This window comes from Thalia democratica, chromosome 9 (assembly GCF_965202585.1).
Source record: "Thalia democratica chromosome 9, ktThaDemo2.hap1.1, whole genome shotgun sequence".
NCBI classification, from domain to species: Eukaryota; Metazoa; Chordata; class Thaliacea; order Salpida; family Salpidae; genus Thalia; species Thalia democratica.
Window position 1 is genome coordinate 26,870,306 of NC_139173.1, and position 124,670 is coordinate 26,994,975.

The 124,670-nt window shown below is 26.5% G+C and overlaps 5 protein-coding genes across 5 annotated transcripts; 4 read left to right on the top strand and 1 right to left on the bottom strand.

Moving 5' to 3' along the window:
- The first annotated feature begins 3,268 nt into the window (after window positions 1–3,268).
- On the top strand, window positions 3,269–31,232 carry LOC145843939 (activating signal cointegrator 1 complex subunit 3-like). The gene is made up of 47 exons (XM_082951219.1): window positions 3,269–3,378; window positions 6,382–6,514; window positions 7,038–7,143; window positions 7,615–7,768; window positions 8,532–8,752; window positions 8,948–9,026; window positions 9,947–10,064; window positions 10,370–10,407; window positions 10,517–10,650; window positions 10,894–11,044; window positions 11,316–11,441; window positions 12,129–12,329; window positions 12,592–12,732; window positions 13,072–13,236; window positions 13,463–13,554; window positions 14,014–14,170; window positions 14,574–14,714; window positions 14,950–15,064; window positions 16,397–16,539; window positions 17,133–17,212; window positions 17,423–17,501; window positions 17,757–17,876; window positions 18,091–18,187; window positions 18,460–18,614; window positions 19,001–19,177; window positions 19,726–19,957; window positions 20,346–20,500; window positions 20,752–20,850; window positions 21,260–21,428; window positions 21,743–22,049; window positions 22,451–22,617; window positions 23,006–23,151; window positions 23,423–23,543; window positions 24,754–24,896; window positions 25,231–25,351; window positions 25,565–25,702; window positions 26,011–26,153; window positions 26,411–26,549; window positions 26,965–27,139; window positions 27,653–27,769; window positions 28,017–28,185; window positions 28,568–28,719; window positions 29,156–29,273; window positions 29,567–29,669; window positions 29,904–30,004; window positions 30,429–30,604; window positions 31,039–31,232. The coding sequence occupies exons 1-47, from the start codon at window positions 3,283–3,285 to the stop codon at window positions 31,127–31,129; spliced, it is 6,501 nt and encodes a 2,166-aa protein (XP_082807345.1). The 5' UTR covers window positions 3,269–3,282; the 3' UTR covers window positions 31,130–31,232.
- Window positions 31,233–34,561: 3,329 nt separating this feature from the next.
- Window positions 34,562–41,777, bottom strand: LOC145844392 (spermatogenesis-associated protein 4-like). The gene is made up of 8 exons (XM_082951789.1): window positions 41,640–41,777; window positions 41,100–41,295; window positions 38,962–39,094; window positions 37,835–37,953; window positions 37,714–37,774; window positions 36,408–36,512; window positions 35,147–35,309; window positions 34,562–34,849 (listed from the first exon to the last, which is right to left on the bottom strand). Exons 2-8 carry the CDS (start codon window positions 41,252–41,254, stop codon window positions 34,725–34,727), a joined length of 861 nt encoding a protein of 286 aa, XP_082807915.1. The 5' UTR covers window positions 41,255–41,295; window positions 41,640–41,777; the 3' UTR covers window positions 34,562–34,724.
- Window positions 41,778–50,057: 8,280 nt separating this feature from the next.
- Window positions 50,058–52,253, top strand: LOC145845135 (cullin-3-B-like). The gene has a single exon (XM_082952557.1). The coding sequence runs from the start codon at window positions 50,058–50,060 to the stop codon at window positions 52,251–52,253; it is 2,196 nt and encodes a 731-aa protein (XP_082808683.1).
- A 9,086-nt stretch (window positions 52,254–61,339) lies between these two features.
- Window positions 61,340–68,389, top strand: LOC145845136 (uncharacterized). Its single transcript, XM_082952558.1, has 12 exons — window positions 61,340–61,428; window positions 62,788–62,910; window positions 63,092–63,264; window positions 63,416–63,467; window positions 64,042–64,216; window positions 64,575–64,733; window positions 65,069–65,128; window positions 65,520–65,685; window positions 66,334–66,440; window positions 66,788–66,975; window positions 67,605–67,774; window positions 68,374–68,389. The coding sequence occupies exons 1-12, from the start codon at window positions 61,390–61,392 to the stop codon at window positions 68,387–68,389; spliced, it is 1,428 nt and encodes a 475-aa protein (XP_082808684.1). The 5' UTR covers window positions 61,340–61,389.
- A 16,540-nt stretch (window positions 68,390–84,929) lies between these two features.
- Window positions 84,930–102,105, top strand: LOC145844730 (serine-threonine kinase receptor-associated protein-like). Its single transcript, XM_082952152.1, has 8 exons — window positions 84,930–85,071; window positions 89,547–89,682; window positions 90,984–91,138; window positions 91,773–91,872; window positions 92,292–92,429; window positions 93,625–93,761; window positions 98,458–98,601; window positions 101,875–102,105. Exons 1-8 carry the CDS (start codon window positions 84,957–84,959, stop codon window positions 101,898–101,900), a joined length of 951 nt encoding a protein of 316 aa, XP_082808278.1. The 5' UTR covers window positions 84,930–84,956; the 3' UTR covers window positions 101,901–102,105.
- Window positions 102,106–124,670: the final 22,565 nt, after the last annotated feature.

Sequence of the window (124,670 nt, forward strand, 5' to 3'; positions counted from 1 at the left end):
ACATTAACTGTAAAGAAATTATATTTCAACTAGTAATTGTGCATTACTTTTTTATAAAACTGAAAATATTTGCATTTTTTTATTTACTTAGTAAAAATTTTGTAACTATTTTACTAAATCCAAGTAATATTTACACTTTTTTTAGATAATTACTTGCTGTTGTAAGAAGAAAGTTAGTATGATACTGAAAAAAAAACACTGGTCTAATGCTTCTCTGTCTTTTTCACATTTTTAAGCTAAAGCAGAAAAGTCTTTTATTTGTTTTAAAATCTAATACAGTGACTTAAAACAAAATTAATCAAATTAAACCAAATTACCAATATTAATTTGGTTTAATAAATATTTTTGCTCAGCGGGCCACATATACCTGCTCGCGGGCCGCAGAATTTTCTTTCGCGGGCTGCATTCCATTTAAAAATAAACGTGCTCGCGGGCCGCAGTTTGCTGACCACTGTCGTAGAAAGTAGTAATAAAAAATGTAAAGTGAATACTGAATGTTTAGTGCCTTGTTTGTTCCACATGGTTTTCTTACAGCAACCAATGTAAACCTACTTCTAACTAAATCTAACTAAAATTCTTTGTCGTTTTTTAAAGTTACAATTACTTATATCAGTGACCTGTTCAGTATCTTTGTATTCACAAAGTTATTATGCAGTAAAACTTTGCAACTTTCAAAAAACTCAAAAATTTAAACTAACACAAGGTGGAATCCCTAAGGCCTTTATAAAATTAGTTAATTAATGTTAAGTAGATATAAATTAGGATGAATACTATGCAGATAGTCTGCTTTTTTATGAGAAGAATTAGACACCTTGTGTAAATTTCAAAAGTAAAATTTGGTTAACAAACCATTGAAAATGCTGTCCTAGTTCTTAAAACAAAAATATTCAATTGAATAAGCAGAACTGAAAGTATTAAAAAACTAAACAACTATTTCTTTGTGTTTTTGTTTTAAGAACTGAGGCAATTTTTTCAATGGTTTTCTGCCAATTTTTATTTAGTAAATATAGGCATGCATGATTTAAAATGATGGTTTGATCACTGATGGTTTTGTTAAAAGTTGTTGGTCCTAAAAAAATTTAGCATGCATAAAATGGGAACAGGTCAAAATTCCACAAAGACAAAATTGTATAAGGGCACAAAATTGAACGAGGGAACAAAATTGTACAAAGATAATTTGACCAATAATTTAAAAAAAATATCAGTGATCAAACCATTATTTAAAATCATGCATGCTCATATTTACTTAATAGAAATTGGTGGAAAACCTTTGAAAAAACTGTCTCAGTTCTTAAAACAAAAACACAAAGAAAGATATGTTTAGTTTTTTAATACTTTCAATTTTGCTTATTCAAATGAATATTTTTGTTTCAAGAAGTAGGACAACCTTTTAAATGCTTTGTTAATCAAGTTTTACTTTTCAAATTTACACAAGGTGTTTAATTCTTTGCACCAAGGGTCAATTTTGCACGAAGGATCGTTTTTTCATGAAAAAAAAAGGTTTATTTAAAAAAAATAAGTTACAGACTATAGTTAGGGGTAGCAGTGATGAAAAAAGATAAATTAAAAATAAAAATAAATTAGTAAAACAATTATAGAAAAGAAAATATTCAACTTGTGCCAAAATGTCTCCATGCTAAATTGTCTGCTTCTGCAAAAAAGTCTTTGTGCAATTTTGTACGCTTGTGCAAAATTTACTCCATGCAATTTTGTACGCTTGTGCAAATTTGACAGCTACCCGCATAAAATAGCTTATTTACCAATTTTTATGCTAGAAAAAGCCAGCCTGTTGGTCTTAAAAAACAGGGTTGCCATTTTACCTGGAAACCTTGAAAAACCTGAAATTTGACAATTCAGGCAAAAAAAAACCTGAAATTTTAACAAATTTTCACATGTTCAGTAGTAAAGTTTTGATTTTACTCAAAAAATCTATCCTATAAATAAAAAATATTTGTCATCATCAATTTTTTTTTATAAAAAGCATATTTGAAGTAGCTTTACAGTATCAGTAATTTTTTAATATGTTTTAACACAGTTTCTTACCTTAAAATTAACTTTAAACTTAAAATAGACCTAAAAATGTGTACTTTTAAAAACCTTGAAGAAAATTGGAAAACCAGAAAAAACTTTGAAAAAACCAGTGGCAACCCTGCAAAAAACTTAGCCTTCATAAAATAGCTAAAAACTATAATAATTATATAGAATAATTTAATCATATGTTAAAGAATTTTAACTAAGCTACAAGATGCTTTTTACAGTTTTTAAAAGTTCTAAATAGTTTTTGAGATACAGCAGGTCAAAGTCGGAGGCAACAATAAGTTCCTTATGGAAGGCGCAAACTTAAACTACAACAAAGGACTTTTTCAATAAAAGCCTATCTTCTCCTATGTTCTTTGAGATAACTGCCTCAAACTTTCAAGAAATGTTCCTTGTAATAATTTGAAAACTCTGTCAGAACAAAATTAAAGAAGAAGAAAATATTTTAATTGAAAACATTGCAAAAAAACATATTTTTTTGTCATAAAGTTTTTATTTTTAATTTTTCTAAATTTTGCTCCAAAAGAATTTTCTAAATATTGCAAGGAACATTTCCTGAAAGTTTAAAGTAGTTAACTCAATAAACATAGGAGAAAATAAGTTTTTAGTTATTTGATGTTTTAGTTTACGCCTCCCTTAAGGAACCTATTGTAGTCTCTGACTTGACCATTATATCTTAAAAATATTTTGAGTTTTAGAAGTCTGTAAAAAGCAACTTGTAGCTTAGTTAAAAAAACTCAATATAACAAGACTAATTTGTTAAAAAGGTGATTAACCCCCCTATGCCCTTAATTTGATGTTGTTTTTGTTTTGGATGAAATACAATTTTATTTTATTACTTCAGTTTTTAATTTTTTATACTATTTCTTTTATTGTAACTTACTTAGCTTGAGCCAAAACTTTTAGCCTTGAACTAAAATTATATCTTATAGATATTACTTTATCCTAGGTAATAAAAATTAATTTTACATTACAATAAAATATTTTTAAAACCTTAAGATTTTTAAAGTATTATACAGCATCTTAAGGTTTTCATAATTTGGAAAGTATGATATCTTACATAAAAAAAATAACTTAATAAAATTTAGTTTAGAATTAAATTAAACATCTTTTGATGAGTTTGTAAACAAAACATATTTTGAATAGTTTTATGTAATATTTGTATGTATTTTTAGATTGTAATTAAATACGTTATAACATTATACTTTGTAAACTTAAACGTCAATTAACTTCTATTTTCAAATTATGAATTCTATTGAACTGCCAAGATTATCTAATGCATTGAGGAAATTTGGCAATTTTTCTGCGAACTATGATGAAATTGAAGACAGTAGATTTCAGGTATGTGTTGTAGTTGTGAACTTATATATATAGATATATATATAAAATAAGGTTATTATTTAAACTTGAACACCTTCTACTGAGCCCATTTGTAGAGCTTTTAAATAATTTATTGAAAAGTACGATTTCAAAAATACTGGTACATATGTTTCATGAGACTAGATACCGTAACCATCAGCCAGTTTGATTTAAGATAAAAAGCACTTTACTAAACACAGATGCAAAAGTTATACAAAAATAAAAACAAAAAACAGTATGACGTAATATTGTGCATTACAAAATTTCAGTACAAAAATTGATCTACCATCTAACTAACCAAACAACTAAAATTAACAAAAACAACAGTTAAGTGACTATAAAATACTTCAAAATTTATTGTATTTTAAAAGGAGCTTTTTTATATGTCCACAAGACAATATGAATTCACTCCTCTTATTTAAACAACCTTCATTTTTTAACGCATACATTCTATTCGAAAATCAAAACAACTTTTTTTGTACTCATTACTTTAATGGCTGATAACATTTTCCTGCTCATAAAATATGAACAGCTTTACAGAGTCAAATTTTTAAAAAGTATTCTAAAGGTAACTAAAAAGTAAAAACATTTTACTAAAGTTTATTAATAGCAAAACCTTGCATACAAAATCTGTTATATAATGAACATTGTTAAAGTTCAAATATAAATAAGCCCCTTTGAAAAATTTTAAAAGTGTTATACTCAAATTTCTAAAATACTCTAGATTTTTAAACAAACTATCGAAGTGAAACATATTAATATTTTTATTCCTCATTTATTAAGATATTTTCTATGGAAAAAGAGCTGTATTAAAAAATAATTGAAATATTTTTTTGATAATAAAAATCAACAAAAAAACTATTTAGTAATACTCAATTATCTTGGTAATATTATTTTACTTCTTAATTAATTAAATAATTTTGAATTGGTTTTATTTTTATAAGACTAGTCAGTTTAGTACTTATAGTGTATTGGTTAAGCATAGCATTTGCTTAAAGAAAAAGTATTTGTGTAATATTCATAGTTATAAGTATAAACTGAGGCAAACGTTTAGTGTATTAGAAATTTTTTTCTTTATTATACTCATATATATTACTATAGTTTTTATAAAAAGCAAAATTTTTAAAGTAATTATTTAGTAAAAAAAGATACTAATAGTTTTACCAAATTTTTTATGAAGGTAATGTTTTTAGATGAAGTATATATCTTAAAATAAACCTTAAAAGATGTACATAAATTTAATAAAGAGCTGTTTTTTACAAAACTTTTTCAAAAAAACTATTTTCAATTTATATGTTTGTAATAATCTACCAACTTTTATGATAATGTTTTCAGAACAACTTAAAGTTTTTTTTTTTTTGAGTTTATTTGTCTATTTTGCTGCAAAACAATGGTTTTTAGTTTTAATTAATATTGAAAAAGATAAATTTTTTTACTACCATTATGAATAAATCTGAAAAAATAATCATATTTTTGATGTACACCTAGAAAGAATAGTTGTTAAAAATTTATTGAAAACACTGTTGAATCAATACATTTATATTATTTGAAATTTTTAATCACTTTATATGTATGTTTGTAATAGCAAGTAGAAATATGGACAACTAACCTAATAAAATAATTTAAGCTTAATTATACTTTTAACTACGCCTTGAACAGAGTTACTTAACTGTCAAATAGTTGAATAATTTCTACTTACAGTCTACTAGTAAATAAATTCCTTGAAACTTTAGTTAATTTCCGAACTATTTTCTCAAAAGTACAAGAATTTCTAATTTATAAACATAGTTTTTTGATGCAAAAAAAATTTTTCAAGTTAAAAACCAAGCTTTGTGTGAATTTTCTCTAAAACATCTAATAGTAATTTAAATATGTAGTGTGTTTAAATTGGACAGTTAATTATTATTTATAAAAAAAAATTGTTTTGTGTTATTCAAGATGCATTATTTGATACTTCTAGCCTAAAAAATATACAGGAGGACATATATCAAATACACTTGAAAGTTTCAAGTGAAATATTTTATCCTATACACTTGAATTAAAAAGATTTTAGAAAATTTATTATATTTAAAAACTTGACCAAATATTTTATGTTTTATAAAAATTATTTCAAGTCAGGGATCAAAGTCATGTTTGTTAAAAAATTATTTCACAAGCTACTGTTACTTCAAAAATTATACTATAAGTATTTTTGTAAAGCAATTTTTAAATAAAATAGATATAAAATAAGCAATGACATATAAATAATAAATAACATATAAATGAGAACTAATGATCAAGTTGAGAGCAATAAACCATAATTTAGTTGTTTTCTGCATGCCGAGCAATAATTTTTCGACTCCTGCTATAAGCCATCAAATGTGGTTTAATAAAAATACTCAATTAAACTAGTTCTGCATTATAACATAGTGTGACTAAAAATAAAATGTTAATTTATTTTATTTACTGTGCAAAATATTTTTTTAAAACTTGAAATGTTTATTATTTTTATAAGTCATAACTGTTAACATAGTATAAAACTAGCAGAAGCCTAAAAACTATAAGTTCATAAATTATAATTTTTTTATTTAGAAATAATATAGGTAATAAAAGTTTATAACTGTGAAATCTTAAAAAACTTTATAATAAATTAGATGAAGAATGAAAAAGTAAAGAAATATGAAACTATAAACTTAATTGTATACCTATTTTATTTTAAAACATTTACTCAGATTTCAAATATCCTGTTTTAATTGGAAACATGGCTAAACTTCTTAACCTTAGTCAAATTAGAAGCAGTCTAAACATCTATTAAATTGTAGTTAAATCTAAAACATTACATAAATGCTGTAAGTATAATTGTATTTAAAACTGAATTACTCTTAATGTGTTTGCTCTTTAATAATACACTAAAGCAAATACCATCAGATACAGTATTTAGTTGTTTAACTTTATTTTATAAGCATTTTAAGTTAGTTTGATAAAAAAACTTGATTTTTTTTCTAGATATACGAAATACCAACTATCAACTTATCTTGGGATGAGTTTGAAGTTTTGACCCGTGAATTATGTGATCAGAAAAGTGTTAGCAAAGTCAAACAATGTTGTAAAAAGTTACTTCAAACTGTTAATAAAATAAGTGAGTTTCATGTAAAATTTAAGATAAGTTAACTGTATTCTTGTAGTTTTTAAATGCTTCAATTTTTTTTACACGTATTTGAATTTCTTCCATACATGGTTAAAATTTCAGTTAACTTATTGTATTTTTTAACATTAAAATAAGTGGTTTTTAGAATGTGAAAAGTATGATATTTACATAAATAAACACTTATATATAAAAGTAACAATGAATTTTTCTAGCTTATTATTTCTTTTTTAGCAAAATTTTCAAATCTACAGTACTTTAATATTATATTTGCATTGAAGATAACAATTTGAACTCGTCAATTTTATTTATTAAGTTTTTTATGAATACTTTATTATAGCTGAATTTGTTGATGACTCAAAATATACGTAATTTTTTATATTGTTTGATTTTATGCACCTATTGAACTATTGTTAATCTTGATGTAAAACAAGTAGCACCTTATTTAAATTTACCAATGAAGATTATAAACGTTGTTGATATAAGTTAGATAGTTATCAAAACATTTTTTATACAGTTGGAAGTGAGGAACAAGCCGAAAGGAAGAAAACAATAACCATCCTGCTTATTGCTAGATTGTACAAACAAGAAAAAATTCTCCTAAAAACTGTTTCTGATATACAGTAAGATATTTTACCAATTCTTTTTAGTTTAGCAGCTTTTTTAGTTTAAAATAATCAGTTTTGAAAAAAGTTATCTAACAACAACTACTTGGCAAATTAATGTTAATATTATTTTCAAAACTTTATTTGTTTCTAACAATACTATTATAATAATTTTTATTGTTACCTACTCAAATATTAATAGCTTTTAGCTTATTTAAAAAAAAAATCATATATATCTTTAAAATATTTAAAATCGGATTTTCTATTTTCGTTTAATGACAGTCATTTATCATATTTTTTTAGGTTATTTGACTTTTTTTAATAATCAAGAATTTAAACTTTTTAACAGTTTCTACTTACAAAAAATTAACACAAAAAATTTAGAAAGCAAAGTTCTTTAAGTATTTTTAATTTTGTAAGTATAGCTTAATAAAAATAATAAGTGACTTAAAAATATCTAGCTGTTTATTTTGTTAAATATCATTCTAGAAAGGACATTGTTGAACAAATGAACATGGAAACTCTACAAAATTTCAATCAAGTTCTAGTTGAACTGATGGAATGCTGTGACACATATGTCATGCAAGATAAACTAGAAGAAATATTGGAAAAACCAAAAACCATCTTCGGTGAAAATATAAAAGTAAGCATTAATATGTTGTATAAGTAAAGTTTACCAACGTTCAAAAATCAAATAACTTTATAACTAATATATAGAAAATAAAAGATAGGTAGTTAGTATATTATTTAAAAAGGCTGCTTATTGAAAACTAAAGTTCAAAATTGAAAACATGAGGTATAGATTAGAAAGTATTTGGTAATTTTAAATAAAACATTAAAACATTATTCTACGTTGTTTGAATTAATTAATCAAAATTTGTGTTATTTAAGAAAATTGTTAAAATAAGAAGTAAATGTATTTTTTTAATTTTTAATTTCAAAAATTTTACACATCTTTCAGAAATGTTCTACAACTGCAAAAATAAAAACATGTTATAAAAAATTGTTGTGAGAAATATAAATTTTAAAGCCTATTTTTTACTTAGTTTTAATACTATAATTGTTCTTAAGTATGAAATACACTACTCGTATTTTAAAGTACATATGTTGTTTTTTTTTTGTCTTTTTAACAAACTAGTTAAAATTAGTAAACTTATTTTGAAATTAATCGTACATATTTAATCTTATTGTTGATTTCTTAACAATATAAAATTATTTTTTTGTAATATTATTATACAGAACTTTCAACCAGTATAAAAATAAATAAAATTTGATACCTATTTTTATTTTTATCACAAATAACATAATTACTTATACAATGTTATAATGCATATAACAAATAAAGTATTTTACACAGTTAATTGTTTTTTTTAGTATTCAATTCTTACCAGAAACAAATTTTTCAGTTCTGCTGCAAACTACCAGAACTGCCGAGAATAACTGACGCCGAGTTCCAGGCTTTGATCCAGCCTTTGGACAGCGACAACAACAAAGACGTTGTTTCATCACTGTCCAATATGATGGACTCTCACAAAAACAAGGCTCAAAACGAACCTGTTAAAAAAGAACCCCTCAAACCGTCTTCTGTGTTTAAAATATACAACAAGCTGTGCTCTAACATACAAGAGTAAGTTTTTTTAAATTTTAAGAACACTTAAATATGTACTTATTTAATACTTAGCATAATTTGTGACTTTAATTGCAGTTAACAGTATTTACTGCATACCTGAGCTAATTTATCTTGAGAAAGTTACAGTAGCGTTTTAAAAATTTCTAACTTAAAGCAAAGTAACATTGCTCAAATTTTTTAAAAATATTTCAGCATATATGGACCCACATCGGATGGTGTACTCCAAGCAGTCATGAACGTTCTCAGGTCGAACCAAAACTTACAAGAAGGGGTTTGTACAGTTTACTTTTTAATGAATTATAAAGCTGTTTAAGATATTATATGCTGAAATAAAAGTTTTTTAAACTACATTTAAGAAAAATCTTAGTTGTAATTGAAATGGCTTATGTTTCATACTTTACTCTGATTTTTAATAATTTTTTAACTTTAATAAAACTGCTTCCAAATCAGTGGGTGTAAAATATCTTAAACTGTTTTTAAAAGGTTGTTCTTGAAGTTTAGCAATTTAAGAAGTTTCAATGTTTAGCAATAGATAATATTAATTGAAAATTAATGTAATTAGTTTTTGAGTAGAAAATATATAAAAAATTCTTATATAATATATAAAATATATAAAAATATATAAAAGTAGTTTAGTTTGTATAGAATTCTAGTAGAGTAAAAGTACAGTTTATTTTTTGAACACTAATCAAACTTTTTCAATTGTAAATACGAATTTTTACTATTATATATTTTACCATTTTTATACATGTTTTGCTATTACAGTTTAAAAATAGAATTTGGGACTTTAAAGTTTTTTATTGAAAACAAAACTTTTGGGAGGTTGTATGTATTTTGATAATAAAAATAATATTGAAATCTAAAAAATCGATAAATTTTTGTCTTTTTTCAAGTATAAAAACAGTTATCAAAGTAATAACCTCTAAATTAAAATTGAATTTAAATGAAAAGTTTCAATGAAAGGGAAATTCTTTTTTAGCATTTTGAACAAATAACTATGTTTTTACATGTATAAAATTTAACTTAAAATGTGAAACTAAACTAAATTTTCAAAAATTTATGTTTGTTTAGTGGCAAACTGCTTGAACGAATTTAAAGTATATAAGTAAGTATATTCAGTTGAATAAAAAAAAATTTTTTGATATATTTTTTATAAATCAGAATATTTTTTTGATGTATATTAAATTGCAGCTATGTGACTTACTTGGATTCGAACGTTTCGATTTGATAGCCGAAATGCTGCAAAACAGAGAACAAATATTGAAAGAAGAAGAACTCGCTTTAGCTCAAAAAAGGCTGGAAGAAATTGGTAGTTCTTATTTCTTTTAGGTTCAACTATAGTAAATAATCAGAAAAGTTCTGGTTAGCTAAAAAACTTCTAGCTGCATTTGATAGAGCCCGTTGATTAAAAACAATTAAAAAACTAAAACTAACTTTAACATAAATTTCAATGAATATTCTTTTTAGCAAACATTAGTAACAATTACATTAAATTGATAATAAAGTTATAAATAAATATTGAAATTACGAAGTTGCATTAGTGAAAGCACTTTAAATTTTTACAATGTTTATAAAACTACTAGCAAATAAAAGTGACAAATTGGCTATTTTCAGAAACTTCTAAGAACGGAAGCCGTTCAAAAGCAATTATGGTAAGATTTTATTGTTTTGATTTGTACATACATACTCGCATTAATGTTTTAAACATGTTTAGATCTGAAAAGTATTGTTGATACCTTAAAACGTGATCTCGTCAAACAGACTTCTTCAGAAAGAGAGGCGGAAAAACGGAGGAGAAAGGAAAAAGCAAAGCTGGGGAAGTTCATCTCCAAGAACGCCGCTCTCGGGGGGCCGTCGCTCGATAGGCTCGATTTCGACAAAATGAAAGAGCAAAGGTACAGTTTCTAGTTATTTTAATGAAAACATTTACAATATTTTTAAACGTAATTTTAGATTTCAATTAAAATGTAGAATTGAATACAAATGAACGCCAACTCTTACGTAACTTAAAGTTAATAATTAATAAACAATGTGTGTGCTATAAAAGAACTCGAAAAGCCGTAGTATTCTGAAAAAATAGCTTATTACTCTGTTTTTATTTCATCTTAGCCATTAACAACCAAAATAAATACTTGTAGAAAGGACGATCTGCGGACTTCGTACACGATCAACCGCGAGGGAATGTTGGAGAAAGTTGATTTTTCCAAGAAGATAATCCTTCCGAACGTTTTCGACGCCAAACAGTCGACCACACTGCAGCAGTTCACCGCCATGATCTGTCAAACCAAAGTTTGTTATGATTTTTTAAAATATTGCAGATTTTTTTTGTAAGTTCAATGATTACAGCAAAATTTAAATTTTCAACAAAAGTTCGTTTTTTTTTGCAGCCAATGATATTTTATAATTAGTTACTCTGAGTGTTTTACTAATATAACAATAACTTTTTAAAAATAATATATTGGCTTGTTATTTATACACTGCAAAACCCTATACTGATTGTCAACTGTTTCATTCAAAAATAATCTTGATCAGAACTTATTTTTCTACGTTTTTATTTCAGATGGCACTTCCAGCAGGGGCGGAGAGGAACACTCACCAGAACTACGAGGAATTCAAACTTCCCGCCTCTAAAAGCTTCACGACCCCTCCGTGGGACCTGGTGAAAATAACAGATGGTCTGGACGAGGTACTTTACTTTGTAGATATTAGACTCATACTCTGTTTTCGTGACTAAAATCGTTAATTATAAAAGAAATACTTTTTCATCAGTTAAATATCAGTAAGCTTTCAATTAAAAATAAACATTCAAGAATTGTAGTTTAATAGATAAATCCTCGCTCAGTTTTCTTAAGTTAGATTTAAAACATAAATTTAGCTATGCATAGTTCAAATACTTGTAAGTTCTATAGATTGTTTCAAAAACTATGTCAGTAAAGGCCATAAGGGGTCCAATTAAAAAAAAAGTAAACATTAATTCCTATCTGAAAGCTTGAGTCCCCAGGTTTTCGTGAAATGTTTCATAGATAGTTTTTATAAAAGTAAAATGATAGAGTTTCCAATAAATAAAATTTTCAAAATTCCAAAAAAATATTATCATTCAAAATTATGAAAATTCGTGCATTCACTTAAAAATTCAAAAAGTGTCGAAAGTTTGAAGAAGATTCGTTATGAAATAAATGCAAAGTAGAATATTTTTAATGTTTTCGCTCGATAGTGCCTAGAAACAAAATAATTTTACTAAATATCGAAATAATGGTTTTTATAAAATTAAGTTACGTTTTATTACTGTCTTTCTCAATGTTCTATTTATTTTTCTAAATGTAATACGTTATGAATTGAAAAAAAACATCCTTTTTTAACAAAAAAACTTTAGATGGCGCAACTAGCATTCGGTGGGATCAAAAGGCTGAACGTGATCCAATCAAAAGTCTTCCCCACCGCTTTCCATAGCAACGAGAACATGCTCATCTGCGCCCCCACTGGCGCGGGTAAGACCAACGTTGCCATGCTGACCATCGTTAGGGAGGTGATGAACAATATTGAGGACGGGATACTAAAGCTGAACAGCTTCAAAGTTAGTAAATATTTTACTTAGTTTTGATAATAGAAATTTGTTTTGTTATTTTAAATTTCGGATGAGTTATAAAACGCAAAAATATGTACAGTATATAATTTTAAATTAAAAAATTCTTAGCATTTTTAGCTTTTATAAAGTTAAGCACTAACTTTTTTTAATAAATTTATTTAAAAAGCATTAATTGATGATATTTCCTCAAAATAAGCAATTTACCTAAAATTTTCTTCACATTTGTTTCTATGCATAAATTTATTTTCAGATAGTGTACGTGGCTCCAATGAAGGCGCTGGCCGCCGAAATGGCGGAAAGTTTCGGCAGGCGACTGGCCCCGTTGGGTTTGGTTGTCAGGGAGCTTACAGGGGACATGAACCTGACCAAGAGTGAGATTCACACAACGCAGGTAAGTATTTAGTTGACTTTGCCTAAGTTGTTTTTATAAGTTTTTGTTTACTTCATATTGTATGGTATATTTAAAACTTTTCTTCAATTAGAAATGAATCTATATTTGACTATAAAAAAAAAATTCAGTTAGTTTTTAGAAGTTTGTTATTATATTTTAAAGCCTGTTTTCAAAGGGTTATGTAAATTTTTCACATTTCATAAACTTTGCTAAAGGCTTTACTTGATATTTGCTATATATTTTGAGTCTTTTTCTTATTAGCAAACTGAATATTTTTTAATAGATGTTCTCACACTATAATGATAAATTTAATCTACAATTTACAATCTAATCTAACAGATGTTGGTAGTGACTCCGGAGAAATGGGACGTGATGACCCGCAAGTCCACGGGAGACATCGCGCTTGCCAGACTCGTCAAACTGCTGATCATCGACGAAGTTCACCTGCTGCACGACGAAAGAGGTCCAGTCATCGAAACCATCGTTGCAAGAACTTTGAGACAAGTTTGAATAAATTGAAATATTTGGATTTACAGAGTGGGTTTTAGAGAAGGTTTTTAGTGTGCCTATATTCCGTATTTAATTTAGCGCTTGGTGAGCGTATAAATTTTTACAAAAGTATAAGTAACCTAATTTATTTTTTCTTTATTAGTTTTAAGTGCTTTTAACAAAGGTTAATTTCAAACATATTCAAAAGGTTGAGCAATTTTAAAGTTTGTTTGTTCAAAAGGTGGAGCAGCAGCAGAGCATGATAAGAATCGTGGGTTTATCAGCCACCCTGCCCAACTATATTGACGTCGCCAATTTCTTGCGTGTCAATTTGTAAGTTGTTTGAAATATATTCAAGTTTTGAAAGTTTATAAAAAACTAGATTTGTAGACTTGATCATTTTGTATAGCAGTGGTTTTTTTTTTCTTTGATGATGAAAATTAATTAAGAAAGTTTTATTGGTGTGACGTAAATGCTATTACCTATTCGAAGCTTGTATTTGTACAGATAGATGTGTATAAACAGTTATTAAAAACATAAACAGTATACTTTCAAATTGATTTTTCTTATTTTCCAACAATTTAAAAACTAACTTTATAATAAAACAGCTTTGAGACTAAATCATAAAATTCAACGTATTTAGCTGTTTAAATTTTCACTTGAATCTAACTAATCTTGTTTTCTTACTTATTTTACACTAAACCACAATTTTCAGATCGAGCAATATGTTTAACTATTTTAAATAACTATATATTTAATTTTCTTGTTTTCTTACTTTCCCACAATTCTCAGATCTTCCGGCTTGTTCTTCTTTGACGGCAGGTTCAGGCCAGTTCCCCTCCAGCAGAACTTCATGGGAGTCAAATCCACCTCCATCATGGGACAGAGACGGCAGATGGATGAAGCTTGCTACGACAAAGTCGTTGAAAATTTGAAGAAAAATGAGCAGGTAGGGAGAGTAATTTATAAGGACGAAAACAATGTGAAAGATGGTAAAATACTTACTTAAAAAGGGTTTTTTAATATTATTGTGTGTTTTTTCAGCAAGTTTGGTTATGCTGATAAAGACAATTAAAACAAAAAATTATCTAATTTAAATAGTCCCTCTAAACCTCTAGCTTTAATTTTAGAAGTAAACTTTACAAAAAGAAACTTTTATTTTTATAAGTTCATTTCAACACATTAAATATGAATGATTATGTGTGAATAGTTAAAACAAGTATAAAGTTATTACAAAAAGTTTGATAAGTAAAATATTTTAAAAGCCATTGTGCACGGTAGCTTCAATTTAGTGACAAAACCTTACATAGATTTATAAAATCTTAACAACTAATGTTTAATTATATTTCAAGGTTCTTGTGTTCGTGCACGCTCGTAATGCCACAGTTACCGCAGCAGAGTCACTTGCCCACTTGGCTCACGAAAATGGCGAGACAAGCTTGTTCGTCAACACACAGATGGAACTACAAGGTTACACCGATGCTCTCAACAAGGTTTGTATTTGTTTATCTTTATTGACAGTATTTATGAATCATTTATCTAGTTTTATCCTAATATGTTTCTATTTATTTCAGTTTAAACTTATATAAAATTCAATTTTTTTAAAAGAAAAGTTGTTTATTTTCGGCTTACTGTTATAAAGTAAAGCAAAAGCTTGTTTTGCTGAACTTAAGTTATTTATTTTTAGAAAATAACAAAAAGTTTGAAAGTTTGTTACAAATATCAAAGGTCCAGTTGTCTAGAAACAAAATTCTGCACAAGCTCTTCACCAAAGGAATCGGGATTCATCACGCCGGGCTGTTGAGAAAAGACAGGACTATGATGGAAAGAATGTTTGCCGCCGGTTTGTTTGATTTTTATATAAAAAAACTAAAAGTAGAAACTACTCCTAAATGTTTTTTATGCTACAGTGTTAAAAGTAACTAAACTCTTCAACTTATCATTAAGACTAAGAATATAAAATAAGTATTTCTTCATGACAACTTTTCAAGCTCGTTTTTAAAAAGGTATGAAACTAATATCAGGGTTCGTGCGCTTCAGGCTAAGTCAGGCTAAATCAGTTTTTTTATTCAAAAGTTTGAGTTTTTCTCAGTTCAAATGCTTTAAAATTTTTGATTAAAAAAAATTGAGAAACCTTTTTAAGATTAAATTTAGATGTGAATTTATTTCTAAATAAAGATTTAGTTATTAAAGACAAAATCAGTCAGTATTTGTAAAAATAAATGCTTAAAACCTTTTGTCGAATTTCTAAAAAATTTTAAGAATATTCATTATTTAGTTTTGAGTAGATTTACTGTTTTAATCTCTAATTTAAAGGCTTTTTACCAAATACTTTTTACATTAAAATACTTAGCAGTTTATTCATATATTTTAATGTTTGTTTAAAGTTATTAGAGATATTTACAACACTAAAACTTAGCTTTAAGATATAAATACTAAGTTTTGTGGAAGTACAAATTTTAGGTACAATTCATTTTTCCTTACAAAAACAAAATATTAAAGGTTCAAATTAAAGGTTACGACATCAACAATCAATGTATTTATTTAGAGTTTATGATTTATTATTATGTATCAATTTTAAATATTAGTCAAAATATTATAATACACATTTCTTACTTATTCATATTATATGTAAGCGTTTCATTTTAAATTTTAATAAAACACGACAATGCACATCGTTTTATTATAACTCTTATGGTTATGATGTTTTTAGTTAGTGCTTAATTAAACTGAACAATTGTGTTTAGTAATATAAATTAATTTTTTACACTAGTAATAGATTAGATATAACACTTATTTTAAAACTTATCACTGAGTTTGTTATTATAAGGGCATAGGGGGTTAATCACCTTTTTTACAATTTAGTCTTATTTTATTTACTTTTAACTAAGCTATGAGTTGCTTTTTGCAGATTTTTAAAGTTCAAAATATTTTTGAGATAAAGCTGGTTGAAGTCGGAGACTACAATAGTACTAATCAAGACCCCCAAATACCTAAAATGACTTCTAAAGGGAATTTTCCTTACTTTGAAAAAATGTCAGGCTAAATTGGTCTTAGTCAGACTAAATAAACAAAATTTCGCGCACGAACCCTGTAATACACAAACAACAAATAGCGAAGAATTGCAACAATTTAATGCAAACAACACATATTGAGAACCCTTATATATTCACAGGTATGATAAGAGTGCTGTGTTGTACGTCAACGCTCGCCTGGGGAGTCAATTTACCCGCGCACGCTGTCGTCATAAAGGGAACTCAGTATTATGACGCAAAACAGGGGTCGTTCGTTGATCTCGGAATACTGGATGTTATGCAGGTGATGATTACTAGTTTATAACTGTTTTTACTTTATGTTAGCTTATTAACGCTATATACATTACTAAAATTGACAGTTTGTCGAATAATTTATATTTAAGTTAACAAAAACTTTAACAGATCTAAATATAGTTTTTAGACAAAAAGTTAAGCGATAAGTCATAGTTTAACCTATTTTAACACTGTTATAACTCAAAAGTGTATTTTGCTAAAAGCATTAGTGTGTTGCATTCCATTTGACACATTGGGCATTCCATTTGATACGCTTTTGATAAAATTATATTTGTATAGCTTTGTTGATAGTAGTATAAATGTTCAATAAAAAAATTGGAAGATACTTTTTATCTAAAAAAACTCAGATTTGATAATAGGTATTTGATAAATTCATTTAACTAAGGTTGTGATGTTTATCAATTCAAAAAGTTTTGATACTTAAACTCTTTCTATACGTCTGAAGAAGTTTAGTTATGTATGAGGTAGCTAACAAAAATTAAATAATTTTTGCAAACTAATGTGAATTAAGTTTTTAAGTTTGTATTAATCCAAAACTAAAAGGTAAATTAAATTTTAATTGTTTTATCAATTTTTCCGCAGATATTTGGTCGCGCAGGCAGGCCTCAGTTCGATACGACTGGTGAAGCTACAATCATCACTACACACGATAAATTGAGCAGGTTTTACTTTTATTTGATAACAAATAATGAATACACACGGTATATTAAGATAATAAATTTAGATTATTTGTAGATAATAGCATAAAAAGTTAGCAGGTTTTCTATTTGTTTTTTATAAACAATTACTACCCACGATAAATAGAGCAGTTTCAATATCTGTACACATTTAGAAAATGTTGCTTTGTTTCAATTATTTTCAATTTTTTGTAGATACATTTCGCTGATGACGCGTCAAAATCCTATAGAGAGTCAATTCGTTGAAAGGCTTATCGACAATCTAAATGCTGAAGCAAGTCTAAATTACTTTAAAAAATAAATACATAAAAGTCTTGACAGTTGATTAAAAATTAAAAAAATTGACTTAGTTTTGAACATTTTTAGTATGCACTTATAGTCAATAAATAACAATTATTCAAAGAATATTTTAGTACAATATTTTTACCCAGAGGTGTTATCAAGCTGTAAACTATTCACTGTTTGAACAGAAAATACTTTTTATGAAACTGTTTTTTTACTTTTAAATAAAAACCTTAAAAAATTCCAGATATCTCTTGGCACAGTCAACAACATAGAAGATGCTGTTAAGTGGCTGTCCTACACTTACCTGTTTGTCAGAATCAAGAAAAATCCTCTGGTGTACGGCATATCCTATCAGGATTGTCAGGTTAGGAGCTTTGTATATATTTTTTGTTGTATTAATTCGTTGCTATTTGGTATTATTCATTGTTTTGTTGTGTCTGATATTTTTAACCTGTTTACTGTTTCATCACTTAAAACGATTTGTTTTGTGAAAACAAACCTGTCATTGAAATTTAAATCTGTATATTTTTGTCCTAAACTAACATGTTTTATTGCTTATCTGTTTACATGATTTGTAGGACGATCCGGGTTTAAGAAATTGGCAAGTTGATTTATGTAAGAGAACATCAAGGCATTTGGATAAACTTAGAATGATCAGATATGATGTTAAAAATGGTTTGTTGAGTTTTTTATATCTGGAATTTTTTAGCACAAAGAAAATTTAATCGAGCAGAAATTTATTACAGTAAAATTTTTCTTCCTATGGTTTTCGTCAGTACTTATAATACTTTTTATTCAATTAGATTACTTAAAATCAAATATACAAAAAATACTCAAATTTCTTATTACCAAACACTAACAGTTATTTACCACTATAGAATCATATAAAATTTTACACAATAAAACACTATTTTTCTAATTTCACTTCAAACTTTATTAATTAAAAGGATACTGTCACCCGACCGACTTGGGCCGGACAGCGTCTCATTACTACATCAAATACGAGAGCATAGATTTGTACAACAAGCTCATCAAACCAGAGATGAACATCAACGAAATTCTCGCCATGATTTCTAAGTCCAGCGAGTTTACACAAATAAAAGTTAGTTTGCTCGCTTTTCTATTGAGTACATTAAAACAGAGGTTTGTTAAAACTAACAGTTTGCTTGGAAATGGCAAACTTTAGTACTAAAAAATTTTATAAATTCCAAAGTCTTTCAAGCGAATAGATAAATAATTGTATTTATATTGCTAAGTTTTATGTTGTATAACAATATCATTAAAAGTCAGCCTTAACGTACGAACGTTAGTGTATTTGTCATAATAATAAAGGCTGTGTTTTTTGAAATCTGCTAAACGCATAAAGTGCATCTTATCCACCAAAGTTATTCTAAACAAGGAACATTCACAAGTATAAGTAAATCTCACTAATAAATTATCATTCACATGTCAGGGAAATTCCCTAACATAACACCCCAACAACCACAGGTCAGGGACGACGAGATGCAGGAGTTGGACGACCTGATGCACGAGTACTGCCCGGCAAGCGGGAGGATCGTGGCGGAGGACACGGACGGGAAGGCCAACATCTTGTTCCAGACGTTCGTGTCCCGCGGTCCGGTCAGAAGCTTCTCCCTCATGTCCGACATGACTTACATACAGCAGGTTTGAAACTGTGCATTTATTTATAACAAGCTTGAAGCTTGGTTTCAGCATTGATCATCACGTTAAAGTTTTATAAGAGTTTTATTTAAGATTGTTAAATAAAGTTAACATATGTAAGTAAAAAATGTAAGTTAACATACAGCAGGTTGGTTGTTTGAATTAAACTGTGCGTTTATTGTTTATTGACAGAATTTGATCAGAGTTTAGTTTCAGCACTGGTTATCATGTGAAAATTTTTAAAAGAGTTCATTTGGTGTTAAAAAGTAGTATGAAACAAAAAAATAATTTTTTATTGCGTTTTTAACGCTGAAATTAACCACTAATATTTTTATGCCACAAATTTTAAACTTACTTTTGTTTTACAAGTTTGCTGATTTTCAGCTGGAAATCTTAAAAAAGAATTGATTTATTTAAAAATAATTTGGAACTTAAAAACATACAAGATGACTCTGTTCCTTGCTCAAATTTTTAAACATAATTTTTTTCACTCAAGCTAAAAGCTACTAGATGCATTTAAACTTACCAAAAATTTTTGTAATTTTTCACAGAACGCCTCGCGCATAGTGCGCGCCGTCTTCGAGATAGTTTTGAAACGGGGGATGGCCAAATTGTCGTCGCGGGTGCTGAAGCTGTGCAAGTGCGTGGACCGCCGGATGTGGCCGTGGGACAGCGAGCTGCGGCAGTTCGGCTTCCACAAGCTCACCGCCGACGTTTTGAGGAAAATTGAGGGGAAGTCCCTCGACGCCACCAAGCTGAGGGAGCTGACCAGCGGCGAAATCGGTTGGTTTTTTTATCCGCTAGAAGGCGCTAGGCTGTTGTTTGTATTACGGAAGTAGCAGAGTTTTTTTTTTATTAAGCTGCTTCAGTTTTATTTGTTTGTTCTGGTAAATGTAGGTCTCATGGCTACATTTGCCTGTATAGTTTTTGTAACTTGCTTTGATTTTTCTAAACCAACTTTTAGATTTTATCAAATACTTTATATAATCAAGTGAATTTTAAGAGATATTAAAGACCTGCCTTACAACCTGGATTTATTTATTTTACAACGTTTTGAAAAAAAAAACTTTTGCTTTTTATTTTAAGGCTCTATGGTTTCATAGTTAGTTGTTCTTGAAAACTTTTGCTTATCTTAGAAAACATGTTTAACTTAAAATATTATAACAAACAGGAAACGTCTTACATCACCCGAGCATTGGCAGTAAAGTGAAGCATCTGGTTAACCAGATTCCCTACCTGCACATGGAAACTCAAATCCAGCCAATCACCAGGACCATACTGAAAATAAGCCTGACAATCACCCCTGAGTTTAACTGGGATAACCATGTGAGTTGACATAATTTTTTAATTTTTAATAACTTAATTTTAACGAAAATAAATTTAATAACTGTCAAGTGTGATAAAAATGAATTAAGTCATGTCAGTAGATTAGAAAGATATCACTAAGTATATTTAATAATTTAAACTACAATGCTCGGAATTATTTTGAGTTTCTCTTTTATTTTACCTATTTAAGCCTGCTTGGATATCTACCAGTTAAATGATAATAAAAAAACATATAAATATTATTTATATAGTCACATGGATCCAAGCACGAGTCTTTTTGGGTTTGGGTGGAAGACCCCGACACTGACACAATGTACCATTCCGAGTATTTTTTCATGCCCAAAAAACAGGTTAGCCATATTTTTGTAGTACTTAATAAATGTTTAGAATAGCATACGATACATTATCATTAAATACTTGGTAAGAAAATAAAGTATTGGTAATTTTTGTCATACTTGTACTTTTTCAGCTAATAGTTTACTTTAACTTAGAATTCCCTTACAAAGTTACTATAAAGTCTACTTTGAAATCCCAGACTTAAAACAAAAAACTTTTTTTATTAGAATAACCTATAATAAAAAGTTCTCGCAAGTGTTAAAACGATCTAAGCAGATTTAATAACTGTCTAGCAACTGTTTATTTAAATTTATTTACAATAAAACCTATCTAGTGTCAACATGAACTTTACCAGAGTTTCAAAGTTAACCTTGAATTTATAACATAAGTTGCATCAACTTAAAATCGATTATGACGTCACAGGTGGTGCGTCACGAGTCGCACAACATGGTGTTCACCATCCCTCTGAACGAGCCGCACCCGACCCAGTACATGGTCTACATCGAGTCGGACCGGTGGTTCGGGTCCACCTGCGTCTGTCCCGTTTCATTCCAGCACCTCATTCTCCCCGAGCAGCATCCCCCTCACACCGGTTCGTTGATGTTTACTTGGTTAAAATAATAATCTGCAGGATCCGGATCTGGAGCTTCATTTTTCAAAAGTGGATCTGGATCCGACCGGATCTGGATACAATAAGTTCACTAGAGTAATGCTCATTTTTTAATAAAGCAAAACGTTGATATTTTTACGAAGGTTTGAAATTAATTTTAGAACTTAAAATTTATTTGAGGTTTATAAAGATGTCGCTTCATTTGATAAACTCTTGTTTGACGGTAGTAATAAATTTAAAGTGTCAACTTGGCATATGCTTTGTAAAGCGTTTATTAAACAAATCAATCCTCACAGAACTGTTGGATTTGGATCCTCTGCCGACGACGGCTTTGGAGGAGCAAAAGTTCATTGACATATACAAATTCACTCACTTCAATCCGATACAAACTCAAATATTCCACTGTTTGTACCACAACGACACCAATGCACTCGTTGGCGCGCCCACCGGTAGCGGTAAGACGGTGGCCGGTGAGCTGGCCTTGTTCCGCATGTTGCGCGAACATCCCGGATGTAAGTGCGTCTACATCGCCCCGCTGAAGGCGCTTGTCAGGGAGAGAATGAAGGACTGGGGCAGGAGACTGGAAAAACAACTCGACATCAAGTGAATTGAATCTTACTGCTTGAAATTTATTTTAAATTCTTGCACCTCTTCAACCTCTAGCGCCTTTAAAACAATTTGAGAAGTTTTTATCCAGTTAATGATGAGAAGTAAAAGCTTTTTTTTTCGCTTATTACAAAAAGTACTACAAACTATTTTTCAACTTTAAACTTTAAGCAAGCTAAATTGCATAAATTCTGTAGGTAAACTATTGGAGGAGTAACTTGTGAAAAATATATTATTACAAAGATTTTTATGATATAAAAAAAACCACAGTATATCTAATTAACTTGTGATTAAGGAAAAATAAAACTTTACAAATATTTAAGTACCTATGTTTTTGCTGGAGTATTTACTTAAAAATAAGTTCATTGACCATAAAAATTATTTGTTTTACAAAACAGGTTGGTAGAACTGACCGGTGACGTGGCTCCTGACATGAAAGCGGTTGCCCGCAGTGACGTCATAATAACAACTCCGGAGAAATGGGACGGAATATCGAGGTCGTGGGCGACCAGGGATTACGTCAGAAAAGTGACGTTGCTCATCATCGATGAAATACATTTGCTCGGTTGGTTTTTGTGTTGAAAAGTTGTAGATGACAATTAACAGTTTACTGAATTTATTTTGTGTCTACTAATATAATAAACATACTTATTACTCAGTAAACAGGTTTAAATAGTACTCTTTTAATAATAATTTAAAATATTTATTCTCTGTCTGCAATTATTATTAGGAATATGTCTTTTAATCAGTAGAACTATTTCAGTTACTGATATATTTATATGTTTTTGTGTATTTTAACATTACAACTATACTGGTTTACTATCAACTACTAAAGAAAAAGGTGATTTGAAACAATAAAATAAATAGGAATTTGTGAAAAGTTCTTAGTGTTTCTCTTAATGTTAACCATGTTTTTTCACTTCAAATGAATCTTAACTCACTAATACAAACAGGCCAGGACCGTGGTCCGGTTTTGGAGGTGATTGTTTCGAGAACGAATTTTATTTCTTCTCAAACAAACCACAAAGTGCGCATTGTTGGACTATCCACAGCTCTTGCCAACGCCAGAGATCTCGCCGACTGGCTGGGAATAAAACAGGTTTTTTTATGTTTTTTAAAGTATTTAGTCAATCAAAAAGATATTTATTAATTTTCAACTAACTGTGTACTAAGAATATGTTATAATAATAAAATATTTTTTTATTAAACTATTTTCAAACATAATCAAAATAATCAAGTTTAAACATTACCTTTTCTTTCTAGTTGTACATATTTTTAATACTAACAAATTTTTTGTAGTAGTTTTCACTAATAACATCATTGATAATTAAGTTATCATTATTTGATCAACTGTGTATATATTCCTATAGATGGGGTTGTTCAACTTTAGACCATCTGTGAGACCGGTTCCCATGGAAACTCACATTCACGGGTTCGCAGGCAAGCATTATTGCCCCAGAATGGCACTCATGAACAAGCCTTGCTTTCAGGGTAAATTAATTTTCTTTTTTTTTACTATTGACTTAAGCAAATAAATAAAGTTTGCATGTAGCTGTGTTTCTCGATTTACACAGTACAGTGCTTCCTCGCTAATCCGGTCCTCGCTAATCCGGTTCCTCGCTAATCCGGCCGGTTTTAGTCGAGAAGTCGACTTATTTACTTTAGAGTTTAATTTCATTTTACTTCGAAAAAGTATTCAATTCACGTTCTATATGTATGCAAGCAAATATTGTTACGTCATAATAAAGTATCATTTGTATAATTTCAAGTTTTTTTCATACTTTTCCCGCTCAGTTGTAACAAACTTGTTTATTATTCATTTGCAATGTTTCTGTCTTTGCTAAGCAAGTTACACTTTAATATACTACAATCAACATATCTGGTTAAAAAATGGATAAGACAGCAAAGAAACGAAAACGCGTTCAACTAACAATTGAAAACAAGTTAAAAGTTTGCGAAATGGCAAACAATAATGTGCTTAAAGCTGTTATAATGAGCCAGTTTAACATTGGTAAATCAACTTTAAATGACATTTTGAGAGGCTTAGAAAAGTTCAGAAAGTTTAAAGCCGAAAAGGAGGAGCTGGGACTAATTGGAGCTGCTAAAACGTGAATAAAGTAAAATAAATTAAATTAACAGAAATTTTATACTACGTTTTGTTATATACATTCATATTATAACTAAGGTAGATAATTTATAAAAAAAGCGATATTTTGTTCTTATCCGGCCAAAGACAAATCCGGCCGTATTTTCAAAAAAATCTTGCCCAACTTGGCCGGATTAGCGAGGAAGCACTGTAGTTAACATAAATAATAAATTATATTGCACTAGTATTCTAAGAGTAATAAGAAATTAGATATTCAAGCTTATGTTATTATAAGTTATTTTGTGAGTCCTACCAGTTCATAAATTTTTTATAGATATTAAGTTTTTTAAACCTCAACAGCAAGAGGTTTTTGTAAAGAGTGTTTGCTTAATAGTCTAGTAATGCGCAAGGTTTATCAAAATTTGCAGAACCACTTGTGTATAACGACTGTGGAATACATTTAACTTTACATTATAATTATTTACTTTAAAGCTCTTATTGTTAAGACGACGCTTAGTTTTAGTTTACTCGTTTAGTACTTTTTTTCTTGTTATTATGTTGTAACTAAACAACAAAAGTTATTGAACTTCTGATTAAGCTTGTACTAATAAACAGCAATAAAGACACACTCGCCAACGAAGCCCACACTTGTGTTCGTATCTTCGAGGAGACAAACTCGATTAACCGCACTGGACCTCATCGCTTATCTGGCCGCTGAAGACAACCCCAAGCAGTGGCTCAGTATGGACGAATTTGAAGTAATAGTTTTTAATTTTATTTACCTAGTGTTCTATAAAACATTCGTTTGTTACGGTACTACAACCAAGTTTTTTTGTACTAAGACACTTTTCGTAAGAATGAGATACTAGGACAAATTTTAAAGAACTATTTTTGATTATTTGTAAATATTTTTTTGTAAGATACTTGTTTTTTAAGCTTTTACAACCAAAATGCTTTTCAATGCAATTAAAAACTATAGTATATTTTCACAATCTTTCAACAAGTGCATTTTATATCACATGTTTTAGAAGTCTGAAATGTTTTTTTATGTATCAGCAGTAGCTTCATTTATATACATATCGTATTTATCAGGTTGAGCAGGCGACGTCGAAGGTCAGAGATCCGAATTTGAAGTTCACCTTGTCCTTTGGAATAGGTCTCCACCACGCAGGACTCGTGGAAAGAGACAGGAGCATCGTGGAAGACTTGTTCGGTTTGTATTTGTTTTGTATAATATTTTGTTATTATTTTATGTGTCGATAAACCTGGTTCATTTTTTATTACAAGAAGTTTTAAAATGTTGCTCATTTTTAAACTTGCTTTTAAAGTAAAGTTTAAAATCTAATTTATTTTAGTTTATGGTTTTATTTAAATTTACATAAATATTAGTTGATATTTCATAAGTTTATAGTTGTTTTATTTGCAGGAAAGCAGAAGATTCAGACACTGATAGCAACGTCCACTCTCGCCTGGGGTGTCAACTTGCCAGCCCACTTGGTGATTGTCAAGGGAACTGAATATTTCGACGGTAAAACGAACAGATATCACGATTTCCCCATTACTGGTTAGTTTTATTTTAAATAATTTTTCATCACAAAACAATATTTTTATATCTAAATATTTTTTGTTATTTTTAGTACTTATGTTATTTGCTTGAAAATTTTATTAAAAAAACTAAGTTATAGTTTAATAAACATTCAGGTGAAGTACAAATACTTGAAGTTGAAACTTTAAGACTTTGAACTTTTTAGTTCACGGTTACTTATTTTAGTTCAGTTAAAATAAAAACAAATTAGCTGCAAGTTAAAAAAAATACTATGTCTTTACTATCATAAAAGCATGCAACTAACTAATTCAACCAACCAATCACAGATGTGTTGCAAATGATGGGAAGGGCTGGGAGGCCTCAGTTCGACGACAAAGCTGTCGCGTGCATTTTCGTGCACGACGTCAAGAAACCCTTCTACAAAAAATTCCTCTACGAACCTTTCCCCGTTGAAAGCAGCTTGCTCGACGTTTGTTACTTTATTCAGTATGAATAACATATAATTGATTTTTATGAATGTTTGTTCAATGTGTAAAAGTACAGTGTATTTATTGCTATTGTAGTGATATGTACTTTTTTGAGGTTTTTTGGACTTTCGTAGTTTAAAAAAAATTATTTTGAATTAAAAACTGCATACACGTAACTACAAACAAATAGTTATTAAGATTTTCTTGACTTTTATTTTTGTCCTATTGTTTTATTATCTAATTTTTTTTTAATATTTAGGTGGTTCAGGACCATTTAAACGCGGAGATAGTGGCAGGAACTATTTGCAACAATCAAGAAGCAATTGACTATCTGACTTGGACTTACTTCTTCAGAAGGTTGCTGATGAACCCGAGCTATTACAACCTCATTGACTGTGGTGAGTAGTATTTGTTTTTCGTATATGTTTTTGTTTAATGTTTTTTCTTTAAAAGAGCTTAGATTTAACTGGTTTACTTTTTTTGTTAAGTTTCATAGCAGCTACTTCAAATTTGTATAACTAACGATAAAAATTAAAACTTAAAACCAATCAATTTATAAAAGTGAACTTTTAACATTAGCAACTCTAATATACTTTTATGTTTGCAGTAATATGTACAAAAATTGTATTTTGATAACATTTGAGATTAATTAATTTTTTCATCTGTTTTTACCTAAAGCTCGTGTTACTTAACATTTAAAAAACAAATGTAGTTATTTACAACAAGACACATATAGCGTTTAACTTAAATATTAATGAAACTTGATAAAAATTATTTGTATTATAAATTAAGTAAAATATTATATTTATAAAGAACACGATTCGGTGAACGAATATTTGTCGCGGTTGCTTCAGCAGGCCATATCCGTGTTAAGGACTTCGGCTTGCGTTGCCATGCCAACCGACAATGAGGACTGTCCCGACCAATTGCAGTCCACCAACTTCGGCAGGATCGCCTCCTACTACTACCTCTCCCATCTCACTATGAGGTTTGTATCTTAAAACAAAAACGACCACTTTATTGTTGTTTAGTTAAATAGAAATTATTTGTAAAGTATTAAAGTAAATTTTAGTATAAGATTATTTTCAAATAATTTTCGGCAGACTTGAAAGTTAATTTAAAAGGAGTTTTGTTGTATAACACTTATTTAATCTCAAGGTTTGTACTCTTCTTCTTGTAGTTTTAGAGACAATCATGCACTTTTATTATTTATTTTATTTAAACATTATATGTTTTATAATATATAGCTATCAAAAGTGTTTGTTTTATTGATTAAAATTTGTCATTTTATTTATAAATTTATCAAAAACATAGGGATTTAGATTTAACTAAAGTGGTTTAATATAAAACAAAACTGCAATCTTTCACTGAATGGTTGTTTTATTAATACTACATAGTATTTTTTTACTTATATAAAAACGATTAGATTAACAGTATATTAAACAGAACTTAATGATTTTTTACGTAAATTCATAATAAGTTATCTTTTATGAAATTATAGAATGTTGAATGACGACATGCGAAACGATATGAATATTGAAGAAGTTTTGGAAATTTTGTCTCAAGCTCAAGAATACAACGAGTTACCAGTCAGGCATAACGAGGACAGTGTTAACAGGTAACTGCTGCAATATAATTGTTTGTGTGGTATAAAAAAGCATTAAAAATTATAAAAAAAAACACTTTTTTTTTAGTTATAATTGATAGTGACATTATGGAATCTTAACTATTGTAATAACATTGAAAGTTGGCTGCGAAATATTTTAATAAATAAAATGTACTACGTATGACAAAACAACAAAATCAAATATTTCACTAAATATATTTGAAACAAGACATCATATAAATGTTTTTCTTACTCGCAGCGAACTGGCAAAGGAGCTTCCAGTGAAGTTCAAATTGAAAACGTTCGAGGAAGCTTCAACGAAGTCCCTGCTTTTGCTGTACGCCCATTTCAGCAGGACCCCACTCCCCAGCACCGATTACGTCACAGACCTCAAAACAGTCCTCGATCAGTCCATCAGGATTTTGCAGGTTTCTCATTGGTTATTTTGCTGATGTTTTTTTCTTATAACTACGAATGACTCTATGGTGTCTTGTTAATTTTTATGAAGGCTTTTTAATTAAAGTGCACTAGCCATCTAAGATTTTTAAAATTAGAGCTCAAAGTTAACTATACTAATTTATACTGTTTCAATAGTTTTACTTAATTTAATTGAGAATAAAATGAAATAACTCATTAGTAAACTATTTCAGGTCTTTATAAATATTTTCATCACGCTTTAACCACTTACTTAAATTCAAAATTCAAGTGTGTAATCTTTTAAACAGGCTAAATCAAGCATTATTACAAAAAAACCAATAAGCTTTCACTATTTATTTTAGTAGTAATAATCACGTCATTATTACGTCACAGGCGTTCGTGGACGCATCGGCGGACAGGGGATGGGCTTCGACGTCGGTGAGGTGCATGCACTGCATACAGATGATATCGCAAGCGGCGTGGCACCACTACAACCCGCTGTTAACACTGCCAAACACCACGCAAGACCACATCGACTTGTTCGAGTTTGAACTTTGTTTTTATTTGATTTATCATATTTGCTTTATCACACGTTTGCAAAGACTGTTTTTTTCTTACAACTTGAGATCACATCAACTTGTTGAGTTGATTAAAAATTATTTTAGAAGTTTGATCCTTTTATTTTAAATTATTTGAAATGCGGTGTAAAGCTTATTGCTTTGATTTTTTATGCACATAGTTTGTATTTAACTTTTCAGTCTACAAACTTTAGTTGAGCTTTTTGTATTTCATTAGAAAACATTAACTTTGTTTCAAACTTGCCAAAGAAGATAGATTTTTAAAATATTATTTATTATTGTCAAATTTATATTCTTTACCGTTTAGATTATTCGAACACTTTAGTCATAAAATAAGCTTACTGAAATGAAGTGTTTAAAATCAAAATATTACATAAAACAAATATTTATTTTGAAATTTCAGTCAAATAAACATGGGAACCTCACTGGCAATGTTGGCGCAAAAAAGCAGGAGTAAACAGGGTAGCCAGGAAATTAGATACCAACTTTCTGAAATTTATTCCAAAGATCATCTCGAAAAAGTTTGTTGAATTTTGTTTTCGTTTTTCTTGATAATTTAGTATTTTATAAAAAATCGGGTTTAATTTTTATGATATATCAAGTGTAAGTATATTGAATTTATAGTTTAATGTATTAAATATAAATATTATCAGCTATTTTGAAGATATATAAGTAAAAATCAAGTTAATTTAACTTAAACCTTGCAAGTAAAAACTTAAAAGTTTTAATTACATATTTTATGCAAATACATTACTAGTTAAATCTTTTTGAAAACTTTCTAATATTTTGTTGGTAAATGTTTTTATACTTGCAGGTTATGTCCCACTTGCAAAAACTTCCACTGATAGATGTTTCAATGAGTCTTTCTTCTACCAGCGATGAAAACAACATCTCACAAGATGTTCCCTCTTGCTTCGGTAAAAAATCGAATTCTTTATATTAAAACTTTTTTAAAGTTTTTTTTTTTGTGTTAGTACTTTTTTAGCTTTGTAAAGCGTCAATGCTAAAACTCACTTCTAAGTTAAATATATTTTTTTCAGAACCGTATCTTTATTAGAATAATACAAATGAAATCTGTAATTTATTAATTGAAAATAACTATCAGTTTCATCAGAAGTCAATGAAATTTATTAAAATAAGTATTTAAACAGGAAAATCTTTACTGGATGACACAACTTGGGTTGATGTGGAACCGGACACCGAATATCTGTTGAACGTCAAGCTGAAAAGAATGCAGTGCCTCTTTAATAAAGTAAACATTGTTTTGATTAGTTAAATAAAATAACTTTTAAATATAAAACCCAGACTGTTTTGATAAACTAATTTACCTCTTATAAACTTTTAACTTTATTAAATTTATGAACACTCTTTTTTTAGTCTCAAACGTCAAGACTAAATTTTAAATTACAATCTTTAGTAACTAAGATTTCAATTTATGTGCATTTTTCACAGATGAAATAAAGATACAATATAAAATTATTACAACACTTAATAATAAAAATACTAAATCAATATTATTTAACAAAACTTAAGCACACAATACTCAAATATAAAACATAATCACAAGTAACTAAGACCTCAAACTTTTTATAAAGATCAAAGACATACTAATCAAAACTAACTATACTAAAAAATATTTTTAGTCAAAAAACTAAAATTAATGTTGATTACCACAGAAGTTGGACGACAAATCGCTCACTCCGCGCTTTCCGAAGCCGAAACTGGAGGGGTGGTTCCTGGTGGTGTTGAACAAGGACACCCGGGAGCTGATCGCCCTGAAGAGGGTGGCAACGCTGCGTAGCCATGGCAACGAGTCCCTCCTCTTCCTCACCCCCCAAAACAACAACACCAAGTTTGTATTTATTTATAAAAATAGTTTTTATAATAGTTTCAAGATTTTTATTTATTTTGGGGCTATTACTAGTAAAAATTTGTTTTCATATTTTGGTAAAAAATATAAAAATAATAGTTTATGCAATAGTTTCTTAAAGAAAATTAAAACAACAAGTTTGTTTTAATTTAGTTTTTAATGTTGAAAATGAATTTGAAACCCTTTGCAACGTTTTTAGGGTGATTAGGTGTTGTTCGTTAACTGAATAGTTTTTTTAAATGTATAACAAGCTATTTTAACCATTTAAGTTATTAAATGCTCTGTATTTAAAAACTTTATATTCTCAAGATATTACCCTCCTTGAAAAAAAAAGTTAGATTTTAAATAGTTTGTATCAATGAAAACATTAATAGTTCTGATAATATAAAACTTAAATACATTATTCTATTTTCCAGGGTTGTCCTAACATTTATGTTAGTTTCCGATTCTTACATCGGATTGGACCAGACTTATGACGTCAGAATACAAACGAGACAGACATCGTGATGTAACAACTACATAACTGTTTCACCTTTACTTTTCTAATTTATTTTATTATTATTCCATACTAAATGTAACTTTACAGTTTGATTTATATATATACCTTACATAAATACATCACGTAGAATAATAAGAAATATTTTTAATGTTATATATTTCTGCGTAGTTGTAAAATTTTTAGAAAATTTTTGTTTTTTACTGAATATTTTGTTTAACTAACAAAAAAATTAAGTTCATTTGAACCTTGTTTAGTTTTTATAATAGAAAACTTAATAATAGTTATATTAGTTCGAAATTGCCTTATAAAAACAAATAAGTATGTGAACAATAAAATTGCTACTGCTTTTACCTATAATTGTTTCAAAACAATTTACTGAGTCGTAAATTTTCAAAAATTATTTGTTTAGTATCCATGATCTATTTAACCAGGTATGAAAAAAGTCTAATTTAATGCTTAGAAATTATTTAGGTGAAGTTTGATAGGTATGAATATTCAGTAATTCTCCTCTTGAGTACTCACTTTGAACACAGCCCAAAAGTGCATAGTTAACAGGGGGTGTACCTGTGAAGTCATTATGGAAAACTGTATTTTGAACATTTTTTTAAAGCTCTTAATTCAGTTTTTTTTTTTAACTCATTATATTAATTAAATTCAATTCATTTTAAAACTAGTACTAATTTTATCTAATTATACTCCGACAAGCTTTAGTTTTCAAATTTTTAACATCTAATTTTTTTGTTTAGATTTTCATGCATGAATAAGTTTTTAAAGAACGTTATAGATAAGCAACATTGTTATGTGCAGTTTACTATTTTATTTCACTTGAAGAGGTTGCAATTTTTTTGTCACCGAAACCTGGTTGCATATAAAATATTAATTTGCACATATCTATCTGTTTTTAAGATCTACGTTGTATTTTTTTACTAAAACTTTCTGGGTTCAGTATTTCTTTTATGCTTGCAATTAGTTTTCAGTTACTTGAAAATACTTTTAATTAAATATACAGTTGTAAATAAAGGATCAAAAGTTAAAGCTGGTATACTTTGGGAAATATATCAAAGTAAAAGATTATAAATGTTTTAGTTTGTTTTAAAAATATTTTTAATACAAGATTTTTAAGTCAAGCTCTGTACCTGATATAGAATTACAATAAAAGGTAATGGATAAGACTAACCATTAGGTGAAATTTTTTATAGCTAGACTTAAAATCAAATAAACTAATAGACTTGCGAAACATCTATCTCTTAAATTTAGTAACAAACTTAATTAAATACAACAATAAAATACAGTTACTATTTGCAATTAAGTTACCTCAATATTTTAAACCTCATTGGTAATAGAAAAATGTTGATAATAAAGAAACAATAAAATATCTAACTAGGTTTGGCTGTAGTTTTCAAAAATTTTATATTAACCTGAGTGTGTTACGACACTGTTAACTGTATAAAGATAAATTAAAATATTTTTAATACGGGTATTTTGAAATAACTATGGTTATTCCTATAAGACTAAAACAAAAAGTATCATAAAATAGTAAATAATCATAGTTTTTTTAATTGATCTTATTGCACATACATTTCTGCAACTCTTTGTTTAATTGTCTTTAACCTTTTTTTACGAAAATATTTGGTAGCTCATTTAAAACAATACATAATTAGTAATTTCATTTTGACTTGCTCATGTATATATGAGTGCATAAAACTCTGCAGTTTTGAAACATAACTGACTCCATAATATGTACATATCATAAATACAATTAAATCGTTTTTAAGGTTAGAATTAATAGTATATCTCATACACAATTATATCTACGTGTTATTTTTTTTTTTAATTATATAACTTAGTCATTCAATCATTTATCACAGTTTTTAATAACCAAATAAGACTAATTATTCTTTGAAGTTAAAAATTTACTTTACTCACAAAAAAAATTGTTAATTTACATTAGGTATCCAAAGATTTGCGTAAAACTAAAAAAGAATACTTAATTTGAATAACATTTTCGTAATTAGTTTACTTAGGTAAGACCAACTACATTAATAAAACATTTACAAAGCAACAACACAAAACTTATATTAAAATACCTCTAAGTTTGAACAGAATTTATTTCAACATTATTTGTTATATTTACTAAATAAACAGACTGTTACTGACTCCTTTTCAATAACTTTCATTTATTTATACAATCTTGCTAGGGTGTTGTAGATAGGGTGGAACGCTGGAGCTGTAGCTCCACCTAAAAAATTGAAATAATATAATAAGTTTTTTTTTTTGATTTTAGAGTTTAAGCCTAAAAACATATTGCTTTAGATTAGCCCCTGCTTCAGCTGGACAACCTTAAACTAGGTCAAAGTAACTTTATTTTAAAGTTTAGTATTAAAGTAATTTTAAAAAAAATATATTAGCTTAGCAAATAACAAAGTTATGTTGTCACGAAGTTGTACAAAAAACACAGCCAAATGTGTACATTAAAGTCGTTAATTTCCCTGCAAAATTGGCTTTTCCAAATTTTGATATTTGATGTTCAAAATGTTCCTAAAGTTGAATTCTGGAGCTGCATGAACTTTCAACACCATGTAAATTAAATCATGATCGTTGTTTGAAATTTAATACAACGCCAGAACAATAAGAAAAGTTGAACTCGAGCAGAAGAAACTCAAGGAGGGAATACTCAAGCAGAGGCAACTCGAGCAGGAACAACTCGAGAAGGGAAAACTCGAGCCGGAACAACTCAGGCAAGAGCAACTCGAGCAGGGAAAACTATATTATCTACTATTTAATTAAACAAGTATGATTAACTATATTTTCTGATTTTTTTTTTATTTCTTTATACTACCTTTATGGTTTTAATCTTAAATGTTTCAAACTAGGGGACTTTATTACACAGGGGCACCCCTTAACAAAAAAAAACTACGCGACGCTACTGGTTGTAGATATAAGCTAGTTTCTTTCAAATTTTTTGTTACGCAATGCTGAAACAATGTTTTTGATTTAATTAAAAATGATGAATAGCTTTAAGTAGTTTAAATGGTTTGCTAACTGCTAGTAACAAAGGAAAAGTTTGAATTTTGCGAGTTTGTAAAAATAGATGGGATTAAAATTAACGATGATAATATCAATTTCAACATAAAAACTAAATAAAAGTAATTTGAAGTTCAAGTGTTGTAATTGATATAAAACTAAAAAAAAGTAGTGTAAACCAAATAAAAAACAACTAAAAAGTATCTTATTAGTGCAGACTTATACTTATTTACCAATTTGTTATATCTATTCTAGTCTGAACTAATTAAATATTTTCAACCAAGTAATCAATTTTCAATATTTACTTAAAACTAACTACTAGATTTAAAAATCATATACAACTACACAACGTTAGAATAATTTGAACTTTATTGAGTTTTTAGAAGTAAAATACAATTAAAGAAACTTATCGTTTTTTAGTAAACTACAAAACACCACAGTAAGTAATAAAATATTTAAAATACAATTCTTTTTTTACAGAAACATTAATAATAAAAAGTTTAATCATAAACTAGTAAATTCATAAAAATTTAAATTAGAAAGTTAAGAAGAAGAAATAATAAATGTAATGTAGTAAATTTAGAAAATTTGGTGATGCTTTTTAGCGTGCAGAACGTGGATTTGGTTTATTTTACTTTTCTTTTGTTTGGGCTTCTGCTTCACTTTAACGTGCTTGGCGTCACCGCTTTTGTCGATTGAACCACCTGTAAAAAATATTATAAACGAATATCAAACTGGTTTTTTAACAAAGCCAAGTATAAATACCTTGACAGCTTTCTTTTGAAAACTTATTTGTTATGTCAATCGATAAAGGTTTGCATAAGATTAACTATAGCAATCTTGCAAAGTTCACAGCAAATTTATTTTCATAAAACATCAGTAATTCTAATTAATTAAACATAGATTACAAGGTATACATAGATTACTTATCATCTACAAGATTAATCAATTATATAAAAATCATTTTTAAAGTTTTATAAAAACGCGAAGATGTTTCTCACCTATGGTCACGTACTCGTCATTTTCAGTGGAAAACTGTCCTTTTCTCGCCACCTTCTTTCTCGGTGCCCGCTGACCCAACGTAGGCTTTATTCCGAACCTCTTCGGGTTGTGGGCTCGGTCCTCGTACCTCTGCAAGTAGTGCGCGTGCAGGACTTTGTCCACCTTGCAAAATTATTCTTGAGTACTAAACTTGTTTTTTTTTGTGTCCAGTTTGTCTTTTTTTAGTTAACATTTTTTTTTCAAATCAACCAACATTTGCTTTTACATTTATGTTTCTTAAGTACATTTTTGTTAACTACAATTTCCTATAATGAATTTTTAAACGTGGTAGCAAAGAAACTTGTTCAGCAAAACTAGCACGTTCCTCATAAAAGGCTACCTAACATTGGTCCCTATGATAATGATTCCTGAAAATGGTTAACATCCTGATAATGGTTCCTAGTCAAAGTAGGTGACAGGAAAGTATACTATCAAAATCCACTCGCGTTCAAAATCAACCCGATTTTTTTTTATTTATTTATTTATTTATTTTATATGTTTTTTACATTTTTTAAAATTATTTTTATTTTTTTTTCACTACCACTCTTACCCCTAACCCTTACCCTCGATTGGTAAGCAAGCGGTTCTCGAATTTCACTGGGTGGATTTTGAACGTGTCTCGACAGGAAGACTTAAGGTGACAAAAAAAAAATGATAAAACATCTTAAAAGTAAAACATCTTACGCTTCGATGTTGCTCAAAGATGTAAAAAAATCTGGCAAACCTGTCTTGAAATCAGAAGCCAATCTTTGGATTGACGCAAACGTATCATGAACTAAAAAAAGAAAACTGTTTTAAAATTCGCAATCAGTCATGCCAAGCACGAAGGGTCAGATATAAGGTTGCCACTGTTTTATTTTAAAAAAGTAAGCCTGAGCTAATTGTAAAACATAAAAAAGTAGTAATAACAAAAAACCAAAAATCTTCAATGTTTAGAAGCTTTAATACTTTAGAAAACTATAAAATAAATGAAATAATTATACATCAAAAAGATATAAAAAGACTTTTTGAAAAAAAAAACTTAAAGTCATAAAAAATAATTTGAGGTCTAACAAAAGCAATCCAAACTAGTTTGAGTTTTTCCAAAAGTTTGAAATAAACCTGTCGTTTTTCAATAACATGAAACTTGCCTCAGTTTATCTAATTTTTTAGATTAGCAGTTTAGTTTAACTTTTTTGATTAGCGAGTAGTCATAAGTAATAACAAAGTTCATCAACTAACATCTTTCAAATTGCTTTCGGGATTTTTAGTGTTTATTTCGTGAATGTTGATGTGCTTGCTTATCGAGTAAGCTGCTGTTGCTTTTGCATGGAATGGCAGTTGATCCTGTATGAATTATTCAAAAAATAGAAAATTGGTAAGAAACAACTTTGCCTACGTATAAATATCGTTCACAACATTAAATTATTAAAAAAAACAGTAAATTTTAAGTTGATTTTTACGAAGATTTTTGATTAAAAATTTAAACCTTTATCACGTATAACTTAGTTTAATATAATTAGGTTATTTATTGTTGTTTATTTTGCTGTTTTTTGACAGGCTTAAAATATTATTATGTATACAGTGATAAAAATTCGAATAATTAAAAAATCTCATAATTAACGAGGATATACTAACTAATAAACGGTTAGAAATATTGCTTTTTGAGTTAAAGCAGTTTAAGTGTTCAGTATTTTGAGTTTATGACAAAGTATTATTATTCAATTTATTAAGTTAGTACATTTGTTTAAAACAAAAGTATTATTTCAAATGTAAAGGTAAAAAATGTATAAGTAGTTCAAAAAATTATATAAAACTTAAAACTTTATGTTAATTTATATTCACATGACTGTCCACTTTGTACTTTGATAAGTACATAAATGTTATTGCAAAATAATATTTACTGAAATTTTAAATAAAACTTAATAATAGTTTATAAAATACTGTAATCTAACTAAAATAAAGCTAATATAATGAACAGCATTTCAATAAAAACAAATTTGATACAAAACTTATTTCAAAAAAGATTCTAACAGATGCATACATTTTAAAAAATAGCAGAATGTTTTTTTGAAAATTTATAAGAGTACAAAAATTTTTAGAGAAAAATTTTTAATTAGGTTTATGCAACTTTTTATTTCTGAAAAATTATAAATAGAATTTTAAAAGTTTACCAACAACAAAAAAAGACCATTAACTTCAAATAAACATGAAATTTATTAAAAACTTAAACTTTTGTTGCTGTGAAAAGTTAAAAAATAAAATTATGGTGACATTGGTTAAGCTTTAATAATCTAATATTATAAAAGTCGATAAACTGTTACAATTAATAAATTCAAACTGATATAAGATCATTATCTGTTGTTTACATTAGCTAAATTTTAAAGTTGTACGAAACTTCATAGTTGGTGCACAAAAACATAAACAATTAACCTATTTTAAATTCAGGTTTATATTTATCTAATAAACATGACTTAGTGTTATTTCTTGATAGTTTTTAAAAACGTATGTGATTAAATAACAAATAAAAAAAATAAAAAACAGATACCTGATAATGTTTGTCATTAAATGTTAAATTTTTCCAATTCAGCCCATTCAAAATCTCCAATCTAAAAATTTACTTATTGAACATTTTTGTTACAATTATTTTCTAAAAACATCTAACAAACTTTCTGTTAGTGAGGATAGTGTACAATCTGCAAGCTAATAATTCGGCTGCACCTTCTTTTGAAAATTGTGTTCCATTTACCAGTGATGGTGGAATGTGTATTCTTAACTTCTTAAACATCTGTTTGTACATAAAAAGTATACATTTACTGCACTTATGCTACTCAAAAACAGTGATTTTCAAAAAGTGAACATGTATACCAGAGTTTACCAAACTTTTTTCCAAATGGCCCCCTTAAAAGCAATTAAAAAAGCTATGGCCCCCTTCAACAAGATTACTCAAAAAACTACCTTTAAAAGCACCTAAGACATTTTTTTTGCTCTTCATCAACAACTCCATAATATCTAGTGTAAGTTTCAAATTATGACCTTAAGGCCCCCGTGTGGCTCCTTAACTACACATGCCCCCCTTTTAACCCCTTTGCTTCACATGGCCTGCTGAGTATCAGTCATAACCCCATAGGGGCCGCTTGGCCCACTTTTAGAAACCCTGCTGTATTCGGTAGTATTCACTTAGGTTATTAAAATAAATAATTAAATTAGTTTGTTGAGAACTACAAAAATACTTTTTATAGGTACATATTCTTTGAATAACAGTCTTATTCTATTTTTTAAAACATTATTTGATAATTCTTAAAAAGACTAAATGCATTTTATTTAGTGTAATATAGTTATCACAGTTATCTAGTGTGCACAGTGGGCTTAATGTGCATACTTTTAAAGGTGCTGAGAACCACTTCTAAAAAGGATTTAGCTGAAACATTTTATATGCTGAAGAATTTTTAAAACCTTAGTGAGTAAGTTGAAGCATTCATTCTAATTAACATATTTTGCTTATTATAAACAAGCCTAATATAAACTGGTTATTTAAATCTAAAAATACTTTTATAATCTATAAAAACATTTTAAAGTTTGTACATCAAGCTGTTGCATGAAAGTCAATGATATTTTGTGTAAAAAATTAGTTTGGACCTATCCTATATCTTTTACTAAAAACTCAAAGTCTTTGCTCACTAAATTTATAATAGAAATTAAACAGTAAAATTTATGTGTACATTTACATTTCCTCATGTTACAACAAAAGATGGCATTCAATTTTGTTATTATCAAAACATGAATAACAACTTACTTCATTAAGAACTCTCCAATTGGTTGCAACTTTTTCTGAAGAAGTTGCAACATTATATGAAAAGGCAGGATAGCACATCTTTGGATAATACCAGTACAAAATTTCAGCGACTACAGTTCCTGTTCTAAACTCTCTGTTTAACATGTGTAAATTTAGATAATTTTTTAATGTAAAACTGAACTGTACTTAGTACTTTAAGTTGGTACAACTAGTAGTTAAGAATCATTAAAACCAATTATGCATCTTTAAAGCAAACTTTCTAAAAATTTTGTAAAATATAAATTACGTTGTCTACAAATATAAAGCAGGGATCTCCAACTTGTGACCCTGAAAAATATTTATATCATTATCAGATTTGTCACATTGTTACCCATATAAAATATTTTAGTTGTCATTTACTGACTATTAAATCTATTAATAAAATTTAAAAAATAGTGTTATTGTTGTTTTTGTTTTATAATTTTTGAAAAAGATTCACAATATTAAACCAATATAAAAATTTTAATTCTCTTGCTTTAGCATTTTACTGTATCGTTTAAAACGTTATTATTAAAAAGAGGTTTTTATAGCATACATACGTATTATCTTTAAATAGTGACCAACCTGATATAAATGTTGTATATTCATGGTATAAAGCATTAAGCCTAGTCTATTGAATTTTAATTTTTAAATAGCACATAGTTTTTTTGTTGATGTTGAATTGAAAAGTTTTACCTTAGCAAACAAAAACTAAACAAAAGTAAATAAACATCCTGCTAGTTTTTATTCTATTAGTAGTTTTTTTCTTGCTAGTCAAAATTTGTGACATTTAGGTTTATTAAACAAGTTTCTAACAACAAATTTTTTCTTTAACTCAAATTTATTTTTTACACAGTCAAATTTATCATTTGAAAACTCAATTTTTAAAATTTATAAATAAATTTGTCTATTAAAGATCTTATTCATTAAAAATATAAAAATAGACTCATTTTTTTATCAAAAACTTTTATACAACTCCAAAGTTTTACTGTGTTTATAAAATATTTGAAAAGGTAATTTTTTAAAGTCGAACATTGTTTATTATATGGTAAACAGTGGGGTGTAAATCTAAATAAAATTTTCATTATTATAAAAAAGATTTAATTAAAGTAATCGACATCTAATGATTATACTTCTTTTAAGTATATTTAAAATTTTATAAACTTCTAAACATTAATTAAGGGCATAGGGGATGGGGGGGATCCTATTTTTTAAGCTAGTATTAGATCTTGTTTTAAAGCTAAGAGTATATACTTTAAAACACTTTTTATAGAAAAAAAACTCAATTAACTTTCGCAATATAACTAGCTTTGTGAAAAAATAAAATATAATGTATTGAATGAAAAGTTTTTAAGACCAATATTCTCCAAGTTTTGAAAAAATAATTATAAGTCTACCTCCTACTTTAATTTTCAGGCAGTTTACCTCCAAACTTTTAGGAAATGTTTTTATCTGTATTACAAACAACTTATAGAATGCAGATTTAAAAATAAACAAATAAAATTTTTTACAAAAAAAATCAATTATTTTGTATATTTTTTATAAAAAAAATTTTTGAAAGAAATTTGAAAATCTGTTTCTCACAAGCTATTCAAAATTTCTTAAACATTACTTTGAGAAAGTTTTAAAACAATTGCTCAAAAAATTAGGAGGGAAAAATTTTTATTGAAACAGTCTGTTTTTGCCTTTTTAGTGTACGCCTCCCATTAAAAAACTTTTAAAATTTATAACTTTGATTGCTTATTTCTTAAAAGCAACAAAAGTGATAAAAAGTAACTAGTAGTTACTTTACTTGATTACTTTACCTCTACATGTTAAAAAAGTAAGTTTTCCATTCTTTAAACATTAAACTTTTTTTCTAATATAGCTCAGAACAATTTAAGTGTAAGACCTTTCTAGCTCAATGACCAAAAATTATTTTTCAACACCAGATCAATGATCATATCTAATTGTTCACATTTTAATTTTTTAACTAACTTTAAGTTTATATATGCATATACTATTTTTAACAATAAATTTTTATTACTTAGAAAGTGCTAATTTTATACTTAAGAATATTTTTTAAATTAAACTAAGCTAAATTTAAAAATATTATACAAAACATAAACTATATAGCATACCTTTTGATATTTCTTAGGGAGGTTTGTAAGTCCAGACTCAGTAACCATTTTAAAACTTCTCTTGGTAAGTTAAAGTATTTTGGAATTGCTACATTATGTGACATTTTGTGAGGCAAACTTTTAAGAACTGTCTGACAGGTTAGGCTATATGTCATGAACTCTTTGAACAAAAGTTAATTTTTTTTTAAGTGGCAGTCTGTGAAAAAATTAAAGCTTTAGCTTATTAATCAAGCTATATTTTAATTTATTTATTTAGCACCTAAGAAAAAAAGTTGTGAAAAAAAAATAATAAATAGAAAAAAAAATATTTTATCAAACATAAGTAGAAAGAAAATCAAAACGCTTTTAAAATGGTAAAAAAACATGAGTACCCAAGCTTTTGCATCAACAAACGTTTGCTGGGCAATAGCTAGTGTGTTACATCATGTGTGATTCACCTGTCCTATTAATATTAACTTTTAATTAAGAAAAAAAAACTTCACACAAAAAAAACCTTTGGTGACAATTTTACAAAGCTAAAATCTTAACAATAAAACTAACAAAAGTTGGAAAAATCATAAAGCTCAAATCCCAAAGTAAGTGCTTAACAGAGCTATAAAAAAATTCACACCAACAACCCAACCACGTGATCACTGCTAATAAAGTGAACTCACAACCAGTTGTTTTAAGAGCACATTAAATTAATACTGAAATAAATACATTAATCTTTAGTAACTATCTTTAAAATCATTAAACAACTTTTTTACTGTAATATTATTCAGAAAGAAAATTAAGGGTATAGGGGTAATCACTTTTTTTACAATTTTATCTTAACTTGTTGAGTTTTAACTAAGCTACAAGTTGCTGTTTACAGATTTTTGAAACTCAAAATACTTTTTGAGATATAGCTAGTCAAAGTTGGAGATTACAATTACGCCTTATAGGAAGTAAAAACTAAAAAAGCAAAAAAAAAACTGTTTCAATAAAAATCTACCTCTTTCAACGTTTTTAAAGATAATTACCTCAAACTTTCAGGAAGTGTTTGTTGTAATACTTAAAAAAATTTGTTGTAACAAAACAAAAAAAAGTAAATAAAGAATTTATTATTTTGTTTTTTATCTTAAAACTTTTATATCTTTTTTAAACTTTGTTACCGCAGAATTTTCTAAATGTTGCAAGGAACATTTCCTGAAAGTTTGAGGTAGTTATCTCAAAAAACGTAGAAGGAGATATACTCTTACTGATTTGTAGTTATTATCCGTTTTAGTTTGCACCTCCAATAATGAACTTATTGTACTCTTCAACTTTGAAAAACTATATCTCAAAAATTATCTTTAATTTTAAAATCTGTAAAAAGCAACTTCAACTAAGTAAGATCAAACTGTGAAAAGGTGATTTATCACCCCCCTGCCCTTAAAGTTAAAAATTACTAAATAAAGTTGAAGCTTCTAAAATTTATATAGGTAAATTTAAAAATATAGTTTAAAGCAAGATAGAAAAAAAAGAACTTTAAATAAGTGAACCAAAAGTTTAGAATATACAAAATTAGCAAATAAAAAATAATAAACTCAAAATCAGCAATATACAATCAAGTAAAACAAAAAAAAGCTAATTACATATTAATATAAACATACAAAAATATAACCATACATACAATAATAAGATAAACACATGGCAAAAAGCAGCTAAAAAATTAAGCAACATCTGCATGTTACACAAATTACACATTCAAAGCATTCTAAATTTGTTCAGTATACGGGCTCAACAAGAACTTTTAATACTGTATTTAAACTCATTTTTTAAAATTTTCTCTAACACTAGACCATAATTTAGGACCTGAATGTCTGAAGGAGTTTAAGCCAAGCCCCATTCAAGTTTTTTTTTTTGAATGTCTGGTTTTGTGTGTATGAACCATACTTATTGAAGTAAAGCCACTATGTTCAATCTCAAACCCTCTGAAAGTATTCAGCATCAACTTACAAACTTGCAAATTAAACACCTCATTTAGTTTTAGAATACCAATTTTCACATACCAAAAATTTGTTGGAATTAGTGCAGACACACAATAAACACATATTGAAACTTTTTTTTGCACACTAATGATTGGCTCCAAATGAAAACTAACAGCACCACCCAAAGCAGATATACAATACTGAATATGCAAATAGAATTAGAATGTAATATACCATTTTCAAAGTAGTCGTACCCAAATAATATCTCAGTCTTTACATCATGTGACAATTTCTCAAAATTTTTGATTTAAGATACTTTAAATGTGCCTCCCAATTTAGCTTGTCATCTTTAATACCGCACTTAGATACAGGATTGCCAAAGGTTTTTTGAAAATTCTTTCTAGGCTTTCTGAAATTTTTCCAGATTTTTTAAAAAACAAGTTTTCTGTTTCATTTTTAGTAAAAAAAAAATTCTAGATTTAAGTAGTATAACAACATAAAAAACCATAAAATAAAGCTACTTTAAATGTGTTTTTGATAAAAAGATGGAAAAAAAATCTATCTATTCAACAGATTTTACTTATCTTATCAATATTTAATTACTTTGCATGTAAAAATAGTTTAAAAATCCAGGTTTTTTAAATTTCTCATATTCTAAGTTTTTCTGCCTGAATTGTAAAATTCAAGGTTTTTACTAGGATTTCAGGTCTTTTGGCAACCCTTTTGTAGCTAAAAATATGTTGTTTTTGTTCACAGTAAACAAAAGAGGACCCAAACAAGAACCTTTAGTTATTGTGACATTCACAAGGTTGCCACTGGTTTCGAGAAGTTTCTTCAAAGTTTTTGAGAGTACAAGTTTTTGGGTCTATTTTTAGTTTAATGTTAAGTTCAAGGTAAAAAACAATGTATATAATAAGATTGAAAAGAAACTGTAAAACTACTTTAAATGTGTTTTTTTTTAATTTTGTAAATGATATATTGTTTTATCAATATGATAAATTTTTATGTCAAATCAAAATTTTATTGCGTAACATGTAAAATTTGTTCAAAATTTCAGGTTTTTTTGTTCAAAATTTGTCAAGTTTCAGGTTTTTTTTGTAAAATTCCAGGTTTTTCCAGGTTTAGTGGCCACCCTGCATTCAAAATTTCATGCTCAGAAACAACAATATTAATAGCAGTAGACTGGTGTTACCTTTAAAAAAACGATTATAAAATTTAACAATGAGCATTATATAATAAAATAATAAAGTTTTGATACTAAAATTTTATGATTAACCACCTAATTTGTAAATGAATATCAAAAGTTAAAAAAAACTATCAGATTTTACATTCAGTTAAGTCTAGGTTATACACAGGTATAAGGGCACACATTATACAATTACAAAACAAATCATTTAGAGCATTTTTTGTAATTTTTTTATTTTGGGTACAACATAGTTAATACAGTTTATTGAACAACAAAAAAAGGGATCAAAATATTTGGTCCTAAGACCTGGTGCTCTGTGAACCTTTTGGTTATACACCTCTTGAATACCTTTTAATGTCTTGTCTAGGACAACATTAGCTTACATCTATCCAAAGTTCAATACTTTTGTATTTTGTACAACTCTATCACGAAATAGATTAGGAAATAGTGGCTTGATAGTTCAAAAGTTCTAATGACAGATTTGAAATATGTAACATTTTAAGAACAAAAACAACATACAAAAATAATTGACAAATTATATTCATCAGCTATCACATGTTACCTTTTTTTTATTAATTAGCTTTAGTTCCCCTGTTTTGAAAGTTAACCTAGCAACAGTAACATTGATTATTTTTGAAATTCGGCGCAGGGAATATTATGTTATGACTTCTATAAAATATTGTTTATCGAATTCTTTTAGTAAGGTATTTAAATTTCACTCAGATATACTATATACTTTTTAATTTATAATTTTCAAAAATGTGTAGAATTAGGTTTTTAAAATTAAATTCTAAAATTCTCATAAATATTTACAAGTACATAAACAAAACAACTTATATCCCACCGTTTAACATATAAATATTTTTTTGTAATTTACAAAATTAAAGTTAAATAAAAAGTACAAGTATGATTGATAAAAGATACAGATTATCTAGCACAACAAAATTTTTGTGCAAGCATAGGAAATACTAAATAAACGATGAAATATTCTAAATTACTAAAACAAAGGCTAAAAAATTTAAATGATGTATAATAATGATATTTTAAGCCTAATTAAATAACTTTTAAAGTTTTTTTTCAAGATTTACGTACTATTTATTTTATTCATGTACAAAAATTTTATAAAATGCTTTTTTTGTATTTTAAACCAGAGTTGTCAAAGTGTCGCTTATTCAAACATTTAGTACTTCAAACATTTAAACCAAAATTGTCTTTTCAGACATACGACTATCTTTAATTAAACCTATTTTTGATGCAAAACTGCTTAATATATAATGACTATTTCATTTATCATACATTTAGACTACATAAGTAAGCAGTTTTGACTAAATATTTAAAACATACTATGTATTACAACGCAAACAATAAGATATTATTATAATTTTAACAAATAAGCATGCAGCAACTATATCAAAAGTTTAAACCAAATATGTAAAATAGTTCAAAAACAATTCTTGTTTGTAAACGTATTTAAACGATAAGTTATAAGTGTAAGATAATAAGCTTAAAATTCTTGTATTACTGTTTTCTTAAACTATTAAGTCTTCTTGTTTTTCAAATGGATTTTATTTAAATAGTTTATAAATTCTAATAGTTACGTTTTCTTTTTGTTATATTTTTGCAATCTTTTGCGCTAGTTATCCTGGACAAGACATCAAACTGTATCCATGATGTATGACTTGATGACTAAAAGGTCTTTTCATACACCAGGCCCTGGACTAAACTTTTAAAAGCTTAAAAATATGAAATGAGCATTAAACTTGCTTTAAAAAGTAAACAACGTACATATTAATGAGTTCATATACATTACCATAGTAGGCTTGCTTAAAAATTACTTTGATTCACAAAAAAAAACTAATTAAAACTTATAAACTAAACAAACGCTTTTTTACTGTAAATTTAAATATACGAACTTATAAACAGTTTTTTGTCCGTTTTTAGTTTTTTTGTTCTTTAAAATTAACTTTTACTTTAAACTTTTATACTTTTTATGTTTTCAGCATATTTTTTTCAATTAAGAAAAACTAGTTTTTAAATAACTGTCAATTGAACTTTTGTATTGTAAGGAAATTGTCCCTACCTGTCCATTTGATAAGCACATATTCTTTCGAGTATTTACTATCATATTAAAGTTGAGATTTTTCAGTCTTGTAAAGTGTGTTGCAAAAGTACTAAACTAAGATATAGAAAGTTTCCGCGCAATTCGAAATTTTCCCCGAGAGAAAAGCAAATTCTCTCGAATCAATTCTGTAAAATAACACGGGTTTTGCCAACTGCAACGCGCTTCCCACAATCTTACGGGCTTAGTAGCCAGTATTGAGTTATCTGTTTTATCGCTCAAGTTCGTTATTTAAAGTTTAGCTCTTGCTCAATTTAGCAGCAACTTCTAAATTCGGTACTTTTTATCTCAATTTCTTTGTTCAAGCCTATATAGTAAATGTTCAATTACTTCAAGTTGTTATCAAAGTAAGTGTTTTTCTTGTATTTTACTTAGTCGCTTAAATAATAGTAATTACTTATTGTGCACGCTTTTATCGTTTTTGAAAGTTACTATTACATATTTTTATATTTTTCCGCTGTTTTAAAACGTAGTAACAAATCGTAATGTGTGTGTTATACTTGTTTAAACTTTGTTGTAATATAACTATAAAACATAAATTAGTATTTGTAGTTTTAAATAGTAAGAAATATTTTGTTGTTTGAAAGTTCTTGTATTATATACTTGTTTTGGTTAAAATTAGCTTTTTAACTAGATCGAAGACTAAAGTTATTAGCTTTCGAGTTTTCTAATACTATTATAATTATTTAATACCTACTCTTAGGGTGTTTTAACTTCAATACATTTTGCCAAGAAGACCTCATAATATTTTATTATAAGCTGATACATAAGTTTTGAAATAGTAGCATTTATTGAATTACTTAGTTTTTAGTAGCGCATTAATAATATTACAACATTTGACTTTTCCCTCTTCGCTCCACTAACATGTTCTTTTCCCTCGTAACCATAATAGACCTTTTAGTTATAACGACAGTAGACCTGCACCTCATAATAGTACGAGGTCAGACGGCTACAACGCCAGTAGGTCAGTTAGTTACAATGCAAGTGGGTCAGATTGTTATAGCCGTAGGTCACATTGGTATAACACTATTACATGTGGTTATAGTCGCCTTAATAACATTAACTCAGATCGTTATGATATTAGGTCAAATGTTTATAATGACATTAGTTCGCTCAGTCATAAAGGCCCTAGGTCAGATCTTTATACCACTATTAGGTCAGATGGTTATAGTGGCGTCCTCGAGTTTTCATAAAATATTACAAAATCCTAATTCAGGTAACATAAAAAGTCTTTACCATACAGATTAAAAAAAAAGGTCAAACCTATAAACACCATCCGTTTCGGCAAATACAGTTACGAGCAATTATAAATACCATAATAATTCATTCATTATTTTTTCATACGCAGACGCTACTCATATCGAAGCAGTTTTAGTACAGAAAGGCGGAAATGAAGTAAAACGTCTTTTAGCCTTTTCTTACAAAATTTACCATTCAAAAAAAGGTTAAATACAAATTTAAGGAAAAATTAAAAGCTTTTTATTTAAATTTTACACTATGTCGAAACAAATTCGTAATGCGTCGCGGGCTTATTGTTAAAACGACAATCAATTTGTAAGTACAGATATTAGAATTTCTTTTGACAGTCAACTTACCATTAAACATCGCTACATTGAGGCAATTAGAAATTATATCTCGACTGGTACTTGTATAATTGAAAATTAAGACAATGTAGCGGATATTATTACAAGCCACCAAAAAAATTTCGTCGTGAACCAACTGATAGCAATATATAAGCGACTAAAAATACAGTATCTATGTTTACAACATTATTTTATAACTAACAAAAAAAAAGTCTTAATTTTTTAATGTGTGATAATATGTAAAAGAAATATCTTACTAATAAGTTTTTAAGCTTTTTCTATACTGTAGACAAGCACATAATGTTGGTTTACAATTTTTTTAAAACTATTTCATAAGTATTGTTTAAAGGCATTATAACTGTTAAATATATTCAAAGAAGGACTATATAGAGTTTATTGAACGATAAAAATAGCGCTCAAAAAGTCTAGTCTAGGGACCTGGTGCACGAAAAAAATAATTTCGATTATAAAAACGTTACAGTTATACTATATAAAAGATGTAGTAAAATTTTAAAAGTTACTAAAATACCATACAATATTTAAACTAATAAATTCTTCTTTGCAGTTAAAGTACACAATTATTCTTCGGAAAAAGTGAAAAAATTTTACTCATTATATTTTTTCCGGGTACACGACTATTCAAATTCGGACAACTCAAATTCCGACAATTCAAATTCTTAAAAAAAAAATTGAAAGGGCAACTGCTAAAAAAGTAATGTATATTTGTCAAATGTAAAATATACGTATGTAGGTCTCATTAATATCTGCAAGCCATTTTTTTTTTTTTGCAAAACATTAAATATTTTTCGAGATATAGCTTAATTTAAGTATAAAACATAGTTGATTTTAGTAATTATAAAATATCTTGAAAAATATTTAAGATTTTGCAAAAAAGAAAAAAGTGGCTTGTAGATATCAATAAGATCTACATATGTATTTTTTTTTTTTTAAATTTATCATAATTATTGAGATATAGTCTTTCAAATATTTTTTTAAGAATTTGAATTGTCGGAATTTGAGTTGTCCGAATTTGAATTGTCATGTAACCATTTTTTCCTAGGTCTATGAAATTTATAAAAAAAATAGCTCATATTTTGTTTAAACTTCTTAGTTTATTTTAAATTTATAAATATTACAAGTATAAGTTTAATCATTTGTTAAGAAAAGATTGTAGCTAAACAAGTTCACTGGAACACATAATGATAACAAATTATAGAGTAATTAGAAAAAAGGATACTGTAAAATTTGTTATTATTCAGAAGTTGTAGTAGTTTTTGTTTGTAGATATGCCCAAAATAAAAAACATCTTTAGAATATAACTTTTGAGCAACAATATTTCAAAAAATTGATTGTTGGTAAAAAGAAATCTTATACGTTGTACAAAAAACACAGGGTTTAAATAAATTATTAGATATATGTAATAAAGTTGGTTCTTAAAATATATATTTAGCTATAACTATAAAGTATAAAGTGTTTCACTCTTAAAATACAGGATTTAGTTTTGAGAAGATTGCTTCTATCTTACAAGTTGTACTCAAGTAGTTTCTACAACTTTAAAAAGACATTAGTAGAAGCAGATAATTACTTCACAGAATCTGTATGTACAGATATTATCGTTTAACATAAGAATTTCATAGAACTATAGTTAGTAGTAAGTTTATATGTAAACAAAAAATAACTTAGCTTATGTTTTTTTGTGTGTAGTTCAATCATTGACATTGTTAATATAAAACCTTTTGTACATATAAATACTACAAAGAAATATTTTTTTTTAAGTTTTTATATTTTAATAAAAACTCTTAATACTTAAAATAACTTTGCACGGAAATATATTTTATGCACAGTGCACCCTTAAAAAACCTTGGTTTGTATTTATAATTGAACATATTATTTATTATTGTAAAATCTGTTTTCGAAGTTATTTCAAATTTTTAGATAATAATTGCGGCTATCTAAAAGCTAAATTTGTAACATTTAAAGCCTAGAAAAAATAAAATAATTTGTATTTTATAATTAACTCTGCTTAATTTACTTTCTTTAACTAATTTGGAATCCTCTTCAAAGTATACGTGTAGTTCATTGCTTTAAAGAAAAAAAATAATATGAAACTTTTCACAGCTTTTGTACAATTCTGCTAGTATGGCGTGTAGTTTCAAAGAGTTGGGAAACATTGTAAAAACCGCTGATTTATTTGGTGCAAGAAAAAAGATAAATAGATTCGTAGAAGAAACTTTCAACAGGGATACTGAGTGCAAATATCTCAGTGAAATTCACCAATCCTGTGACTACTTGTTGATGTATGATAACGGTGATTGGATTATTAAAAAATTGACGGATAAAATAAAAAGATACCTCAGTTCTGTTGTTTTGATTAGAATTCAACGCTCTTTCGCCGATGGCTTTCTCATAATACTGAAAAACCAATGGAATGACTTCAAAGGTTGTATGAGCAGATTTAATACTGTTTTTTTACACTACAACGATCTTCTTATCAAGTCTAAAAAGGACAAAGTTATTGATCTTGGGTTGAAAGTTTTTCGAGACTTGATCGTGTGCAACCGCGAAGTTAAAGAAAAGTTGCAGACGACTTTGCTGAAACGTATTGCATATAGTAGAGTAGCGTACCGTATTGAAACCAGTTCGCTGGAATCAATTAGTACTGCTTGCGAAATGCTCAATGAGCTTTCTTACGAAAGCGAAATAAATGTTTACGATAGCGTATTTGAACAAGCATTTCTTGACCAATCTTCTTGCTACTACAAGAAGCTGTCTGGTAATAAAATAACAGCTAGTTCAGCAACTGAGTACATTTCCTTTGTTGAGCATCAAATAACAGCTGAATTAGCTCGAAATGAGCTGTTTACAACCAAAGCAAGCGTTTGGAAAAATCAAAAAATTCTTGAAAAAGAGTTGATTGAGAAGCATTTGAACGAAATTGTTTCTAACGAGTATGGTGCTGAGTATTTGTTGAGCAAAGGTATGACCGATCAACTAGCTAGAATGTACTCTACATTGAGCAGGGTTGAAGAAGGTTTACAGCCACTGATTGAATGTGTGACAACTTATCTGGACAGGGAGGTCACTATCATAATGGGGGAAAGCAATAAAAAACAAGCTCATCTGGTAATTCAAAACCTTATCAAATTGAAAGACAGTTTTGACAGATTTCTTCGCAACAGCTTTAAAAGCGATAATGAATTCAGTAAAGCCATAAACGCACAGTATGAAAAAGTCATTAACAAGTGTTCAACTACAGCTCAATTTTTATCATTGTTTATTGATAAAGAACTGAGGAAACTTAACAAAAAAAGTTCAGACGTTGATATGTCCGAGACGTTCGACAAGGCACTTACCATTTGCAATTTTATAAACCACAAAGAAGATTTTAAGAAAATGTTTAAAACCCTTTTTGCCAAGAGACTGATTATTGACAAAACTTCAATCGACCATGAGAAGAAGCTCATAAAAAAACTTAAAATTAGATGCGGTACCAAAATGACCAAAGCACCTAACAGAATGCTTAAAGATATTGAAGCATCTGCTGAAGTTAACCATGAGTTTAGAAAAGACAGGAAAAGCCAAAACATTGACTTGTCTGTTACTGTTCTCAATTCATTCGTTTGGCCAAAAATCTATTTGTGCAAGCCAACATTGCCGAGAACCTTGCTCGACTCCTTTCAGTTATTTAGTGATTTTTACACTAGTAAGTTTCAGGGTCGAAAGTTAACCCAGCTTAATGATCTTGGGGAGGGTGAGATTAAGTTTTTCTCATTAACTAAAAAGTCAGATAACAAAGTGCTTTTGGTGAGCAGTTTGCAGATGATAGTGTTGATGCTTTTCAACCATCAACATGAAATGACCGCGACGCAAATTAAAAATAAATGTAAAATTCCCTTCAAGCTGCTCACAGTCGTTCTTGAGTCACTTATCAAACCGCTTGGCGCTAATAATGGACCAAATGTACTGAAAAACTTAGCTGGATCTAAAAATATTCTTGAAAGTGATACGTTTTCAGTGAATGTCAACTTTACTCACAATCGAAAAAGGGTAAGAATTCCGATAAGTTTGCCAAAACGTGGTGAAAAAGAGAATCGACAAACAAAAAAGAAAATTGATCAAAATGTAAAGTTCAGGATTGATGAGGCAATTCTTTGCATTATGGAAGTAAAAAATAGAGTCCAGCATATGGTTTTGTTTCCTGAAGTTATTGAGCAACTTCGTCACAGGTTCAAGCCAGATGTAAAAGTTATCAAAGAAAGGATTGAGTATCTGATAGAACGAAAGTACATTGAACGTGATAGTAATGTCAGGTCCATGTATAACTATTTGGCGTGAGTATATTCTTAATTTATATTTTTATCAAATGTTGTCTGAGTTTATTTCTGGCAAGTTTATTTTTACTGATTTTTGTTGATTTAATAAACTACACGTTTAAGAATACTTATGTTGTCAATTTAGTTATTTGAGTCCTACATGATTTAAAATGTTATAGCTTTAAATTTAATTAATATATTTAAACACTATTTTAGAACAGTTAGAAATATATATTCATGTAATGCGACTTATAGAAATGCAATCAAGCTAAAATAAAACAAAAGTTTCAGTTTTCAATTTAAGCTAGAAACTGCTAGGAAATGTTTTTATGCTCTTCTTAAGCGTTAAAAACTGTTATTTTATCTGTCTTCAGATTTAAAACGCCTGGTAAAAAAAAGAAAATAAAAAACACTAAATTGAGTAACTGATTCGTTTAGATAAGCTCGTATGTAAATACATTGTAAAACAAGTAAAATTTTTATTTATTTTACTTAGTGTTACTGTACATTATATATTACGTAAGGTAATTAAGCGAATTCCATTTAAAGTTTTTTTTTCAAAAATTCTTGTTTTTTCTTAACTAAAACATAAGTATGACACCTTCTTATAATCACTTCTTTAAACCTGTTTAGAAAAAGACTATTGAAAGCTAACATTATTTAACAAGTGTAATAAACGCTACACAGTCGACACTGTTTTTAAGAATTTATTGTTATGTATTATTATAGTTTATCGAACAACATAAAAAACAGGCTTAAAATATTTGGTCCTAGGACCTGGCATAAAAAGAACCTTTCGGTTATCGAGTCGCATACCACGGAAACCTTTTAACGTCTTGTCCAGGACTATTATAAATTTTTATTGAGCGCTTTATTAAGCGTTTATTAAATACGCTACACAGTAGTGTACAAAACTTATTTTTAATTGGCTAAAATAGATTGGAGTCTTTACAAAGTTTCTACAGTACTTTTACAAACAATTTTTCAATATATTTTTTTAATGATATACATAGTTATTAGCATATTCTACGTGAATCAGCCTCATTGCTGCCGGGACCGTCGCCCTGCGCAAGATCTGAAAGTTGCACAGAAGAAGCGCAAGCTGATCATCTGTAAACTGTCTTCCCGAGACCCACAGTCAACCAGATTGCCTCAATTGAAGTAGACCTCAGGTTTCTGAAGGAGGCTTGGAGACTAACCTGGTGGCGCTGTTCACCCGGCCTGTACGGCTACTTCAAATGCATTTTGTAATGACAAAAATAAATTATCCAAAAAACAATTATCAATATGATAAATTTTTCATATTTTATCAAAAACTTTTTAGTTTACATGTAAAGACAGCTTAAAAATCTAAAATTTTACTGGTTTTTTCCAGTGATTTTTGTTTAGACATCCAAACTTTTTTTTTTTAATTTCTCAATTTCCAGATTTTTCCAGGGTATCGGAAACCCTGTTTAAATTCTACAACTTTTATTAGCTTTAAAAGATTAATTAATCATCTGAAAAGTTTTTAGGATTTTTAAGATTATTTATAAACTTCAAAAAAAAGTAGTAATTAAAAAGTTTTGAAGCTTAATAACAACTGATGGTTAAAAATTTGATATAGAAGTTTTTTATTTTACTGTATGGTAACAAATTTTATCGAAAAATTTTGAATGTTATGCAAACATCTAATAGACTAAACTGAGTACCCACATATTAAATGATCTAAAGATAAATTTACAACTTAATTAAGAAAAGTAATAAATAAATATGTAACACAATAAACTCGCTTAGTTCAAACAATGGTTTTCTTGAAATAAACAATCTTTTAAAACTGTGCTGTTAAAAAATAAAAAATATTTTTTCAGTGTTTAACAATAAGAGTTTTTGAAAATATACAAAATTCTACAGCAGGAAAAACTTTGTAAGTGTAAAGATACTGAAAAGTCGCAAATCTAATTATAAATATTATAACATAAATTAGATAAAACAAACTGATTAAGTTAAATTTTAGACGAAAAATGTTCAAAGTGTTGTTTGAAATAAGATTTAGTTTCAAGTAGGTTTCAATGAATTGCTGAAAGAAAAACTGAAACAGTGTGAAAACACCAGTAAAAAAGAAAGCAAAATCTCAATAAGTAGTCAAGTTCTTTAGCTTTTTAGTTAAAAAATAAAAATTAATTAAGTCCTTTTTTATTAGAAATAGGAAAATTTTGTTTTACATTGTAAAGCTCGCATGTTTAACGAAATCTTATACACATTAAAAACTAAAAACGAAAAGCAAATTAAAAATAGTCATCAAATTATCTTAATAAAAATAAGTTTTAGACAGTATTAATTTCGGCCTTCATCACCAACTTGAGATGTTTTTCGCTATCAATAATAAATAATGAACTTTACCTCACGACCAACAACAACAACAGCATCCGAGACAAGCTACGACAACGGTCGCTTCAGTGATTATGCTCTTAAGCCCGCTTGGTAAGATCACAATAATGGTTTCTCGCGGCTGCCTACTGATGCTGTTATTGTTGGTCGTGCGAATAAGTTGATTTTTTATTATCAATAACAATATGAAACATAGTTAATGTACATAATGTAAATAAATTACTTAGTCAACCAGTATCAATTTATTATTTTTTTGGAAAAATTATTTAAGTAAAAAAAGAAAAAAATAATAAAATTACAAATTTGTAAGTTTTTTCTACACCTTAGATGAACAAAAGACTTTAGTTTACAAAACTTTATTACAGCTACTTCTATAAACTGCTGTAATAAAACCATTATAACTGCTAGATATTTTAATAAAAGGTTTCAAATAAAAGATGTAAATAACAATAAAGGTTCAAATTAAATATTTTATTTACTACCACGTTTTGGTTGTAAAAAATTACGATCTTTAAAATTAAAAAAATAATAGAATAGTTATCTGTACTTAACAATGTTGCTGTTGTATTTTAGGTGCAGTTTGTTGCAATCTACTTTAAGTATATTTTACTATTTTATTCTATTTAAAAAGATCATATTAGAGACAATTTTGGTTGTCTCGGATACTATTTTGGATGGTCGTGTGATAAAGTTCATTATTTATTATTAATAGCGCGAGTAAAACACTTAAAATTTTTTGATGATGGCCGTAATAAAAACTGGTAAAATTTTGAGAAGGTCGTAATTTTTTTAACTACCAAAATCTATTAGTGAATAAGATATTTAATTTGCACTATCATTGTTTAAATAAGCTCTTTAGATTTCAGTAAATTGAGCAATAATGTTTAACTAAAACAAATAACTATACAAAAGGTGTAGTAAAGTTATGAGTAATACTAAATGAAAATACAAAATTTAAACCAATAAATTATTTTTTACAGTTATACTAGGTAATTAGTTAAAATACGAGGTATAGAAAAATAATTTTTTAAATAAAGTTTTGAGTCTGTATATAATTTTATATGAAAAAAAAGCTCATCTTTCATTAATTATATCTATTGTATTTAGAATTCATAACAGTTTTCTGTTTTAAGATATGTCCTGTCCATCAAAAAAAACTGTTGTATTGTAAAAGCACAGCTTGAATGGTTATTTAAAACATGATATTTAATTAGACTATTTTTTTTTATCTTACTAAGATAGTAGTTAAAAAAATATATTCATTTCCAACAAAAAAAAATAATTTTTATTAGAAAGTATTTGATTCTATAAGCCTTGTTTTTATCGTACAAGCAATTTTAAAACAATTTTTACTATTTTCAGAAAGGCATCAGCAATATTAGCTAGTTATTTTCTAAATTATAAACAAGCATTCTATTTTAACTTAATGATTTATAAAAAGTTTAAAGTTGAGTTTTAGTAAAGTTAGTAGTAAGCTTAAGTAAAAACAAAGTCTACTTTTTTGCTCATACTGTACTTTGTGTCGTTCAATAATTGTTCTCTATCGTATAAAATGTTTTCTTTTTTAAAGATACCAAAAACAGTAAAAAGAAGATTTCAAAATTGTATAAGCTACCAAAAACAGAAGTCAAGTCCTAATACTATATAGAATGATATTAATATGCTTGTATGACATTTAGCAACTGCTTAACAGTGGTTTAGTTTATAAAAAACGTTCCTTATATTTATATCTTCTCTATAACTAGCAGTTTTAAAGTATATTTATTTGTATTAAAACATTCATGATTAGCTGCATAATGTTCTAAAAAAATACTTTTGTATTAAGACTATTAAATATACTGTTTTAATGTCAAGTAAGCTAGTTAGTAATTAAATATCATTACCATTACGAAGCGCAATGTAGAATCTATCTAATTTTCAACAATGACATAAAATTCATTACAACATTATAACTAAGTAGTATTATCATAATGTTGTGATTTTTGAAATCTTCAAACGTTTGTAATTGTACTTTTACTGTTAATGCCAATAATTAGTGATTGAAATGATAAGTATAATAATAAAATTAAATAAATGATTGTCTCTTAATTTTTTAAGTCAAAAACAGTTTCTACCAGTCAGTTTAAGTTTCAAATTTGAAACAAAAGAAAACTACGAACAAAAACATGTAAAGACGCGTTAGAAAGTAATTTTTTATAAAGCTGCTTAAACTCAAAGTACATCAATTTTATTCAAAGTAACTAATTCCAAAATCTTTTTTTTTTCACCACAAAGTAAACAAAAACCTTAACCAAAATTTTTTTGGGTAAGTTTTAACGTTTTTAGTACAAAAAACTTTTCAAAAAATATTCCCTTGTAAACTTTTGACTACAAGTTTAAGTAAACTTTTAAAAACTTAGAATTTAAATTTGAACATTTTAAAAACTTCCCTAATGTGAAGTTATTTCATGATGCACCTTTTAAAAATATTTATTGCATACTACAGCTTTTAGTACAACATCTAAAAATGCTGAGATACTATGTAATTTTCATGGTATCAATTACCTTTCAAGCTTTATTTGGTTAGTTGAGTATATTATATTTGATAAAAAACTACAAATATATTAATATAGCAATGAAATATTTTTATGACACTATAAAAATATATTTATTCTTTAACTTTTTTATAGATAATATAATTTAAAATACTTTGTTTATTGAAAGACAAAAAAAGCGCTCAAATATTTGGTCCAAGGAATTGGTGTTCAAAAAAACCTTTTGGTTATCAAGTCATACACCACGATACAGTTTAAAGTCATGTCCAGGACAAAACCTAGTTTTTGAGTTTGTCTGAAGATAAATTGGTTAAGCTAACATATGTTTAAACTTAGGAATAAAATGTTTTTTTTTACCAAAAAAATAAGAAGTAAAAACTTTTTTATGGAACAGTTAAATATTCTTGTTTTATTTTTTCTGTTTACTAAGTCACCATAAGTTTTTGAACTAAATCAAAATTTGGTTTTAAATTAAAAGTACAAAGTATAAATGAAAAATTATAATAAAAATAAGTTAGGAAATAAATAATAGCTACAAACTATTTGTTTTATATGTGCCCATCCTTTATGATCAAGGCTATAGTTTTTTTTTAATATTACAATATTCAAACTGTAGAAATTATTAATTGAGCAATCAGCCTTTTCTTGAATGTTTAAATGTGTTGTTTCATAACAGTTGTCTTAAAATCATTAACATAAGAGGAATAACAAAAGAAACCTTCTTTTTTTGATACATACCACAATGTAACATATTCAAGTAATAAATCACATCTCTTTACTTATATTTATATATAAATTAAATTTAATAATTTTAAAGTTTTTATTAAGGTTTTAAATGTGATTCATCTTGCTAGTAGGCATAGAGGGTTGTCATTAAAAATAGGAGGCTGTCAATACTTTGAAAAGCCTAGAAATTTTAAATTAATATCGTTGATTATAAGATTTTAAAATATTTAAAAATTAACTCTCGTGTGCAAAGACTTTTTTATTCAGTAATAAAGTGCTGTTACTTTTTTAAGCTTGGGACTAGAGGTTCAAACTAAATTGCCACTTGAATGAAAAATTTATTTTATACCTTTGTACTAGTCATGCATATTGAAAAGATATTGTTTTGTAGAAAGTAAATAACTTTATAAACAAAATTAATAGCTTATTTATTAATTGTAGTTTTTATGTTATTTGTTATTTACAAGTTTGTAAATTAAATGTTGTTTAAAATATTATTAAATACTTTATATGCTTGATTAGTGTGTATTTAAACTGTCTGGTTTTTACCAAACAATAGTAATGGCAACAGACTGTTTTACTAATGTATACTTTTTAAATTAAACATTAAGTTTTAATTCATATTACTTTTATTAGTAAAAGGAGATTTGGAATTAGAAACAGAAGACAAGCATACACCAATAAACACTTGCATTGATATTCCACTGAAGTTAGTTTTTTTTTAGATTAAATTAGTCTTGTACAAAAACTATTAACTTGCACATAGAATTGATAAATTTAGAAAACTTTTGGTATATATTAATAATTAATTGTGATTAAAACTAAATGAATCAAAAATGTTTCTTAACTAGCTACACCAATAATATGGACAAAAGACTTTATTTAAAAAAGTATGTCCTATAAACAAACTTACATAATCAACATTTATCAGTTAAGTAGTAGTTTAAAAAACCTTTGAAGTAAAAAAGTTTATAAATATATTAAAGTTTTATTCCTAAATATAAATATTCTATCTGATTTAATATGTAAATTTTTATTTCAATGACATTTTTATTTTAAAAACAAAATTCTCTAAATTTAAGATGTGTATTTACCTCTTTTTTTACTTAAGTTAAAAGTTATAAAACTATTGTATATATCTTGCATAATTTATATTATCAGTTCTAAAGTTAGATGTGTTAAAAAAAATAGCAGTAAAAGTCTAATTTGTGCATTTAACATCTCCTAAAAGTACCAGAGTTTTTTCTGCAAACGCTTGTGTAATTGTAATTTTTTGACTATTAAAACTTTTTTTTTTAAATGGATAGGAAACTTATTTAAAAAAATTAACATTGGGTGTTGTCTTAAAGGTTAAAAAAAAAATTAATTGTTAATGACTTTGTTAAGTTCAAACTATCTTTTAAGTTGCAGTCAGTTTTTCACAAGTTGAAAATACAAATTTAAGAAAAATTTTCACATAAAGTTTGTTAAAACTATAAGAATAACAACTAATATATTATTTCTAAGGTTTTTATTAATATGGCCTTCGAATTTTTAGTTGATGTTTCTTGCATGATCTAAGAAAATATTAAAAGTTACTACGACTAAATTTTGTAAGATACTCATTTTAAACTAAAGTTAATGAAAATGTTGTTCATAATTTTTTTTTTAAATCAATACCAGAAAATGTTTACTTGTTTGTAAATACTAGACTAAAAAAATTAAAAAATGGTAACCTAAACGCTGTAGAATAACTATTTTTATTAAAAAATTCTTTTTGAAGTTTTTTTTTTAAGTTTGATCATCTCAAAAGTTACAAGTTTAATTAGGTTAGAATTTGGTTAGAATATGCAAAATCAGAGTAAAAATTACAAAAGCTGCTTACCCCTATTATGGCTTTAAATATATAGACACTAAATCTTATCTAATATAGTTAAATATTAATACTAATAATGTTTAAGGAAATGGGGCATGTACACCCTTTTTTAGTTTTTGGTCTTATTTTATATAGTTTTTACTTAGCTACAAAATGCTTTTTACAGATTTAAAAAAATCAAAATAATGTTTGAGATATAGCCGGTCAAAGTCAGAGGCAACAATAGGTTCCTTATGGGAGGCGCAAACTAAAACTGCAAAAATAGACTATTTCAATAAAAATTTATCTTATCCTACGTTTTTTGTGATAACTACCTCAAATTTATAGGAAAAATTCATTGATATATTTAAAAAATTATGTCGGAAGGAATTTTTAAAAAATTTAAAAATAAAAAATCTATACAAAAAATTAACAAAAAAAACAGTTTTTATTTATTTTTTAATTTTTTTAAATTCTATTCTGACACAACTTTTTAAATATTGCAAAGAACATTTCCTGAAAATTTGAGGTAGTTAACTCAAAAAACGTAGGAGAAGATAGATTTTTAGTGATTTCTAGTTATTTGCCGTTTTGGTTTGCGCCTTCCATAAGTATTCTTTTGTTGCCTCCGACTTTGACCGGCTATATCTCAAAAATTATTTTGAATTTTTTAAATCTGTAAAAAGCATCTTGTAGCTTAGTAAAAACTATATAAAATAAGATCAAAAACCAAAAAAGGTGTTTACCCCCCTCCCCCCCCCTATGCCCTTAAATAGTTTTTAAGTAAAAATATTTGAAATTTTACTTTTAGATGCTTTTTTGATCATAAAAATTCAGCTCTACAAAGCAAGTAGAGCTTAAAGTTCTGATTTTATTAGATGTCTTGAAGTGAAGGAACATTAATTTAATTAAGCTATTTAATTAGAAACATATGTTTAATTACAGTTACTAATTTTTCTTACTGTGTTTGAAGGTGCAAAAATTGTTTTAGCTATAGCGTAGGAGGTTAAAATATGGTATAATGTGTTCACTTCTTGTTTTTATACCAAAGAAATAAAATTACTTATTTTGAGTAAAACACACCTAACTATAAAACCAAGTAGTTTTTGATTATAAAATATATTAAGTAAATTATTTACATACTGACTAAAGTAAAGAAAATTATAGCCATCCAGAAGATGAAAAGAAGCTAATAAATTTAAGCTCTAAAACTGATGTAAAAATTGTTATCCAAGAAAACTATAAATATTTGATAGTATCAAAACTTGCTTCTGAAAACGACCAATGTTAGTAATAATTATTTTAATGTTCTTCTAAAATGTGAATATTTCTTACATTAAAGTTGTCCCTTCGTTTATAAATTTACTGCAAGTTTTATTGAAAGTTTAACCAATATTTTAATTAAAATTTTACATCTGTATCAGAAACTTTTTTAAATTTTTGCTATGTTTTTTAAGCAAAATTATTAAATAAGAAATATGTACAAAAAATAAGACTTAAATTTTAAATGCTACTTTTTTCAACAAAAATGCATTATGTATTTTTTTATTTGAATAGTGGTGCACCCATCTTTACAACTTCATATTAAATTTGCAGTCTATCAAATCTTGCAAAACCTATCATCAAAGTTTAGTTCATCTGAAATTAGATTTTATTACACTACAAATAAAAATGTTCTTTTTTATCTCTTTCAAATGTTCGGTGGAGAACCAGGTATCAATGATTTCAATCAGGTACAACTTGAACTTTTATGTTATGTATTTAGATTATTTAAAACTAGTAAAAACAAGCTAAACAGTATTGTTTCTTTATTACACTAACACATGTTTCTGTTTGTTAACGTGTCAACACACTTCAACGGAGGTCTGTGAAAAATTAAATATTGTCAGGAAAGAATAAATAGAAGCTAAAGTAGGTATATATAATCCTTACAGTATTTTTTTACAGAGTTCCGGTGAAGTGTGTTAACCCATTAACGCACAGAAACATGTTTTAATGTAATAAATAAAGTATACTGTTTAATTTTCTATTATTATATATTCCAGCGAACTTGCTTTGCTCGGGTCTTTGTTAGAAAGCGTTTAAATTTATACTTTTGAATAGAGTATTTAAAACTAAATTTAATAAAGTCATCTATAAGGTTTCAAAAAGTATACAATTAAGGGCATAGGGGGGTAAACACCCTTTTTTAGTTTTTGATCTTATTTTATATAGTTTTTACTAAGCTACAAGATGCTTTTTACAAATTTAAAAAAATCAAAATAATTTTTGAGATATAGCCGGTCAAAGTCGGAGGTAACAATAGGATCCTTATGGGAGGCGCAAATTAAAACAGCAAATAACTAGAAATTACTAAAAATCTATCTTCTCCTACGTTTTTTGAGGTAACTACCTCAAATTTTCAGGAAATGTTCCTTGCAATATTTAAAAAATTCTGTCAGAGCAGAATTTATAAAAATTAAAAAATTAAAATTTTATAACAAAAAAACTAAAAAAAAACTGTTTTTTTTGTTTAATTTTTTTATAAAATTTTTATTTTTAAATTTTTTTAAATTCTGTTTTGACAGAATTTTCTAAATATATCAAGTAACATTTCCTGAAAGTTTGAGGTAGTTATCTCAAAAAACTGAGGAGAAAATAGATTTTTAGTGAAATAGTCTATTTTTGTAGTTTTAGTTTGCCCCCCCCCCCCCCCCCCTATGCCCTTAAAGAAGTATTTTCACTGCTTAAAAGTTAATAAATTTACCATAATTGAAATAGTATTGAATAAAAACTACTTTTCTGAAGTACTTATGTGCTTAAAATATATTTATAATGTTATCTGTACAAAAAAAATAAAACTTGAATTATTTTTTGATTTAACTTTTAGACTCTGATACAAAAAAGATACTAAAGGAAATAAAAAATTACACTTAATTTTTAATATTTTTATGTTATTGAAAGCCCTGGGTACTTTTTGTTACTTTTGAGATTATTAAACAAAACACTAATATTACAGCTATTTTATTAATATTTTTTTTTTGTAATGTTAGTGTATTTAATTTTTAATCTTCTCAGTCTATTAGTTTCTAAACCTACATGTTCTTAACTAGTTTTGGGTATTCAAACGACAAAATAACAAATATGTTAACAAAGTACATGAAGTTCAATGGTTTGCAGATGGCAAAAGATTGTTTAACACTTTAGAAAAATTATCAACAAATGAAAATTTATATGTAAGTTTGTAATGTGTTATTGCTGTTTTCTTTTTAGACTCATTTTGAAAAGAAAAAGGATATTGAAACCTATATGAGCATGCTTATAACATATAATTTTTTTTTAAATTTATCTAAAACAATAAAAAAATACAATGTCTGAAGATAAACTGAACACTTTTTAAATATTTATTTTTTTTAGACTACAAGCAATGAAAATGAAAAATTAGATCTTATTGTTTCAAAAACTTTGTCAAGAAAAAATTTATTGTTAGTAATTGAAAGCAATGAAAATCTGGCAACAAAATGTAAAAAAATTGCTAAAACTACTTGTTTTGATTTAATGGAATCATTTGACTGTATTGTGATTTCAAAGTAAGTTGATTTTGTTTAAAATGTATTTAACTAATTATGAATAAATAAATTTGATGTTTTTATGCAGTCTGAATTTAATAAATTTTCATTAAATAGTCGTTTTTTAAAGTTTATCCTTTTATGGTTTAATGAATAAGTAGTATACTTTCAGCAACAACCTAGCTAAGGAAGACAGAATCAAGATAAAAGTGTATTCAAAACATGTAAGTTGTTTTGTATGTAATGTATTATATCAGTATTCAAAAATAACAAACTTTATGCGATAATTAGTTATAGTGATTTGTTGTTTTGCTGGAACTAAAATTTTAAGGGTGCTTTTAAATTTAATTATCTACGATAATAGTAGGTATGTATGTACAGTTCAGCTACGTTAATTTATTTAACATTGATTGTTTTAATTTATAGTACGTTTGTTTAATGAAGTTTTTAGTCAATGATAACTAACATTAACTTAAAAGCAATCTAAGTACAATAAGAGCTGATGAGTAGCTGAATTTAACCAGTTCAACTATTAGTAGAATTTATAAATAACGCACTTTAAATTGACAGTTAAAAATTTATTTACAGTAATAGAAACGCTAATTCAAAAACATAGATTTGATAAAAATAACATGGCAAATTTATTGTACTAATTATAATTAGAAAGTTTATATATTAGCTGAAGAAATTTGTTTTTTTTAGTCGTTTTGATTAAAACTTTTAAATTTGATAGAAAAAAATTGCACTACTAAAAAATTAGGTAAAATTTATAGGATGGAATAAACTTATATGTTACAGGCGAACTACTCATATAGTCTCCACTCTGAGACAACAGAAGAGGTGTTGTATCAGGCGCACAGAGCTAACAGGCTGCATGAGTACGAATTTGTGCACGGATTTGTTGAAAAGAACAGCTCACTAGTGGAACAAATAAACATGGAAGGAACCAGCATACTGCACCAGTTTTTTAAATGTCAGTCTTTATCACTATTGAGTGTAAATAATTATTATAAAATATAGTTTTATATTATAATTTATTAATAAAAAATTATAAAAACTTATGTTTAAAGCACTTTTGATTAACTTTTAAGAATTTTAATAGGAATATTTTAGGAGGAGTTAGTATGAATTAGCATACAGTAACTTATAAAATAAACTAAACTGCTATTTTTTATTATTTTTAAATAAAAAGACTATTAGCATTATGTTTTTAAACTTTTTCTTTTTCTGTAAATGTTTTTTTTAAGTTTTCAACTTTTTTAAAACGATTTTAAAATATGTAACTGGTTTTATTTTAAATCACATCATTTAAAAAATTAGTTCCGTTATAGATGAAGATGAACTAAATTGTCCACTATCTAACAACTACTTTACAAAGAAGAAAACTGAACGTTATGATAGAGAAGTAATTATTCCAAAACTTAACGATGTCAAATACAAACAGATGATAAAAGACGGAAAATACCAAGTCATTTTGTTTGTAATAAAATGTTAGTCAACTATTAAGTGAAGTTTAAATATAGTTAGCAATGAAGTTTTATTAATATCTCAGGTATTGGTAAACTGCATTTGTTTATAAGTATAACTGAATTATTATTTTAAGACATGTTTATTCTAATCAAGTAGCATACTTGTCATAAAAGTGGTAGAAACAATTTCTTATTTTGTAACTCTTCAGCTAAAGTAAAGTTTTCTTAGTTAATTTGTACTTTTAAGTAATCTAAATGTTTTTATAGCAATGGTAGTTTTGAAATTTTTCTAATAACACATATTATGTTTACTGGTAATTTACTAAACTATTTACAAAAGTTTAAATGCTCTACAGTTAACCCACTCTCGATGGAAGTTTTATCGTTGTTTGAAGAAATACATCGAGACTTAATCAGTAAGACTGTTTTCTAAAACCTTTTTTGTAACAATAACTATTTGCATCAGTTAAACTTTTATTGATAAAACTATTTTTAAAACTTGAACAACAACCAAAAACTAGTTTGTATAATAGATTTGCATTAAGTTATATGTGAAAAGCTATTGATACAGCTGACCATTTTTAATTAGTTGCAATTTATATATACTTGTAATTACAATACCTGTTTATGTAGTTTTCAACTCTAAAATCATAACAAAGTTTTCAAAATTAGTTCAAACCAGCATTGTTTATAAACATAAAAAACTGCGGGCACAGTTTAATAAAAATGAAAAATGAAAAGTTTAGTTTTAAATATATGATAAAAACTGAATAACAAAAAACAATTATTTATTCAAAAAAACTACAGGCACAGTCGGATATTCGCCACTTTTAACAGTCGACTGTTTCGATTGGACGGACGTGTGTAAAAATGTCACTAGCACGTACCCTCGCATGCTGTTAGGCAGTAATGACAAATTTACAGCTTACCGAGGGTTGTGGCACGTAGAAGAAATGAGAAAGGCTATTATCATGTTTGTTTTTTTTTTTTTTGAATTACGTTATTGTTTGGTAAACTCTTGTTGATATAATATTTAGAAATTATACAAAAACCAAATTTAGTACTAATTCCAAATATGTTTCTTGCACAGACATTTTAAGACTTTAGTTTACTTTATCTTTTTCTATACATGGTATTAATAACCATTTAGCTTTACATACTAGTTTGCATAGAATAATATTTTACAACTATATAGTTTTTATTTATTTAATAAAATGAATACAGAAATTAGAAAAACTCAATGCAGGCTGGCCCATGTATAAAACATTTAAGTTAGCATAGTGCATTTAAAAAAATAAATTTATAAATAATACCACTTTGCAAGCTATTACCTTAATTTGTTTTTAATTTTATTCATCCTTAAGTTTTTACAGTTTCTAAATTTAACTGTTAATCCTGCATTGCTGTTGTTTGTTGTTTAATCCGCAAGCGAGTACAACATTTGACCAACTTAAAATTTAGTGCAAAACTTTACTACTTGAAAATTAACGTTGTTTATTGAAAACGGTGACCAGATACTAATTTTATTTTGTTTATAATAAAGCTATAAATTTTAAAGCAATGTAGCTAAAACATAGACAAAAAGTAAAAACCAAAGTTGTTTATAATCTTTTCTATATAGAAACGGAATTCACCAAATAGAAAATAGCAATGAAAAGTTGAGTTTAATTGAAGCAGCAGCTAAATTTGAAATTTCGACAATTAAATTCAACGTTGCAACAACAAAAGGTAACTTGATTATTTAAGAAGTTTTAATTATTTCCTTTATTACGACGAAATATAGTTTGTTCTTATCACTTATGAAAAGAATAATTCATATTAACTTAACTAGCTGATTTAACTTTGTATAACTCCTAAAGTTAACAACTAGTAAAATTACAAACTTTTACTTGAAAAGTTTTGTGTAGAAAAATATAAAATATTTAGTTTTTATAGCGTGTAATGTTTTATTAAGAGCTTTTTAATCATACAATTTAAGAAAACATTATATAACAAAAATCTAACAATATAATTAATGTTATACCAGTAATAAAGCTTAGTTTCACAACTTCTAAGTTATTTAATAATGATCAAAGGTGAAAGTTTTTTCAATGAGTTTTCTTCAAAATATTCAAATGATTATGTGATTATAAAAGAAACCAATAAAAATAATGAAGATTCTTTTCAAATTACTCACAACAATAAAAAATACAGTGAAAATGAGAAGATTATTTCTGAGCAACAAATTATAAATGAGCTCGAAAATGGAAATAGTTTTAAAAATGTAAGTTGTGTATTTTTGAAATTAAATTATATACAAACTTTATATTTATGTAAACTGTTAAATAAATTAAAAATATTAGTGTTTTGTGGTACTTTTTTTAATTAAAAAAGAAATTTAGATAATTTGCTGTTAAATTGGCATAGTTGTAAATTGTTGTTGATGCATAAGTTGTAAATGCATTAGATAAAATTGTATGAAGCAAGTTATTATTTAAATTTTTATAACGTCAAAATTAAGTTTATTATTTGTTCTTGTGTAAAGTTCTCTAATGAACAAAACCTAATGCAAAGTTTTCCATGGAACAATAAGCTTTTCTTAAATCATATGTAATATTAATTTATGCAAAGATAAATGTGCAACCGTTATATTTGCTCCCTGAAATAAATATTTCTGTGTCAATTATAACTAAAAAAATGTTGAGTTTTTAAAATTTAAGTTAGTGTGTTTTTTTATCGATACGAACAGGACTTATTTAAATTTTGTTGTTAGTCATAATAAAATTTAAAAAACTAACTCATATTTATTTTCTAGCTCTATTTATATTGTGTTTTAACATTTTATCTGTTACATCAAAAGTTAAAACTTTAACAAAATTTCAACTTAGTTTTTAAGTATTATAAATTAAACAGATGGAGTTGAACGCATACAATTTTTTCAAACATGTTTTGCAAAAGAAAAATTTTGTTATACTTTTTGTGAATAAAAAACCATCTGAGGTGCAGAAAAATTTACTTGAAAATATGCAGTCGATTTTGAATAAAGATAAAAATTCTTCACACATTTTGAAATGGATGGACAAGTTAGTATATATAAATCATTTCTTTTTTCAGATATTGAGTTAAGAAATTTCAAAAATTGTTATAAGTTAAAAATGTATTATAAACTTTTTTTTAAGTTATAAGAGTACATAATATAATTTTCAAATAAAACGGTATACCATATATAATTTGTTTGTATTTTAATTTCATATACTTACTTTTTTTTTACCATCCCAAAGTAACTCGTATATCGCAAACATAATTTTTATTCCAACCCTTTAGTTTAAGTTGAACAACTTGACTATTTATTTAAGGCTATACAGGCCAACTTTGTTTTTTTATTTAAAAAAATAGATAACTTAGTTCAATAAGTAAAGTTTAAATATTTTATGTCTAAAAAGATTTGTAGAGAATATGAATAATCAAAAGTAGAATAACTAATAAGAAATGTTCACATTGTTGGGATATAAAATAAAAGTTTTTTTTTGTGTTAATGTTTAATTTTATATAGTGAAGTTGAGTTTTGGAACTAACATTAACTCAATCTATTTTTGATTAGTTTGGTTTTGGTACTAGTTTTAAATAAAAATTTTAACACAATTCACTCATTTTTAAAGGTTTATCAATTAATTTCGTTTAGACCATCCTCAGAATAGTCTTGCTAAAAACTGTTAATATTATAGTGTAAATTTAATTATAAACAATAATTTTGAAATGTCTAGCAAAAAATAGTTACGTCATAAAGTATAAAAGTCTGTTTGAAAGGTTTAAATTAGATTTACACTATAACATTATCAGTTTTTAGCAAGATTCTTCTGAGTATGTGCCAACGAAGTTAATTAATAAACCCTTTTTTAATGAGTGACTAAGGTTTAAATATTTTAGTCAATCTATTTTAAAAATAACATGACCGAGTAACTAACTCTATAATCTTATTTGTTTATTTGAAAACCTTTTCATTGAAAAACTACAAAATATTTTCTACGTTTTACATGTTTTAAAACAAATCATATATAAAATAATTATAGTAGTTAAGAATCTTCTAACGTAAATGTTTCAATAAATAAAAATTTTTATTTCAATCTAACGCCATCAAGTAAACTATGTTCTAATAAGTCAGTTTAGATTTTAATCATAACTACTATTTCAAATCTACAATGTCTCATTGTGTTAATAATTTTTAACATTAATTCACACAGATCAGTGGGAATTTCAGGTCACCAGATAGTACGCACATACACTGATGACGTCATAATAGAAAGTCCTATTGCGTGCATAAATCAGGTTTGTATTTACTTTTATGGTATTTTATTGTGTTAATGAATTTTATTCTAAAATTTAAAACTAATAATTATAAAAAAGTAATAACTATTAATTTTATGCTATCAAACAGGACAAGGTTACTGTAAGTTCATTTGAAAGTTTTTCTGATGAAAAAATGAATAAATGGTTGAATAATTGTGTTGACGGTCTTTTACCAACTACATGTTAGTTTATTTTGTTTGATTTGTTGAAGTACTTTTACTGACTTGATTTTCAAGTTTAGTGTTATTACAGTTCATTAAACATTTTTAAAGTAAGTTTAACTACAACTTTTTTACTGTAATTTTATTGAGACAAGTAAAAAAAAAAATTCATTAAATTGTACTAAATTTTTATAAATATTAGCATTTCAATAATACATACTACACTATTTCATATAAATTTGAAGTGTTTTTAGTATTACCAAATAAATTTAATTAACAATATTAAATCAAATAAATTTTATCAGTCAAAAAGTTAAGGAGTGACTTCAAGCCAGTCGATACATCGGATGACCATTTAAAATATCAATAACATTTTTTTTTTTGCTGTATTTAATTGTTCTTTTTATAAGCATTCAAACTTCATTTTGGTTTTAAACGTATGTTCAAGATATTTAACTTTAAAATCAAAGATCTGTAAGGTAAAAACTAGTTCCATATACGCAATAAAGTTACTAAATCATTACAAATTAATTTCGTTAATACTATTTGTTTTTGCTGCTTATCTCATCAAATTTTTATTACAATCATTGTTCAACTATTTATTCAAATTGAAATATCACATAAATTTTTCTGTTTGAATTTTTCTATTTAGCCATTATAAACTTTTTTGCATTTATTATTTTACTATGACTATTTTCAAAACTTTACATAATTACCCCATACACATAACATTATTAATCATTTATGTATTTTTTTTATATTTTTTTTAATTGAAAGTTTATCAATAGTTATAATTTAGTTGTTAGTTTTTTATTGAAAAAGCATAAAAATTACTTGATTTTAATTTTTGCATAGTACTAGACTAAATTTTAACAACATTTTATTTTAATGAGAAAGTATAAATAAAAGTAAGCATTTTAAAAGGCCTTTGATATTCTATCTTACTATATTGATCTACTTGAATATTGCTTATGCACGTAGTTTGACATTGTTTATAGCAATTAGTCTTAATTGTGTTATTAATTAACAAAAAACACTCACAAAAGCTATTTAGATACTGATTTTATTTATAAAGTAACTTTAAATCTATTATTAACAAAGTACAATAAAATTAAGTAATGAACTGCTATTAATAGTTAGCGAAACTTTATACGAACAACAGCTGAAAAATTAGTTCTCAAAATCTTTGAAATTTGTGAACAGCAGTTAGTTATAGTAAAATTCCTGTGTACACCAGATTGTAAAGTAAATACAATTCTTCAAATAGTACTGTTTTATTTGGTAACTGAAACAGCTTCCATAAAAGCACAAAATCTGTCCAGAATAACTTATCATAATTTATATTTATAGATATTTATAATTAATTTATATTCTAAGAAATAGAGCCTTCTAGAGACATTTATTTTGTCTAAGAAGTTTCTTTAGATTTTTCTGCATCTTGTTTTGAAATTTTGTGTAAATGTTTCAGTAACTATTTTTACAAGAATTGTTTTGAAAATTTTTTTCTGGTGCATAACTTGTTTTAAAAATATTACAAAACAGATTTCATTTTTCTTAAATTTGTTTGAGTACTTTCGAACGAAGTCTTGTCGAATTCTATCTTACTAAATATAACTGAATTGAAATAAAACTATAATGTAAACCTCAGATTCTAGAACTCGTGTGCAAAAAAATGTTACACATGGCTGTTTTGGGTATTGAGTTATAATAGTAAAATGTACAAACAGATAGATGGGGTCGCAATGGGTTCACCTTTAGGTCCTATCTTGGCCAATATTTTTGTTGGTTACATAGAAAGTGAGTTGTTTTTGAACTGTAAAAGTCCTCTTGTGTATCTTCGATACGTAGATGACACTTTTGTTATGTTTGCAGTTAAACAAGAAAGTTCCAGTTTTCTAAATTACCTAACCAATCTTCACAAAAACCTTAGTTTTACAAAAGAAGAAGAACACAACAACTTATTAAACTTTTTAGATGTTTGTGTCCAACGATCAGTTGATGGGGAAATTTTAATTAAAATCCACTGTAAATTGAACTCAGAGTCATTATATGCTCCGTGGACATCTTTTTGTCCAGTAAAGCAGGAATTAGGTGTTTCAACAGGTATGGTGATGCGTCTCCAGACTTTGTTTTCCTTGCTATCTTTAAGGCGAGTTGAAAAACTTCAAAATACTTTCCTGGTTATCCAGGTAACTTAGATTCAAAAGTTATATTTAGAAGTTCAACAGCTTTAAAAATGATTAGCCCTCAGAATTGTCCAGTGTACGTAAAACTTCTGAACCTTGGAGATATTTCTGAGAGGTTTTCTAGGAAAATTTCTGAGGAAATAAGCAAGGTTTTTAGCTCTGATCGTTTAAGAACAATTCGTATACTGATCGACCTCTAAGCGGACTTCACAAGGGTATTTCTCCCACCCAAGAAAAAAATAGCATCATCTATAAATTTAGTTTTCACTGTCGTAGTGACTACGTGGGAAAAATATTTCAAAGGTTTCACGTAAGAATCGATCAGCATCCGAAAATATTGAAAAGCTGGTTTGATGGTCGTTCGAAGAAACCTACGAAAAAATAGTTCTCAGCGATTAGCCAACATTTGTTGGATAATCATGTATAAAGAAAATTATAAAGAAGAAAACTTTTCAGTTTTAGTGAGAGAGGAAAACTCTTTTCAGCTACGTATTCTAGAAGCTTTATGCATTCAATCTTTAAGGCCCAGTTTATGTATGTAGAAAAATTTTGTATACCAAACTAGACTTATTAAATCCTTATATTAAGTAATTTAAAATTTATTGGTTTCCTATAAAATTTTAAAAGTGTAGTTTTATTTTCATATTTTATCGCTGGTTTATTATAGTTTGACTTTAATCTAAAAAGTTTTATTAGTACAGCAAAGTTCTTTAGTATAAGCATTAAGTTAATTTCTACACTTTATTATTATGTCGTTTTATGTTTTAAAACATAAACTACAGTATAGTTATAATCAATTTTAATTCAAATTTTTTAAATTTATTACCAAAACAATGTTTCATTCGCTTGAACCTAGTCAAACGAGATCATCAGTTGAATAAAATCTTATTATTTATTAATTCTTTTACACAATTTACTAAATTCCAAAAAAGCAAAACCATCCCTTTTCATAAAATATCTCCACTTAAAAAATATTTATTCTACATAATTAACAGTTAAAGCAATAAAATACTGTTTTATTAGAAATTGTTTAATGTATTTTTGGTTTTAAATTCTTTTTTGCTCTTAACTTTTCTATGGAAAATAAGGCTAATATATTTTTTTTAAGTCCCATATAAGACTTTTTTCTTCATATTATGGCCTGTGAACAATTTTTTATGGGAAAATTTTCAAGTTGTTCATGAAATGTTGCCGACCCCTGATTTATACAATATTTGTTTAAACTTAAAAAAATATATACAAGTTTTTACTTAAAAGAAATAAAAAAAATATTTATAATATTCATGACAAATAATTAACGTAATATTAAAAACTTTAATTTATAAAATACATTTTCTGCTTTGTTCTTTTTTGCCACTGTATTCAGCTCTTTGAATCTGAAAAAAAGCTAAACAATTATTAAAAACCAAAAACTTTATTTAGTGAAGGCATGCTCACAGCTAAAGCTATTCAAAAGTTTGTAGTCGAATATTTATACAGACTCATTGATGATGAGTCCAAAAGTAAACCTAATGTCATCAAAGACTTTTTCGTCTTTAATTTTTGGACTTGTTAATTAAACGGTTTTGCTGTATTATTACTATCATTTATACCAATAAAATATTGAAAAATAATGTTAGCTTAGCTATTAATACCTAACAAAATAACAAAAAAATTTACATGTGCAGTTATTTAATTACTTCAAAACTTCATACAAAAAAATTGGTTTGCACTAACAAAGACTATATAAAAGATAAAAAGAATTATACAAATGATAATTGAAGCAGCTGTAATTTTAGCTCTAACTTTGTTGAGTTTTAAAAATGCTTATTTCTAACATCGTGTTGTATTTAGGTGCATAGACAATGTAAACATTTTACAAAAGCTATAAGTTTTTAAACCGCAGCGTTGGTGGTTTACGTATTGTTTTAATGCTGTTTTTACAAATTTAATTTTTGTTACTGTCAGGCTGTTCGGATCTTTTGTTAAAATTCTGAATGTCAATTTCGAGGTCATAGTAAGAATATTCATTGTAATCATGATACAATTTTTGGTGATCTTTTAACTCTTTTTCTAGTTTTTCCATCTTCGCTTTGCGTTGTGCTATTGTGAACTGCATGACAAAAAAAAAATCAAGTTTAATATATAAATTAAATATATAGAGTTTTGAAATTAATATATTGAATTTTTTTGGATTTTTTGTAAGGTACTTTTTAATAACAATTTTTTGAAAAAAAATCACTAAATAACAACTCTTACTGTTTTATCTATACAGTTTATATACACAATAATTAAACAGTTTAAATGTTAAAATATATAAAAAATGTATGTTACGTTTTATTTAAATTAGTGTCGAAATTTTATTGTTTAAAAAAAACTAACTAACTTTAAAATACACAACAGCGTTTTTAAACTAATAACTAACAAAAGTAAAAAAAGTTTTTGAAAGTTGTTACGGTAGAATCTTTATAAAAATAAAACAAAATAAATCAAGTATTTATAAAATACATTTATACATCACTAAAACTAAATAAAAACACTGATAAATATATATTTGTGTTGAAGTATAACACTTTTTTTAAAACTACTAACTTTTTTTTGGTCTGGTTTTTCAGGATATGCACTGGTATTTTGGCCCAGTATAGATTTTATTGATCGAACTAAAGTATTGTTATAGTCCACTGTTATTTGTTTTTTAAACAAACAATTATTGACTGTTCTTGCTAAGTTCATGGCTTAATTAGGTACAAAAACACATAAATGCAACTTTGAACAAGCTAGCTTTTATTTGATAAGCAATTCGTTATTCATGCTTACTGTCAAACGTAAATTATTTTCGTTTTATGACGTAAAATTAGTAATGCTTTATAAAAAAAGTCACTTTTTTCTATAATTTATTAAAAAACTACAATTTAGACATGTTTTAAAAGTAGCCGTATAAAGTGATTGAAAATTTATAGTACAAGTTGTTTTTTATGATATTGTGTAAAAAATGGTAATTGCTTAGTATGTTTACTTAAAGCTTATAAGTGTAACTATCTGATTAATTAGAAACACCATTAAAGATTTAACACGTTAAGTAAATGAAAAACTGTACTGTCCATAAGTACATAACCTTAAACTAGGAATGGGCAATGTACAGCCCGCTGGCCGGATCCGGCCTGCTTAAAAAGTCTCTGGCTCGCGACGCATTTTTTAGCTTTAAACTGCTTGTGTAAGAAATAATATAAATAGGCTTTTTTTTAAGTAACATTTTTTAACTTGCTTTTTTTTTTAACAAAGAGTGCCTAATAAATGATTGTATCATAGCGATTTTGCTTTTAATTAGTTTTTTTTAGTTTTTATAGTACAATTTTTCAGAATTAATCAACCCGCTATGATGTTCTTTAACATTTTCAACCCGTAAAAGACCTACTCTTGTAAACTTGGCCGGCAGACTATAAAAGTGGCATACCCCTACATTAAATATCTAAATGTAGAAAAAAAATACAATTTTTGCACAAAAAGGTTTTCGAGAGTATATAAAACTGTTAAAAGGACATTAAAATAAGACATATCTAAATTTGAATTAAATGGTTTTAGTTGAAAACCGGATAAAAGTACAAGTACAAAAACTAAAAAAATTAAAAAAAAATATATAACAGAAAACACTTAAAACATTTAAATTAATATATACTTAAAACTGTTTGTTTTCCATTCAAACTTACTTGCGTATTTAGTACAGGGTTTTCTTCCTCGATGACTATTTATTACAAACTATAAAAGTTACTTGTTTTACATCGCTTTAAAACTTTAAAACTTTTAAAGATATTTGTGTTTTGGCAGGATTTGCAGTTGTTGATATGTTGAAATATTGCAATGTTTTTGTCGGATCCTTTGTGGTCTTCGATTCGACAGAAAAGTTGTTTACATGTCTCTCCCACACAGGAAATATTCTGATCTTCAGAGCAAGAATATTTGTAAATGACATTCGCATCAAAAGCTTCCGAGCATTTGCTTTTGTTGTTGAAATAATTGGATATTTTTCTGCTGGTGTATGCGGGTTTAATTTCTATGTTGTACTTTTGAAAGACCGATTTTATACGTTTTTGGAACTTCAATAATGGATTACCTACGTAAATTGTCGTGAAATAAAGAGAGTTTTTGAAACTGCAAATTCTGCCAAAACACAAAAATCTTTAACAATTTTAAAGTTTTAAAGCGATGTAAAATAAGTAATCTTTATAGTTTAGGACCAATGGTCATTGAGGAAGAAAACCCTGTGTTAAATACGCAAATAACTTTGAGTGGAAAACGGACACTTTTAAGTATATCTTGATCTAAGTTTTTTAAGTGTTTTTTTTTCTAAACTTTGATTGAATCAAGTGAGTGAAACATTGTTTTTTTTTTAATTTAAAAATTTTTAATTGGTTTAGCGATTGTCACAAAATCACTCTGTGCTGTGTTAGAATTAAGTTACTACTTAATATCAACACTACTTTTAGGGTTAGAATTAAGTCTTTTTAAACTGTTTTTCAAAAAAATTAAACAGACCTAACACATTGAATTAATTCACAATATAACAAAAAGTATTAGTAGCAGCCACAAGAAAATATTTTTTCATTTACGAGTAGCAAATAGTGGTTTTACGTTTTAGTAGAAATTTCTACAACAACACCTTGTGTAAAATTTCATTCAGTTTGATGAAGGTTTTACGGAAGCACTTCTTGATATTTTGAAAAAAGCTTTAAGTTAAAAAAATATATATATAAGTTACAGAAATCAAAAAGAGCCTCTGTGAAATTTTCTTCTAACCGTTTTAAGTTTAAAAGAAACTAATACCTACAGATTGTGGATAAAATGAAATAATTTTATAAAATTCTTTTTGAATAAGATTTTATTATTTAACTGAGGATCTCGTTGGAATTATTTCAAACGAGTGAAACATTGTTTTGACAATAAATAAAAAAAAATAAGTAGAAAACAAAATTAAGCCAATATTATACTATAAGAATCTATTTTAAATCATTTATTTTTATTGTTGTGTTACTACCTTTTTATAGCTTATTTTAGTATACAGTTTTAAAACATTTGATTGTAATTCATAAGTTAATAAAGCTTTTATATACGCGATACTTAAAATTTTGTCAAATAATGTAAATACTAAAGCTTTTTTTGTTAAAGAAAAGTAGTCCAGTTAAAGTTGAATGTAAAATAAGTTTAGATCAGTTACTTAACAACGAACTATTTAATTAGTATTATATATGCGTCTTACTTCAAAAATTATTTACATGATGCCCAATACGGATACATTTTAATTAAGTTAACTAATATTTAGTAGTTTTGAACAGTAAAAGTTATGTATTTAAAAGTGCACTTAGTAAAAAAGTATCAAGTGAAAGCATAAAATAAATGTTATAAAGTTTGTAATAAATATAAAACTACTAGTTTGCTAGTTTCTCATTACTAGACTTGTTTATTTAACACCACGTGTCTTAATTGCTTATTAAGCTGTTAATAAAGTATGACCAATTAATTTAGTAGTAAACAACAAGCATTAATACATTACAAAAACTAACTAAGCAAGTTGTTATTACTTTACATACAACATAACTGTATTTTTATTTTTACATTGCATAATGTTTTGAATGCATGTTTCACATATAAACATTTAGATTGCAGCTTCTAACCGGAAGCACAGTTGTAGCATCATGCAATTTTTTCTTTATGTATAAAAGCTGAAAACGTGAAATGTATTACGTGGTTGTTTGTTTAACAATGAAGTAAAGGAAACGGTTGTGTGTCAACTTTTTATTTTCCACAATAAAATCTAAATTTTTTATTTTTATTTTCTTTTTTTTTTTGAAGTTGTTACACAGATATGCCTTAGACTAAATCTATTTAAATAAAAAGTTTTACATTGTTTTGTTTTTTGTAGAAAAAATATAATGTTGTAAAAATAACTTAAGTATCATAAGACAAAAATATATTAGCTAATGTTTTTTATAAAATAACTTATACTATTAGATTGCAGTTTTTTATAAAAAAGATTATGAGTATAAAACAATATTATCACATTAGATCGAATTAAGTATTAGAATAAAATGTTTAAAAACTAAAACTTTAGCAGAATTTTTAAAATATAATCTGTAATAATAGTTTTACACGCTGTTTAGAACGTTTGTCACAAAAGTGAATTAATAAATTTGTTATATTGTCAAACATTTACTCTATTAAAACAAATAGATTTTCATTGTTTAGTATTTACGCATCTTAAAAAATAAACAAATGACAACACAAATAAAAAGTTTGTCACAAAATTGTTGAAAGTTTTAGGGCTAAAATGCTATTTTTTGAAAAGAAAAAAAAAAGACTTTTTAGAAGCTTTTGAACCTCTGACTGTTTATTTGTTATAAACTTTGAAGTTAAAAAGCAAAATTGACATGTTTTATACTTTGTTTTTGAAATAATTATTAAAAAGATTTTTTTCAAGTTTATCTTTTGTTAGAAACTTTTTATTTAATTACTAATATCAAGTAAAAAATGGCAACCGCAGGTCTGTGCGCCATCTGTCGCGAGACCCTCAACCTTCAACTGGAGCGTGTCAGCGCCCTCAAGTGCGGGCACCTTTTCCACGCCACCTGCCTGAACGCGTGGGTCGAGTCGTGTAGGGGCGAGCGGCAGCCCACCTGTCCTCACTGCAGGAACACCGTGAACAAGGTGAGAACGGTGAAGAAACTTTTCCCGGTGATTCCCCACGACAGAGAAAGGAAAGAGGAATGGCGGGAGAGAATGGAAAAAGAGCGGGAAAAATACGAGAAAATGTTGGAATCGTCCAATGAGGTGGCGAGTTCGGCTAAAAATGAGCTGCTTGTAAGGAAGGGTGAGAGCGAAAAGCTGAGGAGTGAGAATTTGAGGCTAAAAAGGCTCTTGGAGGAGTATAAAAGCGAGAGGAGGAGACTGAAGAGGCGGGTGAACAAGAAGATAGCGAGGATAAAGTCCTTAAGAAGTGAGAAAGTTGAGCACAGCAAGTTATCATTGAAGACGAAGAAGCATATGAAGATAGTGAAGTAATATTTACTTCAATAGATATGTTCTTTGCTTCGATTTGGTTTTGTGCAAACAATAGTTGAGTTGCTTGAAGGAGTAAGGTTTTTGGTACAAAAAAAAAAGACAAAGCCTTTTTTTAAACAACTTATTAATTGACAAAACATTTTTTAGTTATATATCTTTTATATTTTTATAAAAACCAAATTTTGAAAATAGTTTTTTTTATTAAACTGTTGTAAACGTCTTTAAAGCTCAATTATACTGTTATTGAAAAAAAACAGCAACGCTTGAAAGATCTTTGAGAAGTGTTTCACTGAACAAAGTAAAACAGCTGCAATTTTACTAACAGTTTTTTTTTAAAACTATTAGTATTAAAATTTAGAATAAGAAAGCTTAAGTACTGTTTTAGTTTTTGTATGCAAACAAAAACAAAAACTTTATCAGTTTTTTATTTTAACATTGAGAATCTAACTTTGAAAAACTAATCTAATTTACCGAATTTCTGTAATTCCAGTCAAGCAATTTATTTATTTTTTGATATTTGTTAGTTATTCCTTTTGTTTTTGTAAATAAGCACAGCTAATTAAAAAATAAATAAAAAACTTTTACAGCCAAGAATTTAAGAAATCAAGTTCGAAAAATTAATTAAAAATCAAATTAGTTTTTTTATTATGGGAAAACAATATCTATAAAATTTAATTATTTGTTAAGTTTTATAATTTTACTTAATGTTAAACTACTTTCGACAAATAATAATAAATGGAAAGAAGCATAATATATTTTTAATTTAGTAGAAAACTTGTTCACTAGGCTTAAAATGAAACGTTTAAAATAAAACTTTAACTTTTAAATAACGTTAAACAACTGTTAAACGCTCTTTATTTAAACTAAATACTTTCTCAAATTTATCATCTAAAACTTACTTTGACTTTGATTTTATTGTTAATAAGTTTTTTTGCGTTTCTCTAAAGAATTTTAAAGCTACCTTTTAGGACAAAATACCTGACAGTTTAAAACATTTATTATATTTAAAATAAAACCACATTTTATGAAATTACTTTGAGTGATTTATATTTCGACAATATTTTTAAAACTTTATTCTTCTTTTATGCTTCTCTGCAAAAATTTTATTCACAAAAACACTTAGTCACTGTAACTTCTAAATAAAATATTTTACTAGTTTTCTTCATATATGTAAGGTTTGATATAAATCACTTTGTCTAAATATTTTTACAATATGCATCATTAAACTGATAAATATTTGCTATTGAAATAATTAAACATGAAGAATAACCCCTGAAAGATTTATAAACTAACCGATTTACAGAATACATTTGAAAGAGTTTTAAAAGTTTACTAATTTTAAGAAAAATTATGTAACTCTGTTTTCCAAAATTTTTAGATTAAAACATGTATACTTAAATAGACTTGTTTCAATGAGTATAGAGAAATGTAAAACTTTAATGTTATTTTCCAGACTATTTATTGTTTTTTGTTATAGCTCTAGTATTTAATTTTTAAGTTTATATTTGTTTACTAAGACTACATACATAAAGTAGTAAACAAAATAAATTCAATTATGTTTTTGTTATAATTATATATAAGTCTTTCAACTTATACAAAATTGAAACATGTTTGGGTTCGTTTAATAGTTTTCTAAACAGTTGCTCATGAACATTATATTGCTGGTTAATTTAAATCAGATTCGAAAGAAACAAGGTAGTTAAAATGTAACAATATTAACAGTTTGCAAAGTACTTGATTTATTTTACGGAAGCATGTTTATCTATGTTATACTAATAACACAATTCCACAGAGTTAAACAGTACATTTTTTATTCTATTGAACGAAAAGAAATGGCTCAAAATATTTGGTTTTAGGACCTGGTGTACGAAAAAACTTTACAGTTATCGAGTAGTACACCACGGATAACTTTTAAGATCTTCTTCAGAAGAAACTAGTTATACACATGTTATATTTTGTAAACTAATACTGTATATGGTTAATATTTTGTGTAATTATAAGTAGACATTATTTTATTAACTTAAACTTATAACTTATACTTGGATGATACCTAACTTATCTTCTAGTCGTTTCAAATACTTAATTTTAGAACTTAGAACTGTGTAATCAGTTTAATTTAGAAAAACGTAAGTCAGTTCAAAATACCAAGTTATTTGCAAACTTTTTTTTGTAGTTAATTTAAAAAATAAAACGTTATCAGAAAAACAATTTGCATTTTTTTGTTAGATCTTTACTTAAAAGATTTATTTAAAGATTCATAAATCCTAACATTCACACTTTTTAACTTATATCTTTTAGTATTAGATAAAATAAGTTTTTTGTAGATTACTAGCATAAAACTTCAAAAAATGTGACAAATATATTTGATAAACATTAAAGGTTGTTTATTAATTTTTCAAAGCTTGTTTTTGTTGAATCTAAAAGTATTAAAAAGCAAATATGTATCAAAGTTTGATATATTTGATTTTCTTAAGTGTATTTCAAACAAATTTTATAACTATTTAGTATGTTTTATATAGTGGTTGAACCACTCAAGTAACTAATCTAAATAAAAAACTTAGTTGCCTTCATATAGTATTAGAATATTAATAACTAATATTAGTGTGAATTAAAACATGCTCATTAACATTTACAAAAAAGTAGCATAGATTTTTTGTAGATTGAGAGCTTTTTTTAGTAAAATAATAAAAAGAACACTGGTATTTTTTAAAACAAAAGTTTAAGACAGTACATATTTGGATTATTAGTATTATGATAAAACTAAAAATAAATCTAATGCCTTTAGTTTAAAGTAAAATAAAGTGAACTTGTGTAAGTTGTTAAAGTATAAGTTATTAACATAGTGTTGTAATTTTTTTTAAACGGCCATGCAACAATAAATTGACTTTTTACTTGTTTAAAAAAATACATTTAAGTAAATATTTAGATAATATTAAAATATTTCCAGAAAATTATTGCTCTTTATTTAAAATTATACCACGGCATAGGCCTTTCAGAGATAAAACTTGCCTAAATCTTTTTTAAACATTTTGGTTATACTCTTAGAGCAATCATTTTAATAAAAAAAAGACAATTTATAGCTTGAAAAAACTTTTAAAACTAAAAACATCAAGTAAGGTTTGGTAAAAATCGCGGAATAACTTTTTTTGTAAATTTTTCCGGCAGTTATGGCATTGCACGGCATATTTGTTATTGTTTTTTTTTTGTGAACAAAATTTATTCTTTTTTGTTTTTTTTACTGTTTGATTGTCATGTATTTAGTTTTGGTGAATGAATTCGAAAAACTACAAGTTTAACAACGAAGAGATTTAGGTTGGCATCACTTATACAGGCTATGCTTTTTATAGATAACTTACATACAATACTATACTATACTTTAATGAAATTTCTGCATTACTATTGTATTACATTAGAACAGAAAGAGATAAACTGAGAATCTGAGCAAAATTCTGAGGTCCGATATGTAGTTTTCAGCTAAATATAAATTTTAAAAAAAGTCAATAGTGTTTGATTATTGATTACTTCTTTACTATTTTGTTATAATATAGTTCATTTTTTAATTATTTAAAGTAATTATAAGCCATATAAAAACTTCTTCACAACCTGTCCTGCGAGCAAAAAAATACTTTTAAACGGCTGTCTACTCCTGCATTAAAATTCAAAGTCTAGAAGAGAATACAAAAACATATAACATTTATAACTGTTTACATTTTTTTCATTCAAAAATAGAATATAAGCCTTGAAATTATTATTAATTTGAAGTGTATAATATTAAATTTTACAAATAACTTTTAATTTACTAATTGTTGCTTAAGTTTTAGTTTTTTAAACGCGACTAATTTTTTTTCTAAATAAATTAAAGTAATAATAAATACTAAGTGGTGTTACAAGTTGTACGGATGAGAAAAAAAGTATGTTAGTTTCTAAAATTAAATTGTTTTTTTCGTAATTTTAGTAAAAAGTTAAAGTTCCAGACATGGTTGTTTTTAATTTGAAGTAGAAAGTAGAAGTCCCTTAAAGTTTTTGTATAAGTTACAAGCCCAATTAGAAACTCAATTGTAATCAATTATATTAAGCTCATAATCCTTTTGGAATAAAAGAGTTTAAAATTTTCAATTTTATTCTTATAAAAATATCATATTTTTGTCAGATGTCCTCAATTTTTCCATCTTTATTAATTTAAACTAACTAACCCCCTATTACATAAAATAGATCAAAAATAGCTAGCATGTCAACACAGTCAATGGTCCTAGTTTGGAGAAAGACCTTTTGATCATCATTCATATACAGTTTTAAGCTGAATTTGTTGCTTTAAAAACTTGTAAATTAATTTGTGCTGAACTTGAAAAAAGACAGACAACAATACTAAATGTTTTAAGGAAAAATAAAATCAATTCAAAAATTAAAAAGTTAGAAAGGAACATTAAGTTTTTTTGAGTAAGCTTAAAAGTGTGGCCTAAGGCATTTGGGTTCTAATATAGCTTTGAAAACTTTCTGAAGCAAAAGTTGCGAAACCAGTGGGGTACACATATACATAACACTAAACCAACATGAAATTAAACTAAACTAAGTGAGAAACTAACAGAATGCCCATTATCCTGACATTAAAAAATTAAAACTAGAATTTTATACTAAAAAAATCTGGAAAATCTAACTCAAAATATTAAACACTGAGGAATTTCAAAAAAATTTACATGCAAAGTAACACATTTTAGACTGGATAAGAAAAGTTATATACCAGTTAAAGATTTTATTTATTTGTTTTATTTAAATTAAATAATTATTATTTTGTTGAAGTTTTATTATTTAAGGTAGCTTTACAGTATCTTTTCAATAGTTTAAAATAATTTTTATATTAAAATTTCATTTAGAATGAAATAATAAAACCGGGAATAAAAAAAAACAGTGGCCACTGGCCACCTTGAGTTAAAATTATGTGCCTTCAGAAAATAAAAATAAAAACGTTTTGCAATTTATAAATTTCTTAGAACTGTACACAAGGCTAAAACCATAATTAATGCAAGATAGACAATGGGTTGTCTAATGGATAAGTTATAGATTATGAAATAAAAACCAGCAATCTATTATTTTAACTAAAATCTTAAGTATCACCCTTTAAAAAAAATAATTTGGTGAACTTACTGACACAATAAAGAATTCTTAGCTTATTAAAAAAATACTATACTAATGTCTGAAAGTTTATTAAGGGCATAGGGGGTAAATAATTTTTTTCATAATTTGATTTTATTTTTCTGAGTTTTAACTAGGCTACAAGACACTTTTTACAGATTTAAAAAATTCAAAATAAATTTTGAGATACAGCAGGTCAAAGTTGGAGGCTATAATAGGTTCCTTATGGGAGGCGCAAACCAAAATTGCAAAAAAAAGACTATTTAACTAAAATTCTATCTTCTCCTACGCTTTTTGATATAAATACCTTAAACTTTCACTAAATGTTCCTTGCAATATTTAAAAAAATCTAACGCAAGACATTTTTAAAAATTTTGTTCCAACAGAATTTTCTAAATATTGTAAGGAACATCTACTGAAAGTTTGAGGTAGTTATCTCAAAAAACGTAGAAGGAGATAGATTTTAGTGATTTCTAGTTATTTGTTGTTTTAGTTTGCGTTTTAGTTATCAAAAATTATTTTGTGTTTAAAAAACCTGTAAAAAGCAACTTGTAGCTTAGTTAAAAGTCAATAAAATAAGACAAATTTGAAAAAAGGTGATTTACCCACCCTATACCCTTAAAAAGTGCAATAAACTAGTTGCACTACTATCTTCTGAACTCAATCAGCATAATCAAGAATGATTAGTCTCCTTCAAAGATTAGATTAATTTATATGCATAGTCCTAAAACTGCAAAAATAATATCCTCGTGCAACTCAGCTAATTAGTTTTTATAAAAATTTCCTTTAGTCCAACCCAGAACAGTCCAAATTGGTTGAGTTGTTTAAGCTAATGAATATTTCACTAAACCTTTTAACTCTGTAGCTTGATAAACTAGAATGCAAAAAAAAATTAAGAGCATTTTCTCTATAAAGTCTTTAGGAAAAACTTTTATAAATATTTTTACATGGATATGTACTAAATTTATAGTTTCAAAATAATGTTTAAAACTAGTTTTAAAATTATAAAAATTAAATGACTTACTTAACTAATTTTTGTTATTTTTATGCTACTTACACTTTAATCATATATTTATAATCGAGGCATCTAAGTACTTAAATAATAAGTACTTATTATAAACAGGCTCCATCATATCTTTTGTTATTTATGAAAGAGAAGTAAATTAATTAGAATTTTTTCTAATTTAAATTACCTTACTTTATAAAAATATTGTTGTTTTTATAGTTTAAGTTTACAGTTTCTTAAATTTGTGTCACTATTACTACTATCAATTATTTTCTTACAGCATGTATCTTGTTATATAATACTTAGTTATAGTTTGTTCACTGCAAGCCAATCTTATTTATTTAAAGTCCTATAAATATAGTGTCTATATTTTTACAGGTACTGCCCATACTGTTGTTAAATTATGAAAATGGCCAAGCAAACTCCATTAACTTGCAGCGGTCATACTCGTCCTGTTGTTGATTTAAAGTTTTCTAAAATAACCGATGACGGTTACTTCCTTATATCTTCTTGCAAAGGTGAGTTGTACATTAAATGAGTTAAATGACTTTGATTTGTAGAATCTTGTAAGTCAGCTACATTTTCATTGATTGTTTTTTGTTAAAAATAATTTTTAGTTTATAAAGTTTCACTCATTTGAAAATTTTCTTCTATGATTGAAATGCCTGTTTGATATTTAGAATTATTTACTATATGGTATTGAATTCAGAATTATAAAAAAAAAACTGAAAACTATAACTATAACACAAAGCTTTGGTTTTAAAGTTTAATTATCAAATGTGTAAAATTAAACATGACATCAAAGGCTCCTTATTTATACTATTACTTAAATAACCAAATATGTAATCAGAAAGAAATCTAATAGACTTGATTTTCACATTGTTTATCTTATATTTTAGTTCAATTAAGTTTAAAGTTCAATAAACTTTATCCAATTGTTACGTCCTTTTGGTAGCTTAAGTACTTTATTTTTATTTTTACTTAAATTTTTGTATTTTTGTTTGGATTTTTATTTATTTATCAAGTATTTTGCTGAAGAGATTTGGTTGAAGTTACTTTAAAACAAAATATGTTAATTGTGCAGTGAGTTATTTTAATTTTTTTTCAAGCTATGCGAGTTAATATATATTTAGTATTTAATTCAGGTTATCATTGTTGCTATCACCAAACTGTGTTGAGTGTTCTGTTATTTGAGTTTTATATGATTGATATTTTTAATATACTTGACTTTTCCATTTGGTTATAGTTGTAGAAATTTTATAATACATTTTTAAATTGAATTAAAAGGTTATTGATGTAAATAGATAATATATGTTAAATTTTACTAAGCAGCTAAAAGAAAAATAAAACTTATTTAAAAGTTTGTGCATTTGGTTTTAATTTGCATATCTACATCAGCTGATTGCTGATTTACATTATTTCAATGAACTGCACAGTTAAATTTATTTGTGATGTTTTTTTTCTAGCTTTGGCATGTAGCCTTGTTTGGGATATGAGCTTTAATAACTAAAAAAATAAATTCACTGCTAAGTAAAGCTTTTGCCTACTGTATAATTCAGTTATAAAATTAAAAAGTAATATTAAGTTATTTATAGCTAAATATATTTTGTAGAGAATGGATATTTAACTTTCTGAAGTTTTTTTATAAACTAATTTTTTGTACTTTCCAAACCAATATTTAGAATTCAAAACCATAAAACAAATTTTTAACTTATGTATATAGTTTTAATTTAATGCTTTTAATAAGCTAGTTCTTTTGTTAGTAAATCTGAAGAATACTGTGGTATTTTAAAACTTGTTTTAAGAATGTAGTTCATTAAGGCTTGTTTGAGTTTTGTGAATGTTTCCTTATTTTCAAAATGTTCAGCTACTTTTAATATTATAAGTTCATAATATCTTACAAAAAGATTTAATTTAGTTCTTTTAAATTATTTAAAATTAAAAAATTTAGAATTAAAAAATAATCAGATTTTTGGTCATATTTTTATATATTTTTTTATTAAAAAGTTTAACTACAGATTTTTGTAACTATTGCAAGGTACATTTCTAAAAAGTTTAACACATTTGCCTCAAAAAACTTAGGGTAGGAGGAGATAGGTTTAAGTGATTTCTATTTATTCACTGTTTTAGTTTTCTCCTCCTTAAGGGACCTATTGTACTCTACAACGTTAACTGGCTGTATCTCATAAGTTGGTTTGAATATCAAAGTTCTGTAAAAAGCATAACTGTTTTTTTCTTTATGTTTTTAAATAAAGTTTTTATTTCTTTTTATTTTTGTTCTGACAGTTTTTTCTAAATATTGCAAGAAAAATTTCATGCAAGTTTGAGCTACTTATCTCAAAAAATGTAGGAGGAGATAGATTTTTAGTGTAATAATCTTTATTTGTTGTTTTAGTTTGCGCCCCCAAAAAGAACCTATTGTTGCCTCCGACCTTGACCTGCTATATCTTAAAAATATTTTGTACTTATAAAATCTGTAAAAAAATAAATAGCTTGATTAAAAATCTATAAAATAAGATCAAAAAGCTTATTGTAAATTAATGAAATTATTTAAAATATATTAAACCTGTTTCACATTAGTTAAAATTAGACAGACATTTTAAAGTGAATATTCTTTTTATACATACACTGCAATTTTTGACTTAAAAATATTGTGTTTCTAATTTTTAAACGTTTTGTATATCAAAAGATGTTGCTTTGCATTTGATGCAACACAGACTATCAATGCATAAATTCACTATGGATTCCATTTTAATATTTTGGTTAAAAGTTAAAATGAATACAGGAAGATTTGGTAATGGATTTGCTAGTTTCATCATGTATTGTTTCAGAATTATTGATGATTAACCAGTTATTATAATAAATTGTTAATAAAAGTAGTTATTCTGTTATAAGCATTTGATTTTCAAAATATAAGTGACATCAGTATGAGTGGTTCTTTTTTAATTGTCTTAGTATCATCATTGTAAATATGTCCCAAAAATACGAGTAGTGCTCTTTACAAACTTTCAAGTTATAACTGTATGCTGTTTTTTTTTTCTTTTTAATTTGTTAAACACATTTATGACCTAATTGTAATATATGGTGCATGCACATTACTTTAGTAAATACTATTTAGATTCCTGTTTTTTAACTAAAAAAAATAAAAAAAAAAACATTTTTCAAGTCTCACAAAGTTACTGTTATAAAGGTACAGTAACCTCTCGCATCTTTACGCACTCGTGACGTTACGCACTCTCTTTTAGTTATGCATTTAAGAATTGTAAAAAATTAAAAAAAAAATTTTTTAACTTTTTTTAATATTGCACAATTTAGGTTTATTGTATATTTTTAATTTAAATTATGTTTTTAAATGCGAACTCACCTCTCTATTTCTTTAGACTTTGTAAACTTTTGATACTTTACTTATTGATAAACATTTAGTTATACATCAGTATATCAGAAATTTTGTTAACAGTAAGAGATAATTTTTATATTTTTTTTCAAAAGAAGAAATCCATTACAGCACCAAATGCATATTTATGTACAAGGCTATAGAAACAAATTTTAACATAGACACCACACCATTTTTTAATAGTAAATAAATGCTTAATTATAAATTGAATTTGCTAAGTAGAACAGAAAATAAATGTTAAGTATCAAATAACTCACATATAAATAAAGATAAAATCTACTTATTATTGATATTAGTAAAAATTTTCTACAAGTATTATTGTTTTATATAAATATAAATCCTTTTTTTAATATATGTATAGTTTTATCTTTTGTTTTCATATTTATAAATAAAGTAAACAAATTGTTAAAAGTTGGAAAGTCCCCAATCTGCATTTAACTAGAAGCAATTTCAAAAAACAGCCATTATAGTAAGTATATTTGGTACCTTTTGTATCTTAACGATTTCTGGTATCTTTTTCTGTGGACACAATGTGCGTAAATAAGCAAGAGGTTACTGTACAACGATTTAATTATGTATATTATATTTTATCAATGTAGAAAATAGTAACATTTTACTTAAGTATTATTGTTACAAACATATGTTACTTAAAAAAGATGATTTTTAAATTTGATAGTTGTTCACAACTGACAAAGCACATTTGTAAGTATCTAGTTTATCAGTTGATCAGTAAATATAATCTTACTGAGTTTTTTATACTACATCTACCTAAAGAAAAATTTAAACAAATATGTTTTTTGTATGCAATTTTAAGTTGCTTAGTTAAATTTAATTACAATTAAGTTAATACCATAAGTCAACTTGCAGTAATATAAATTATTTTCTCCTATAAAAGCACTTGACTGTAACTGTCAAAACTATGCTTGTAAACTGTACAGACTTTTATTAAAATGCTGAAACTTGATACATGTAAAAAAAAGGCTGTATTTACTAGTAGTATTTATAACATATCAATGTTAGTTTTTTGTTGTTTAACACTATTTACAATGTCATTTAAACATCTACTTTATTAATTTAAGTTATATTGAACATTTAACTTACTATGCTTGAACCTTTTGATTTTTAAATTTTGAAACCTCATTAAGCAAAAAAATGAACATCAAACATCACAAAACTGTTTAATATATTTATAACTTAATTCCTAAAAAAGAAGTTACATAAAAACATGTTTGTTATCAAAACAATAAAAATATGTTACTGTAAAATAAGTTAAAACATCAATACTGCAATCGTTTGGAAAAAAAAAAACAAGTTATCATAAAGCAGGAAGTGTCAACACTGGTTTTGAATATATTTATATTTACCCTTAATTTTTATGTTTATCTTTAATGTAACATACCTCCTCGATTTATTTTTAGTGAGTTTCGTATTTTTTTAAACTATAATTGTATTGTATTAACAATAAGTGTTAACTAGATATATAAGGTGAAAAGTACTTAGAAAATTGTTACCAAAGTAAACTTAAATATCAACAGTAAATTAAATGAAGTTTTAATTTTTTGTACAAGTTTTTTGAAATAACTATATTCAATTACACAGACCACAACCCGATGCTGAGGCACGGAAACACTGGTGACTGGATTGGAACTTTTCACGGCCACAAGGGGGCGGTGTGGGCAGCAACTTTGAATAATGACGCCACCAAGGCTGCCACCGGATCTGCTGACTTCAAAGCGTTGGTTTTGTTTTAATGTAAAGTTGTTGAGTTAATAATTGGATGAATTAAAGTACTTTTGTTTTATAAGTCATTCTGTAATTTGCTGTTGATAAACTCAAACATTTTACCATAAGAAATACAATAGCTAAAGTAATCCTATAAAAGTTTTACATGTTCTTTTATTATTTTATACATTTTGTTTGCTTCTTTTAAAAGAAAGTAGAAGGGAAACAGATGCATATGTTAAAGGTTGATTTTATGGATAGATTAAACTTTAATGTTTTTTAGTTTGAAAAAAATAAACAATCAATACTTTTTATCAGTGTAGGTTAAAATTTAGACTTTTAGGATTATTCTTTAGAAGTTGTAAAGTTAATAAATATCATGTTAATAAAGATCTATTACCTTCTATTTTTTACAAAATACACATAAATATATGTTTAGTAAAAGCACTAATGTATTTAATTAAAAAAACATATAAAAAGCTGTAAAAAATTTAACTTTTGAAAGAATTACAAAATAGTTGGTCATAGCTTTTTAAACTCAAAATAAATCTTGAGTTAATAAAATATTAAAGTTTTAGGCATCCATAAGTTTTTTTTTAACAGGGTTTAAATTTTTAATACGAGTGTTTCTGCTACTTGACAATTTTTCCATTTTGTTTACAAAACTAATGAATTTCTTTATTTTATTATAAATTAATAATAACCCTTTCACATTATTAATTAATACTCTATATGTATAATTGAATTTTCTTCGATCAACAAAATTCTATACACTGAAATTTTGATTTTGCGTGCTAATTTCAAAAGTGGTTGTTATAATTAAATAAAAATTTTGATTTCATCTCTATACACCTTAACTATTAGCTAATGAATCTAACCAGTGTATTTCCACCAGAAAAGCTAGTTTGAATATTTCATCGAAACACAATATATTTCAACATGCAAAACTAATTCCATAACTCGCAATAAATTTGCAACAACCTTTCTTTTTAAAATAAGCTAGTTAACTTCATATCAACATTAGGAAATAAAATGTTTGTGTGATATACAGCCACTGTTACAGTTGGAAATAAGCTGGTAATAACCTTTGCACACCCTTAACACACAGTTGACGGGTTTAATTGTTTAAATATTTTGAAATTTCGATATAAAGTGTTTAATTTTTAAGGTCGTAATAGCAATTGCTGACTGCTTTATTATTTTTACAGCTTAGTTTGTGGGTAATTCTCAGTTAAATTAACTGTTAATTCACACTCACATACAAATAGAAATACAAGTTTTCAGCGAAAATAAAAACAATTTAATATTCAACAGCAAGATATGGGACGCGGTGAAGGGTGAGGAGTTGGTGTCGTTCAATCACGACCACATCGTCAAAACCGTGGCTTTCTCCTCGGATTGCGAGAAACTTCTGACCGGTGGACAGGAGAAAATACTCAGGTGCTTCCACACCAGCAAGCCCGAATCTGGTTTGTTGCTTGTAATAAATATTTTATAAATTTCTAATATCTATATCGAAATGGTACAAGCACCTATATTGAGGGTATGAATGAAATCTTCGTCTAACCTGAATTCTAATTTATTAAGTAATCTCATGTTTAATATTATGTAAGAAATTACATACTAGTGCTGGAAATTCTAAGGTCAGATGAATAATAATCATTAAGTTTCTGAAATTTTTCATTTTGAATCAAAGATGCTTTGCATTCTAAATAAAATGTTGCTAGTTTTTCAAAATCCTTTTATACTTGAAAAATACAACGATATACCATTATATATATATCTTAAATGTAACATTTTTGACAATTTAAAAGTCCAGAGGATTTAATTGAAAATATTATTAGTTTAATCCAAAATTATTTTATTAATATTTTAGTTAGAATTTATTTATACTAACAATAAAATACTGAGGTTATACAAACTACTTTTTTGCTACTAGTTGAACAATTTACATATAACAGAAAAGGAAATCTGTTAAATAAATAAAAAACATATTTAAATAATATGGAATCTTTAAGAGTTAAGACTATTTAAATTTTTTTTGTTTAAGTTTATATTTAACAAATTTTAATTTTCAAAAAGTTTAATTTTACAAATTTACAGACCCTGACGTAGTAGCCAAACACGATAAATCAATTAGAAAGACACTTTGGATGTCCAACGACCACCATTGTCTGAGTGCTTCGGAAGACAAAACTATCAAGTTAGTCATAATATTATTAAAAAAAATTAAAAATAATATCATCAACTTTTTTGTCATATGTTATTTAGATATTTTATTTTGGTTTTTCAGAAAAATGGTTTTCATTAATGGTTTAAGGGTAGATCATTGGTGTAAAATTGCAAAACCAACTAATTTTGTACATACTTATGTGTATAAGTAAAAATTAAAATGTTTTTTTCTTAGTTTTCTAAACTATCAACAACTTCTTTGTTTCTCACTTAAGACTTATAACAAAATAGATTTAGATTACTTATCTGTTCCTACAAAAATAGTCATTTAAAAACAACAATTGTTAAGAATTTGTATACGATACGGTTTCATAGAATTAAGTTAAGCTTTTCAAATGCTTCAAAAAAAGTCATAACCCGTTTTGTTTCAAAATTATTTTTTGTTTATAGAAAATGGGATCTGGATTCGCGGTGTTCAGTGCAGACCATCCAGTTTCCATCGGTTCCAACCGATATGGAACTTTCAGAAGATGAAAAAGTTCTGCTCGTTACTTACGGTGACAAAATTGCACTGTACGATGCTAGAACGTTAGTGTTTTAAGAAATTTTATTATTATTCACTTTTAATCTTATCGTAATACTTTTTTGAGTTTAACTTATCATTATTTTTTTGTCCTAAATTTTGGAATGTTTTTTTTTTGCTTTTTGATTCATAAATTATACTGATAAAATTTTACTTTTCATTTATGAAAAAAAAATACACTCTATGGTGCTAGAACGTTTAAAGCCAATTTTTTTGAATGAAAGATGTTTAAAGGAAATGACGTGAGACTTATCCTTTTATTAATATACCATTATAAAGTTTTAACTTTAAGGAAACAAATTTATGTCTAAGCATTTCATTTTGATTACATATTTTACAATGAACTCGATAATAGTTTATAAATATTTTTCTTTAGAGTGTTCAAGAAATGCTCTTAACATAGTTTTTAAACGAAAATAAAAAAATAATCTGGGTCGTTATCAAAAAATATAATAGTATTTTAAACGAACTGAAAATTATTTTTCTCTGTTTTCTCAATTAAAATTTTATTTCTTTATGTTGTTAAATTTGTAGTATTACAAAAAGTTGTTTGTGAACTTTATTTCAAGAAACTTATTAAATAGCATTTTTTATTGATTTCAAACACCTGAAATTTTATTTTACATGCATTGTATTGCACACAAAGAACTTTTTCTTTGTCACATTAAGCTTAGATATTATCAGTTTGTTTTATATTTATTGTAAAGCTATTGCAAAATTATATTTTTTTTAATGAGCTTATGTAAGCACTGGTTAAAAATTGTGAAGAATTTATTTATTGTGAGAAAAATAAAAGAAATTTTTGTTTTTGAAAACTGCTAAGTAAATTTTAGCGATGGCTGTAAGTACAATTCATTTCAATCAATAATGATAGTTCGTTTACGAAAATAAGTCTATTTTTACCCATAAACAGAAAAAATAAAATGCCTTAATTTAACAATTAATCCTTAAATACATATTATTACTTGATCAGTATTTTAAAAATTCCGTTTTTGATTGTGATAAAATTTTTGGTTTATAATTTAATTAATAAGAAATATGCATGTAAATAATATAAGTTGTGTATTTTTTTGACAAATTTCCACCAGCTTAAAAAAAAGGTCACAAAGAGAAAAACAAAAATTGTCAACACAAATATAACTATAAATTAATTATATTCTTTAATATGTATATTTTAATCATATATAATTTTATCCCCAGCTTGAAAGAAATGAGGTCGGCTTCAATGCCGTGCCCATTCAGTTCCGCTTCAATGCACCCGCAAAACAAGTACATTGTGGGCGGGGGAGACAACTTCAAAATATACAAGTTCGACTACAACACCTTCGAAGAACTCGGTTCGTTTGTGTGTATTGCTGAGTTTGACATGATTTAAATATTTTAACTGTTTTAATAAAGTAAACTAAATACATACCAGCTTGAAAGATTGCTGAAATGTTCTTGTGTATACAAATTTCACCGTAACTTTCAAGATAGCAAAACAATTGTTTCAACCCTAAACATCTTTTTAAAAACAGCTCTTCACCGAACAGGGTTTTTTAACTCATTGACTAAATTACTAGCTTTTAGGCTTGAAAAAATAGAAGTTGATCTTGATTTAATGTACTTTTAGCTGAATATTTCAAAAGCAAACATGTCTTGTACAGTTTTTCATCAATAAGTGTTGGCAATAATCGATATTGAAAAACATAATTTTAATTCAAAGGTATGTCTATATTCATATTTTTGTAATTATTTTTCACTGCAAAGCAAAATAATATATGTGAACATTAATTTAGATAAAGGTTTGCTCGTTTTTAGTGTTAAGGGCCTAAGTGAGTTGTAGTTTCAGTAGAAAGTAAAGTAATATTTTAGGGATAAATAACTTTTCGAACGTTTACACTAAAGCTACTATGTACATTATTAAAATACAAAAAAAGACTTGGCGCAGCTTTAAGTTTAATTTAAATTAAAGAGCTTACAACTAAACACTCTCACAAATCGTTTCAAGCTGTAATGAACTGTAATATTTCTGAGTAAGTAGAAACCTATTCGTGTTTAGAAATATTCGCTTAAATTTTTTAGAAAGTCTACACTTACAAGTTTAAATTATTTATTGAAACATTTAGTTGTTTAGTATTTTTTATTAACTGAATTTTATGTTTAAACCATATCCTAGAAATAAAAATGGGATAGTAAGATAAGATTTTGACAATACAAATTATAAGCAATAATGCCAACTAACTTGACATTGCCCTCCTTTTACCCATTTACTATTTATTGATCACTAACTTGCTAAAATCGATTATAAGAATATTTTTTACAACATAAAAGGAAAATGAAGTGGCTCATTAATTTAATGTTGAACACTCTTTTGCCCACTTGACCTGCTAAAGTTGCCCAAAAGGGCAAAAACCAAGTTTAAATGGTTTGAAATAATTTTCCTAGTAAAAGTCACTAATAAAACTTTTGGTATTTAGTTTTGTTGCAACTAAAATTAGTTGTAAGATAACACAAGTAAGTAGCATGTAAAATTAATCAGTTATCGTTGATCTGTAACGATACGTTATTTTATTCCAATTTTCTATTTTTTAATTGGAAACACTTTGTTGTTCGGAAAGCTAAATTTGAAATTGTTGCTATAACAATTGTCTTCAGTCAAGTAAAAGAGTATTGTAAGCTTGGACATTGTTACAGTGAGTAGTCTGAGTTCTGAGGAAAGAATTGGAGGAAGTTTATTGTCTTCCAGCAGAATCACCTTTCCCTGAGTGCTAGTGACTAATTTTATTGACTTTTTTTTATAACCAAGATACTTAAATTGTTTTTAGACACATTTAAGTATTTTCTTGAATTTTGTTAACATTGTATAAAATTTTATAACAGTTTATAAAATTTTATTGATTTTTTTCATACCTGAGTTTTTATTGTAATTTTTGTCTAATTTTAACTACTTTATTCATTTTAAGTTTTTTATATTTTGTTACTAATTGGTTTACTATTAAGTTTTTAGTATATAAATTTATCCCAACTATTTTGTGTTTTATATTATTAAATAATTTTTATTAAAGTAAAATTAAACTATGTCTCGGGTCAGTCCAAGCCCAGAGTGTCTTCCAGACACTAGGATTCAAACTCGGGCTAGGAGTGCTCGCATTCAGAGCCAGAGACCTCTTAGCCATGAGTCCACCATTGACCCTCCTACCCTCCAAAACAAACCCTTGGAAGTTGGTATGCCAACCTCCTCTGGTTTCAGATCGTTTATTCTACAAAATCTTAACACGTACCGTAGATCATGGTCGAAAAACATTTAAAAGTAACATATTTACTTTTAGAACATTTTAGCGGATTTGTTCTTCAGGCCTTCATAATTTTGAAAAAGCTTTATTAAAGGAAAAAAAATACTGAAAAATTCATTGTAAAAAAAACTTGACTTTGTCAAAATTCAACTAAGAGTAGCGTAGCTTACTTACCAACTGTAAATGAAGGATTTTTAAAATAATGTTCAGGTAAAAAGTAAAATCGAACATTTGCATCAAATTTTATTGAAATGTTAACGCAAACCACAATTCTCAATAATCATCGCTCGACGAAGAGCTGGCAATCTTTCTAACCGACTTCTTCTCGATCACTATCTCCACCTCGCTCTCGCTGCTACTTTCGCAGGAACTTTTCTTCCTCAGGCAGTCGCAGAAGTCGCTCAGCTCGCAGCACAGGTACTTGAAGACCTTCAAAACGGAGGAAACGTTCTGATCCAGGTCGCACTGCGTGCAGTGGCAAATGGAAAAATTCTCCAGGTGGTGCAGCAGCTTCAAAGCCAAACCTGCGTTGTTGGAAGGATATGTGTGTTAAAGAATAAAAAAAGCTTAACAAACGGTGAGCAGTAAATTGAGTATGAAACTAAATTAGTTTTACTAAAAACAGATGCTTTCGCTCACAATTTAACTAATTTAGAATTAGTTTACTCACCTGCGATGTTAAACAAATTACAGTAATACACAACAGAATATCACTAACGTTTTGTTATGCATAAAAAAGTAAAAAAGTATGTGCTTTTCTACCACGCTCATCAGCGTTTAGTTCGCATAAAGAGTTGCTGTTACAACTAAGAAATTCGAACCTACAAACTAACAAAATGTAGCACAAGTACCAGCAAACCTGCGATGTTGGCCGGGAGGAACCTGCTCTTCCTCACTATTTTCTCGATACCTTTCTGGCTCCACCCGAAGCACCGCTGCCTCACTTCCTCGAACTTGCACTCCACGCAGCACAGATCGTCCAAAATTTTCTCCTTTCCGCAGTGAATAGCGGTTTCGAGGCACTTCAGGTTTTCGAAGCGGCTCACTTTGATCTTGTGGTGCTCCTTCATGTCCTCTATCACGTCATACAGGTCGACCACGTGACACAGCAGCAGGTTGACCATTTTCTCCTTGTCCTTGTCGTAGCAGGACGAGAAGTCCTGGTATGTCGCGTTGTACTCGGAGCAGAACTTCTTGTTCTTCGTCGACGGGCTGCGGCTCACCTTCAGCGACTTCCGCACAAAGTCCCGGTTGCCGCTGGTCTTGTACGCCGCCTCCTTGGCGTACTGCATCGAAAGCGGGCAGGGGTGGCTGTCGTGGTAGGTGGCGTCGCACTCGGGGTACCAGTGCTGCATGAAGTTGAGGTCGTCGATGGGCGGAATGGGCAGCCTGTCATCGTCCTGGCAGGTCGACCTGCAGCTTGCGCGACTCCTGCTGCGGTTACAGGACATTTTACGAGACACACGAAAAGTTGAACACAAAACACGAAAGAACGCAAAGTTCTACTAACAATAGAGTTTTGTGAAATACAAACTCGTTTGTCTTTTTTGCGTAACCATGGCTACAAAACGCAACTTTTTTCGCAAATTTGTGGCGCGAATTTGTTGAAAAAATCAATGAACTTAAAATGCTATATGAATAATTTTCGTTTTTCAATAGTATAAAAGTATACTCTTTGATTTGAACTATTCAGATATATTATAATAATATCAATTGCATTGGCAAATTTTTAACTTAAAAAGTAATTGATTAAAATATTAAAATATTTATTTTCTGTAACTGGGTTTCAAGTCTAAGTTTTAGATTAAAACTTTGAAATAATCCACAAAATTTTTACAGTATATTATTTATATTAGTGTATAACTTTAAAAAAACACTTAATCTTTACTAAGTCTTTTTCTACAAGTCAACTCAGTTTTCAACAAAATTACGATATAAACTCAAGTTGTAAGCTTTGTTTTAGTCTGTGCATTGAAAAACAAAAAATTATATATATTTATTTATAAGTTTAAAAAGTTTAGAAGAATATAATTATTTTAAACAGTCTTTTTTTTTCATATGACCGAAATAAAACTACACTTAAATTTATCTCAACAGAATTAACTATGAAATTACTAATTAATTACTTAATTTAGTCTTAAGTATTAAAAAACACTTATTTAACAAATTTTGAATAAAAAAATTAAAAAAAAAAATCAACATTAAGAAATATAAGCTAATATTGTTACCTTAAAGTTTAACAGTTATAATTTAAAACTAAATAAAAAGTAGCTGAATTATCTTTAGTGTTTTAACCATGTAACTAAGATATATTTATTAAAAATATACTTCTAAGATATACTCTCACGAAAGTTGTAAATCCCCTCAAAATAAATTTATTGAACCTTGAAACTTGTTAATATACCTCAAACTGAACTAAATAACAGCAAGAAGCTTGTTTTTAAATTAACCCTACTTTAGAAATGGAAAGCAATACTTCAAAACGATCATTTTGCATTCCTTCAATAGGGTCGCACAAGGCGCACTTGTTTTAAACAAAGCTTTAAAAAAACACGGTTTTCTGAAATATATTCTCATCAGAGCACTTTGAAACAAATTAATTTATAATTTGACAACTGAACTACCTGAACTAGTAATAATAATAGTACCACATAAATGTCAACAATCTTATCTTTGTAAAATTTTTAACAACTAAATCTGAAGCAACTAATTAACTTAAAATTTTAATAATAAATCAACTAATCCACCCCTCATACAGAGTCTCACAAGGCGCACTTCGGCCCCGTTCACACCATCCGGTATTCCCCCGATGGAGAACTGTACGCCAGCGGGAGTGAAGACGGGACTGTGAGGCTGTGGCAGAACCAGGTCGGCAAATCCTACGGGCTGTGGTGCGGGGAAGGTACGTCGAATTAATTATTAAAAAGAATAAAATTGATTATATTTTGAACATAATAGTGAATAATTTTTTATCTAAATTATTTCTTTATTTTTAATCAAGTCGGTGAATAGTACGGGCTGTGGCGCGGGGAAGTATTTTCTAACTAGTAAAAATATAGTCAAATAAATGTTTAAACGGTTTTTAAATATCATTACATTTATTAAAAGTTTAATTAAATATAATGTTTATAGTTTTTTATTGAATTTATTACATCGATTTGTTGAAAAGTTCTGTTTTTCATGAAAGCTATTTAAAAATGTTTAGTTTCTCTCATAAATAAGCAAATATTTTTGGGTTTACAAGTAATTTGAGGGATCCGTTGAAAATAAAATCATAGTTGGTAAAAAATGTAGAATGGTCATATGAAAACTTTAATAAATTTTTTTTTATCGCAATAAGTAAACATATATTGTTTTGCTAGAAAGTCATGGGCTGTGGTATACGGGGAAAGGTTAGAAAGATTTAAATCTTTTTATGAGTTAGCAAATGACAAATTATAAGAAAGTTAGAATGGATAAATTAAAGTGTAATAACAAACTAGTGTATTATTTATTGATTACACTAACCCATGTTTCTGTTTTTAAACGGGTTAACAAACTTCAACGGAGCTCTGTAAAAAAATAAATACTATAAGGAAAGAATAAAGCTAAAGTTTGTATATATATATGTGTTTATTGAAAATAAAAATAAATACTAAAGATTATTGTAATTTAATGGTTAATAATAGATACAATACATAATGTTAAATCGACTGTTATATCTATTATTAACTTAAAATCTTGAAACTTAGTTTTTTACTAAAGGTTATTTTATAAAATTTAGGTTCTAAAGTTTTTAATAAAGAATTTTTTTTAATTATCTACAAAAGTGTTAATATAAGCTTGCCCTTCAAACTATTGTATTATGTAAAAATTGTAAATAGACTAGATATTAAAATTAAAATGAAGTTTTTAGTAATGATATTTTTATTTTCGGTATTGATAACTTTACTTACATGATAATATAGTTTTTTTTATGCTTGCTTGGGCTGTATAGATAGTCCAACATAATTAAAATTTTAAATAGTAAAAACATTACAGAGCTATTTACAGGGTTCGTGCGCGTCAGGCTAAATCAGGCTAAGTCAGGCTAAATCATTTTTTTTGAAAAAAGTTGAAAATTGTCAGGCTAAATCAGTTTTTTTATTTAAAAATTTGAGAATCTCTGTTTTTCTCAGTTCAAATGCTTGAACATCTTTGATTAAAAAAAATCGAGAAATCTTTTTATGATCAAATTGAAATGTGTTTTTATTTCTAAATAAAGATATAGTTATTAAAGACAAAATCAGTCAGTATTTGTAAAAATAAATGCTTAAAACCTTAAATTTTTTTAAGAACCTTCATTATTTTGTTTTGAGTAGATTATATATGTCATAATTATAAAAAATCATAAAAAAATACAGTTTAAATATTACAGTATAGTTCAACAACTTATCTGTTTGTTTGAATTTGTTTGCATCAGCTATGTTTTTCAGAGCTTACTTGGTTGAACTGTTTTAATTTCTAATTTAAAGGCTTTATACCAATACTTTTTAGATTAAAACTCTTAGCAGTTTATTAATATATTTTACTGTTTGTTTAAAGTGATTGGAGATATTCACAAGACTAAAACTTAGCTTTAAGATATAAGTACTAGGTTTTGTTGGAATACAAATTTTAGGTACAATTCATTTTTCCTCAAAATTTTAAACGTTTTTTTCAAATTATAGTTTAAGCTTTTTAAATCTGATATGACATCAACAATCACTGTATTTATTTAGAGTTTAGGATTTATAATTATGTATCAATTTTAAGTATTAGTCAAAATACTATAATAAACGTATTTTAATTATTTAATACTCATGTAAGCGTTTCATTTTAAATGTTAATAACACACGACAATGCACGTCGTTTTATTATAAATCTTCTGGTTATAATGTTTTTACTTAGTGCTTAATTAAATTGAACAATTGTGTTTAGTAATATATATTAAGTTTCTACACTAGTAATAGATTAGATATAACACTTATTTTAAAACTTATCACTGAATTTGTTATGTTAAGGGCATAGGGGTGGGGGGTCAATCACCTTTTTCACAATTTAGTCTTATTTTATTGAGTTGTTACTAAGCTATGAGTTGCTTTCTGCATACTTTTGAAGCTCAAAATATTTTTGAGATAAAGCTGGTTGAAGTCGGAGACTATAGTAGTACTAATCAAGGCCCCCCAATACCTAAAATGACTTCTAAAGGGGATTTTCCTTACTTTGAAAAAATGTCAGGCTAAATTGGTCTCAGTCAGGCTAAATGAAAAAAAAAATTGCGCACGAATTCTGTATTTAGTAAAGCTAACACTTTGGTAAGTAAAAAAAAATGTTGTCATCACTATTAAGTATTTAATTATTTGTTTATATTGTATTTTTCATCAACACTATCTAATAATTTAATAGTCTAGTAGTGTAATAGGTTATCTAATAGTACCTAAGTGGCTGCAAAACAGTATTCAATTTTCAAAGAATCCATGCAACAGTAATAACTAGTTACTTTAGTATCATCTTATTGAAATATTTTTAGCTGCCTTGTAACAGTATTTTAATATTAATTTTATTAAAAAAGTATAAACTATATTTTGCTCTTGTGTTGCTAACAATAATTACATTCTACTATTATGCTGCAGCTCCTTTAAGTAAGCAAATAGTTGAAATTTTTATTAATTTATTTACAGTTTTTTTCAGTAGTATAAAAACAAATTTACTGTACAAAAACACCTACGCAAAGTTTAGATTGAAAAACTAAACAGGCCAAACAAATATTTGTCAATTTAGCTTTCTAGTTTGTATAATCCATACGTGTAAAAACACAAGTGCACTCGATTGCCTACCTTTGCACAGGTAGAAAAATATTTTGTTGTTCCGACAACTACTTTACTTACTAGTTGTGTTAATACAAGAAATTTTTCATTTGAAAAAGTAAATGTTAAGTCTAGTTAGCTACTACAATGTTTTATAACTTTAAGTTTAGATAAATTATATATGTTCTACATACATATGCTATATATTTTCAACCTAGCAAATAAACTCTGATTAATTTTTTAGCGACTCTTGCTCGTTTTTTGTAACTCAGTCTGTTTACTGCAGCAATTTCTGTATTTGTTAAACATGTATAGATCTAAATGATAATAGATTTTTAAATAATTAATGTGCATTTACTTTTTAACAGAAAACTCCAGTGACAACAGTCAATGAAGTCTGCTGTGAATTTATGGTTTTTGTTGGATACTAATATTTTTTTCTATACAAGTAAGATTAAACCTCAGTTATTTGTGCTACTTTGAGTCATTAAAAATTAAAAATAATTTCTGTTTCGACGTGAAAATCAGTATGATACGTTTAACTAATTTTTGTATGTTTGACATTTTTATTTGTACAATTTTCATTTCAGCACACCTTTTATAAAACATGCTAATTTCGTTTGTGATTTCAAAACATTTCGTTTACAATTCGTTTTCGAGGGTGACGAGTATTTATTTGCTAGCCTTTTTTTTTAAACAAATTTCGTTCTATTTTTGTGGTGCTGACATTATTTTTTCGTGATCTTACAACCTACTAGCCCAGCAAAATGTATGCCGCCTGCTTTTTACGAACAGCTCGTTTCAATTACTCGACATTCAACATTAAGTTTTTCTAATAAAACGCTTGTTGCAATATTAAAAACACGTTTGGTTTTGTATATACATATTTAACAAAGATGTGTGTTTTGTTGTGTAAAAAAAAACTCATTTTTATAAAATTATTTTAAGTTGTTGTAATGTTTGCTTTAAAAAATTTAAGGAGTCATGGTATTAAAATTTACTTGACTTAAGTTGTAACTTCTTATCAAGAAGCAAAAATAAAGCAAAGCTATATATGTGAATACATAAAGCATTATGGTTTATTTAGGTGACTGGGAATAGTAAATAAACTAGTTCTTTGCTAAATAAGTTATCTTTTTAAAAATGATGTATGCTTCATTATTTCTCTACTATTATCCAATATGTCCACATTTTAAACTGCTGTATGAAGCTAACGTTAAAGTTATCATTAAATTGCTATCAAAAAAGCATTACAACGGAAGTAGTTGAAATTTTAATGCTAGTTTAAAACTTTTTTGGTTTGAAAATCTTAAACACATTCAGTATTTTGTAGTGTTTAATACCTATGTAAACATTTCAGCCAGTATAAATTGAGCGCTATGTAAAAGTACTTCTACTGTTAAGGTTGTTTATGACTTTATTAGGCAATTTTTAGATTATGTTCAAGTATCGATATTTCATTGAAACATTACAAGGTATTATAAGTTTTCTTTAAAATTCTTATGACATTAATGAAAAACTTTATTAAATGCATTTAAAATACATAAAAAATTATTGCCGTTTTTTTATTACTAGAATTTAAGAAAATTGTGAAAATTTTATGTTTTAATTAAAAAGAGCTTAGAACCCACGGACCATAAATTTTTCTTTATTACTTTCAACTAATTACTAATATCTTTTTTTAGATTGTGCTTAGTTCCAAACACTAAGTTACAAAAAAGTGTAGTAAATAATGGCTTTAGGACTAAAACTATATAAATATCTAATGTGTATAGTACTACAATTGATAATTATATATACATAACTTTAAATTGTGTTTTTTCTTCGAAAACTTTGATCTTAAAACTGCACTCAGCAGGAACAATCATTTAAACTACAAAAAAAAAAACTCGAAATACCTGGTATTTAAAAATAGGGAAAAAACCTGAAATTTTAAGAATAATTAGTTTAAAAATTTAAAATTTTGAAAAATTTCTACGACTAAAATATTGAAGTTGATTTTTGATTAGATAAAAAATAACTTTTATATACAATGATTTTCTTAATAAGAATTTTAATTGTTATAAAACACATTTAAAGTAGCATTGTAGTATATTCTCGATAAATATTATTTTACTATTTAAATATTCAACCATATGCTAACAAGAAAACTTGTACTTTTAAAAATCTGGATGAAATTTCAAAAAAAACTACTGACCACTCTAACTTAACATTTCAACTGCAGACTGAATATTAACCTTTCAAGACTAAAATTTGGATTAAATTTAGTAGAAATACTACAAACAAAAAATTAACTTTAAATCATGGTAAAATAAAAATGTCTATCAGATTTGATTATAGCAAAGTTAATCTCATATAAAAGCTGTAATTTATTGGTTTGAGATCTTGTATATTTTTATTTACTGTACAATGTTGAAATACTACATAATTGTCCATGTATTATGATTTGTTAGAGATGTTTAATTACAACAAATATGCATATGAGATTATATAAATGTAATTATATAAGTATAATTCGAAGTACTTGAAACATGAATTCTATATAAAGTTTTAAAATATTATAGTTAAAGTTCCTTATATATATTTTGAGTTAGTGATAATATGAAGATATTTGTTAAGTTTATCTAAAGCTTATGTAAGTTATAAGTTTAAAAAAATATTTCATAACTATAAATTTCTATTTTTAGTATTTTTACATACAAAAGTTTTTAAAATATAAAAACTTAGCACTAGAAGGTTAATGTTTAATAATAAGTTTGTTAAATTGCATGTAAATTTAATATAAGTTAAGAGACATTTCAAACTTCTGAAAAATATTTTATTCTCAGGTTTCTTACTGTATAAGTGTGCAACCTACGGCCTTCAAAGCTAAAATTTCTGGTCCGCAATGTTATACTTTACTTAAGAATTTTTTTTGCAAATTAAATATGACTGAGCTTTTTTGTAAAAAAATTTTTTAAAATTAGATATTTATTCACTTATAGTACAAATTAATGCTATTGAAAGTCTTTTCATTATTATTTAGCTTTTAACGAAATGTTTTATATTTAGTTAATAATGTTAAAAAAACTTTACCAGTACAGATATTTTAAAATTCAATAAAACACTTTCTAATAAATTTGTTCCGCCGACTAAAGAAGTTCTCCACCCTTACTGTTTAACAACATCCTATTATGTTTTAAAATCGTTAAGTGAACACTTTTTACAAGCTACTGAAGTGTTTTTTCAATAAATTTCCTATTGAACTAAAACTCATTGTGATACATAGTGAGTTAATGAATTTATATAAGTTGTACTGTTTATAAGTACTAAAATCTCAGCAAGCTCCAAAAATTATCTTAATTTTATGGATTGCCAAAAATCATAGAATTTGATGATTTTTGAAAAATCCTGGAATTTAAAACTTTTTCTCTAAAAACCTGGAATAATTAACCTTTGTAAAAACATTGTTTACATCTAAATAATTTATTTAAATGTTTTTTTAATAATTTTGGTTTGTAAATAAAGTGTTAAAACAAATTAATGCACAAAATCGTTTGAAAAAAAAAACAAATTAAAGTATCAATCTAACTTTGAAACTTAAAAACATTTTTTAAAAGTCTAAACTAGGGTTTCCAAAATTTTCTTTTATAAGGACTGCATCAAAGAAATAAAAAAAGCTATGGCCCTCTGATAAGATTTCTCTGAAAAAATACCATTAAATACTCCTTTTTTTTCTCTTCATCATCTATTCCAAAATATCTAGTATAAGTTTCAAATTAGGACTTCAAGGCCCATAAATTTCTGAAAATTTCCTGTAATATCTAGTATAAGTTTAAAACTACCCTTAAATACGCCTAAAACTTTTATTATTGCTCTTGATCATCAACTTTAGAATATCTGGTGTAAGTTTCAAGATAGGACCTCATGGCCTCCCCTTTGGCCCCTTTGCTGCTTATGGCCTCCTAAATTTCTGTAATGTTCTAATTTAGGAGACCCTGTTCTAAGCTATATATAAGTATTATTTAACTCGATACTGTTATAAAATGTAGTAGTACATAAAAGTAGTTGAATAAGGCAAGATTAAAAAAAGCTGTTGTTAACTTATAAAGCTGCTGACTTAGTGTACAAATAAAATACAATAACTACAAAATATTTAGGTAAGCTGTAATACATCCATTATTTAATATAGCTTAGTATTTTGTCTAGAGGGAAAAACCATTTGTATTTTACTTTTTGTTTGACAGCTTTTAAAACGATTAAGTTAAAAAATGATAATAATACGTACAAAAACATAATACATATATCTTTCATGGTTTTTTAAACAACCTATTTTTTATTTTTTTCAAATTGAATAATGACATACAGAAGATCAAATTTGTCAAATGTGGTTGAAAAATCAATAACAGCAATCTTGCTAATGGGAAGATAAATATTATAAATTTGTTTCTTGAAACTGTGCAGAGATATTGTGAATTTGTCAACAAGGCAAATATTGCTGTTGTAATCTACAATCTCTTCTTAAAGCACTATCAGTTTTTAAAAAGTTAAAAAGTTTCTGCAATTTTTTCTACTGGTAGTATCTTTAGCTTAGTGTTTGCTATTAAAATATCTGTTTTTATTTTGATTCAACTAGCTTGTCTAATGTTTCGTTTGTCACTCTTTCTTTTGATAGTTTTAGGGCACCGGACTTTGTTTATTATATTTTTTTACGTTAAAGTAGCAATAATACAGTTTCAAACATTTTAAAGAACATTTAAGGTAGTGGAATCGATAAAAGCTACTATTCTGCGCAAAAACGAAGTTTTTTGCACATTATACATTTTGGATTAGCGCGCTTTTTAAAACTGATTGAGAAAATTAATTATTGTCATTTTCAATAGTTTCATTAAAAGAAAGCCTTAATGGCCATTTAGTTATAATGCTAGTGGAACTTGTTGTCAGGTTTTGACAATTAGAAACCTAAAAAAAAGTAATTGTAAAAAAGTAAAAGTAGTAAAAAAATAATTATTGTGATATGTTTTTTAGTATTGATTAAAGTTAGAATCAGTTTTAACAAAGTTTTGGAACAATTTGATAAATAGATAGTAATAAGAATAAATGCAACACAGTAACTTAATAACAATTTCAATACAGAAAAATTATTATGTTAAGTTAAGCTTAAATTTATATTAATTGAACAAGTCTATTATACTTAATAACGAATAGAATCATGTAAGAAAATCTTAAAGAGGTGCTACAAGTGTATATATTTAATTTTATTTTAACGAATAAATTTAACCAACTATAACAAAAATTTAGCCCAAAGTAGCCACTAGTGTATAACAAGTACAACAATATTTCTTTTAGGTTTATTTTGTTTACTACACTTTTAATGTTTTTTATCTCAGTAAATTATACGCTATCTTAAACCTACCGCTGACTACGAACTTAAGGAACATACAAAAAAAGATAAAAAATAACTTTTTTTAGTTTTATGTTTTGAATTTCTGTCTTTGCATCTTAGTGCTAAATAGTTGTTACAATTGGTTAAGTTTGTTCGTAAAAATAAAACTAAATATATATCATTTAAATTTAAGAGCATGTAGTATATAAAATTTTTGTTTATCGTTTAGCTAAAAACACCAGTGACTAAATTAAGCTTTTAAAAAAAAGTCAATTGAATCAGTAAACATTTTGGTGCTTTATAAAAGGTTTGTCTAACTTAGTATAGTTAAGCAACTATGTTGAAAAAAATTTCAACTATTTCTAGTCAAATTGAAAATGAACCCTTTGTTACTCATTAACATTAATGAGATTAAAACTTTTGATATTTAAAAACGAATACAACCTAACTGTTTTAAAGTAAAGTTTATCTTGTAAAGTTTTAATGTTTACTAAAAGTACTTCAATCCGAAATAAAAAAATATAGCTACGTAAATCAAGACAGTATTAATTCAATTAAAAACTACAAAAGACATATATTTATTCAACGATCTCATAATTGTAATAAAAATATTCAGTTTGTCTAGATGTAAATGTCATATTGTAAATTTATTAAATAAATTTAAATTAGCTGTTCTTAAAAGAAAATAATTTTACAATTTAAATATAGGCACTAAGATCTTGCATTGTTTGAAATTTGAGTTGAATATAATAACAGAACAATCAAAGAATAAATTAAAAATTATTACTAGTTTTTAAACAAAAATAACATTAAAAGAAATCAAACAGACTTTAAAACAAAAACAAAAGTATTTATGTCAAACTTGTCTAAGTTATTATAAGTTAATATGATAATACCTGAAGATTTAGTAAATAAAAAATACTGTTATCAAATTGTTCTAAAGTTAAGAAAATAATTCAACTAAAACTAAACATTTGTACTGTAAAGTATTTAAAAAGTTTATACGTTTTATTAAGTACGTTTTATTCTACAATTTTTAAAAAGGTGTTTAAAATGAGCAAAAACTTATTTACAAATAAAGCAAAACTAAAAACTTGCATAGAGTAGTGATCACAAAGCATACAAAACATTTTAATGAAAATCACTAGAGTTAAATTTTGTAAATTTTCAAACATGAAATAAGGGCTTAATTTAAATGAAATCAAGTATAATTAGAAAAATACTTTTAAAATATGACTATTAACGAATCTTAACTTGTATACATTCAAACTGTATGTTTAAGTTTTATGAACTAACATAAAACAATGTAAACTAAAGTATAATTTCAAACAAAACTACTTACATCAAAATCGTAAAAGAAGTTTAGACAAAACTAAATATCATCACTTCTATGATTAATACAGTCAATTTACCACAAAAATAAAAATAATCACCAAGTAGTATGTAGTCTAGCTTAGTATAACTTATTTCTTTAGTACATTATTTCGCTTTCGTAAATCTTTATCTTCTTCAGAGTAATTTTTAAATTTATAATTTAGTTTTTCATCATATCCAGCTACTTCAAGCAACAAATTTATTGGTGGCTGGTCAGTACTGTGTATGTCCCGGTGAAAATACAACACTTTTCCTCCTAACGTAATTTCTTTAATTAACTTTTTTTTTCCTTTACTTTAAATAGTCAATTTTTTAAAGAATCATTTAGCTTATCAAACTATCAAAACTAAATAAACTGATTAAAGTAAAACAAACTATTATAAATAAATATTAGAAGTTTACGTTTAAATTTTTTTTTTGAAACATCAATTCATCATGGAGTTATGTATAAAGTGTACAATATACATAACTAAAAGAAATAAATTATGTTGATTTGATAAAAATACTAACTTGAGCCAATGACAACTTGTCCCCCCTGCTGAAACATGGACCCCTGACCTTTAGTGGTCATGAGGCAAGCTCTTTTAATTGACAGCAGGAAACGTTTGAGGCAGTTGTGCTCAAGAGGTCTTTTAGTGCTGAAATCTATAAATGTCAGAAACTAAATAAATATATTAGGAAACCTTTAGATTCACACAAATGTATATTATTAAAAAGAAAAGTAGTTTGGAAAGACAGTTATTTAAATATAAAAAATAAATCGCTTATATTTGTAAGTGTATAGTGATTAAAGTCGTAAAACTATTTTGATTATTATTTCTTGAAAATAAGGTTTGATCATACTTATTCAATCATCAGACCACAAGCCTTCGGTAGATTGAGACCGGTTTCGTCCTTATTAGGAACCAATTTATTTTTTGTACTACAATAGTTTTTATCGTGCAGTCCATAAAGCAAAAACTTATGAAGATTTTAAACGTAAAAAAAAGCTTCATTTGGTTTTCAAGGAAGCTAATGATTTCAATAAACAAAGACCAAAATACTTTAGGAATCATCTTAATTAAATAAGTTAACTTAAACAAAACTAACATAAAGAAAAAAAAATAAATAGTATTTTTTCAAAGTAAGTGGTACTTTTAAGTAATAAATACATGTTTATTTCTACTTTTAAAAACACATTTACCTATCGTTGCTTTTGAATTATTTGGAAAAAGTTGTGCTGCTCGGTATATATGTAAGGTAGGGTCTGTGTAGATATAGTGTCTGTAATTCGTTTCCCTGCAGAAAGACACTAAGTTTTGGTGGCTCGCACTGGCTATCAGTACAATCCTAATTCTTAGTTTCTGTATTAGACATATAAAAAATTAAACACTCATTTTATATACTTTGGCATGGCATTTTAAATGTAAAGCAATATAAAATGATTTTGAACTAAACTAACGTTTAGGTCATTCACTGTAAACTTCGAAAATTCTTTTATGTACTCGACTGTTGATTGTTCTACAAAGTTCTAAGAAAAACGTTACACATTATAGCTAGATTATAAAGTTTTTAATAAATTTATACACAACAGTAAATTAAAAAACTGAATATTAACTTTCAAAGTTTAAACACTGAAAAAAAAAATTAGGCAGGCAAGAAAATAACTTTTAAAAGGTTTCATAGTTACTATTTTTTTCAATTTTGATTGGTGATCTTCGCTAAATGTATATTGTAAAGCAAAATGTACATAGATTTATGATAAACCAGCACTAAGTTATTAAGATATGGCGCTTAGAGATAGTATTTAAACAATCTTGTATAAAAAAATATTCTCTTAACAATTTAATTAAGTTATTTTTTTCTTAATAAGTTGTTTAAATAAAATTCAAAATTTATTTTCATGAATAAACTATTTAGTAATATGGTATAGGCCAAAACTGTTTTTTATATGTAAATAAAAATTTATGGTAGACTAAATACAAGTTTTTATGATTGAAATCTAAAGCCGTGTTACTTATTTTCTACAAAAAGATCAAAGTCAGTAGGTTGTAAAAAAGTTATGATAATCAGTAAAAATTTCTAAATTTTGTGTGAAAAAGCAGAATTTCTTTTTTACTCAAAATCAATTCTACAGACATAAAAGTACAGACTTTGAGTTTATAAAAGGCACTTTTCTTGGTTTTTAAGCGCCAATATTTTGATACTAAGTACTAAATTTATGTTTAGAAGTTTAATGTCTTTAATTTTTTTCACATTTCTTTCACTGTACATAAAACTTTAAAAATTTCTTTATTGTTCTTATTTTGGTGAAAAAACGCATGTTAAACGAAACTTTATTTTGAGTAAAATTTAAACCTCCCAAACAATTAAATTTAAGCTCAGTATCCTGACAAACAAGTATCAAAAATCTTAATCATTAATAAAAAAGCAACAACAAACCCTGCAAAATATGACGACACATGTGTAGTTATTCCTGACGTCTTTAAACCTTACTTTGTTCCCCTTGTAATCCTGCACATGCAAATTATCTACTTCTTTTAAGTTGAAAGGAATTTCAGGTAGCCTATGTATGTTCATCGAAGCCGGAATTAGCAGGTTTTCGCACTAAAAAATGTTAAAACATACAATTAGGGTTTAAAAACAAGTATAAAAAATGTGCAGATTAAAGTCTATGAAGCTAAAAGCTACAGGTGTCGAAAGTGAAGAACAACCACTAATTTATGTATTACGAGACCAGATTAAAGGAACTTAAAAAACGTTGCAAAATCGACTTAATGGCATCTCTGCAATTTATCCTTTTATAAATTTACAAGCGTTAAAACGTTCTAAGTAACATAATATGGCTAATGACACAAAAACGCAGTGTTTAAGCTTAATAAAGATATAAAATTCCAGAGCATATTTTGCATTACTCAAATCTATTGTTATGTAACACGTAATACTTTAATAGTTATCGCAGGCATTTTAACCAACTTTAGTAAAATATTTACTTCAAAAGCTAAACTCGTATGACGAGTTTTTAAATTCAACATAATTAGCAATTAAAGTATACATAACGAAATAGTTTAAAAAGTTTTATACATCACATTTTTTAAATGGCTTTTCGCCAAAAAACACTTGAGTTTAATGTTCACCAAGGAATTTTAGATTTCCATCTTGACCCTACCGATAAAGAAGTTAGAGTTAATCTACATTATAAAATTACTCAAGCTATTCTTAGCAACTGAGATTGATTATCTTATCTAATAGCTAAATTTAACAAAGCGTCAACATAGCGTCATGCACTAAAAACTCTATTTTTATTGGAAAACGTGATGCATTAAAACTAAATCTTTAGACTTCTCCTACTATTAATTTCAGTTTTTTCGTTTTCAATTTTGATAATGTGCTAGTACTATTACGCTAGTTTTAAACTTCTTTATATTCAAATATAAACCTTGTTTTAAACTTATACACTGCATTGTAATAAAACTTTTTTTACTATTTTTATTTATTTTTTTACTTGTCAATTATTCTTACTAAAATCATAGAAAATTAAATTAAAAAACTTAGTATTCGTTTGTAGGTTTTTTACATAAAATCAAAACTAGACAAAGCTTTATTTTGATATTACTGATTAAAACTAAAAAAAAAAACTTTTGAAATATTACTATATTAGAAATTCATAAAAAACTCACTTTCTTACAGATGCAGGTTTGTACCATGGCAGATTACAAAAAAAAAATCTAACATTTGTTAAAAAACACAAAAAATTCAAACTTGTGACATCTCTCAGCCTAAAAAATTGCAATTTAACAACCAAAAAACCAAAAAATCACTTATCAGCGCTGTCGAAGCCTCTAACTGCCAACAACACTTAATAAAAAATCAAAAGGCCAATTGGTATAAAAAAATATTCTTTTTCTTTTGTTGGTTGTATTTAATCATGAATGAACAGGTAGTAGGTGCGCCCATTTGCGAATATTTACATAAGCCGTTATTTCTTCGCAAAATCTTTTTGTTCGCCAGATTTAGTCGGATTTCGTGCACTAATAAATTTCCCATCGCAGAATGATTGCTCGCTCATCCGTGAAGTTTCATTCAAGCCAAATTAACGTAAAGTTATTAATTCTAACATGTAATGAGTTTCGGGTAAAAAGTTTATTTTCTACTTTAAACGTCAATGTTATGTGTATAAAAGAATGGTGATTAGCCACGCATGATAGTAGTTCTATTTATAAATTAAAATCAACGAATTAAAAGCTTAAAATTAAGTTGTATACGTAAAAGAGTGGTATTTTTAACAACGCACGCGTATTAAGAGGTAATTAGTTTTTGATGATATACAAGGTTTCATATCTAACAATAAAATTAATTTTTTTAGTTTCAATATATTGTATAAATTAATTATTTTATATAAACTTTCTGATTAAGTTATTTATCAAAAGACTAGATATAAAGACCTTTGTTTGAAAAGAACTTTGTTCCAAAATGTAATTGTTACTTTAAACATTGTATTCTGTTACTTAAATATTGTAGTATATTCTCTGTTGGAAACCTTTTCGGAAACAAATTTTTACCAATAAAGTTTTAGTTAAAATATTTTTTTTAACTATTTAAACTTGTTTTATTGTGTTGGTAAAAACCAGTGTTTACGATATGAAAGCCACTTAATTTTTTTTTAATTTAAACAAAACTATGTGTTTGATTAAGATTTTTATACATAGTTCTTTTAAAAACCGTTAAATTGTATTACAAAGAAACCTTTAATGCAAATAAGCATATTTTTAGAAAGCTTTTAATGCAATAAGATTACAAAACGTCTAGTTTTTTATATATAGAAAGTATTTATAAAAATAAATTCAAACTTCTGAAAGTAGAAATGAGCATTTATATTTCGTAACATTTTATTCCAATAATTTTTTTTTTAAAGAGGAAGTGTTAAAATAAATATAAAATAAATTATTAAAATAAAAATTACAAACTATATTTTATTTTATACTAGAAACCATTACATTACATCTATCTTAATATTTACAGTTTCATTAATTCACTTATAATTTGAAGAAACTGTAAAATAAAAATTTTAGAAAAGTTATAAAAAACAAGTTTTTTCGTAAGTGAAGTTTAAATTTAAGAAATTTAAAGTTTACGAACAATATATTCTACATTAGGTTAAAGAAAAAAGAAACAGTCAATATAGTTAAATTATACAATATGTTATCAGTCTATCTCTTAGAAGTTGCTCGATAGTTTTTATGAAAAAATTAGTTTTGTACAGTGTTTTTGACATGTTATGTTATCTTTACTTGGTATTTGTTCAATGTTTTACAAGGGTTTTGAACTTTATTTGCTTAAAAAGTGTACATGTTATTTCGGAAGAATAAATACTTCATTGCAAAAAACTTTATCAATAATACTAAACTAAACAGAATTTCTATTAATCAGCTTTTTTGTTTTAGAAAATGGTCAAATTTTACTTTATTAAAATATAAACATTTTATTAGCTTGAAAAAATTTTTAGTAAAAATTTAGTTGGAAAAACAGTTTTTAGGTTTTGCATCAACTTTTGTATGCTTTCATTTCAAACTTTATATTTATAAAACGAGGAAATTGTTACAACAGTTTGTTTACAAAATAGCATGAGTTTTACAAACTTTAACAATTTAAAACAGATAAGGCAAGTTGAAATTCAATTAATTTAATGCATTCTAGATAGCACGAGTGACAACGAATATTGATAAATCCTTTCAATTTTAACACAATCGACTAAATGTAATGCCGTTATATAGTTTAACTTATAAAAGATATACTAATTTAAATAACTTTAAGCTTATAATTTCCTAAGGGTTTGCAGCTATGACAAGTAGTTCTACTGATAAAGTTTAAACAAGTTTAGAACAAAAACACAATCAGTAAACCCCAACTGAATAGTTTAATCTTAGTGTAAATAGAAACAAACATTTAAAATAGTTATACTTTCATTCCTATATATCTTTCTTAGATTAAGAAAGTGTATCTTCGAATTTCTCTTTAAAACTTTAAAAACATCATAAACTACATAAACTATTTTACATAAACTTACAGTTTATACCTTTATATTTCTTAGTATTATATATACTTGTTTATATTTGTTATATTTGTTTTCATAAAGTAATACTTTTAGTTAAGTTTTTATGGGTTGCAAAATATACAACTTTGTTTATGCTTATAACTCAATTAAATACTACACCCAAAATTTCACTTTTAAAGTCTCAGTTGAGAAGGTACTATAAGTTTCAAAATAAGATTTAGAGCGATAACCATTTTAATTTATCAACATAACAAAAGTTTAAGCTTCATTTAGCCTCAAGTTTAAAAAAAATTATATATATGCAAGCAAAAATCATAAATTTTTAGCTAAAACAGAATTTTGAGTTTTGCTTCAATAAAAACCTAAGCTTTAAGTTAAAACTTATCTTTAGTTAATTTTAAACAGTTATCTATAATTTTTATGATAAATTTGTAATTCAAAAGTTTGTACAGTACAGTTAAAAAAGAGCATTTAATTAATTTTAAACACATTTAAAAAACTTTTCTAAATTCTAATAAATTTTCAGCTTTTTTATACTCTCAGATAATAAAATTTATATCATAGAATTTAAGTCTTTTGTTAAATTTTTAAGCTTTAAACTTCAACTACGTTTGCAATTTCTAGTAATAATTAAAGTCTATGAAGCTTATTTTATTTAATCTTGTGGTTTTAGATGTCATTTTCTAAGCGAAATTAAAATATTTCAAAGTTGTTTAAAAACGTAGGTAACAAAATTTAATACTTTTTAAGAAACATGCAGACTTTTGAAATGCTGTACAAACTTTTAATTTACATTATGTAGTTAGATTTAATCGTATTTACTTGTATCATTTAAAACTAAACTTTAACAACTAAATACTTTATAAAGTTCTTTAAAAATGACGAAAAATATAAACTATGATCGATAATTTTTTTTAATTATTCCATTTTATATGTTTTTAAATTCGTATACGAAAACTACTTGCTCGTAAATCTATCTTGTTCACAGATACATCATTAAAAAAATGCCGCAATTTTATATTATAAAGTAGGCAATTTAAAACTTGTATCGTTTATTGCAAGTAGGCGATGATTTTTAATTCAATGAAGTTAACAAACTAATCACAATTTGCCAAACAAACATGAACGGCAACTTGACTTCAAACTTCACCGCTCAACTTCATGACGAAAAAAGTTTGGAGAAAAATTACGAGAAAATATTTGTTCCGCACGATGGCGTCAACCAGACAATTACTCACGGAATAAACTGCAGCATACTATTTCTGATGTCACTACTACTATTCACCGTAATCTTCACCAAAACAAGAACATTCTACACACCAAGCAACAAAAAAGCCACCATCCTGTGCTTGACCATATCCGTTTTAAGAATCTTTATATCGGAAACAGTCATATATTTCAACTTTTTGACTTACTATATTATAAAACTAGGTTTGGAGCCGGATTTTTGCTGCAAATTTCTCGTCGGCTCTGGCGTGTTTCTGCTTGACTGCGCGATAATGGTCGTGTTCCTAATGTACTGGATGAAACAGAAACAGCTGTACAGGTGTAAGGTTTTGAAGAAGCTGAACACATTCACAATAAAGGCGTTGAGTATTGTTTGCTTGCTCACTGGACTCGTAACTCCCTTCGTCCTCACTCTTTGGTTCGTCACGGTCAAGGAGTTCCGAGTCGACCAAAAAGGCTTTTGTTACGTCATAAACACACCGTATCTAAACTTCTTCATCGTCACCTTCTCCTTGAAACTGTTCATACTGGTTTGTTTAGCGCTTTTATTCTCTTTACCCTTAAAAGAGCTCATGGAAAAAACTAAAAAGAGCAAGATGACGTCATCAACTTCCATCAACAATTACGTGTACAGGAACAAGATGAAGAGCACTATAAGGTTCAATATTTTTACATACCTAACTTTATATATGTACTTTTTACTAACAGCAATCTTTTTTACAAAAACAAAACTTTTCAACTAAATAACAACTGTTAAAAGACAATACAACAGAAAAAAAAAGTTCAAGTTTTATTCAGGTTCAACATATTCGGATTGTCCATGTCTCTCCTGTGTATCATGGTGGTGACTCTGTGCAACGCGATGCTGCTTAAGTTGAACTACCCGGTTCACTACAGGATAGTGGCTGGCAATTTCGCGCTTTCTCTGCTGGTTTTCACCTTCTTTGTGTTCGTGAACAAGCTGTTCTGCTCGTTTTAGATAAGAATGTTTGTAAACTGACCTATTTGTTATAGAAAATCAGTTTTTATTTTTTGTGTTTTTTCAAAATAAACAGCACTTTTTACCGCAAAAGTTTTAAAGGCTTCTAACCATTTATGTTTTCGATAGGTATTTCAAAATATGTTTAAATAAAAATTTTTCTTTCAATGCACCATTAAATTTTAATATACATTTTGTTTTGGCATTTGTTTTTTTTTTCTTTTGTAAATAATAATCATTTTAATGCTTGTGATTTAGCTTAGATTTTGCTGCGTCTTTTAAAAGTTATAAAGGTTTCTCAATATCGATACTTCTTGTACCTGTTTTATAGGTGTTGACATATATTTTTTGTTTTTTTCACAATCGACTTAAAAATTTGTTAGAGTTTTAAATTGTTTTCACAAAAAAAGTTTTGTTTAATAAAAACAAGTGTTAAGAAATGTTTCTTACATGTTTTACTCTTGTATCAAGCTAAAGTTTAAAAATGTTATATAATTTGTTTTAATTGTTATAGTTCTAAAAATTTATAAAAATGATACTAAAACATTGTCGATAAACTTGATTTTACTCAGGTCGTATTTTTGTACATATATTTTTTAATTTGTTTATTTTAAATAAAAAAAAAATCTACAGCAAAATTTATCATTCCTGGAAAATTCTATCATTAAAAATTGTATTTAGTCATTAAATGCATGTACTTTTTATTTGCATTCAAGTTAATTGAAAATTATTTCTACAAAAACTAGACTTCTTAACTAAAAGAAAATGTACTTTTTGTTTTCAAAATAGTATTTGGCAAATTAGGTTTTGCCCTAAGAGCTCGTCAGTGCTTAAGATAATCTGAAAAAAATCTAAAATACAATTGTTTTTTTTTTAGTTCTACTAAATTTCTAAAATAAATAATAAAAGTATAGTAGAGCAAATGCCGAAAAAATACAAAATAATGCAAGTTTTATTTTCTAATACTCTGAACGTGTGTAAAGCAGCTTAAGTTTGTTTTAAAAACAAACAAGCGTAAACGTAAAATTAAGAAGGAAATATTACAAATAAACTTACTAAAACGTGAAAATAATTATGTATTTACAGGGCTTAGCCGATTTAAAAACTACTTTAGAATAAATTTTACTAAAAATTATAAGTATGTTGAATAAGTCGAACGAGAAAATTGTATTCACGGGGTGTTTCTAAAATTTAAAGCTTTACATGGATTAACACATACGTTTAAGGCTACTTAGTTTTTTAATTAAACTATAAATATAAATCTTTAGAGGTCAACGGATATTGTTGTTGTTTATACAATAAGCTATAAGGTTAACCGATCAAACTCCGCTTTAGCATGATAAGGCAAACTTTTATAATAAATTTAGTTTGTAGTTCAACAAAAAGTTATAAATAACTAGCATTATAACATTTTTATGTCGTTATAGAATACAAACATTGGAAGTTTAGGTATATTAGTTAACATTTAGTAAAAAAAATAAAATTTAAAGTTAAATGTTTTTTGAAAAACAAACTGTTTTTGTTTATAGTGCTGTATAATTTAGTTCACCTTTATACCAGTTAATGTTTTGTACGAAAAAAACAATATAAAACTTTTATTATATAAACTTACAAGGTTAGATAAAAAATAGATTTGATGTGGTTGTCCTAATCACTGAAACAATCTAAATTTGTGAACTTAATAAACACGTTTTCAATATATTTTTTCACACAACTATTTTTAGCAGAATCCTATAAAGCATAACATTAAACTAATATGCACAATAAGTACAAACTGCCTTACATAACGTCCCCATAATTTCTGACAGATAATATTAAATTACTGTATTTATTTATCTGTAAGTGGATTACACGTAAAAAGTGAAGGCTTACAATGGTACAAGATAACATCTAAAGAGCTAAAACTAAACATTACTCTCGGCTTTAAAAAGTTCAAAACCCATATATTCGAAAGTTGAAAAAGGTTATATAAACTGAAATTTGTTTTAGTATAATATCCAAGGATCAGTCCTTAACTGCTGGCAAAAGAAATTACAAGGGATTGTTGAACGTAAAATTTTAGATACCTGTACAAATTATAAATTTAAAGTTTTATAATTTTTTTAAATATAAAAGTTAATACTTTGACAAACTTAAATTTAATATCATTTATTACAGCTCAGTCTATGAGAAGCAATAAAAGTATGATGATATTATATTACATAAAAGACCTATATATAAAATTATCATCGTTGAACAAGTTTTCGTTTATTTATTTTTCCCTTATCAAACTACGATAAATTGAAACTACTAAAAATTAACCAAAGAAAATTTTTAAATAAAGATAAGGTAAAAGCTGCAAATGTTGAAAATTAAGTCATTTGTAACATTCTGATAGTTGAAATCTAATATTTTAAAGATTTTTTTCTAGCTTTGTTTAACTAAAAGTTTTTTGTATTTTATCTACTTTAACTAAGAAGTAAGTTTGGTTTGGTGCTTTCTACACTTAGTAAGAATGTAATGAGCATAAAAACAAACTTCATTTTCCTTAGTGATTCCAAAGAATGATTTTAGCTTAGTTTTGTTTTAAATACTTTTGTAACAATTAAACTAATATTTATATCTAAGTTTTTAAAACCTTTTGGTCTTATTGAGATAAAATGAGTTCTGGAATTTTTCTCTTTACAAAATAATGTTTCCGATGAAAATAATTCAATTAAACTTCCTAATGATGCAGGATTAACGTAGCTTCAAAAGCAATTGTATAGAAGTTTGGTCATTACGAAAATTTTTTGAATTTTTGGATAAAAACCAAGTAGAATTAAAAGTCAAAAATTTTTTTTTTTAAGTTATAACTTAGTAAAAATAAAAAGAAAAATATGAACAGAAATGTTGTGTGCTTTAGCAATGATTTGATTGATGACGCTATCACAGTTCGGTCTGTGAGCTATAAAATTATATAAATATACGCCCCAAATATAAACTTATCATAGCTGAACAAGTTTTTTTTCCTGAGTATCAAATATACCAAAATTGAAGTTACTATAAATTGACATAGAGATACATTGAAATAAAGATATGGTAAAAAGTGCAAAAGTTAAAATTTAAATTTTTTTTAACATGCTTTTTAGTCAGTTTTTATACTTTTATCAAGTTACGACTTGGTTAACTAAAAGATTTTGTTATTTTATATACTGCAACTACAAGTAATTTTTACTTTGTAATAAATAAGTTTAGTAAAAATTTTTTGGATCATAAAAACAACTATACTTTTTCTGAATGAATACAAAAGAAAAAAAAAGTTTATAAACTAATTTTGTTGAAATATTCAAACCAATATTCGTATCTAAGTTTCAAAATTTTAAGTTCTAATTGAGAAGAGTTGACATCTGTAACATTTCTCTATACAAAATGAGTTTTCCATTAAAAATACTTCAATTAAATCATCCTAATGGTGCAGGATTAACATTGCTTTAAAATCAATTATATAGAAATATAATCATCACAATCATTTTTTGAATTTTTGGAGAAAAACCAAGTAGGTTCAAAAGTAAAATAACTTTATTATAAAAAACTATAATTTGCAAGTAATTGAAAAAAATAAATATACAAAGAAAACTACAAAAAGAAATATGGTATGTTATATCAATAATTTGATTAACAACGTTTCAATCGAACGTTTATTATCAAATAAAAAAAAATATAACATAGAAATAGGTATCAACAAACAAGCAAAAAAAACAATAATGTTTTAAATGGTACAAAAATATTAAACTTATATCAAATTATTCAATGTAAAATGTAATTAGTGAAGCTTATAAATCACGTATAAAAGTGTAATAAAATTATTCAACACCCAATAAACATTTGCTTTACTTAGATTAGTTGGTTTAATTTACATAAAAAACTATATAAGAAAATTAAGTTGTACTTAATGACTCTTGATTGTTTGGTTTTGTTCCTAATAGTGTTATTGGTTTGCACGTTAGTTTTAATTATAAAATCTAATTATGATTTATATAAAATCGAAAAGTATTTAATTAAATGGTTAATCACTCTGGTTTTTGTTTTACGCTCCCAAAACAAAAATGTTTCCATTTAACTTATGTAACAAAAATGATCTAGTTTCTTGTTCTCAAAGCATTTACTAACATTTTTCTATAAGCGAAACTTTTAATTACTATATTTGTTCAATTCCATTAATAATATTATGTAGTAAATGTTTTAAATATATTAAATAACATTTAATAATTTATATTAAAATTAAATATTCAGAACGATAGTCAAATAATCAATTAGTATAAATTAACCTATTTGAATAAATTATAAAGCTTGTGGTTATGCAAGTAACATTACAACGTAAGTTTAAAAACTTTTTTTTGACTAGAATATACAAAAAAGTATTTTAGAAAAACTATTTAATTATGATTGCACTAAAATTTAAAATCATATAGAATTTTAGATACCAAATGAAAAGTAATTAAAAGTTTTCAGCAATGGTAATATACATAACAAATTTTATGAAAGCTTTAGTATCATAAGTATCAGTTAAGTCTAAAAATTATTTCACTAAAATGTAAAAAATATAAAATACCTATCACTTTTAACCATTAAAGCTTTCAAAGACTAAAAAGTAAATTAAAGTATTTTAGCAATGACAATATACATAATCAACTTAATAAAATCTTTAGTTTTCTACCGCTAAAATTTTATTGAGATACTTTTGTTTTCTTAAAACAAAATTGAACCATAAGTATTTATAAACGTTTATCTTGAAAAAAGCTAGAAAAATAACACTTCGGAATAGGATGATTGATATCAGTCTAAAAATATTTTCCTTTTAGGCTTAGACTAATTAAGAAACAGTTATTTATATAATAATAATTTGAAAAATAATGTAAAATAAAATACTGAAAAGCGATGTACGATATTTTTTTCTCTAAAATGCTTCAAAATCTTAAAAGTGTAGAAAAATATACAACTAACTATTTCTCTTATGTTCGAAAAACAATCTTATTTATGTAAAAAAATAAATTAATTCAAGTGAGTATTTTTGAACTTTGATTTTTTATGACTAGAAATAAACTTCAAAAAGAGCTAAAATATAAAATTCTAAAGCAATCCATGAAAATTAAGTTTAAGAAAACAGGATTAGCTCACTAAAGTATTCCAGACATGTATAATACATAAGAACGTTTAGTGTCACATTTTTCCTCAATGCAACCTTTTATTAATTTCCAAGTATTTCTAATGAAAAGTTTAAAATCTAAAGTGTAAAATTTTTTTTTCACATAAACTAGAAAGTATAAACACTTTTTATTTAAATACATATATATATATTTTCGGTTAATATAATAAAATTATATATAATAATATATAGCGGTTTTTCTACTTAAAAAAAGCATAATTTTGAAGTGCAAAAGATTTTTGTAGAAAGCAACAAGTTTTAAACATTTAAAAAACATACGTATATATTTTTCTAATACAGCGGTTCTTTGCAATATTTATATACAATTTGCAACAGACCTTCGTCATTTTTTTTTATTAACCATTGAATTACATAGCGCAATTCACGCACAAGTGCTAAAAATAATAATTAAAATAATTCTACGTGTATTCAGACGCTATCAAAGAGTTGCGCGGTCGATTTAATTACCTGCGATGCGCCAAAAAGTTCCTGCGAAAAGCCAAGTGCGTCAATGATCACAGTTTTACAAGGTTTTTTTCTGAACGCTCTCCTCTGAAACCGCAAAAGTGGCCTGAAACCTCTTTCCTCTTTCGAAACTTCGCCGCTGCTGGTTAGCAACGACGACGCGCAGACTGGTTGCGGTTGCCAGGGTGAATTCCTGCGCGCACTCACGCGTGAATTTCGAAGTTTTTTTTCGTTTTTTCTTTTTGTTTTCCTCAATGTTCAGCGCGTCACATGGTCGGTTGTGTTTTCAATATTTCTTTTTGTTTCTCGCTTCCAAGTTTAATGGGCGCTTAGTGCGCGAGGTGTTGTGATAAGCGCGCTGATTAATTGGGGCAGTTGTTGATTTGTTTGTTTTTCAGTTATGTTTTTGTTCTTTTTTTTTAGTATTCATTGCTTTGTTTTAGTTAAGTTTTTATTGAAATTTTTATTGATAATTTTTTGTAGTACGAAGTGGAGGTTTATAGGTTCCGTTCTTAAAACAATTGATTTTTATTGATTAAAAATTACGCTTTACTATAGATAAATTTGACAATAGTTTGATTAAATTTTTAGTTTTAAGATATTTTAAAAAACATACGCGATTATTTCAATTTTTTAATTTTTAAGAAAATACTAAAATCTATTAAACTGGAAGTCAAGTTATTACTTTTTTTTATTTCTCAAAACTTTTTTTTTGATGAATTACTTGTGGAACAGCGATAACAAATAAAAAACTTCAAAACCATAATTTTTATAAGTTAACTGTTGTATTATTTTTTATGAAATGCACGTAGTAAAAACTTATATAACCTTATAGCCATTGGTAAAAAATAAAAATAAAACAATAAAAAAAATTATTATTTAAAAGTAATAAAATTAAATAACGCCTGTTTTTTATTTTTCTCAAAACAAAAGTTTAATTTTGAAAAAAAAGAACAAGTTTTCCATATAGTTTTTGTGTTATGAACTTGAATATAAATTACTGCAAATTGCAAAATGTTTTAAATTTTTCTAAACAAGGAAACATAAAAAAAGGTCTATTTAGTTCAATTTACTACGTTATACTGTTTTACACATGAGATTATAGATTTTAAACACATTAAAGTTAGGTGTGTTTTATAGCTAGGTGTTAGGCTTGCGATTAAACATGTTTTTATGCAAACCATTTCGTTATACATCATATAGCCTTGAAAAAGACTAGTTGTTAAAAGATGAAAACATATTATTACTCTGTTGTTGAGGATGTTTTTAAGCGCTTGATTTAAAAAAAATGTTTTAGAATTTCGGTCTAAACCACTTGTTTTAATTAAAAGATCTAAGAAGTTGTTAAACTTTCGTTATATTTATGTCACTTGTAGTTAATAAAAATTTCGTACTTACACTTTTTCTTATATTAATAACTACGTTTTAAATTTTTAAGTTCGTTTATTATTAAGTTTACAGTTTTCTTAAACAAATAAAATAGTTTTTCAATTTTTAACATATCAACAAATTGTCATTCAAACAGCGTTCAAATAAAAAGTTGTTAAACAAAACATCGATACGCCGTAAAATTTCATTTCGAAATACGCATTTGTTGAAAAACAAGCGAATTCTTTCGACGGGTGCATAACATATATTTGATGGTTGAAACGAGAAATTGTTTACAATTCTGCAGTTATTTAGTAGACAGTAAAAACAAGGTGCCTCAGTCAAAAGTTCAACACTTTTCTCTAGATACTTTAATTTTATTTGTTTTAAATGTTTGTTATAGGAATAAGCAAAGTCTCTTTTTGTCAACTGTAAGTGTTGAGTAAAGTCCAAGCATTGTTTGAGTTTGCATTTTTGTGCTTTAGGTTTACTAAAAAAGTGTTTTAAAAATAGATAACTTATAAATAGTTTGTTTAATAAATTTGTCCTGTTTTCACTTTAAATATCACAGTAAAAATTTTCTTAATTTTGTAGACAGCCACTTATTTGTAGAAAAACTTAAAATCGATCTTGTTTAACAACAGTAGAGTAATATAAAGTTATCATAATTACATTACTTACGAACAAACTTTATATTTTTTCATAAACAACTTCAACATTTTCCAACCTGTTCGCAAAACCTTGAACTTGAAGTATACGCGCAAAAATAAACTTTAGCGAAACGAAAGGAAAACATCCATTAAAGTTCAAAATTATATTTAGTACACCTTAGCATGCTCAAATAATCACCGCTGATGGAAATATGTTTGGAATATTTCCTACGGTTGGAAAGAAACCTCACCTTCGATTTTTCCTACTTGATGCCCTTTCATCCGTTTAAATTGTTTAATTTCTCATCATTGAAGCCTCCATTCCTGCCATGCTTGTTAATGAAAAGTTGTTATGAAATCAGTTTTGATTTTAACAGGGATTTAAATTTTTCGGGAACAGTTTAAGTTGTAATACGCTTTTTTAAACTAGGTTTTTGTGTTTATTTCTTATGTATAATAAAAAAACCACCTCTTGTTTCAAGTAAAAAAGTAATTATGTACTCTTTTAACTATGTTAGTTAATTTTAGAACAATT

Coding starts and splice junctions, on each gene's coding strand:
- LOC145845135 (XM_082952557.1), top strand. CDS start 50,058: ATGGCGTGTAGTTTCAAAGAGTTGGGAAACATTGTAAAAACCGCTGAT.
- LOC145844730 (XM_082952152.1), top strand. CDS start 84,957: ATGAAAATGGCCAAGCAAACTCCATTAACTTGCAGCGGTCATACTCGT. Junction 93,762..98,457: donor CAACACCTTCGAAGAACTCG/GTTCGTTTGTGT, acceptor CCCCTCATACAG/AGTCTCACAAGGCGCACTTC. Junction 98,602..101,874: donor CGGGCTGTGGTGCGGGGAAG/GTACGTCGAATT, acceptor ACTTTTTAACAG/AAAACTCCAGTGACAACAGT.
- LOC145843939 (XM_082951219.1), top strand. CDS start 3,283: ATGAATTCTATTGAACTGCCAAGATTATCTAATGCATTGAGGAAATTT. Junction 23,152..23,422: donor ACTGGCTGGGAATAAAACAG/GTTTTTTTATGT, acceptor ATATTCCTATAG/ATGGGGTTGTTCAACTTTAG. Junction 27,770..28,016: donor AACGAGGACAGTGTTAACAG/GTAACTGCTGCA, acceptor TCTTACTCGCAG/CGAACTGGCAAAGGAGCTTC.
- LOC145844392 (XM_082951789.1), bottom strand. CDS start 41,254: ATGACATATAGCCTAACCTGTCAGACAGTTCTTAAAAGTTTGCCTCAC. Junction 39,095..41,099: donor TCCCTAAGAAATATCAAAAG/GTATGCTATATA, acceptor CATGTTAAACAG/AGAGTTTAGAACAGGAACTG. Junction 37,775..37,834: donor ACTATCCTCACTAACAGAAA/GTTTGTTAGATG, acceptor GTAAATTTTTAG/ATTGGAGATTTTGAATGGGC.
- LOC145845136 (XM_082952558.1), top strand. CDS start 61,390: ATGTTCGGTGGAGAACCAGGTATCAATGATTTCAATCAG. Junction 61,429..62,787: donor GTATCAATGATTTCAATCAG/GTACAACTTGAA, acceptor GTTCTTAACTAG/TTTTGGGTATTCAAACGACA. Junction 63,265..63,415: donor GACTGTATTGTGATTTCAAA/GTAAGTTGATTT, acceptor GTATACTTTCAG/CAACAACCTAGCTAAGGAAG.